The sequence below is a fragment of the Peromyscus eremicus genome, chromosome 9 (assembly GCF_949786415.1).
Source record: "Peromyscus eremicus chromosome 9, PerEre_H2_v1, whole genome shotgun sequence".
NCBI classification, from domain to species: Eukaryota; Metazoa; Chordata; class Mammalia; order Rodentia; family Cricetidae; genus Peromyscus; species Peromyscus eremicus.
Genome location: NC_081425.1, coordinates 74,762,745 through 74,906,923, shown reverse-complemented (window position 1 = coordinate 74,906,923; position 144,179 = coordinate 74,762,745). Strand labels below are relative to the sequence as shown.

Here is a 144,179-nt window from a genome sequence, read left to right as displayed (position 1 = left end):
TTTAGGTAGACTATTTCAGATATAAGAAACAAAAGAATGAAGTCCCCAGCAGCAATTTCCATATCAATGCTGCAAATCTGACTCACACACTGTCTGAACAGTTGACAAAAAGCAAGACAGACATTTTCTATTTTAAAGAACTAAAGGAGGACGCAAGTTGCAGTAGAAAGTCCTAAAGTTTCAGGTTTGCAGGTAGACATCGAGCCCAGCTCATAGCCTACCCATCTCCTCCTGCACAGGGCTACCTCCTTAGAATCACTCTGCTTCCTGAGGTGAACCCTCTCCCAAAGGGCTACTGACACCTCTGGGTTAATAGGATTGGCCCAAGGCTTTCTCAGATCACCTCTTAATAGGATTCTTTTTGGATTTGCATCATTGTGCATAAGATTAAGAAATTGCTTCTGCTAAGGAATAATTCTGCTCATCATTTTCTTTACCCACATTTCAAAAATGGCATCCAGGTCTAAACAAGATGAAGTCCAGTTCAGCAGAGCTGGTGTGGCTAATCAGGAGTGTGGTCTCCATCTCAAGCATGCTGTAGTCACACAGACCGCCACAAAGTTGGGGACTCTGACTCCAGTTATGGGCTGTCCACTGCTTGCTAAATTATTTGCAGAACACTATTTACCCTTTGAGACTGCTCCACTCAATTATCCATCAACATCTTTTGAGTTATAACTGTAACAGGCCCCACTCTAAGCTCAGAAAACTCATGTTAGAGGAAATTGAAGATACGGTTCATCAGGTAAGAAGGCTTCCTGCTTCCAGAGGGTTCCAGTTCTGTTCCCAGCACCCATATCAGGTGGTTCACAACCTTCTGTAACTCCAGCTCTAGGCAACCTGACACCCTACCATGGCCTCCATGGGCACCTGCACACATATAGAATATACTCACATTCTTACAATTTTTTTTAAGTGAATGATATTTTGTCTGTACAAAATTTATATTCTAGTGACAGAAGACAGAAATTAATGTAATTAGTAAAAAATTTGAAAGTAGTAAAAACTGTTCAAAATTAAAGGAATCGGATGCTGGAAATGTGGCTTAGCCATTAGGAGTACTGGCTGCTCTTGCAGATGATACAGGTTCAGTTCCTAGAACCCAGAGGGCTGCTCATAAGTCCAGCTTCAGGGGATCCAGTGACCTCTTTTTGTCTCTGCGGGCACAGCACACATGTACTTCACTTACAAACATGTAGGGAAAATACTCAGGCACACACAAAAATGAAAATAAACAACAAGTCTTTTAAAAATTAAAGCAAGCCGGGCGGTGGTGGCGCACGCCTTTAATCCCAGCACTCAGGAGGCAGAGGCAGGCGGATCTTTGTGAGTTCGAGGCCAGCCTGGTCTACAGAGCGAGATCCAGGAAAGGCGCAAAGCTACACAGAGAAACCATGTCTCGAAAAAGCAAAAAATAAAAAATAAAAAATAAAAAATTAAAATTAAAATTAAAATTAAAGCAAAGGAAGAGAAGTGAGGAAGTTCCAAATGATGGTTCTAATTAGAAACGATGTGGGAAGCGGTGGTGTTAGTCAAAGGATAGACAGGAAGAAGCTTAGCCTTGTTCAACTCTAGCTGTGGGCCCTGTTACACTGCTCTAATCCCTCCAGCCCTTCATGTCACTCGGTGTATAAGCCAAAGTCCTTACAAGGCACCCTGGCAGACAGGTATACCAGAATTAGACTTCAAAGTATCAAGTATAAGAGAGGAAAACAAGCCCTAGTTATCTAGACTAATCCTATCCCAAGGGAGTTTCTAATGTCCCTCCTTTTGAGTTCTCAGGATCCCCCAGGTTAGATTAAGAGGGATAGTAACACCCCTGTAATAATACAGATGGGAAATGATGCTATGAGACAGGTTACTAGTGAGGAAGGAGGATTTAATGTAAGAGCCCAAAGCATTCTTGATGAATTAGGGGTGTGTGTGTGTGTGAGAGAGAGAGAGACAGAGACAGAGAGACAGAGAGAGAGAGAGAGAGAGAGAGAGAGAGAGAGAGAGAGAGAGAGAGAGAACTGAAAAAGACTAGTAAAATGCTTGAGTCTGAGCATTTGGAGTGGTGGTTCTCTACCTTCCCAATGCTGCGACCCTTGAATACAGTTCCTCATGTGGTGGTGACTCTCAACCATAAAATTATTTTCGTTGCTACTTCATAACTGTAATTTTGCTACTGTTATGAATCATAATGTAAATATCTGTGCTTTCTGACGGTCTTAGGGGACCCCTATGAAAGGGTTGTTTGGCACCTCCCCCCTCCACAAAGAGTTGTGACTCACAGATTGAGAACCACAGATCCAGAAAGACAAATTGCTATTAATAAGAGCAGGCTTTACAGGAGAGAACCAGGTGTCCCATTTGCAGTGAGTTAATCTCGAGGCTCTTGGTTGGGTGTTCAGCAGTTGGAACAAAGTCTGAAACTTGGGAAAGAATTCTAGCCTTGGAGAATGAATCTGTAAAGCAGGAGCAAGTGGGTAGTTACAGGGCTGTTACTCACTGAGAAAAGATTGCCTCGAACAGTGAGCCCCTGATTTTGATCTCCCGCATTAGGGAGGAAGGAAGAACGTATGAATGGATTTGAAACTGAGATTACAAAGAATCTTCAAAGATATGACTGTAGAAAAGAGTGAGGTCCAAAAACGGAGTCCTGGGGACACTGAGGGAGAAGGGAGGGGGCGTGGCTAGGGAGGCTGAGAACAGCCAGAGTCATAAAAGGAAAGGAACAGGTATTTTTTCATCTTCCCGGTGCACTGGGTACCCCACACCAGTGAATTCTTATTATTATCTGACCAACAGATCAATTGACTGTCTGATTTATTGATCAATTTCAGAACTACAGCCCATGAGATACATCAGGGATTGTGATGTTTAAAATGGACTACAAGAAGAAGCTACAGAAAGCCAATTCCATCTATCTCCATTTCAATCACAGCTAGCCTGGCTTTTGTTTTTTGTTTTATTGTTGTTATTGTTTGTTTTTGGTTTTTGCTTTTTTTTGTTTTTTTTTTTTTGTTTTTTTGTCCTTAAATAATGAACCACTATTGGAAATTTTATTTGTAGAAGAGGTAGCAAAAGTAAAGGGAAGCAGATTCTCCCTTCCAGAAGAAGAAAAGAGGTGCAGTTAAAGAAAACCATTACCCTGTATAATCTTTGAGGTCCATGATCCCTTTGGTCCTATCCAGCCCTAAAATGTATTTGATTCTGGTAAATTTGAAAAAAGAAAGAATTTTCTGGTGTCAAAGGCCACTAACCACTGTCATCTGGTAGAGCAAGGTGACAAGGCACTTGTGTTCTTTCTCTTAAGTGAGACCCACATGAGACAGAAATTATGTCATGAGAAAAGTGGGGAGAAAGAAGAACAATTGGCTGTGTGGGAGGCAGAGAAGGTTGACCTATGAATCCAGGGAAACGTTTCATTCACCAGCTAAGGCATGTTCTAGCTGAGAGGAGAGAACAATACTTTTCTCCATCCCTCTGAACTCATGAGTGTTCCACTGATCTAAGGCATCCACAGAGATACATTCCAAGGGAGTTTCTTGTAGTATTACACTGAAAAAAAAAATCAGAAGTCCTGCATGGGTTTACCAACAATTGTTAACAAGAAATAGTTGTCACTGCCCATCAGACATTAACTCTCTGTGTATATCCCTTCGCTTAACCCTCACAACCTCAAGGTAGGTACCCTTAGGCACTCAACAAATACTTGTTGAAATAATACCACGACTAAGACTCAGAACAGTTCATTTGCCCAAGATTATCCAACAAGTGGTGGAACTGTGTTAAATGTGAGATGCCTGGATTTCAACACCAGTGTTCTTAATCACAGTGTTTTGGTTAACTCACTGGATCTTAATGTTGCACGTAGTAGACGCTTCGTGTGCCCCACCCTGCACCTGCTGCAGCCACAGCTGCCAGGAGTTAGGCTACTGATGGTTCACAGCTGTTTCCTTGGACAGTCCTGCCAGGCAAACAGATCTGCCCTGCCAAGGCTACTTCCTTTGCTTAGGGAAACTTAGAACCAGTAAGTGATCGATGCAAGGACGTAAGGGTCTAGTTCCTTGTCTCAGTTAAGGAGACCTCCAGCGGGCCACCCCACCCCCAGCAACCCAGGGTTACCCTCACTGTGCCTCATCTTGCTTTTCTCATTCCCTGTGAAATTCTCCCCAGTAAACCTCCCATCTCCAATGTTCTTCTCAAGGATGTGGCCAAGGGAGAACCCAGCAAAGACATGACATCTGCAGAGATCTGCAGGACTCCTTCTACTCCCTTAATAACTAGGAAGCATGCCCTGAGCTCCAGGTAGATGTGACTTCATCTTTTGAGTATTGCCTATTTGGAACACTTGTCCGTCTTCTATTGGGCTGTCTTGTTTTAGATATTATAGGTATTAATCTTGCATTGGGTATAGGTGTTCCTTTAGTCTGTGTCTTGTCTTTTAACTGTTTGGTATCTTTTTTTTAATGTAAGTCTTTATTCTTGGAATCCTAGGTGTGGATCCTTTATAACAGTGGTTCTCAACCTGTGGGTCTTGACCCCCTTGGAGGTCAAATGACCTTTTCAGGGGTCACCTAAGACCATTAGAAAACACAGATATATATGTATATATTACATCTTTTTACAGTAGCAAAATTACAGTTATGAAGTAACAATGAAAGTAATTTTATGTTTGGGGGTCACCACAACACAAGGAACTGTATTTAAGGGTCACAGCATTAAGGAAGATTGAGAACCACTGGGTTATAGCTTTGTGTGTGTGTGTGTGTGTGTGTGTGTGTGTGTGTGTGTGTGTGTGTGTGGTTTTATGAGGTTGTTGTGAGTGTGTGTGTGTGTCTGTGAGTATGGGTGTGTGTGGGTGTGGATATGGATGTGTGTATGTGGAGGTGTTGGGATGTGTGTGTTTGAATGTGTGTGTGTGTGTGTGTATGCTGACAGTTCATAAGCCTTCTATACTGAAAAGAATATGTAATTTAAAAAAATTATGAGCTCCAGTTTCACTCTGATTATACTAGCAAATTTTTAAAGTTTGAGTGACCACAAGCACAAGAGAGTGCGGTGGAAAAGCAAGAGCCTTCCTGCCCTGGAATAAAACTGCAAATGATCACAATCAGCAGAGCCCTGGATCAAAACCTGAGGAGGCTGAAGATGGTCCTGCACAGCACCCTTGGGACTCCACCCTTAGACACCTCAGCTTGAGGCAGCACAATGCTAAGGAAAATTCTAAACCATTCCTCCAGTTCCATTGCCATCCCTGCTTGTGGGCCCTTCTCCCTTCTTGCCTCCAGTCCAGGTGGACTCCACCAAATCCCGGAGCGAATCCACCTCTATCCTTCCCCCCATGCCCTCGTGTCAACGGCAGGTACCTAGAAACACTCGGTCTGGGACCCCTGGTGGCCACGCTGGGCTGGGACTCAGGCGATTTTCACTCTCATTTAGTTCTCCAGTCTCAGCACTGTAGCTGCCTGCTTGAAGGGGCCTGTCCTCCCTCCTCCCTCCTCCCTCCTCCCTCCATTGCTGGGGGACTCGGCCAAACATTGGAGTAGGCCAGGCAGTGGTGGCGCACGCCTTTAATCCCAGCACTCGGGAGGCAGAGGCAGGGGGATCTCTGTGAGTTCTAGGCCAGCCTGGTCTACAGAGCGAGATCCAGGAAAGGCACCAAAACTACACAGAGAAACCCTGTCTCAAACACACACACACACACACACACACACACACACACACACACACACACATTGGAGTAGACACCATGTCTCCTTCCTGTGGTCCCTCTCAGCCCCACTTCCTTCTAGCCTACACCCATTCTTTCCTACCAGCCCCTGATACCTAGAAACACTTTCAGTGTGGGACCCCCAGTGGCCACACCTGGCAGGGACTCAGCTAGGTGAATTACACCATCCTTCTGGTCCTCCATTACTATCTCCCCATTCCCACCCTCAGCCCAGGAACAAATGCTTACAGGTCCCCTCCTTCAACCTCAGCTTCATTCACTGGAGACTCCAAGTCTTGGTTCAGACCCAGGGTCCCCCTAATCCTTTCACCCCTGTCTCTCTAGATAATTTTTTGCCTTACTCAATATGCTTGTAGGCTCCCCTCTTCCTGCCACACCTCCAATTCCTGATGGACTCCACCTTTATGTATAAACAAGATCCCCTTAGTTCTTTCCTGGAGCCCCACTCAGTCTTTCTCCTGGCCCACCTCTGTTACACACACACACACACAACACACACACACACACACACACACACACACACACACACACACAAGCAGTTCCTAGCAGGCCACTACACTTTCCTAAGATCCAGAGAGGCCAGCAGTAACGAAGGAAAGGAACACCCACCCAAAAGACAAGACCATATGCCAGCTCCAGATTCCTATACACCAATGCAAAAACACAATCAGTAACAGCCAAGATAGTGTGACTCCAGCAGAACCCAGTAATCTTACTACAGTAGGCCTGGAGAAAAGAAATAAAGCCAGAGAGCAAGGCAAGGACTTCAAAACAGTTATTATGAATATGTTCAAGGACCTTGGAGAGGATATGAATGTATCTCTTAATGGAGTCTATGGAAAAAAAAAAGCAAACAATGGAATGAGATGATGAAAACAACTCATGATGTTTAAGTAGAATTTAATAAAGGAATAGAATCACTGAAGAACCTCCAAACTGAGATAAAACTGGAAATAAAAATTTTAGGAAGTCAAACAAAAACTTTAGCGGTAAGCCTCACCAACATAGTATGAGACGTGGAAGAAAGGATCTCAGGCACTGAATACATGATAGAGGAAATGGATGGCTAGGTCAAAGACTGTGTTAAATAAAATAAAATAAAACCCTGGCGTAAAACAGCAAAGAAATCAGGAACACTATAAAAAGGTAAAATCTATAAATAATAGGAATAGAGGAAGAAGAAAAAACACAGGTCAAAGGCACAGAAAACATTTTTTACAAAATCATAGAAGAAAATTTCCCTAACCAAAAGAAGGAGGTACCTATGAAGGAACAAGAAGCACAGAGAACACCAAATAGAAAGGACTGAAAAAAAAAAAAAAAGAATTTCCCATGAGACATAATAATCAAACTACTAAATGTATATGTGGTAGTTTGAATGTAATTGGCCCCCATAAGCTCATAGGGCATGGCACTTGTTGGAGGAAGTGTGTCACTGTGAGGATAGGCTTTGAGGTCTCCTTTGCTCAAGCTATGCTCAGTGTGACACCCAGTTCACTTCCTGTTGCCTGTAGATCAAGATGTAGAATTCTCAGCTCCTTTTCCAGCTCTACATCTGCCTGCACACCACCATGCTCCACCATGATGATAATGGACTAAACCTCTGAACTGTAAGACACCCTAGTTAAATGTTTTCCTTTATAAGAGTTGCTGTGGTCATGGCTTCTCTTCACAGCAATAGAAACCCTAACTAAGACAGTATAGAACAAAGAAAGACTATTAAAGCCTCCAAGAGAAAAAGACCATGCAACAAATAAAGGCAGACCCATTAGAATAATACCTGACTTCTCGCTGAAGACTCTAAAAGCTAGAAGAGTCTAGATAGATACTCTTCAAACTAAGAGACCACAGATACCAACCTAGACTATTATACCCAGTAAAACTATCAATCACAATAGATAAAGAAAGAAAAATATGGTGTTAGAACAAAATTTAATTAGTAGCTACCTACAAACCCAGCTCTATAGAAGGTACTAGAAGGAAATCTTCAATCTGATAAGATTAAGGACACCCAGGAAAACAGAAGGAATAAATAATCCCAGATTATTATTTGCAAATCGAAAGGGGAACCTATACTATAACATAAATAACATAAATCATAATTCTCAATATTAATGGCCTCAATCTCCCAATAAAAAGACACAGGCTAACAGGTTGGATTTGAAAACAGGATCCGTACTTTTCTTCATCTCTTCCCAAAAAGCCCAAAAAACAATAATCACACTTTAACATCAAAGATATACATCACCTCAGGGTAAAAGGATAGAAAAAGATCTTTCAAGCAAATAGACCCAAGAATCAAGCCAGTGTAACCATTTTAATATCTGACAATATAGGATTCAAATCAAAACCACATACATCAAAGGAAAAGTCCACCAAGAGGATATTGCAATTCTAAACACAGAGGCACTCAAGTTCATAAAAGAAACACTGCTGCATCTTAAATCACACAGTGATTGATAGTGGGTGACTTCAATATCTTACTCTTGCCAATAGACAGGTCAACCAGACAAAAGCTAAACAGAGAAACGCTGGAGCTAACTGATATCATAAACCAAAGGATCTAATAGATATTTACAGAACATTCTACCCAAACACAAAGAATACATCTTCTTCTCAGCAGCTCATGGAACTTTCTCCAAAATCAACCACATACTTGGACACAATGGAAGTCTTGATAGATACAAGAAAATTGAAATAATGCCCTACATCCTATCTGACCTCCATGGATTAAAGCCGAAAATCAACAAAAGAAACAACTGTCATAGAAACTGAACTAATCTCTACTGGATGAAAAATGGGTCAAGATAGAAATAAAGAAAGATTAGCAAAATTTCTTATAATTTAATGAAAATGAAAAGAAAACATACCCAAACCTATGGAACACAATGAAAGCAATTCTAAGATGTGCCTAACACTAAGGGGGGAAAATGGAAAGATCTCATATTAGCAACTTAATAGCACACCTAAATGCTCTAGAACAAAAATAAGAAATACATCCAAAAGGAGTAGATGGCAAGAAATAATCAAACTCAGAGATGAAATCAATAATATAGAAGCAAAAAAATACAAAAAAAAATCAATGAAACAAAGAGTTGTTTCTTTAAGAAAATTAAGAAAATTAATAAACTCTTAGCCGAATTAACTAGAAGATGAAGAGAGAAGTTCCAAATTAATAAAATTAGAGACAAAATAGGGAACATGACAACAGACACTGGAGAAATCCAGAGAATCATGAAAGTAAACTTTGAAAACCAGTAGTTCACAAAACTGGTAAAACCTAAAAGAAATGGATTAATTTCTTCATATATATGACCTACCACAGTTAAATCAGGATGAGATGGGCAATTCAAACAAATCTATAACCTAGTGAAAGAGAAGCAGTAATTAGAGCTCCTAAACAAAATATGCCCTCTGCCAGATGGATTTACTGGAGAATTCTACCAGGTCTTCAAAGAAGAATCAATGCCAATACTCATCAAATTATTCCAAAATAATTGAAACAGAAGAAACTGCCTAATTCTCTTTATGTGGCCATATTTACCCTGACACCTAAACCACATAAAGACCCAACAAAAAATGAAAATTACAAATCGATTTCCATTATGAAATAGGTGGGAAAATTCTCAACAAAATACTTGCAAACTAAATCCAAGAACACATCAAAAAGATCATGCATCATGATAAAGTAGGCTTCATCTCAGAGAAGCAGGGAGGGTTCAACATACGTATATCAATAAATGTAATTCTACACATAAACATACTGAAAGAAAAAAACACATTATCATCTCATTAGGTGTAGAAACAGCCTTCCTTTGACATAATCTAACATCCCTTTATGATGAAAGTTCTGGAGAAACTAGGCATGTAAGGGACATGCCTTAACATAATAAAAGTGATTTACAGCAAGCCCACAGCCAACATCAATTTAGATGGAGAGAAACTCAAAGGATTTCCATTAAAATCAGGAACAAGACAATGTTATTCACTCTTTTCATACCTCTCCAACATAGTACTTGAAATCTTAACTAATGCATTTAGACAACTGGGAGCGATCAAGGGAATACAAATAGGAAAATAAAAACTTTAAGACATTGAAGAACTAAATTGAAGAAGATATCAGAAGATGGAAAGATCGCCCATGCTCATGGATCAATAAAACCAATATAAGGAAAATGGCCCTCCTACCAAAATCAAGCTACAGATTCGATGCAATATCCATCCAAATCCCAATGCAATTCTTCACAGATCTTGAAGGGACATTCTGCAACTTCTTATAGAAACACAAAAAAGCATGGGAGGTTAAAACAATCTTGAATAATAAAAGAATTACTGGAGGTATCACCATCCCTGATCTTAAATTGTACTACAGAGCTATAGTAATAAAAAAAAAACCAGCATGGTATTTGCATAAAAACAGACATGTTGATCATTGGAATCAAATTGAAGAACTAGATATAAGTCCACATGCTTTGGGGGCACCTAATTTTTGACAAAGAAGCCAGAGATATACACTAGAAAAAAAGACAGGATTTCCAACAAAGGGTGCTTTTCAAATGGGATGGCTGTATGTAGAAGAATCCAAATAGATCCATACATATTCCCTGCACAAAACTCAACTCTAAATGGTTCAAGGACCTCAACATAAGACCAGATCTTTGAATCTTGTCGAACAGAAATTCAGGAATAGCCTTGAACTCATTGGCATGGGAAAAGACTTTCTGAACAGAACACTAATAGCACAGGCACTAGGAGCAACAATTAAAAAAATGGGACCTCATGAAACTGAAAAGTTTCTGTACCCCAAAGGACACCATCATCTGGACAAAGCAGCAGCCTACAGAATGGGGAAAGATCCTTACCAGTTACACATCTGATAGAGGAGTAATATCTAAAATATATAAGGAACAACAAAAAAAAAAAACCCTAGCCATCAAGAAAGCAAATAACCCAATTTAAAAGTGGGGTATAAAATTAAACAAAGAATCCTCAAAAGATGAAACACAGATGTCTGAGAAACACTTAAAGAAATGTTCAACATCCTTAAGCCATCAGGGAAATGCAAATTAAAACTACTTTATGATTTCACCTTACACTTGTCACAATGTCCAAGATCAATAAAACAATGACAGCACATGGTGTCGAGGATGTGGGAAAGGAGAACACTCATCCATTGCTGTTGGGACTGCAAACTTGTACAACCACCATGGAGATCAGTGTGGTGGTTCCTCAGGGAAGTGAGAATAGATTGACTTCAAGATCCAGCTCTACCACTCTTAGACATATACCCAAAGGACTCTACATTCTACTACAGAGACATTTGCTCAACCATGCTCATTGCTACTCTATTACTAAAAGCCAGAAATTGGAAACAACCTAGATGTCCATAAACAGATACATGGATACTGAAAATATGGTAGATTTACACAATGGAATATCACTCAGATATTAAAAAAAAATACTTAATCATGAAATTCAAAGGTAAAAATGAGTGGAGCTAGAAAAAAAAAAACCATCCTGAGTGAAGCAACCCAGACCCAAAAAGACAAATATGGTTGTATAGAATGTGGATGTTAACTTCTAAGCCTTCACTAGGCATGCTACAATTGGTATAACCACAGAGATTAGGTATAGAGTAAGGAACTAGGGAGATGGAAGGATCTCCCAAGGAAGGGGAAATAGAATATGCAGTTCTTGGAAGGCATGGGGTAGAGACTGGGATGGAACTGTTAAACAGAGAGGAAGATGGTAAGGAAGAGAATATTGGAGAGACAGATAACACTAAGGGCCATTTGAGGGGTCATATGGAAACCTACTACAGTAAAGCTTCTTAAAGTATATACACATAAGAAAGAACTCTAAATGGAATCACTCAATAATGGGGGTTGGAGAGACAAAGTCCCAAACAAGACATCTCTTGCCACCAACTGAAACCTCCATTGCCAGGACTGAGTTAAATCTAATTGAGTTGTTAGCCAAAGGACTCTATGGAAACCCCCAAATAACTCAGACCAAGGCTATTGGTTGGTCTCTACAAACTGAGGGTACAGCCCTGTTGCTGAAGACAACACCTATGTATCTCATTGGACACAGAGAAGTTGAACTGGTGCCTAACTTGAAGCTTCACCTCTACTGACTGGTGTTCATGGAACTGGAAGGTACCTTTTCCCTGAGGGGAAAGGTAAATACCAACCGAGCTCCAAACCCTTCAGTCTACGATGGTGACCTGTCTGCACGATACGTCAATACAACAGTGGCACAAATGTTGTAAGAGTAACCAGTCACCATGTGATTGAATTGAAGACCCACTCCATGAGATGGAACCCATACTTGATACTACTCTGGTAGCCAAGGATCTGAGACTAGATAGGCTGTGGGCCTAGGGGAAAATCAGTTACTATGTTCTGCTAAAGGAATGTAGCTATAAAATGACTCCTAATGGCGTTCTGTGATATTCATAGTTCAATGTCTTGCTCAGCCATCATCAAAGAAGCTTCTTCCTAAAATAGATGGGAACAAACTGAGACCCGCAGCTAGACAATTTGCAGAAAGTGGAAGACCTTGAAACACTTAGTCCTAAATGAGATGTCTTTATCAAATCTCTCCCCTCAGGGCTCCTCTCAGGGAACTGTGTAGAAGAGGAAGGGAAAAGACTGTAAGAGCCAGAGGGGATGGATGATACCAAGGAAACAGTGTCATCCAGACACAACAGGACTGATGCACATATGAATTCACGAAGACCTTGGTAGCATGCAAAGGACTACACAGGTCCACGCCAGATGGGGTCCCAGTTCTGAGAGGGGAAAGTGGACATGAGCCTCCATGCCCTAAGCCAGAAGCTACCTCCAAGTGTCAACCACTCTCAAAGGAAAAATTAAATTTCTTCCAATGGAATCTTACTGGATTCACAAACCACACTTAGAGGCGGGCTCCATGCCCAGAGGTAGATGGCTAACACAGGGAATTCAGGGGCATTTTTGGAGATGTTTTGCCTCATAATGCTTTGTTTGGGCATTTTTTAACCTATGGGCCTTCTGCTTATATATTATGGTTTCTGATTTTGCATTTTTAATGGAGTTTTGTGTGTGCATGAGTTTAATGTTGTCTGTGTGTTTTGTGTGTGCATGCGTTTCTCATGTTCTTTTTTTCTGTTTGTTGGTTGACTTGTCTTATTCTGGTTTGATTGGTTTTTTAATATGCCTGTTTTAATATACCTCTAAAGAGAGAAAGAAGTCATAGAAGTGGGGAAGTGGGGGGGGGGGTCTGGGAGGAGATGAGAGAGGGAAAACCATAATCATAATATATTATATAAAAATTTTCAACAAAAAAGAAAATACTAAGGGAAGGCAGGCCTGCCTCTAACATAGTCAACACAGTAAACAGAAATGTTGAGTACTAGTTACATGCTATAGTCTTATCTCTGGCTCCACCCTCTACACAAGGGCCTGGGATGCATGCGCACTGAGACTCATTTATTATTATGCCAAGCTCCACCCAAGCCTCTGGAGGGTTGATGAGGAAAGAGGCCCTCACAGGGAACATACATGCCCCTCAGTTACTTGTTCAGTTTACAATTACCCCAATTATTATGTGTTGATGAATACACAGAGTTTCATTCCTATTCAGTAGAAACCATACTTTAGATGTTAAATTTTCATCTTTTTTCCAAGTTGGTGACATCTGGTATGGTGATCTCTCCTAATGCCGGGCAGTATCCCAGAGCTTCAGCTCCCAATCAACTACCGATCACAAAGGGGAAACAATATAGTGTGCTATATTCAACACATTACATGATACCCAATACTTTATTAGATACATAAAATACATACATAAAGTACACTTTATGTTAGATATTTTTGCTCCAAAGTACTCTAGTACAGTGTTCTGAGTATATTTAAGTTAGTCCAGGCAGTGCTAGGGTGTTCTTTGAGGAGATTAGGTAGGTGTATTAAATGCATTTTTAACTTGGAATATTTTCAATTTAGAATGAATTTACAAGGACATAGTACCATCATCAGTTCAGGAATAGTGTCCCACTGGTTCTGTTGCTCTGGGGAACTCTAGCTACCGCAGGACCTCAAGCAAAAAAGTATGTACTACAAGTAGGAACCCGATTGCTCAGGTCTAAAGGTAGGACAGCTCTCCAGTCACTACAGAGACAAATTCATAGTCTGTACCCACGTACCATTTCAGACCACAACTCTTCTATTCCCAGCTGGGCCCCTGGGGGCGTGGAGTGCACCTCTCTGGTGGGTAAGTTCGAAGAGGGTAAAGATTCCCGGCTCCGGAGACTCGTTAATCATTAATCCTCTTATATATGCCGAGGAGAGAGAATATCTGTTGAACATTCACTCAGGAACTGCCTTGAAATGGCAAAGGGTAGTTACCTCCTTGCGGTGCTAATGCTGAACCACCAGCCTCTCCTCCCCCGGGTTCCTCTTCCCCTGGGGGAATCCCTGATCTCCTACACTAGCAGCTTCCTCGCTTGGATATAAACCTGCAGCCTCTGCCACAGAAGCTGGACACCCGGCTAGCTAGCCACAAGTCATCAACAAAAACAACTGGAGAATTTTGCAAACTAAAAACCTGGCAGGAATAACAATAATAATAGTCCTTTTTCTGGCTTAATCCAATGTTTAGACTTGAGCCTGAGGCTTATACTTAAAACAGAGTACTCTTTTCTGTCTTGCAATATGTCTTGCTAAAAGAAAAAAAATTAATGACTTTTTAAGCACATGTGAAAAATAAACTTCTCAAGAGTTATTGAGAGCTCAAAATACTAAAATTCCAAGTCCTCTGTTCTGATGAAATAGAATTATTTTTCCTATCACCCTTCAAGTTTGTACTGCAAGAGAAAGATACAGTATCTTACATTGTGAAGCTATGAGAACTTTGTTGGCAAGGATTCTTTGATGCAGATAATTCCACAACATAAATCAAGGCTTGTTAAACACACAAGAAACGGAAAGGCAATACAAGTAATTTTACAATTTGCTAGACACAGTAGTAAGAAAAACAGGAAGTGGGTGTTTATTAGCAGTCCCAAATATACCAGCCAAAATACAACTCCCCATGGAGTCTGAGTTATTCAAAATAGAGCAGAGAACAGAATTCCTAAGATTATAAAAGGGTAATTAATCACAAGCAGTATTCACAGATCAGTGATTTGGAAACTACCTTCTTACTGAAGATCTGGATCAAGAGTAAACTTCAAAGCAAAGTTCACTGATCTCAGATTCACTGCATCTGGTCGATAAACCCTCCCAAAACGTCACTTTAAGCCCATTTGACAGTCTATCTTTGTTACATAATAACTATGTGTGCAATGCATTAAACAGTCATCTTTTACCTGACTTGGTGAGTACATGAATACTTCCCCACATCAGCCATTGGCATGAGAAACACTGCCTCTCTTACCATTGTTCTGTGCGTGGAATTCATAGTTAGGCATGTTGTTTACGTGTGTTTCATAGGAACACATGGTCTGTCACCAGAAAAGCATGTTCACAAGCTACTTGGACATCTCATATAACCTGATGGCATTAAAACCTTGTTTTTTATTTAGTGAGCCCCTTAAATACAGTCTGGCTTAGAGATGAGGGTCTTTTGTTTCAATGGCAATGGTTTTAAAATATATACCTAGAGAGATGGCTCAGAGGTTAAGAGCACTTGCAGTTCTTGCAGAAGACCGGAGGCCTGTTCCTAGCACCTACATAACAGCTCACATGTAGACGAGCTCACAGCTTGTTAACTGCAGTTCAGGGGATCCAGAGCCCCCTTCTGGTCTCCAAGGGCACCAGGCATGCATGTGGCACATGTTTGTGTTGGCAGATAAAACACTTATACACATAAAGTAAAAATAAATAAATCATTAAAAATACATGAAACATGAATATAATTTTCATGACTAGTGTAAAAGAGTTTAATGCACGTTTTTATGGGATTTCAGAAACTATTTGCTTCTAGCTGGTGAGGTTGTGGAATTAGATGATTTAGAGTCTTAGGACCTTGGGAATTTCTAGGGATAGGATGACTTGGGAAAGAGTCTCTTGGGAAAGAGTCTCTTACTTCCCCCCCCTCCCCCCCGCTATGAACTAAGGAAATCAGAGCTTTGGCTCTGTTACCCCAAGTATTCATGAGGGTGAATAAAATGACTTAACTGTTTGTGTGGTATCATAAGGTCCTCTGACTGAAATCACTTAAAAAAGCCCAACAAGTCAATGAATTAAATTATTCGTTCCTGTCACTAGAAGAAGTAATGGGAAGGTATGTGCATGATGAATTAGAATGCCATTCACATATCTCATATCAGTGTGTGTGGCCCTATGAATTTTGACTAATAGAAGGAAGACAGGTCTTTGAAAGCAGCTCACCACAGGAATGAGAAATGGACAACAGGAATCCCAAATTAGCTTGTGAGCTCCAAACTGAATGAGACTGCAACTTCTTCCTTCCCTAATATCTGAAGACCAGCCTCACCAAAAGAGCCAACCTAGTTGTCAGCCGGCCTTCTTGTTTGGGGCTATCCAACATGACAGAGACAAAAGGTTCATGGAGAAAAGAAGAAAGGAGGGTGGACGGGAAAGGAGAGGACTGTGCTGGCATAATTCTCCCTTCTCTGCTCAGAGGATCAACAGGTGGTGTTGTTGACACAAACTGTCTCCTCCTCCAGGGTGAATGGGAGGACACACGGCTTCCCCTGTGACTAAGTTCTGGACAATGGAATGTGGCAGAAGCAATGACTTCTGCTCCTGGGCTGGCTCTAAAACATACCAATCAGTTCTCCTTCTTGCTTCCCCAACTGATAACCTGAAGGAGACCCTAGGACACAGTGGAGTCGTCCAGGGATGAAGGAAAATTCTGTAGAAGACACCTCCTGTACACCCCGTAGACTTTGCCCCTAAAGGAAAAAGAAGCTTTATTGTGTTACCCACTGAAATTGGGGAAGGTAGGGGGCTGTTGGTTACTCCATTCTGTAGCCTGTCATATCTACTACAGACTAGGAAAGACAGAGTCATTCAAATGAGTCTATGTGGCCAATCAGCTCTGGGTTCTGAAGCATCTGGGTAAGGTGGGGGGAAAGCCTTTCTCCCTCCCTCCCTTATTTTCCTGGCAAACCAAGTTTCCTGCTGACCAGCTCAGCCAGTGGTGGCAGCCAGAGCCATAGCTTCCTCTTGGAACTTCTAAAATACAGAAGGTCACAGATGTTCTCTGCAGGTCACACCCTGACAATTAGCTCTGCATTGGTGGGGGTTGGGGGAGTGTTTGCAAAGTCTGTTTTGATTTGGTTTTTAAATTATTATTATTATTATTATTATTATTATTATTATTATTAATTGTTGTTGTTGTTCTTTTTCTTCTTTTCTCTCCCCCTCCTCCTCTTTTTCTTCTCCTCCTCAGAGTGGTATTGGGCCCCAGTTCTCCACCAACCCCCAAAACTTCATCAAACATATTACAGCCAATGAGAAGCAAGCCAAAGTCCAAGGTCTGGTGAGCAGCATTGCCTTTTGTAGACACTCTGGCTGGCATTCACACTGGTCACCAGGCAGAAACACTTGTCCTGTCACTGAGGTGAGCTGAGCACTAACAGTAACCCTGAGGACACCCTAGGGCTTGGAACAAAGGCACGAGCCCCAGGAGCCTGCTTGGAGAAAGCTGCCACAGGCAGGAAAAAGTCCCTAAGAAAGCATTAGTGTACACATAGCAACGCTGTTCTCCATCAACATGATCTAAGCCAAAAAGAGTTCATGCATATGGACTGAAAGTAATATTCCCCGAAATCATTTTCCCCAAAGCAATCTAGTCCTGGTGTGTTTAATCGCACTAAAGCTACAAACCATAGATGGCCGTGGGGCTAAGTCTATACCACAGACATGTCTGTGTGCACCTCACGGTGTTCTAAAAAGAAAAATTGTGATAGCGATATTTTGTAAATGAGACTTTATTTGGTAAAGAGATTTTACATAAAGGTCTCAAATTTCTGGCCCCTCTTGTAAAACCAAAAGATTGAGAGCTGTGGACCTGTGTATATGTGTGGATATGGACTTGAATCTCCCTCTGTCTGTAACAATCCTGAGGGAATGCTGCCTCCTGTAAACCCATTGTGACAACTTGGCTCATTTATCATTACTTGCCTGTCTTAAAGCCTGTTGGATGACTCCTTCAACAATATCTGTACCAATTTGTGCAGCACATTCATTGTGCGTGGCTTTCTATGTCCAAACTACCCCCTTCCTAAGAAGAGACCAGCATTTGGAAGCACAGAATCTCAGATGTAGCGACAGATTCTAGCTGGGGGTTTTTTTTGTTGTTGTTTTTGTTTTAACTAAATTTTGATGCCATTCGGGGCAAATGAGAAGCGCACGTGCTAGGGCAGGAAAAGACCCTCTTTCATTCTGAGTGGTCCTTTCTGCTGGATGTTGGGAAGGATGCATGGATGAGAGTAAGTTTTGCTGCCCTAGGTTACTGATGTAACGAGCCTCATCAGCATGGCGGTCACAACAAAGTGACCACATCAAGGGAAGGATGCTGAACCTGTACCCAGTAGCACTTGTAAGATGCATGGCGATCCTCTTTGGGGCTATGAGTGTGGCGGAACAGGTGTCACTGAACAAAAGTTGGCTCTTGTCACTGCTACTTTACGTCCTCTATCAAACGTAGGTCCTGCAAAAGCACGTCTTCAAGTGGCACTGTGAATTTGTGGCCCTGGGATGGCCTAGATTGTCATTGTCCCTGAATTTAGGATTTGCAGCTAAAAAGTTTATACCATGTGATTTCTTTTCTTCTTATTTTTCCCCTCTCTTCGTCTTTACTATCAAGTAGTCCTTAACTTCTCGATATGGTGCATCAAAGTGTGGGAATTCTTATTTGTTAATTGATAACTGTTTTAGTACAAAATACAGGAGCAGCAGCAAGTCAAGAATCCTGTCTCTCTGGCCTCAGCTTGAACTATGACAATGCTGGGTAAATCATCTTTCACAGAAATAGATGAAGGCCTGGTGGCCTATTATAATGAGAAGGGCACACATCTCGGGACCTGTAGAGTGCTTCTTTTTCTCACTGTTAAGTCTCCAGCACAAGCACTAAAAGCTTCCGTCCATCCTCACATAACTGCATGGCACAGAATATTTCTGAGCTCTCATTTGCCCCTAACAGCATCAAACAAATAAACCAATAAAAAATATTAAAAATTAAAAAAAAAAACTCACCTAGAATCTGTCTCTACATCTGAGATTCAGCATTAGCCAGGGACAGACAGAAATCCTATCTACCTGAAAATGGGCCACTCACACTTCAGAACTTGGAAGTCCAGAATCTTCTTTCTGTCAGCTTCATGGAAGAAAAAAAATAAATAAATAAAAGTAAAAGAAGAATATGGATCTGAGCATAGCATACTTCTTTGAAGAAAATGAATGCTATTCTCTCTGTGTGTCCTCTCACTTCAAATTGTGTTTTTATTAAGTGCACACCTTCAAAAACTATTAGAGCCCTTTGCTTTTCTTACAGAAGTTTACATAAAGTCTGGCTGCAGTCAGGAGTGAACCAACTTGACCTCAGGCTCCATTGACAGACACTTGCTTTGGTTCAATTGTTGTCTGGGAGGGCCTGGGGTTGAAGTGTGACATAATAGTATTAGTGAAAACAATAGCCATTTAGTTTATATAGAGTCTTTCTTCCTGTGATTTCAAAGCAAATTTCAAGCCTAATACAAATGACATGAAAAGGAACCAGCCCAAGACTTGGCAACTGCAGCTTGCAGGATACTTCATTCACCCACTCAGCAAGCACATGCTGTGTGGAAGCCTCGGCTGTGCACAGTCACCAGCCTGTCTTCCCACAGCCTACTAATCTGCATGTGGCCTGCTGAGCCTAGCTCCCATGCTGATGGTTTTCTTCCTAGTCGAACATTCTGAGTTTATTTCACATGAAGCGTGTCCTCTTTAGCCCAGCACTTCCCTTCCGCTTCAACAGTGGTTTATCTGAGTCGTCTGGGTTTCAGCTCATGAGACCATCATCCTTTTTTTTTATGGGGGGGGGGGGAGGGGTGTCTCCTTTTTCTTTCTTTCTTTTTTTTATTTTAAGTAGAATTTTCCAAAAACAAATAATCAGTCAGTAATACTTACTGGAGATTAGTGGAGCCTTGAGGGAGAAGGGCTAAGTGTTCACACAGCTCTTTCTATCATATAGCCATGAGCCCAAAACTGAGAGACTCATGTTCGGTAACACTGAAGTTCACTCTTAGCAGAAACTTCCGGAACCACCTCCTGCCCAGTACAATTACTTCACTTCCTTAGAATGTCTGCTCGGTTTCTTTTCCCAGCATCCCTTCTATATGAACACCTCCCAGCCAAGTCAATTAAGGAAGAAGAAAAAAGCAAACTCATTTCCCATCTTTGAATGACTCCTGAGAGCCATCCACTGCTAATGTTAAACACAGGAGAACAGCAAATGCTTAAGGGTTGGGACTGGGAAATGAGGAAGTAGGGGAGGAAGGGTTATCCATTAACGCAGGTTTAGAAACAGGAGTGTCATGGCTACTTTGAGATGAAACTCATTTACACAAACCAAAACAAAAGTCTGCTTAACAGATCTAGGGAGAGATGTAAAAGGCAGAGGGGACTCCAAAGAACGATCATGGGTCTTTGTGGATGTTTTACCTTTTCTATGAGTTGGAAGAGATGTAAGGGTATAAAACATATAACTCATACACTTGAAGAATCTGTTGCTTTGGGGTCCAAGTGACCCTTCAGCAGAATGTACACAGATCTTGTCCACAGATGTGTACCCATGTGCCACAAGGAACATGCATTTTGACTCCACTATATGAACAAATGAAGTATTCACGCCGTATTTCCCTCTGTGGCTGGCTTACAAGCACATCCCCTGACTCCTGAGTCAGGGTTCCTTGTCTCAGAGACTCTCTCCTGGTTCATACATCATCAGATAAATCATTTGGGAGAAGGTAATAAGTTTTCAGGAATTCTCCAAAATTTTAACCAGTTACATTTTTTTAAAAGAAAAAAGAAATCAATGTCCAATTGCTCATGAGATCCAAATAGTTTCCCTTTTTCACTACTAAAGATTTAATCGAACCAACTTACACAAAGCAGAGTGTCAAGAATCATTACAAAACCATCATTTTGTTAGATGCCAAAAATTCTTTTGAAATCCCCCACCTTCGGAACGGCATAACCTATATAAAGACGGGCAGTCAAAGGCATTCCAGAGGCAAAGTCAGCGCTGCACTTTTAATTATCTCTCGGCATTTCCTCTTTTTCCTTAAAAGGCTTAAGTAAACTCACTGGTGTTGAATTTGCCTGGTCTTTCCCAAAATTATTGCTACAGCTTTTTTAAATTGGGTAACACAATTTCTGTCCCCAGTTAACTAATGTCCTTCTCTGTGTCATCCAAATTCAACAAGGAAAAAGGAGTGTGGCTCTGAACAAAACCTTTTACAAAGGATTGAATTTCATCTAAAAGCATGTAATTCCACATAGCCAGAAGCTGTTTCAAATCTTCATATGTAGGAGCTTACAAGGCAAAAGGAAAAAAATTCAAAGCCACGGATTAAGTGAAAAAAAATGTGAATGAAGAACTCCAAGCCGTTGCCCAGCTGACTTGAGTAAAGCCCTGTAATGTTTCCCAAGCTAATCACTGGTGCCGGTGGGAAGCATTGGAGACTGCGTCTAGCACGTCTTGTAGGTCATTATTGACTGAAACGCTACACTGAGTGGTTATTTCTCTTTAAATACTAATAACCTAGAAAGCTGGCCCCATTTGGAAGAGGGTCAGCACAGAGGCATCTGATTAGTGTCAAAAATGACTGCCTCTCTTTGGTAAAGGAATTCCCTAAAGGAAACATAATTCACAATGACAAATGTTGGCATTTTTAGAATTACAAACATTACCTACAACTTGAATTCAGGTTATGAACCCACCGGATAAAGTTCGGGGCTTGTTTAGTAGCTGGTCAATAAGTAGCAGTTGAAAAAAAAATCCAATTATGTTTGTGAAAAATAAAAAGAACAATATAACACAAATCTCTGGTGCTCAGAATACAAGCCTGTGAAAATGTCTCTGCCACAGGCTGAAGATGGATGTGTAGCAGGATGTATTTTGTGAGCTGGGCCTTTCAGCTACACTTTCTTGAATTTAATGATATCTTTTAATAAGGGAGGAGGAAATGTCAACTGGTATTAAACAAAGGGGGTTTCCCCCCCATTTAGTAACCAGTATATCAAGCGTATGGATTCAGTATGTTTGTTGTTTTAGTTTGGGGAACAAAAAGGTACTGGGGTCCACTTCAAAATGATGTGTAGTCACAGGGCTATGTCTGGCCTGCCAATGAACATCCTTTTAGTTGAAAACACACAAATGCAAAACTGTTAAAAAAAACCACCTGTTTACATGCTGATGGTGAATTTCTGCAGAGACCTTTATTGAACAGAAAAACCTTTGCAATGCCTCTCACGAAACTTCAGAGTTGTCTGGATGCCAGAGCCCTTCATTTATGACACCCTTAACTTTAAGGGAACATGGTCCTGTATATTAGCATCTGCTACCTGAGCATGTTCTTCCAATAGGTGATCATATCATATCATATGCTTCCTCATACTGTGGAGACAACGTGTTTTATATAGTATGCTCTTTTTCCTTCTTAAAGAAAAAGTTTTAAATAGTCAGAAAATAGGAAATGTTATTTGCAAAAAAAACATTTAGACTTTCAAATTTTTTGTCTTTTGAAGTATTATGCAGGCTAATGGACACTTATGTGATTTTTTTGTTTAGTTTATTAATCAGTTTTATATTTACTATACAATTGCAAAAAATGATTTGGAATCTGAAAGACTGTTCTAAACTAAGTGTAAGTCACAATACAGACAGGGAAATTTAAATTCTTAAGCTCAAGGCAGTCCTGCAAGTGAAATGAGAAACACATAGATATTGTACATCAAACTTGCTCTCATGGGTGCACTTTCTTATGCCAAAATACCCATGTGACTTTTCCATTTCCCATTATGTAATGGGAGACAATAAATTCTGATGTTACCCATTAGCCTCAGTCCTCACCACAGAAGAAGCAAGCTCTTGTCTTCTTGGATTTTCGGGGGGATACCCATGTCCTTCTGCACGTCATACCAAAGCAAAGGGCTGTTGCTATAAGCCAGAGCTGATCAGAGATCAAGGCCCCGGGCCACTCGCAATAAAACAAGAAAAGGAAGCCCAAAGAACCAAAGAGACAAAGGAAATGATTAGGAGATAAGGATCAGTCTGAGATATGACATTTCAGCCCTGACAGACCCTGAGCAGAAGTTCAATATGAAGTTCCTAAGACAAGAACCCAAAATATAGGCTTGAAGACAGTCAGTCACCTACCCTTATCTGCATGTCACTGACTGGGCTGAACTTCCTTGCTTGCTTGCTTGCTTGCTTGCTTCCTTCCTTCCTTCCTTCCTTCCTTCTTCCCTTCCTTCCTTCCTTCCTTCTTCCCTTCCTTCCTTCCTTCCTCCCCTTCCTTTCTTTCTTTCTTTCTTTCTTTCTTTCTTTCTTTCTTTCTTTCTTTCTTTCTTTCTTTCTTTCGAATGAGAGTCTGCTGTTTGTTAAATAAAGTCTTCATTTCATCTTCTAAAATTCTATGTGCCTGCAAAGCTATGTGTGGATAGACACAGGGTTACCAATTTTTATCGCTGTACCTACAGCCCAAACCTCATAATCAAATATAATAGAGTGCTTCCATGAAAGATTAAAAAGAACCCAGCTTTGAGTAAAGTGTCTAACTCTGATTATTTGGCTCTGTTGAACTAATAGAAATACAGTCTGCATAAAATATCAAAGGTAACTTTACATGATAAGTACAAAAATTACACACGAGTACTTAAACAAGACTCAAATGTGACAGAAAATAAAATACATATAAATGTGCATGGGAAAGCCATGTCAAATCGTTCCAAATACTGCATAATGCAAATTGGCTAAATAGGCTACTAAAATGGGCCTCTCAACACCAGTGATTATGTCAGTTTGTTAGAGCAGCTCAAGATATAATTTTAGGATTACAGTTTCAGTTATTTTACTGTATGTAATTAAATATATATATATATAATATATTCTGAATCAGTATTAGGCAAACCATGAAAAGTAATTTTATAGAGTTTGGTTGTTTTTATGTTTTCAGGATTTAACACAGCTCTATAAATCAGGCAGCTCAGCTTGTGCTCAACTGATGTAAGAACTAGAAGTCACTCAGCTTTCCATGGAAGCAAGAGGACCCGAGTTCCATCGCTAGAACCCATGGGAAGACACCAGGTGCAGTGGTAGTGCTTATAATCCCGGCAGTGGGGAAGCAAAGACAGGTGGATGACCCCTGGGGCCTACTGGCCAGCTGGTCTACCTCAACTCGTGATCTCTAAGCCAATGAAGAAACCCTTTCCCAACAAACAAGATGAATGGAAACTGGGAAGCAATAACTAAGACTGATCTCTGGCAACACACACACACACACACACACACACACACACACACATCTATGTATATATATTACTAATATATTATATATAGTTCTATATTTTGTAGGTAAAATTATTATTAAGGATCTTGGGCTGATAATAGGATAACATACTCATTCAAACACAAATTTTTTAGTGGGTTTGCATTGAATGCTAATTTCATACCTACAAATTGTTATAACTTACAATATTAGTACATTCCATACTCAATGATGCTAAAAGACATATCAAATATCACAACAAAAACAAGCAAATACCAGTTAGACGTGTCTGTTTTGATTGTACCCCTAGCACTCAAGAGGCAGAGGCAGAAAGATCATGAATTTTTGACTCAAAGTCAGTGTAGGTACACAGGGAGACTTTGTGTTTAAAAAAAAAAATCAATAGACACTGAAAAAGCAAAGTCTATAACTATAAGCCTGACATTTAATATTTTCTTAAAAATCACATATAAAGTTTTATAAACCCATTTTGCTAATTCTGATAGTCTCTCCGTTTCAAAGAGAATGTCTTCTATATATGGTGACTGTCTTCTGGTGGCTCAGCACTTGAGACCACATACTGTCTTTGCACTGGTGAGCCATGTTGTGACCTGGTCACGTTGTGCCCATTAGTGGAGCCAAGAGAGGATGTCAATTTTAGAAGTTCAATGCTACTCACAGCCAAAGCTCTAGCCTCTCCTATTCAAAAGTAGGTGCAAGGAAAAGACTTTCTAAACAGGACACTGTTTAGACACTAAACAGGATAGCACAGGCACCAAGAACAACAATTAATAAATGGGACCTCATAAAACTGGAAAGTTTCTATACAGCAAAAGAAAGTTTCTCAATAGGACAAAGCAGCAGCCTACAGAATGGGGAAAGATCCTTAGCAGTTGTACATCTGATAGACAGCTAATATCTAAAACATATAAAGAACTAAAAAAAAAAAACCTAGACATCAAGAAAACAAATAACCCAATTTAAAAATGGGGTACAAATCTAAATAGAGAATTCTCATAAGATGAAGCAAATGGCTAAGAAACACTTAAAGAAATGTTCAACATTCTTAGTTATCAGGGAAATATAAATTAAACCTACTTTGAGATTTCATCTTACACCAGTCACAATGTTCAAGATCAATAAAACAAATGATAGCACATGCTGGTGAGTATGTGGAATAAGGGGAACACTCATCCATTAATATAATCCTCTGAGTGATTATTTGGAAGCAGCTGCAGGATGAGGCAGGACAGAGAAAAACCTCCATTTACATACATACATGGAAGAAATCTAAATGGAACCTTAAACTATATAGACCATGAGCCTAGGAGAAAACCAAATACTATTGTTCTGCTAAAGGAACATAGCAATAAAATGACTCCTAATGACATTCTGCTACATTCAGAGTTCAATGTCCTGCTCAGCCATCATCAGAGAAGCTTCCTCCTGCAGTAGATGGGAACAAACACAGAGACCCACAGCCAGACAATTTGTAGAGAGTGAAAGATCTTGGAGTACTCAGTCCTAAGTGGGAGGTCTCCATCAAACCCCTCCTCTCAGGGCTTAGGGAACTATGTAGGAGAGGTGGGTAATTATAAGAGCCAGTGGGGATGGAAGACACCAAAGAAACAATGCCTTCCATACACAACAGTACAGGAATACATATGAACTCACAGAGACCATAGTAGCATGCAAAGAGCCTGCATAGGTACAAGCCAAATCAGGTCCCAGCATTGAGAGGGAAAGTGGACATGAGCTCCCATCCCTAAATCAGAAGCTATCTCCAACTGACAGCCATTCACAAAGAACAAAACTAATTTTCTCCAATGGAGTCTCACTAGGTACACAACTACACTTATAGGCAGGCCCTATGCCCAGTAATAAATGGCCAACACAAGATGAACTCAGTGCTGTTATGGGATGTCTTTTGTCTGAGAATGCTTTGTTTGGAAATTTTTACCTTATGTATCTTTTGCTTACATACTATGATTTCCAGATTTGTGTTTGTTTGATTTTTTTTATGGTGTGTGTGTGTGGTGTGTGTGTGTGTGTGTGTGTGTGTGTGTGTGTGTGTGTGTGTGTGTGTTTCTTTGGCTCTCTTTTTTCTGTTTGTTATTCTGGTTTGATTGGTTGGTTTGTTTGTTTTGCCTGTTTGTTTTCTGAAGAGAGAGAGGGAAGGCTTGGAGTTTGATGGGTGGGTAGATGGGGAGGATCTGGGCACAGATGAGGAAAGTGATCCTGGGTTTTGTTTGTTGTTCGTTTGTTTTTGTTTAAAGTAGGTACAGCTTCACTATTCATGGCATTTGGAGTCCATGTCCCTCTCGGGACTTACCATAGGCTGTTTCTACTTAGATTAATGATATTTAAAAGAGAAAGAGCGTGACAGTGGAAACTGCTCACAAAGATAAAGAGTTGCATATCAAGTTTATACCTAAGACGTTTAGTGTGACTCCTTGCAAGGCTCTTTTATGGAATTAGAAGGTGACCCACACTCTCAGGAAACCCCTAAGCGTACAAAGATAACCTCCTTAAAAACCTTACCAAGTAAAACACACACATACAGAAAGTTGCCAAAAACCAAAAAAAAAAAAAAAAAAAAAAAAATTTAAAAAAATAGTTACAAAACCCAAATAGAGTTCAAACACTTCATTTGATTAAAAGTTTTTTTAACTGGAATGTTTCCTTTGATTTTTTTCTCTTTGGATGCGAGGGCTACATTATGAAATTGCTTTTTAATTCCCCATACGGTGATTATATAATCATGCCTTTACCAGCTGTGAACATAGTCTCTCCCCTGATAACATTTTATTTTTAAAGGAAATTGTCTTTGAAGAAAATATTTTGATATTGTGCAGCAAAATAAGAAACAACCAAAAAAAAAAAAAAAGCCAAAACAAAGATCACAAAAACAGGGTAAGTTTACTTGGTCTGTGGGGAAAAAAGAGGAATAATTGCTACATAAGATAAAACAAAATCAGCCAGGCATGTAGGGGAAACGATTGGCTTGTTCCACATAACTGGAACAGACTGGCAGCCCCTTTCCTCTGTGTTCCAAGCAAAGGGTGTTTTGATAGCTTTGGGACACAGTCAAGTGCCCAGACTCTCAGTCCTCTCTTTCAGGCCCCAACAACGTCCTGTTGGATCTCCACACTGTCTAGAACCTTCACTTGTGGGTGTACAAATTACAAAGACATCTAAGTCTAGGGAGGACAGGTACAGGGCCACCGAAGGCAGCTCCAAACAGGCAGGTAGAGAGTGGAAGGAATCCGCCCGTCAGTTCCTCTTCAGACTCTCCAGGACCCTGGAGGGGGCAAGTGGGGAAGGAAATGATAGCCAAGTAGGGGATGGGGCCCCCACATCAGGGCGCACCAAGAAAGGTACTTTTTTTGCCAAGGTTCCAAACCACTGGGGACAAGAAAATTCCACTCGGGTGTGGCTGCTCTGAGCCTCGTGGGAGCCTTAGCATCACTCCTGACTCTACCCGCCAGATGTCATTAGTATCTCCTCCGCTTCCCACTCCCACTCTATCCCACCTTGTGGCAAAGCTGTGTCCAGACATTGCTAAGTACCCCCTCAACAAGGATAGGTGACCCAGCGGAGAAGTCCTGCTACCCTACCAGTGTGTCAGAGCTCATCAGAGGCCATGTCCTGGCCGAGCCCCAGACATTGTCTCGTGCTCATTCCGCACATGTCAAGCACTTACTTTGTTCCAAGTTCTAAACTGGATGCTGGGGATTCTGACCTAAGGAAGACCGAATCCTTGCCCAAAGAGAAACTACAGTTTAGAAGGAGAGCTGGAAGTGTGCACAAATGTAACCAGGCCATGCTATAAACGGAGTTGGAACTATAAACCCTCAACTCCAAATAGGTTGTCCCATAGTTCTCCATAAAGCTTAAAGAACTCCCAGCTACTGCAGCCATTAACTCTTTAATTTCTGGGTCACAAAAAGCTTTCGAGGGCCTTGTCCTAGAACAAATGGCCTACGCTAGGATGAAGGCAAAAGCCAACACAAAAAAGAAACAGTTTGGAGACTACCTCATCTCAAAGGGAGAGTAGGATTCTACCCAGTGAACAAAAAGACCACAGGGAGCTGGAACATTGTGCTCTGTGCTGCTCCTCCTAGGAACAGAGCCAAGACTCTAAGACAACTGTGTGGAGGGAACTCACGCTGCAGGGTGTGGAACTGCCATCAATGGATCTGCAGAGGGACAGGAAAGGGACAATAGTCGTTATTCTCAGTACTGGGAAAGAGCCCAACAGTTTCAACTCAAGAGGAAACAGACTAGGTGGGTGTGGTGGCCCAAAACTGTAATTACAGCGCTCTGTGGGATGGAGAAGAGCGGCAAATTTCAGAGTTGAAAGCCAGCTTGGCCTCAGTGAGGTCCAGTCCAGCATAGACTGGATAGATAGACCTCGTCTCAAAAAAAAGAAAAAGCGGGGGTGAGATATCGAGAATATTATAGCAGGTGATTTTAAAAGCAGGAATGGACCAAATTCAAACAGATCAGTTTGAAGCACTACACACTATACTAAACACAAGAGCAGAAAGTGAAACCCACCAGAAAGGATGCTCCTCCTGATAGAGGAAGTAAGGGGAGTCATTACTAAGTAAGAGAACAAACTTTCTTTTTCTTCCTCCTTTTATTTGTTTATTTAATTCTTCTAGCTTCATGCACAAATACAGCATATTTTCCATCATTTCTACCCTTTAACTCCCACCAAGCCCCTAACTACTTCCCCCACCCATCTTCACGTCTTCTCCATCCTCCTCCTCTTCTCCTTCTTTTCTTCCCCCTCCTCCTCATCCTCCTCCTGACTCTCCATCCTCCTCCTGCTCTTCCTCCTCCCTCCTTCATCTCTTTCTCCTTTTTCTCCACAATCCATCGAGTGCAATCAGTTCTACCTGTGTGCACATGGGTGCAAGACCACCCGAGGAGCAACCTGCCAGCAGCCACACCATAAGAAAATTGACCCTCCCTCCTTCCCCAGCAGCCATCAACTGCCAATAGTTTCTCAGACAGGGGCGGAGCCTTGTGAGCTCTTCCCAATCCATGATTGACTTTGGACTGTTTTGATCTGTGCAGGTAATCACAGTGGCCGTGAGTTCATGAGTACGACAACTATGTCATGCTCAGAAGACAGAACTTCACAGCACTCTTGCCTATTCTCTGGCTCGTATCTTTCTTCTGCACCCACCCCCCTTTTCCATTCAAGCCTTCTTAACACAAACCCCTTGCACAGGCCCTCATTGATCTGACCCAGAAAGCTGATATATACCTTTAAATTGCAACAATGCAAATTAAAAAAAATCATCTATGTATACCAAATACCCTTGGTTCCAGTCATCATTTTAGGATTAATAAATACTGACTGTCATTAAGAAACATATTTTCGGGGTTGGGGATTTAGCTCAGTGGTAGAGCACTTGCCTAGCAAGCACAAGGCCCTGGGTTCGGTCCTCAGCTCTGGGAAAAAAGAAAAAAAAAAGAAAGAAACATATTTTCAGAAGATAAAAATCATGCAAACAGAGGGATGGAGAGATGGCTTTGTGGTTAAGAGCATTTGCTGCTATTGCAAAGGACCTGGGTTCAGTTCCCATTACCCACATGGTGGCTCACAACTACCTACAATTCCAGCTCCAGGGGACCTATGCCCTCGTCTGGCTTCCATGGGCACCAGGCATGGATGTGGTGCACAGAGGTACATTCAGGCAAACACTCACACACATAAAGTAAAATAAATAAATCCTTTTTTAATCATTTGAATCCATCCCATTTTACACTGAGAAGTCAGAGCACTGGGAAGACGGACGACAATCAAGTTTGAACTTGTGTGGAGCAGCCACAGACAGACAGCTCTGCTTTATGCTTTGGACTCACGCTGTTGTTTGTATGAGCAACAATTTTGCAAGCAAGAGAGACTTTTTAGAGTCCTTGTTAAAGTGAAATTTCTCTGAAAGAACTTTTCATCAAAGGGCTTAAAGAAGAGCGACGCATCTTCTCCACACTTGGACGAAAGGGCTTCTTTGCACCCTTTACTTTGCACTATCAACAGTTTAAGACAGAAAAGGCACACGGGGCAATCCAGAAAGCCATCTACACTCAACAGCTATGTCCAGCTAAATTACTGGAGTCCACCTCAGCAGAGGTTAAACGTTAACAGGCGCAAGGAGACTTCGGTTACACCATGACATCACCACACAGCTTCATGTTTGTGTCAGATCTCTATTCCCCTACAATACAACAATTTTCCCTCCTCTGTGCATTTCAGTGGTCCTGCCTTCTCCTCTCTGTGTCCCTCATTCCGTTCCCTAACTTGTCCCCCCAAACAGTGCTCATCTGCTCCTCCTCTTTCAGAATGCCACAGGACACCTGAGTCATTTTGCTTCCCACCAGAGAGTGGGCGACTGCACGATCCACACAGACCCCTCATCTCCTTTGGCCATGGCATTGATAAGGAATCGTGGCCTTCTTCCCCCATTTCTCAGGGGAGTATGCTAGGCTGTGACAGCAACTGTTAGGAGCAGGCACTTAAGGTACATCTCAACTGCAGCGGCCGTGGGAGATGGTGCTGTGTGTTCAGCACCCATGCCTGTGGATGAAACTCTACCATCGCAGCGTCGTAGGGATCGAGGCTCAGTATATAATAGGCAGAGTTTGGCTTTTGAAAGCCTCATAAAAACCCTCTCCTAAAACTTAACTTAGAACTCATCGGCCATCTCCAAATTATGCCAACCGCCTGCTTATACAAACTTCTGTCTCTCCCTTTCATTCCTTTGTCTCTCTCCATTTTCCCCCTTTTCAATTCCTGAGCCTTTCCTCCATAACAGTGGAGAGCACAGTCTGTAAAGGGAGATCATTCTAAGACCCTAATGAGTTCAAGACCATCACTGCTAAGCCCAGGTTGACCTTTTAAAAGGTTGAATACTGTCCCATTCAGTTTTGAGAATGTAATCCAAGGGCTTCTCATTCCAAGCAGCCCTGTCCAGCTAGAGCCTTCTAATGGGACCCACAAAAACTGGCAAAGGTATTGGTACCAAGTGACACAGGGCTTCTGAGTTTGCCTCAGGGGTCACAAAAGGAGACAGAAGTGGAAGGAAGGGGAGATAGGAATTCAAGCCACCAGGTTCTTGCTCCCTGTGAACTGTACATTACCCTCATACTGCGAAGGAACAGGAGGGTGAATCGGAGACATGGAGCCAAAAGAAGGTGGTGGAAAAAGACAAGGGAAGCTAGGCAGCAAGAACTGCCAAAGGGCTGAAGATGAGTGGGACAGCAAAAAAGATGACGAGGCTGTGCCCAGATTTTCTCATGCGCTCTTCGAATCAAATGAGGGAATGCGGCCTAGCAACTGCCGCTTCTTCTCCTCAGATGAGGAACGTGAGATGTGGAAGGGTTAAGAAACTTGCTTAAGATGTCCCGAAGATGCAAGTCAATGTGAACCCAGCTGGATCTGCCCCCAGAGCCTGCTCCCAGCCCACCTCATGCTGCAGAACATGTAAGCCTGGCCTTACACACGAGAGGGCAAATGCTCCACTCTGAGCCACACCCTAGCTGCTGAGCCCGCTGTTTCTACAAGGGATGAAAGAAGAAAACAAAACCTGGAGAATGTCAGACAAGGCTTTTAGGAAAAGCTTACATTTCTTTAGGAGCAGAGAAATAGAATTTGGGCTTTAAAGTCAATTTGGAGAGTCTCTAGTCTGGTGGGATTATTTTCAGAAGATAAAACTGAGGCTAAGGAAATACAAATTAAAGTCTGTACAGTTGGAAAAGGAGGGAGCCCCTTTCTCACCTAACCTGGGTAGAAACTTCAGAAGCAGGCCTCTGATAGCCAGTCCACTGCTGTAAGAATCGTGTAGGTTTCATTGGGATGAGGGGGAGCTGTAAGGGAGAAGGTTGCCATTGGCTCTTCCGACTGTCACCCACTAGAGTTCAATCTCACGTCCAATGGTGCCAGAAGCCTGTCACCTCTCTCTTTCCTGGGTGGGGGATCCGGCAGGGGCTCCCTTGCTGGATGTCTGAGGGTTCCTTCAGTGACAACACTCCTGGGTTGGCTGCTCCTATTGCTTGTGTTGGAACAAGCTGGTTACAGGGAATTCCGAACAGGCAGTCATCACATTCCACATTCTTGGACGGGACCCGCGCTTCACAAGACCGTGGATGGCTTTGTTATGTCTTATCTCCCGATCTGCAGTTGGCCGTTTTCCTTCCTTGGGCAGGTGCTCTCATTTCCTTCATTGTTGTTTATTAGAAAATCTTGTGGCCTTCCAAAGTCATTCTTATGCTGAGGAAGGTCGAGTGTGATAACATATTTGTGTTGGCCAAAATCGAGGACGGAGCAAATACCGAAAGTCACATAATCACGGCTCTAATTGAAAGTGGTGCTTCATGCATAAACAAAAGTCCCCTGCCCCCAATGGAAGGGGGGGGGCCACAAAAGTTCCAGACACACACGGAGAGAAGGCACGAGGTCGCCGTCACAGCTGCTGGTGGAACAAATACAGTCACTTCAACTCGGTGAAAGCTGTCGCTGGGACTAATGTCTAAGGTTAAATTCAGGGGCTGTGTGGGTCAGGCCATATTTCTCAAGACAAAATAATGCCTGAAGAGGCCTCGGCTGGATCAAGATGTCAGCACAGAGATGAGTTCTTTCTTTCTTGGAATCTCTAAGTAGGGGAAAGAAAACCACACTGTGTGGTGGGCCAGCAGTAGCCCTAAATTTAGTCAAGTCTCCCAGAAGTAAAGGCCTGACCAAGCAGACTCTTAGAGAAGCAAGGCCACCTTTCTAGAAAAGTTCTACTCGGTGACTCTTTTCTCGGTCTCTAAACAGGAAGTAAGCATGGGTCCACATTTCAATGTCATCATAGGACTTCACAGTCCTCAGAATCCAAAAACCTCTATCTGACATCAATTCTTATCACAGCTTTACCCTAAAATTAAAACAAACAAACAGAACCCACAGAAATACACTGTGGTGGTTTGAATGAGAATGGCCCCATAGACTCATTTTTGAACGCTTGGTCCTTAGTTGGTGGACCTGTTTTGGGAAAGATTAGGTTGTGTGGCCTTGCTTGAGGAGGTGTGTCACTGGAGGTGGGCTTTGAGGCTTCAAAAGCCCTTGCTAGGCCTAGGATACACGTGCACGCGCGTGCGTGCACACACACACACAACACACACACACACACACACACACACACACACACGCCATCTCCAACTTTTGCCTACGATGTTAGCTCTTAGCTACTGTTCCAGTGTCATACCTGCCCGCTGTGCTCCCCACCTTGATGACGTGGGCTCACCTTCTGAAACCAGAAGCAAGCCCCAATTAAATGCTTTCAGTTATAATGAAATGATGTCTTGATCAAGGTGTTTCTTCGTGTCTATAAAAAAGTAAATAAGACACACAATAAGGGCAGCTATCTGAGAACCGTGTTTTTCTAACTGCCCTGCTGCCAAAGGTACTAGGTAATGGCAGCCAGGATTGCACAAATCCTGCAGCCTAAGTTCATAAGGATGGCAAAGAAAAATAAGGAAAGGGTATAAATCACAAGAGGGACCATAGCCCTCCCACAAAATACATATGAGAAAGCTCTTCACATCTACTAAAATGTGTTCCAATTTTCTACCAGACAAACAGGTCAAGAAAATAATAGTCAGATGCACGACTAACAGCATCCACGGGGTAAAGGAAAAATCAGCTACTTAGGGGCAGTACTGCTGTTGTGATACTAAGAGCACAGGGAAACCTCTACAGACGCCTCCAAAAAAAAGCAGATTCTGTAGTGCAACAAGCCTGGACTCACTCATTCACCAAATCTTTACTAAGGCCGCTAGTGTCCCACACAATGTGAGCAGGTGGGAATATTCGCAAAAGTGAGTGAGCACTGGGGCTTGAGAGATGACTCAGCAGGTTGTCTGTGAGCGTGGGGACCTGAGCTTGATCTCCCAGATCCACCTACAAAAGCCAGGTGTGGCGGGGTGCACCTGTAACCCCACTGCCAGAGACGTGTAGATAAAAGACACACCAACAAGTCTAGCTGAATCCCTGTGCTCCATGTTCAGGAAGACCCTGGCCCAAAAAAGAAGATGGGGAGCAATTCAGGAAGACATACAACATTGACCTCTAGCTTACACACACACACACACACACACACACACACACACACACACACACATTCACATACACACATGCATATACACAAAAGGTAACTAAATGCAGACTGGTCCCTCCCCTTATGGAACATAATGGAGGATAAAAGATACCTATTAAACAAACACAGAAATAAACACACAAGCAGGACAATGGAAAAGACGCAAGGAAAGGGGGGTGAGAGCTGTGTGGGAAGCTAATGTGACAGCATAGTTTAAGGTAACCTTAGCCCTTGGTTCCAATGAGGCTTTTCGAATCACCAGAATCTTCCTTCACATTCTATGAGGGAAGGCAGAATGCAGGAGGCTTCTATCATGTAAACATCAAATGAAGACATCTGTAAACGGCTTTGAAAACAACAAAGCATTAAAAACTGCAAGGTACTTGAACAAAGAAGTTTCAAACATAAGAACTAAAACAAAAGTAGCCGTTCTATCGTCCTACAGAAGCAATCTGAATGAGTAGAATGTGTTAATTCTGACTAGTTATAATCACTTATAGCAATTTAATCGTAATTCTGTAATTCTAAATAAGTAGAATAAGTATATAAATGTTAAGTAGTGTAAAGCAGGCATGGATTTGAATTTTTAATCACTTTTGCCACTAATTTTAAATGTATGCCATTAATGTTTGCTGCAGTGTGGTTATAAGATACATGTGTCTGGCCAGGCAGCGATGGCACATGCCTTTAATCCCAGCACTCTGGAGGCAGAGGCAGGTGGATTTCTGAGTTCAAGGCCAGCCTGGTCTACAGAGCGAGTTTCAGGACAGCCAGGGCTACACAGAGAAACTCTGCCTCGAAAAATCAAATAAAAATATAAAAGATAGGTCAAACCAGTGTGAGATGTTATTTGCCATATCTATGAACCTTATATAATCACAAATGGTTCGTACAATATGAACGCACTCTAATATACATGATTTTACTATAAACGTTATTTGAAAAATATAAAAAAATATATTTTCTAGATTCCATTCCCATGCCAACAAGGCCTACCTCTTCTAAAATTATGAAAAAATTTAAAGAGCAAAGCAAGCCTTCAAGTCACATAACATTTCACTAACTTTTCAAGTTTCTTGGCTTAGTTTATGCTTTGCAGCCTCTCTGTGATCAAAGCAGAAGATGAAGGCCCTGAAAAGTGAAGAGGCAAGGCCAGACGGCTCGGAAATAATAACCAAGTCCCTTGATCCTTAGGGACCCCTTAGGGTCACAATCTCTCCAAGTCCCCTCCAGATCACCCAGAAAGGATGCTGCTTTTCTCATTGTTGTGACGAGATAACTGAAAAAGCAAATTAAGGGAAAAAAAGGTTTGTTTGGGTTCACAGTGAGTCCATCATGTTAGGGAAGCCATGGCCGCTGGGTTGATCTTAGAAGACCCAGCCCAGTATGGGTGGTACCAATCCCCTAGGCAGCTGGTCTCATTGCCTACACAACAGAGCCATGAACGCTGGTACTCAGCTTGCTCTCTCCTTTTCATTCAGCCTGGCGTCCCAGCCCATGGAGTAGTACTATCTACATTCAGAGTGGGACTTCTCACATCATTTTATCCTCTCTAGCCATGTTGTCATAGACATAGCCAAAGGTTTATCTCCTAGGTGATTCTATATCCTGTCACATAATGATCAGGATTAATCATCGCAAGTGGTACCCTCATTAAAAGGAGTGTGCTTGAATTTCATTTCTGTGGCTATGATAAGACACCCTGACCAAAAGCACCTTAGAGGAGAAAGGCGTTCATCTCAGCTAATAACTCCTGGTTATGGCTCATTATTGTGAGGAAATCAAGCCAGGAGCTTCAAACAGCTCATCATATCACATCCACGAGGACAGAGAGAAATGAAAGCATACATGCTTGCTTGCTGGCTTCTGCTCAGCTCAATTTCTCCACCTTACACAATTCAGGACCCCTGCCTAGGGATTGGTCCCACCCACACTGGGCTGCGTCTTCTAAGATTAGATATCTTTAGACAATCCCCCAAGGACATGCCCACAGGCCAGCCCAATGAAGGCACGCCTTCATTGATACTCACGTCCCAGGAGATTCTAAGCAGGGTCAAGTTCACAATTAAAGCTAACTATCACAAATATCATCATCAATAACAAAAAATCTGGAAGTTGAACTGTCCCCCTTAAGTCCGTGTGTCATCAAGGGTAAGTACAAAGCACTTGGCTATCCTAGTTAACTTTTAACTGTCAACTTGACATAGCCTAAAATCACCAGATAGAAGAACCACAATTGAAGGCTTTCCTAGATTGGATTGGCCTGTTGGCAGGTCTGCAGGGAATTATCTTGATTATTAATTGAGAGAGGAGAGCCTGGTCATCTGTAGGCCATGCCATTCTGTAAGCAGGTGGTCCTGGGTTGTTTGGAGGAAGCTGTCAGAGCATGTGCTAGAGAGCGAAATAGCAAACCTGGTTTCTCCTTAAAGCTCTTGCAAACTCCTCTCAGAAATAGACTGTGACTTGGAAGTGCAAGCCAAATAAATCCTCCCTCCCCTAAGTTGCTTTCGGTCAGAGCACTTTATTACAGGGACAGAAAGAAAACTAGGCCATTGGCAAAGAGTTCTATAACCATAAAATGGGATTAGTTGTCTCAGTTTTTCTGTATCATACACTTTCTGAGGTGGTTTGTGCACCATTGTTTGGTCCTGGTGACTTGACCAACATCCCACTCCAGATCTCCCTCATGCACTGTGGAGCAAGCACCAGACATGCAATGCCAGAAACATCTGTTTCACCCACACTAGCAAGCAGAATAGCCCTATGTGTCCTGACATCATGTCTTTCCCAATAAACTCCCTCACAATCATCCAGGCATGCATGCCAAAGGTAACTGTTGGTTACCAAAGCCCATATTGCAGGCATCCCCATTTCTACATTACCAGTTAGTGGGAATGAAATCAAATGGGGCTGGGGGTGGGGGAAGCATCTTAAGAGCAACGAAACTATTAGGAATGTAGAAATCAGAATCTTCTTGTTAAAGCAACTATCCTCCACCAGAGTCTCTAATGTTTGTTTATTTTGATTGTAAGCACAACTAAGAGAAAAACAAGACAAAATCACAAAGAATACAAAGCCTTGCATGAGAAGCTGGATAGCTCCAATTTCTTTCTGGCTACCTCTTTTCCTTCACCAAAATGTGCAATGTGACAGTAAATAGCACCAGACACAGGTGAGTGTGGGAACTCCAGATGGACAGCTGAGTGACAGAGGGCCACCTGCCCAGTAGGAATCATGTGGCTGGCATTGCTTTGGGGACAGATCCAATCTCAGAGACTCAAAAATCAGAGCTAGTGCTTTTTACAAATGGGCAGATCTGTGGGATCTTGCTTTTATTGTAGTTCATCTTGCTGATCTCTGCCTAGTCCCCCTTCGTCTGATGATATACGAAGTACTGAGACAGCAAAAATAACCACTTGCTCTTCCTAATGAAGCCACCTGAATAAGTAGAATGCATTAAATAAATCTGAATAATTAGGATCAATTATAGCATGCTGAAGGGGATTCTTAGAAATCAAAAACGGAGTTTCTGTCCCTGGAATATCAAAAGAAGGGTCCAGAGACCTCTTGAGAGTGGGGTGTTCGAAATGGCAGCCTTCCATCTAGCTCACCACCCACCACCAAAAGCAGCCACATGGTATGATTCTCTCCTCCTTCTCAGATTTTCCTTTTCTAGATGATTCTAAGGAATTCTGGGGATTACTGTGGACAGTTTGTAAATGTGTGGAGCCTTTACTCACTCCTGCAGGTAAGAATTGGAGTAGAGTCTACAATTGGCTCTATTGGCGTGCTGTAGAGGTGGGACCTGGGTGGGGCACTGAACTATATTTGTGTTTCTTTCCTGGAGAGAAGTTGAAGGCTAACAGTGGAGGGAGGCAGGTAAGGACTTAGCCCAGTGTGACCAGAGCATGATCAGTTGATATCAAGAATACAAGTGTCCCCTCCTCATGGTCTCCCTGCAGTCCCTTGTGCTTGTCATCCACTGCTAAGACACCATGAGGTTGGCTCTACCGTGGTGTGAGCTTCACCTGCGGTACCTATGACTTTATTACACATGACTCCTCGGTCATCTTTTCCAATCATGGCCTAATCGTGCCATCTTGGAATAGGTCTGAGAAGGGCATGGATTCCTTCTAAGAAAGCTGACACTGCATAATCTCTTCTCTTTCTGCTAGCATGTTCTGGCCTTGACAATGCTTTCTGGATGCTGAGGAACACATTTTTTTTTCCCCATGCATCCCTATGCTGTCTCGTGGATTGTACAGAGCTTCCACATCTGCTTTCCTGTGCAGTTCTCGCAAAGGTCTTTTGGGGTAAGGAATTCAAAGAGAGAGCTCATGACTTGTCCAATGTCACATTGCTGGTAGATAACAAGTGGGGACTGGGCCCAGTTGACACCAGGCAGAACCACTCTGTAACAGCCTGTGGGTCAGAGGCTTCTTTGAATCTTCATCTGCAGAATGTTCAAGCCAATCCTCAGATGGCTAGTAAGCAAGTTAGAATCCAGGTGTTGCTGGCCCCGCTTATAAAGCCAACCTACTTCTCTCCAGGAAGCCATCGCAGCACAAACATATTTCAGTGCCCCCCACAACCTCAACTCGGGGCCCCATCTACACGGCATGCCCGGAAGACCCAAATAAACAGATTTAACTGACTTACCATGCTTCCCTTGCCAAGTATTATAAAATGAAGTAATGGGCAACCTGCACTAATTCTGCTGGAGCCTCAGACTTTCCTTCCTCCCCCCAGGAATGGAAAATGATTTGAATGAGATGGGAAGCCGGCCTTCCCCTCTCCCCTCTCTCTCCCTCTCTCAGAACTTCTCCGAGCACATTGCTATGCTACTGGAAGGCATTCAATTGAACTAAGTCACTGAGTTAAATCATCTGCACTCATCTCTGAACGATGAGTCCCAATGCTAGACCGGCTTCATAGAACAGTTGCATGTAAACATCTCCCGGGAAAACCAGATGGTAGTGACACATCAGTGCCTCATTAGTCCCACAAAGAGCATGACTGGTTCTGGATATCATCTTTCCAGGAATCATCTAACCCAGGGTGGAACTTCACTACAGAGCCCAGCTGGTGGGCACTTCGTGCCCTCCTCCAGACATGCCCTTTGCTCACGGCTCTCGAGCACTTAGGGAAAGGAAGGCAGGCTGGGCCACCCACTGTAGCTGGTAATCCAAGGCCTGAAATTCAACAGAGACCACAAGGCCCCAAAGAGGATAGGAAAATAAAAACCCCTGGACCAATACATCACTCCGGGAGGTGGGCCTAGGGTATGGAAGGCCCACTGGGAACAAAGACCTATTAATTGCCAGAGCCCCAAAGGCACAAGCCTGGGGAGCCTTCAAATCAAAATGAAGATGAGCAAGGGGGAACCATCTGGCTAAACTGAGCCAGGCGAAAAAAGGATGCACTAATGCAGTTATTTAATTAGTTATTATGTTTTTCTTACCATGGTAAAGGCTTTATATATTTTCATATGTTGTATAGATCACAATAAATATAAAGCACAAAGGAGAGGCAGACTGCAAGGGGTTAGTTTAATTAGTGAAAAAAACACTGAGCAGCTGACCTTGTAAATACTCCCTTTAAAACCTCAAACTTAAAAAACATGTTCCAAATGTCTTCCAGGGTCTGCCAGGCTAGAACAATAGGCCACCAATATAGCATCCCTTCGCCACTGCGGGCAGTTGAGTGGAGGAACAGGGCAGCCTGCTTAGTGATGGCTCGGGGTCTGGAAACAATAAGCGGTGTGTTCAGGTTCAAAGGTACATTAAGAACTCACATGCCCTGGGGACCCAAATGGGGTCCTGGGGAATTTGAGTCATATCAAAACCTTTTCAGCAGGGGAGATTTCAACCCCAGTTAAAAAAGGAGGGGAAAGGCAACACCGTTTGTAAAGGTTTAGAAATACCCATTATGAATCAATGTTGTTTCTGCCTTCTTCTCTATTGGTAAATAATAATAATAATTTTTTTAAAAAAGCAACAATATCAGCCTGGATATTTGAAGCTGTGTCCTTTTTCCCATTCTCTTCACTTCTGGCAGAAATGTCAATAAATGAAAAAAGATCTATACTAACTACATTAGTGAGCTTTTTTTATTCAGAAAACAAGCGGGGGGGGGGGAAGTTGTTGTTCTTTTAGATTAAAATATAGCTACATCATTTTCCTTTCCTCCCTCCAAACCTTCCCATGTCCATCCACTCTTGCTCTCTCTCAAATGCATATCCTCAATTTCTTCTTTAATTGGTGTGTGTCTGTGTGTGTGTGTGCCTACATATTTAACTACAACATGTCCAGCCCATATAATGTTGTATGTATAAGTTTGGGGGGCTGACCACTGGTATTGGGTAACCAATTCAGGAATTCTTCCCTGGGGAATTCCCCAGTTGCCTGTATGAGGCCCCGTAAGTATTCTCCCTTCCGTGTTAGCATGTCTCTTGGTGCTGTCCTTGTTCAGGTCTTGTTTAGGAAGCCATGCTGGTGAGACTTCATGGCTGTAGCTGCTCTGATGTTTCTGGGAGACAAAATCTCACAGCAAACCTCCTGCTCCTCTGGCTCCTACAATCTCTCTGGCTCCCCTTCCTCGACGATCCCTGAGCCTTAGGTGCTGCAGATGTGTCCCCTGGGACTGGGCTCCACATGGGGCTGGGCTCTAATGGCCACTTGTTCTCTATGTTTTGATCAGTTGTAGTTGTATGCACTGGTCTCTGTTGAGAGAGATGTTTCTTTGGTGAGGGTTGAGAGCTACACTCATCTGTGGGGATAAGGACACATATTTAGAACGTACTTGGGAATTATGCTGGTTTAATCAAGTGGTGGTTGCAGGTTCTCCTCCAAGATCCATGACCTCGCCTAGGTTTCCAGTACCAGGCATGGTTTCCCTCTTGTTGAGCTGGCCTGAAGTCCAATTGGAGAGCTCGTGGTTACTGCCGAGGCTTGCTACTATTGCCACCGTAAGAGCATCGTGCTACATCGGTCATTGGTATTTAGTCAGCTTTTTGTGTCTGTGACAAATAGCTGTGGGACACTAACGTATAAAAAGGAAAGGGATGGTTTTAGCTCAGGGTTCTGGAAGATTGGTTTGGGAACAGAACATCACATCAAGTCAGGAGTGCATGGCAGAACCAAGCTGTTCACAGCCAGAAGGCGAAAGAAACAATGGGTGAGGCTGGGCCCAGGGCATGCCTACAAGTCACTGGAAGACACTTCACTAGTCCTGACCCCCTTCAGCCTGCCAACGGCACCATCTCAAAGACCAAGCCTTCAACACGTGGCCTTTGGGGGGGAGGGGCGTTTTAGATCTGCACTATGTCACAGAGTAAATAAGTTATACAAATAAATGACAAAACAAATAAAATCAAAGAATCCCAACTGAGAAAGGATAAAAGAGGATCAAATAGTACCCCCTTCCCTCCTCATGAAGCCCTCACAGAGTCCTACACCAAAGACTCGGTGCTGGGGCGGCCATGCTGGCCACACAGAGCACACAGCATGGCAGTGGACCTGCTTGCCTCGGAACTGAACATCCAGTGAGCTAGGGTGTACAAAGGAAGGCATTCATGTGTGGGAAACGCAGAGGGAACTAAAAGGTCAACGTGTACGACAACAAAGATAATGTTAGCATAAACTGCTTGCCTTGTGCGCAAAGTCCAGAGTTTACAACAAGCTCTCAAAGAAAAGGCTGAAGGAGACGTGGCTTCTGAGCGTCTCCCCTCCAGCAAGCCTGTTTCAATACCTCCGCCGAAGCAGAGACAAATGGTTCTAAGCTCACACTGTTGTTTCCCTTTTGTAGATGAAGTCACTGAGACAGAAAATGAAGGCAACCTGCCTATAGCCAGATTAGAACCAGTTCCCTTCCCAGGGAGAGTCCTGTCTTCCCCTTCCCTTTGCCTGGCTATCTACCTGCTTCTCTCAGTGGGGCTGAGACGAGCCCCCTTGCTCCCATGACTCACACTGTCTCTTCTCTTCTATGCTGCGGGGATTTGACTGACAGTCCTAGCCACCCTTCCGGCCCCTCTTCCTCTGCTGTGCCATCCCGTGATGCCAGTCTGGGCTTCCTCCCAAGGGCAGCCTTGAGTCCTCTGGAAGTGGCATTACCAGGAATACTGGGACAAGACATCATATCCTGGTCCACCAGGGCCACAAGCAACGAAGAGCACAGTAGAAAACAGTATTCACACACACCCGTCCCAGCTCTTCCCACGTGGCCAGCAGAAGGCATCTGAGGAAGTCTTGGTTTTGTTTTGTTTGCTTGAAACAGGATTTCACTCGATATCCTAGGCTGGCCTCAGGCTTGTTATGTAGCCCAGGCTAGCTTCAAATTCATCGCAGCCCTCCTACTTCAGCGTCTCAGATTCTGGGATTATAAAACATCACATCCAGGTAAGAAGTTTGCTTTTGGAAAGAAGAGAAGAAAAAAATAAATGAAAGAAAGGAAGAAAGGGGGGTGTAGATGGAACAGAAAGAAACGGATTTTTCAAATTCTTCCTTTGGACGTCAACCACCAGGTCTCACATGAGACCTGAGAATCTGCATTGCTATGGACCGAGGTTAAAACTCAGTGTGAGTGAGACCCTAAGGTTCCAGAGTGCTCACGCAGCTGAGATCAAAGCTGGAGGAAATTCACGGGGACAGAGGGCTGCAGGCATCATGGGCCTGTGATCTTTTGGCACTGATTTCTTAGTCCACTCTTTTGAAAGCCTTGGGCCCCTGGTCTGGACATCCCTTGATTCATGGTCTCTTCCGCTTCCACAGTTGTCAGCTTGGGTGGCACTCCTGTTCCCAGAGGAGCTCAAAGGCCACCTATTGAGAGAACAAGGATGTCACAACAGTTTTCCGAGCTTCAGGCCAGCACCCCTCCCCAGTCACCAGATGTTGCAACTGAACTTGGGGCTGCAAGAGTCCAGCATGGCTTCTTCTGGATTCCCGGGCTCCCATTCATCTTGTGAGGGCAGAGAAAAATGGGGTCCTGGGTCCTGTCACGGGAGGGGGGGACACATGAGAGTGGTGTGAACCGCATCAAGCAGTTTTTGGGGTAGTTCCCAGTGGAAAGAAAGCCACCTGACAGCAACCTTCTCCTGTCGTCAGTGGGATTTCCTTAAGACAAGTTTCTACCATACATCGGTCTTAACTCCATGCTCCATTAGAGTCACAGGGTCAATTCTAATCCCCACTGGGTGAGCAAGAGACCACAGCCTACGTGGATCTGTGCATTCCATCCTGCCATTCTCGTCTTTGCCTGGATCCCCAAAGACCTGTTAGTGCTCTGGGAAATGAATGTGTCATTTGACTCTGAAAGCCTGAGGTATATGTCAAGAAAACAGAATTATTGAGGTCAGGCAGGAAGGAGACCTTCCTGTATGTACTTCCATGTATGTCCAATTATCCAGGAAGCAAAGTCTACTCTCAGATATCTAGAGTAATTTGTTGTTGTTGTTGTTGTTTGCTTGGTTTTTTTTTTTTTTCAAGACAGGGTCTCACTATATAGCTCTGGGTGTCCTGGAACTCACTATGTAGACCAGGCTGGCATTGAACTCACAGAGATTGGCCTGTGTCTACCTCCCAAGTGCTGGGATTAGAGGCATGCGCCACTACACCTAGCTGTAATTTTAAATTTTACTGATGCTACTCATACATACAAATTAACTATGCTTTCATGGTGTCTTAGTCGGTGTTCTATTGCTGGGAAGAGAGATCATGACCACAGCAACTCTTATAAAGGAAAGCATTTAATTGGGGGCTTGCTTACAATTTCAGAGGTTTAGTCCATTATCGTGGCAAGAGGCATAATAGCATGCTGGCAGCAGTTGGAATAGTAGTTGAGAGCTACAACCTGATCCACAGGCAGAGAGAGAGAGCGACACTGGACCTGGCAAAGCCCACACCCAGGGGCATACTTCTTCCAACAAGGCCACACCTCCTCCAACAAGGCCATACCTCCTCCAACAAGGCCACACCTCCTGATCCTTCTAATCTTTTCAAACAGTTCAACTCCATGGTGAGAAAGCATTCAAATGTATGAGTTTATGGTGGCCATTCTTACTGACACCGCCACACTAGGTAACTTAGATGGCATGTGGCTTAGATACAGCCCAACTTCTGAAACGCTCAGAAGCCTACCTCCTGGACTGCTTCATTTGCAGGGAGTCCCAAGACATTCACTGGGGCATCCTCTCAAATTATGTCTTCTCCAACCCTGTATTCTCAGTCCACTGGTGCTTCAGCTCTTTCTATAAAAAGGACGGTGTTTGGAGTAAAGAAGCCTTCATTTCTGCTCTAAGGGCTAGGTTCTGCGCTGGAAGCTGTATAACATGGACATAAAACATGTGGCTATTGATTTCCTTTCAGAAAATAGATACCAAGTATATGATCTATTAGTTTATAGTATTTAAACACACAGAGATGTTCTAAACAAGTTCTGGCCTCTCATCATCAGTAAACCTACTGAAGAGAAAATGTCTTGGGCCCCACCAGAGACTTGCTGAACCTAAGCTTGCCTGATAACAACAACAACAACAATAATAATAATAATAATAATAATAATAATAATAATGATAAGGCATCCAACACTTTCAGAAACCCAGTGACACTTGAGGAACACTGGCCTTGCGCTATTTGCTAGCTGATAACATGTACCTGTATCCATAGTGATGAAAATAAGGCCCCAAAGTAGATGAGCATCCCACCCAGAAGTACCAGGTCCTGACTGGAAAGCCATGGCTCTCTTAGCACAATGCACCCCACCCTGCTCTGGTTTAGAGGAGCCACGCCTCTCCTTCTTGAGGCCTAACCAAATCCAGGCTCCCTGCTCTTGGTCTGTGTCTCTGCAGATCTGTTGACTCTAAGGCTGTGTGCAGGGAGAAGCTCGGGGAGGCCTTGCTGGAGCCAACTGAGACCCAACACTGCATCTGTGAAGGAACTGCTTTCCAAATCCTATTTTAAATGTGTTTGTTTATTTCCAATCCATAAACATTTTGGAGTGCTCACCACATGCAGCGTTCTGGACTAGATGAACCAGGAAAATATAAAGTGGAACCGACACAGAAAGCTCACAGCACAGCCCAGGCTGGCAGGCTGGCTGAGGCAGCAGACACTCTCAACATGTAATTTGGGGTGGCCTTAATGGAGTTACATGGAGTTTTATTTACTTTATTATGGAGTAGGCACCAGCGTTTATCTTTAATAGTATTATTACATCAGTCCGTCGCTTTGGACTGCTGATACAAACACAGAGAACTGAGACCAGGCAGAATCAAAATCTGTAACGGAAAGAGCAGACTTGTTTTGCAGTGTGTGGGGCCAAACTCAGGGCCCCGTGCGCGCTGGACAAAGGGCTCCACACGGAGCTGTACCTGCAATTCCAAAGCACAACTTTTAGAAAAGAAAACCTCAACTAGCCAATTAAATGTTAAATGGAAGAAAATATATTAATAACCCTAGCATGAGTTTTTCTGTTATTGTTTCTGGTGTTTGGAGTTAGAAATGGGATATTCTAGGCAATCTAAATTGTGGCAAAGGGGGCATACCAAGTAGACAAGATTGATTCTCAAAAGGACCTTAGGAAATCTTCATTCAATAGTATTGTATTCATAGCTCATATGCCATGCTAGAAAATGGTCATTATTAACCTCAAGCCTATCTTTAATATTATTGCCTTGTATGACCTAAAGTATTTTGAAATATTAACAGAATTTCAGGACCATTTGTTAAATATTCATCATAGCAGAATCCTATAATTTTTAAAAATGAGTGGTCTTTCTAGTAGTCTGTGGTCCACAAGCTGAAAGGTTGCTATAGGTGATGTAGTTTCATAACAAGTATTTATCAGCCAGTAATATGCAGGAGGCAGAGAAATAGACTTTGTGCCAGGAGCAAGGTGAGTCATTGTCTTTTAGTAAAAAGAAGCAAGCTGCCCCAAAAGAGAATCAGTGGCCATCTTCTAAATTATAGAAATGACACATAAGATCTGGAATTATAAGTCTATATGTAAAGGGAAAAAAAACTTCATTCCCAAATGATCAGTAAAATCTCTTGGGAGAAAAATATGATGTAGAGATTTATCTTCAAGGAGAAGAGGAGATAAAATTGTTTAATTATAACCAGGATAACTAATTTCAAAGGAGAATAGACAATAATAAAAACACCATTTTTAAAATTTTTTGCCTTTATTTTATGTGTATGGGTGTTTTGTCTGCATGTATACATACACTGTGTGTGCAGTACCTTCAGAGGCCAAAAGAGGGCATCAGATCCCCCTGGGACTGGAGTTACAGATGGTTGCCAGAAGCCATGGGTGCTGGGAACTGAACCTAGGTCCTTTGGAATAGCAGCCAGTACTCTTAGCTGCTGAGCCATCTCTCCAGCCTATATATATATTTTATTTCTTTAAAGTTAGAAGAAAACATCACATTAAGTTTTTAAAGGAAGAAAAGCTTTAAGACCAAAGTTAGAATCCTTCATATTAAGATAAAGATTGTGTGTCAGGTGTGGTAGTGCAAGCCTTGGATCTGAGCACTTGAGCACTCAGGTGGCAGAGGTAGCAGCCCTGGCTGTCCTGAAACTCACTCTGAAGACCAGGCTGGCCTCAAACTCAAGAGATCTGCCTGCCTGTGCCTCCCAAGTGCTGGAACTAAAGGTGTGCGCCACCACACCCAGCTAAATGTATTGCCTTTCAAATCACCTTTCTAGAATTAAAAATCAAAATTTTAATTGCACCAAAGGAAACCCTGACTCCTACACAGGAGTTTAACTTTCTATTGTAATTACCTACAATAAAATATTTTATTTATAAAAGAAAATGTGACTGTTGTCCTAATAACACAGATGTGTCCGTTGTTGTATGTAACACAGTAGAAGCATTTTCTTGATTGGTCTGCTCAAAGTGGAAGCCTTTATTCTGATTGGTTCACCCAGAAAGAACAGATAGACATTCATGTAAGAACTAAAGCTTTAAAGGAAACAAATTAAGAATACAGACATAGGTATGATAAAATATATTAATCTAAAAATGAACAAAGAAATCATGACATTCCAAAAATCTTAAATCTGACCATTACTATAAACCTCATCAAATCTGCGTGTAGCATAAGACATTGAGTCATGCACTTGCCTATGTTTTCCTACATTTTGAAAGGCGCTTGCCCTGTCTCTTTGACAAATAATGTGTAATGATGTTTCCTATTAAAATGCAATGTCTAGCATGGCTGAGTCTTAGCTTTTACTTTGATGAAATTCTTTTGTAGTGATGTATTCTGTAGAAATGTGGCATTTAGCATGGGTGATTCTTAGCCCTACTTTGACATAGTCTAGAACAGTTCTCTGTGTCACAACCCATTGTTGGTGATGTCACGTGTATGATTAAGACTGCTGTCAAATGAAGGAAAATTTCTACCAAACATCTTTTAGTATAGAAGCCCTGCAACCTGTATAAGCATGTATTCGTATTTCTATAATCATAATTACATGTGTTTGTAGCTCAGTTTCCTATAGTTCTATCCCAAAATGCCTTCTGTCTCTCCAACAATACCAACATCTGGGGAAATAGGATAGAATAGAAATCAGGATGGAAACTATGCCTGTCTTATCTGGCTGGAGTTCAAATATCTTACTTTGTAAGTTTTATAAAAATATATGATTATGTGAAGCTCTTTTCGGTCCCTTCCTGAGTCTCTGAAAGGGGATCAAGTTAATGAGGGTTCCTAACACTTGAATTTCATTATCTTTGTGGTAAATTATCATTTTTCTGCCAAAAAGCAATGCATTTTTTAATTTGCATACCCCACGTGGGCTAGCTAATCAACCTTTACTTTTAAGAAAACAGAAATTGTTATTAATTGGTACTTTAAAATTGTTTGTTCAGTCAGGCATGGTGGTGCACACCTTTAATCCCAGCACTAGGGAGGCAGAGGCAGGCAGATCTCTGAGTTCAAGGCCAACCTGGTCTACAGAGCAAGTTCCAGGACAGCCAGTGCTACACAGAGAAACCCTGCTATTATTATAATGTTTGTTCTTGAGATTCGATAGCCTTAAACCTTAGCATTTCTTCTGAAGAAAAAAAAAAAACACTAAGCAATTACTTTATAAACCATCACTTTGCATCAATTTCTAAAAGCAATTTTGCAAAATTTTACTAACATTTGTTCAAATAGAAAGAGATGGATTGACTCATTATAAGGAGCATAATAAAAATGCCTAATCAATTAGAAATGGTTATTCAAATAATCATATAAGTAATCACTTAATTTGTCTTTCAACAAGCTAGAGAGATGGCTCAGTGGTTAAGAACACCTCTTGCTTCTGCAGAGAACCAGCTTTGGTTCTCAGAACCCACATGGTGGCTCACAACCATCCACTGACTCCAATTCCAGGGGATACAACCTCTTCTTCTGACCCACAAGGACACACATGTGGTACACATACATACACACTGGCAAAACACTCATACACATAAAATAAAATAAAATAAAATAAAATAAAATAAAATAAAATAAAATAAAATAAAATAAATCTAAAAGTGTTTGTCTTTCCAGGTCCATTTTAATTTTAGAATCACTTTGGAAGACAGCTTTCATGTAAAAGTGAGAACTGGGTGAAACCCTGAAATCGAGACATAGCCAAATCTTATTTTCAATCAACAAAGAATATTCATGAGTAAATTGACTTTGTTTGGACTTTGGCAAAACACTTAAGGTAGGGGATGATTACAGATAAAACAAGGTTGGCAAACATGTTGAAAGGTGTGGTGTTACCATGACGGAATACTATATTATCTTATAGGTAATAAAGTTAATTTAAAAAAAAAACTTCCCAAAAGATTTTATCAAAGTGCATATTCCAATTATGCTGTAAACCAGGTTTAGGATTCAGAGGGTGAAAATGATTCTATTCTTTACTTTACAAATAAAGAAAAGAATAATCAATGATTTGATCTGTATATTGTATTCCTTCACAATGTGAACAGTTCTAGCAGCAACGTCCTTGATATTGTGACCCAGATTAACTCAACCAATCGCAACACTGTTCAAAGAAATACAACAAATTCCAGCAAGAACCAATCAAAACTTCTGGTACCATAGATTGTGATTACAACCTCTGCATACGCCAAAACTGCTTCCCCACAAAACGTTTGCCACTTGATTTCTTCATTGTCAGATGAGAAGACTGGGAAAATGTGATTTAAAAAAAAATGGTCTGTGCACTTGTGAGCAAATCTTATCCAAAAATTAAGCCAATTCTGATTTAAAAAAAAAAAGTCATTGGAAAAGTTTCCCACAACCCCTAAGAAACCTGAAGAATCAGACCCAAAAAGACAACAACAAAGATCCAGCAACTAATCTCCAAGGTTAGCTTATGTTGTGGCTTTGTATGCAACACCTTCTGATCTAAGCAATCTGTGTATATATAGCACGATATACTTTCAGAATTACAGTCAGAAATACAAGGGTAATCTGACCGCCATCATGGCCATTAGACACGGTACTTCCATTAGCCACCACTGGGCTCAAGGTATTACTGATGCCAGTAAAATGAATTTTGAATTACCTCTTACTCTTTGGTTCTATTCAGATTCAAATCCCTAGTAGGAGATTCTGTTTCCAGCAGCTGTGCTGGGTCCATTCTCCGCTGTAGGAGATGGGGCTGCAACCTCACACAGTGGCAGAGAGCTCAGATGTATGAGGTCGGTTCCAATGACAGGAACCAATACCCTGTGCTTCACTCTTGTCGCACACACGTGCTTCACTCTTGTCGCACACACATAGCCATTTCTCTTTTCTCTTGGCAGGGGCCAGGGGGGAAGTGTGTCGAGACAGGGTTTCTCTGTGTCGCCCTGACTGTCCTGGAACTGTCACTCTGTAGACCGGGTTGGCCTCAAATGGAGATCTGCCTGCCCCTGCCTTCCAAGCGCTAGGATTAAAGGCCCAGCACATACAGCAATTCTGACTGTAATTCCGAAAGTATATCGTACTACATATACACAGATTGCTTTGATCGGAAGGTGTTGCATACGAAGCCACAGTGTAAGCTAAATTGTCCATCCCATTGTGAAGAAGGAAAGAAGACAGGACAACAAAAAGCAAAATCTAAACTGGATGAATAAGCTCCACTTTGACTTAACGACTGAGCCCTTGCAGACCTGGTGGACCTGGCAGGCATTTCATGATGGCCCGGATACCCTCAATCAACAACAGCCGGGCACGGGTAAATTGTGTACTGCACGTGCATCTGGTTGATGTCACGAAAATGAGAACGGTATGAAGAGAGTTACATAATTAAAAGCCAATGTGAGTAGAAAAAATATAAATCAGCAGCCATATTTCTGCACAATAAGCCACACTTTGAGAAGTATTTTACCAAAGCCATAAATAAGAGAGACCAGTAGTTTCAAGAATCTTGGAATTCGGTGATTTATACAGGAAACAGTGAGACAACATTAATATACACTTATCAAAATTCCACAAAAGAGTGACAAGGGGGCCAAGTGTAGTACTGTGGCCTTGTGACTTAAGTACCTGGGAGGCCAAGGCAAAAAGACGGCAAGTTTGAGGTCAGCTTGGCCTACAGGAGACCATGCCTAAAACCAGGGGGCGGGGGCGGGGAGACAAGAGAATACCGTGTCATTAATGAGCCAGGCAAGTATGGGAGACAGTTTAGCTTGGGACCCTGTAGCTGGAGATTTCTCCAGTCCCACCGGAGCCTGCTACGAGCCAGGTGGGACCCAGGAAAATTTCAGCTACAGGACCCCATTTGGTTTGGGGTTATAAAAGCACCTCTGTCTCTTAATAACAGACTCGGTAGTGTAGATTCTTCGCCTGCACATACTGGGTACAAACACTTCTCTCCAAACCATGCACCTAGCCATCCTGGAACCTTCTCAGCCCCCTACCTGCATTAGGCAACACATACTCCCATCTTTGAACAAGGATGTAAGTTTCCCAACCCTGGTAAACCATCCTGTTCAGGCAGTTCCTATTCACCTGTATTCCCAATGCATCTGGGGATAAGGACTCGAAAGGCTGATCTGGCCTTAACTGGTGTTGGGCACATGTACAATCAAGCAAAAGTTGGTCCTCTGGTTGCCTTTGAGGGACAACTCCCTAATTGGCCACGTATTTGATTAAAATCGGATCCAGGCCGGGCGGTGGTGGCGCACGCCTTTAATCCCAGCACTTGGGAGGCAGAGCCAGGCGGATCTCTGTGAGTTCGAGGCCAGCCTGGGCTACCAAGTGAGTTCCAGGAAAGGCACAAAGCTACACAGAGAACCCTGTCTCGAAAAACCAAAAAAAAAAAAAAAAATCAGATCCAGTATGGAAAAGGACATAGGCAGTAAACAAAACAATTACAAAATCTAATCAGTCAAAATAAAGGCCAGCCCAAACTACACTGGTGGTAACAAAAATCCTCCTCTTGAGTCCCCTTCAGAAGAAGCCCTGCATAGTCAGGGACAGTGAGCACTCTCGCGCATGTGGCCCTCTCTCCATCTCCAGGGTGTATCCCTCTTTACTACATACTATCACGTAACTCTAAATACATCCATCTTCCTTCTTCGGCAAATCTCTTACTTTCAGTTCTTTAGATAAGAGGCCAAGAACCTCCAGACACCCAACCCTGACCCTAACCACTGGTACCAATACTTTGGCAATACTCTGGGCACTTCTTATATTAATACCTTCATAACACAGTCAAAATACATGGAAACATGTTACCTGTTCATCTAAGTGCCAGGTCTTGAAAAGCTGTAAGAAAAGGAAAAGAGGAAATCAACCTGGATATTAAATCTGACATTCAGTATTTGTCTCTCTTTATCTCTCAACATTTTAGAAATCATAATTAATTGTGCCAGTTAATCTCAGCTGTCAATCTGATGAGGTCAAGAATCGCTTGGAAGAGAAGCCTCTGGGAAAGCCTGGCGGGCGTTATCTTGATTGGGTTAATAAAGGCCGAAGACCTGCCCACTGTGGGTGGCACCATTCCCTGGGATGAGATCTGGAGCAAATAAAAAGATAGTGATAGTACGTTGAACACAAGCCTTCCTTGCTCTCTTCTTCCTGTGCTCAGCTGCTTCCTTCCTGCTGCTCTGACTTTCCCAGCCAGAACCGGGGGTCAGAATAAACCCCTTCTTTCCTTGAGTTGCTTTTGTTGGAAATATATTTAATATCAAAGCTTAGACGCATGTGCTGTGAGACAGTGTGAAGGCATTCCTCCTAGTGGTCAAGCAACATGGAGAGTCGGTGAAGCCTTGAGCGAATGTGTGTCACGGATGTGTGCGAAGCCTTCCTTAGGTCAGAGTATGAATATTGATAATGTGTGTGCACAAAGTGTTCACCATAGCTTTCTCCCTCAACCACCACCCCACATTTACAGCCTGAAGACCGCACTCCCCCACAGAGACTGCTCCTACCAAGCTAATCCTGCCCCCTTGTTCAGCTGTACGAAATAACCCCGCATCCTTCTTTATCTGTATGTAGTAACCCCGCCTCTTTGTTCAGCTGTGAGCAGTAACCCTCCTTTCCAGTTCAACTGTATATAATCCACATACAGAGCTTCCAGGGTCCTGTGGCTTTTCCGTCTAAGACCCCAGACCACCCTGTCCCAGCTCTTCTGGATGTGTGTCCACTTGTCCTTTCTTCATTTCTTCAATGCCTCAGTGGGGACAACCCCTAGAGTCATGCAAGGCTTTGAAAAGGCAGGGAAGGTCGTGTGCCTGTAAAGAACAGACACCAGAAAATGCTTGTGGAAAGAGGCGTTGCTCAATGTGACCAGTAGAAAATGTGACCATTAGAAAACCTGATCAACAAGAGATTAAAACATATTAGAGAAATGTAACTGGAAATGCCTGACTAGCAAGACTCCGGCAGCTGGAGCCTGATGGTAGGAGTGAGCATCTCCAAACCAGGAAGTAGACTCTGCCAGATTCATGGAGAAGGTGGGGCCTGGCCAGTCCCATGCTCACTTCTGTTGGAAGGAGAATAATAGGTTCGGGTTGATGCAGTTGTATGACTTGGATAAAGCCCTAAGATCATCCTACTCTGTGTAACTTTAGGCAAGGCACTCTTAACCAGATATCAAGGTGTGCCTTCCCCTTTTGAAATCTACAGACAGCAAGGTTCTTTCACAGGCCTGTGGCTTATTGCCCTCCTAACGTTTATGTGACTGATCTGGGTCAGTGATCATTCATCATGGAGACTGAGGTTGATTCTTCATTCCTAGTCTGAGATTTACAAACTAGCAGGAGATGTGGAGATGGAAAGGAGCTTGGGAATAAGGGATTTGTGAGAAGGGGAGGAAATAAAAGAGGGTAATGGGGGAGGGGCTATGATTAGAGCACGTTACACATATGTGTGCATATGAAATTGTGAAAGAATAAATTGTGTGAAACCAGGTATTAATGCATTTGATAGCATGTCTCTCTCTTCACTGAGATTATAAATTCCTTCACAGTTATATTCCATAATGTCCCGTTATTTAGATGATAGAAATATCTTGAGTCAGTGAGTATCTTTAAATGAATCTTTCACCTGATAATATTTCTTTGTGTCTGCATACATGTGAAGTGTACACATGTGTATATGTATGTGAAGGTGCACATGCCTGTGTGTGAGTGTATGGAGGTCAAGGGTCAATGTCAAATATCTTTGTACCCCATTCTCCACCTTACTTTTTGAGATAGCACTTCTCACTAAACCTGGAGCTTGCCATTTCAAGTAGACTGCTAGGCAGCAAGACCCCAGGACCCATCCATCTCTGCCCACCCAGCACTATGGTTACAAACACAATCTGAATGCCTGCTTTTATGTCAAGCTTAAGGACGGTAACTTGGGTCCTCATTTCATGGCAAAAACTTGCCCCACTGAACCACCTCTCTATCCTCATGATTCCTTTTTAATTATCTATCATATTAAAAATGTAAGCTGGTATCTTAGGGTTTCTATTGCTGTGAAGAGACACCATCACCACGGCAACTCTTATAAGGAAATCATTTCATTGAGGGAGCTCGCTTACAGTTTCAGAGGTTCAGTCGATTATCATTATGGCAGGGAGCATGGCGGTATGCAGGCAGATGTGGTGCTGGAGAAATAGCTGAGAGTCCTAGATCTTGCAGGCAACAGGAAGTCTGCTGTGACACTGGGTGGTATCATGAGCATAAAAAACCTCAAAGCCTGCCCCCACCGTGACACATTCCTTCCAACAATGCCATACCCACTCCAACAAAGCCACACCTACACCTCATAATAGTGCCACTCCCTATGAGATTAAGGGAGCCAATTACATTCAAACTACTACAGCTGGCCATGTAGATGTAATAGAGGGCTTACCTAGCACACACAAGCCCCTAAGTTAAATGCCTAGCATTAAAAAAAAAAAAAACAGAGAAATAAGTATTAACACTAGAAATATAAGCCATATACACAATTTTAAAATTCTGATAGTTACATTGAAAAGGTAAAAAGAAAACATGGAGCTGGATTTATAAATATAGCCTATTTAATACAATGTCTCCAAAGTTGAAATTTTATATGAACTTCAACATGTCATTTCTTGAAATTTTACAAATAATTCTTTAAGAAAATAAACTAAGTTTAAAACTCACGTTTAAACAGAAAGATCCAGTGCCTGGGGTCATGAAGCTCTGGCCTAGATGAACTCTGACAAGCAATGCCTGGTGGTGTTCCCAGGGTGTTTCAAGCGCTTCTGTGTCCAGGCATGGCAAGGGCTCTGTGGTGCAGGGGTTGTGTCTCAGCCTGGACAGGTAGGTATCTTTCCAGAAAGTACCTCCCCAAACCTGTCAACATGGGCCACCTTTTCATAATGAGTACCCAAAAGCCCAGAGGCTGGAGATGGCCTTTACAGATGGCTGCTAACTATCCAACATGGAACCATGACATCTGGCATATGAAAAAAATCGAGTTCATAAAACACAATTGGTTTTAAATCTTCCCAACTGTCACCGAAGCCCAGCTCCCTGGATAGGAAGAGTAGCTGAATCCTGCTCCCATGACCCTTGACCCCTTCAAATTTGCTTTCTTTATTCATTTTAACTTGCCCTCACCCATGTCAAGATTCGCCCTGGAGAGACACATGTGGTCTTCCGAGGACTATCAATCTCTCAAGTGAAGGTTTGTCATTTTTCTGTCCCAAATCATCAATAGGTCAACCTCCCAGTGGCCTTTCCAGTTACCCCATCCTCCTGTCTCTGGTCTAGTTTCTTTCCCATCGCTCCATCTGGAACTCAATCTCTAGAGGATGGTTTGTAAAATATGGAGGGCATTCTTGAAACTGACGTGCAGTTGGGAGCAGAGGACCAAGATGGAAACAATATGAGAGAAGGGGGCGAGGTGGGAACAAGTCCCGGCACTGCCCACCAGAGAGGGGTCAAAATGTGGGCTACAAATCACATTTGTCCTTGGTTCAGTCCACAGTTCGGAGATACCTGAGCCCAGGGGCTTCAAGCATCTGTCTGCCATTCCAGCTCAGAGCAAGCTGCCTGGAGACAGGGCCTGGTCTTCCAATTACCTACAACTGAGCTCGCATGAGGGCGCTGCTCATCCCCCCCCTCTCCTCCTCAACTCTGTTATTCCAAGGGCTGTCACCACCATTCACGTCCACTCACAGGCTGCACGAAGTAAAGGCGTACCATTCAAAGTGTGTATCCAGATGAACTTTGCAAGCCCGCTAATGTGAATTTATGGGAAGCCGTGGTAAATAGAAACACTAGCTGCGCGCCCACTCACCGTGACCTTCGAGTACATATTTACGTTTGGAAGCTGAACACAAGCTGGCTTCATTCCAATATTCCCCAACGTTTTCCAAGTATCCCCAGTTTTCTAAACCCCATGGTTAACGTGTATAAAAGAGAAGCCTGAAAGAGGAGGAAAGGGTAGGAAACACTTATAAATAGAAACCACCTTCCAGGATTTACAACGAGATTTTTGTTAGTAAATTCAGAGACTTGTATATGCTGGGACCAAATTTTTTGCCTGGGAACGTGGAAACAGAAGCACGCAGGGAAACAACCCAGCTCTTGGCTACTTCTCCCCGTTCTGAATTTTTACATTAGAAAGAGCCCAAGCCCAACAATCAAAAGCCATTTTATACCAGCAGTAGCTTCTGGAATCGATGATAGTGAGAGACACACAGAGAAAAGAGGACTGCAGGTGTAATTCAGGACACAGGAAACCCTGCAACTCCAAGTAGAAGAATGAATGAATGAATGAATGAATGAATGAATGAAGCAAGCAAGCTAGCAATGACCTCCGGGGCACAACCGAATTTCTTTCTCCATCAACTTCAACAGTTGAACAGCAGCATAGTCACTAATATTTACATTATACAAAATATTTTCTTCTTCCCATCTGGTTTGGCTCTTCAAGGGCCTGTGCTTGTAAGTATCAATTCTATAGTCAGCTTGTCAATTTTAAGGAGAGACTAAGAGTCCTATTGGAACATGGAGCTTACATTGCTGACGGAGATCTATCTGGGACTGACAAACACCACCAAGGCTTTTGCCTTGTGCCTCCCTCCCCTTAGCTGGCTCTCCTTCCCTTTTTGGGGGGCATGGTTTGTGGTTCTCCTGGTAAAAAAAAAAAGCCTTGCATGCCTCTTGGAAGACTTCCTGAGTTTTGAGGCCGCAGTAACGGAGTAGCTGACGTTTCACCGTCCACGGTCCACATGTTTGCCTGGAAGGTCTCAAGCCCACAGACCCTTTGTGATCACTAAGCAGGCACTTCGGCTGCCTTCGAGTCATCTCTGCCTACGTACTTGATGGCTGTTTTCTGCCCAGCATCTCAGGTCCCTTTCCCCTCCTCTGTCGGCAGCTCAGTCCTCTGTGAGCCACGTTTTGCTGATCGAATCCTCTTCCTCCAGTCTGCTGCCCACTCTCGGCTTCATGTTTTTTCACCTTTGTTTGCTGGGGCCCTCAAGTTACATAAAAACTTCAGAAAGCACCATGCATGGGGAAAATGTCTCTATGAATAGATCCAGTGCCTTTCACAAACATATGCTGAACGGAGGCTGGAGGGAGAAAGACTCTGCATTGACGGCAGCATGTTTTGTAGACAGAACCCACCTCCACCCATGAGTGCCCTAATAATGCCCCTTGGCTGCCTCTCTTCTCTTCAGAAATGATGATGGCATAATACTGCATCCCAGCCTCAAGTGCTAGCCAGATAGGACAGCACACGAAATACAAAGATTGAATGGGACTCTCAGGGTCTTAAGAGTGTTTCAAAAGCCAACACAAACTTGGTTCTTTTTCTTTTTCCAGGGAGTTCATCTTTCTCCCAGTTCTGAACAGGAGCTAGCACAGACCCAATGTGAGGCCCCTGGTAACAGTGACGGTTTTACTCACCAACTGCCACAACCTCTGCCCCATCTCCCTCTGTTCCTACACCTCACCTACACCTGTGCACACTCACAGACTTGAGGACTCTGGCACTCGCAACCACCGACAGCTCAAACACCATCAGGCTGGTACATGCTAACATACAATCCCTCTACTCCCGACGCACACATTCTCACACTCGTGTTCACCTGTTGTTGTCCTTGTGTGCACTCACTTCCACAAGCACAGGCAAAACCAAAGGAGAACCAGAAGTTTTCCAGCTTCTTGATCCCCCCACTTCTCTCTAAGGTAACAGTGATCTGCGACACTGCTCTGTCTGGTATGACCATCGAACCTTTGAATCCTTCAAGAACAGGCTATCCACTCTTTCAGTGGACCCTCTGTCTTGACAACTGGATTTTACCCAGTAGCACAAAGAGTCCTCTGGGAACCATTTCAACCCCAAGTGGTTATTTCACATTTGAAGCTAACACCTAGAGCTTCCTTTGTAGTTCTAGCCTACAGAGGTAAACTTTTCACATAATCAGAAGATCAAGTTTTGAGGGAAGAACAGTTAACTCTAAGCCAGGCACCTTTCCACATACTTTCTATGAAACCAATTTAATCCACACATCATGAAGTAGACACCATTGCAATTCTTGTGCCATCGGTATGACAATCAAGGCACAGAAAAGTTGAGTGGCTCCACTGGGGTGTCATAGCTCATGGCATAACAAGGAGTCAAATCATGTATTATGACTGAGAGTGGTCATTCCGGACTACTATGTGATTTTGTTTCTCCCTGTGTGTGAAAATGATGATCATAATCATCACATCTGACAAGTCATAGCCACAAGCAATATTGTCAATGACACTTGGTACCAGATATAGACTTACTGCAGATAGTTCAACCATGAATGTTTTATTTATTTTTGTGTGTGTGTGTGTGTGTATTCATGCATGAGTTTGAATGTGTGTGCATGTGTGTGAGCATTCATATGTGTGCATGTGTATGTGTGTGAATGGTGGATGTGTGCATCCACATTTATAAAGGAACTCTATTTTTAAGTATTTTGAATGCAGATAGAGGTAAATATGTGAACCTACATATATGACAATATTGTGTAGGATCATATACATAATGCACACATAAGCATACACAAAAATAAGTATAGGTAACACTAGGGAAGCTTTGGTATAACTCATTGAATAAATGTCATCAGATCAACAATATTATACTATAGTTGTCCATGATGTCGTTACTGAAGGAAACTCAGTAAATGTAATCTTACGTAACTTCTCAAAGGTGTATATAAATCTATGATTTTTCTCCACAAGTCTTTTTTTTTCCCAAGAATCTACCAGCCACATGTGTGTAGAATCTGTTGCTGGAACCCAACTTTGTTCTGTTCATTTACAAGTATGCTTGTCAGCAATACCACTCTCTATTGGTCAGTAGTTTTAAACTAACTCTTTTCTTTTTTTATTTTTCTTTTTTTTTTTTTTCAAGACAAAGTTTCTCTGGGAAGCCCTGGCTGTCCTGGAACTCACTCTGTAGACCAGGCTGGCCTCAAACTCAGAGAGTGCTGGGATTAAAGCATGCACTACCACACCCAGCTTAAACTCCCCTTGAATGAGGCAGTATGAGTTCTCTAACTCTATGTTCCTTTCTCAGAATAATGAGTTTTGGTTTGTTGTTGTGGTTCATTCAGCACTCTAGTGTTCTGGATTTTTATATAAAGTATTACTCAGCATGCAAGATTCTCAAAAGTTTTAATTTTTATAAAATAAAAAATCTTACCAAGCTGTATCTATAGGTCAGGTCAACTCAAATTTCACAATATTGAGTTTTTCAGTTCAATTATTGTTGTTATTATATACAATAACTAATATACATATATTGATTTCTTCAAGCTTGCTAAATGCACAGATTTTCTCAGACGCCTATGGTAGATTCCTTTGCATTTTGAGTATGAATTGTGCCATCTAGAAAAAACAATCAGCTACTATTGTGTGTATGAAGGTGAGCTTGGACTAGACTTTCCTCACACAATATCAGAGATGCCAACCAGAGGAGTCAAAAGAAACATACTCCTATGTGTCCTTGGCAGTGACAGTTTGGGTCTCCCAAAAGACACAAACTCACACCCTACTTGTGTTTCTGTTTACTCTCACTGAGGCCCAGTGGGATTTTCCAAGTAATGGCCCACGCTTGGAAAAGTTAGTGCAGTCAAAAAGGGCCGATGGAAAAAGAAAACCTGAAATTTTTAATTGCACTAAATATTTTGTAGCCTTCTATACATCAACAGGGGGTTTTTATATTCTATTATTCTTTCTCTCCTTCTTTCCCTCCCTATTTCTCCCTCCGCCTCTTCCTTCCCTTTTCCCACTCTTTATCATAAGACTTGCAAAAAGCAAGTCTTTTATTTGGGGGTGGGGGAGCCACAAACTTTGACTGATGGAGAGAAAAAGGAAACATTGCAATGAAAGTCCTAAGGATTGGCATGTTGCAGACTTGCTACTTGAATAGGTAGGGTTGATTGTTTGGGCAACAATAATACATTTAAGAGTTGTTGTCTTAAAACGGCTACAGGCCAAACTTCTTACCATAAATTAAGGAGATGAAGCCCATGGATACATGAAGTCCTTGGATACAACAACTATAACAATTAAAATGTTAACTAGATTCTCCAGCTGAGAGTCTGGGCTCAGGAAAATAAAATAATTTTCTATTAGGTAGTAATATTTCCCCCTCTAAACTCTTGGTCTCGTGTTCTTGGAATTATTTCCTGTTTTCTCAAAAGTTCCCTGTCGATTTCAGCTCCAAGCACTCAAATGCTTGTCTAACATCAGGAGTCTGAGGCTTTGAACTAAGTTAGGAACTCCTTGCACTGGCTTCTGTGTGTCTTCCCAGAATGTTGGGGCTGGATAGGTCCAGTTATTATCCTGCAGGGCCCTGTGACTGTCACAATAAAGAACACAAGGACATTCTTACCTTCAGAGTCTGATGGAATTGTGTACCGGATTGTTATTCCTGTTCAATCAGCCAGAAACAAAACAGTTAGTTTGATTTACTGCACTCGGGGAAAATCCAGCTCTGAGGCTCATCCATAGTTAAATAAACACAAAAACAAAAGTAATGCTCTTATGTTTCACACATAGATTAGGAGAATGGGAGGGGTTGGCAAATGCTCGGAAGAAGCACTGTTGTGGGCTGGGGAGGTCGCTCGCTGAGTAAAGAGGTTGCTCCACAAGAGTCAGGACCTGAGTTCAGATCCCCAGAATCTGTAAAGCTGGATACAGTTGCATATGTGTCTGTCATCCCTGTACTCCTGTGGCAAGACAGGAGACAGGGACATGCTGATCCCTAGATACTCTCAGGCTAGCTAGCCTGGCTTACACAGTGACAAAGAGTGAAAGATTCTGCCTCTGGCAAGGTGGAAGACAAGGGCCTACTGTACTCATACATAGGAGCAGGCACATGCACATCCACACATGTATCATACATATACGCATCATGTGCATACACACATACAGAAATAAAAAGCAATGTCTCTAGAATGTGTGCACTCTCTGTTTACTGGAATATGAAGAGGGTGTCATCTCAGGATCTAGAGAGTTGAAGGTACCTAGTCACACCTTAGCAGAACTCTGCTGCAATAGGAGCATAAACATGTGAAGTTCCCTAAGACTTTTCCTTTAAAAGGAAGATTGGAGAAACACAATCTGGTTATCCATAGGAGAATGAAGATTACCATAAATCTTTGCACTGGAAACCATGGGAAGACGAATAAATGGAAGGCTTGCCTTAGCTACCTTATAGCTGAGATTGCTTCATTTTATGTCTTGAAACTGCCCATTGCCTGGTTAAATTAAAATACATAAAACCAATCAAAGGATGCTTGTCAAAGGATGTACAGCAATCTTGCAACTCAGAGACCCTGTCTCTACTTACCATGTTCTTTCAGGGCTGCTATTTCCCACTAGGTTCCAGAAGCATTGCTCAATTTCTGTGACAAGTTCACGGGAAGATTCTACTTCTAACAAGTCTTTTATTTGAAAATCCAGATCTGCACAGGAGACAGATTCCAAATTCTCTGCATCACGGGATTTCAGTCCAGTTTCAAGTGAATTCAGCATAGGAATATTTTAAAGGCTGAAATTCTCTGACTCCCTTAAAATATGTCACCACTTCCATGAACTTCAGGGCAATGTATCTGTTATGTAAATCAAGGAATGTGAGCCCCAGAGACCTCTGGCATTCCCTTTCCAAAGAGCATGGTGAACAACCTGTCCAGGCTGTCATCCTCAATTTGCAAGAACAAAAGAATTACACCTCATCCCTGCTCTCTAGAAGTTCCCAAGTCATCACCTCACACTCCGTAGGCCGAGTGCCCTCCCAGGTTACCAGTTAACACCAAATGCTTAAATTTCATCACCGGAAGCTGTGCAGGACATCATCCGTCACTCATCCACATGTCAAAGCACAATAATTCCCTCGTGTGTTGTGTCTTTACCAATTCCTTTAGCCCTCTGAGTCTTCAGAAAGAATAGGTTGTATTTTTTCCTCTCTCTCTCTCCCTTTCTGTTTTTAATTTCATTTTGTTGGTGGTGGTTTGTTTGTTTGTCTATTTGGAGACAGGGTTTCTCTCTGTAGCTTTGGTTGTTCTGGAACTCACTTTATAGACCAGGCTGGCCTCAAACTCACAGAGATCCACCTGTCTGTGCCTTCTGAGTGCTGGGATTAGAGGCATATGCCACCACCCCCAGCAAGAGCAAGGTTTTATTAACTGCGTGTAGATGGTAACATGACATTCCACATGAATCACAGAGCATGTTAGATTCAGCTTCCTAGCCAGAGAAAATGAATACTAAGGTCTGTTCTCTCAACAGTCACATTATCTCAGCCACTAAGAGGAGGAAAGCAAATTCAAACAGCATATGACAGATGTGCCCAAGACTGGGTCAGGCACATACCAGACCCTCCTCTACAACCTTGGGCAAGCTGTTTAATAACTGCTGTTTGCTTTTCTTGTTACTGTCACCAAATACCCAAGAAAAGGGAACATTAGGGGAACAGGACTCATTTTAGCTCATGGTTTGACAAGATGTTGTCCATGACAGTAGGAAGGCATGGAGGAGTGTGTGGTCTCAGGCTCTTGCCGAGGACTCCTCACAATCTTGGTAGAACAAGAAGCTGAGATGTCTGGCCAGAACAGGGATGGAGAGTACAAGGCTATCTAAAGCCCACCCCCACAGTGATCCACTTTCTCCAGCTAGGCCCCGCCTCTTCAAGGTTCCACAACCTCTCCCAACAGCTCCATCATCTGGGAACCAAGTGCTCGCATCTAGGAGCCTGTGGGGAGGGACACTTCACATTCAAATGACAAGAATGATCAACTTCAGTGTCCTTGCACTTGCAAAACGGATCACCCTGCCTTCCCCTGAAGACATTTATAGACAAATCAGCTTTGGTTTGGGAAGGGTCACAAAAGCAAAGTCTTATCTGGAAATACTAAACAGTTGCGATTTTCTTCTCAATGCCATGTTTTCTTTGGGTGTCTTGTATCATATTACATCCACTGAGCAGAGAATGTCACCAACGTGTCTCTAATTAGTCTTCCTTAAATTACATAAAAGCTAACATCAGGGATTCAAAACAGTTGCAAGGGGCTCATAAATCACCATAGTTTATTCAGGAAAAGAGGTCGCCATTTCCAAGGCATATTAATTTCCTAATAAAAAATGCTGTTGCTTCTACTAGTTATGCCCCACGAATATCCACAGAGGCAATATATCTATTTTGTCCCCCATCTTACTCCTTAGGAAATAAGCAAAGACTGAACAAATTCTTTGCACAGCCAACTTTTCAGAATTAGAAGTTCTGCTTTTTCAGTTCCCCATCAATCTCCCATGAGAATCATCATAGCGTACATAAAAAAGAAACTGTCCAAGCATGCGTCCATAGGCATTTAAAAAGTGGGAGGAAGCATGACTCTCAGAGACTTCAGTTTTCAGAAGCAATGTTAGCCTGTGAAGACAAACTTCTATAAGCTTCAAAGGGCCTTCTAGTTAGGCTAATTGCATGCTAAAAAAACGTGCCTTTTTAAAAAAATTAATAGTCAAGGGCCAGCAAAATGGGCCAGTGAATGAAAGCATCCTACAAGCCCAATAACCTGAGTTCAATTCCCAGAACCCATGGTGGGAGCAAAGAACTAGCTCCTGAAAGTTGTCCTCTGACCTCCACACCCACGCCATGGCATTTGAGTACACACACAGAGAGACACACACAACAATTAACCGACTGATTGATTGGCTGATTAGTTAATATTAGAGACTCATGAATCTGTATCACTGCTGACCTCATCAAACACTGGCTTTTTATCTTCTTCCAAAGCAATCTGAAGGCCAGCCCACAAACAGCAATCAGCGTTTTGTGGAGGAGTTTGAACATTATTCTAACAACCACCAGGAGCCCAAGGTGGAAGCAGAAGGGACTTAAACAGATGCTCGCATTGACAGTCTGAATAATCTGCTCACAGCCATGCTTTGGGCAAAGAAATGAGTGAAGGGAAAAGAGACTGGAAATGAGTGTGCTGTCCAGAATTAAGACTGAGCAATGAAAACTGATATGTATTTTTCAAACTTCAAGCAATGTTAGTAGAAAAGAATCCTTGGGCCAGGTGATGGTGGTGCACACCTTTACTCCCAGCACTCGGGAGGCAGAGGCAGGCAGATTTCTGAGTTTCATGCCAGCCTGGCCTACAAAGTGAGTTCCTTGACAACACATAAAAATCCTGTCTTGAACACCCAACCCCCACTTACCCACCCCCGCAAAAGAAAAGAAAAGAAAAGACATTAAAAAAAAAAAAAGAAACTTTGGGCTGAAAGGAGACTGGGGGCCTGGGACCCAGACCCCAGAAGCCAAGCTCAAACTTAGGTAGAAAGAACATTTTTTTCAATCGTGATAGGGAAAAGAGAAACAGACTGTGAAGACATGTAGAGGCCCACAAAGGTTTCCTAGTGAGATCGGAGCTTGCTTTACCCAGCAGAGCTGCATTAGAAGATTGCTTGATCACGTGTGTGGCTACCAGGTGATTGGAAAGGGTCTGCACTTGGCTGTGCTGCGGGGAGGTCTTTTGCTCCACACTTGGCATTCCTATAAAGAGCCCTTTAGAAGAGACGGAAGGGCCTGGTGGATAAGGATCCAGGCCCTCCCGAGGCTATCCTGTGTTTCTGTTTCTCTCCCCTCTATCCTTCTATCTAAATCTCTTATCCCTCAGTCCTCAAGAGGACCCTGGGGTAAAATGTAGGAGCCAGTCTCCCAGCTGGCCTCCCACAAAGAAGGTACGTGCCAAAGGCACCAATGGATGTGAAAGTGAGAAGAGCAGTCAGAACGGTGAGCAGAAGATAGCACAATGGGGTGACCTCAGTGCTTTTGGTAAGTGTGGAAGGAGAAGTGGAGCAGACAGGAACCTGGACAGCAGCCTGCACTGGGGAGCCCCCAGCTGAAGGAGTTCTGGGGAGCAGCCAGCTTTGAGTTAAAGCAGAGGGCACTATGACCCTGAGAATGTGTTCGCCATGGGAAAGTTTTGCCCCTGCTAATTCCTCAGCTTCTAATTCCGACTTCAAATGTACACTTTCAGCTTTTCCTTTCAAGACAGAGTCAACTATAAATTAAAGGGGTAGTGTTTGTTAGTATACTCATCCAGGAGAGGGTGCCATGAGGCAATGCTCAGGCCACTGGGAACCCAAGGTGACAACCTCAGCTCCACCCTGGGACATGTGGCCCCATGCACAAGTCACAAGGTGTGCTGGATAGTCTCAAGCCTCAAAAACCCTCTAACATCACACAAAATAAACAAGTGTCAGTGGTGTGTGTGTGTGTGTGTGTGTGTGTGTATACATGCACACACATACCGAAAGAATGATGTTACTCAAGTCAGAAATGTAGCAAAAAGGGGCTTTAGACATTCATGAAATAATAAATGATATGAAGGGTTTTGTTTCAGAAGTATGAATTTTGGTAAGTAATGTATCAACTTCCTAGGAGAAATTGGTTACAAAAAAAAAAGTCTACAATATTGAATATTAAAAACCCTAAGTGGGTGTTGGCCTCATGCATGTCCAGAAATCTTCCAAGTTTGTGGATAAAGGTAATGGGAAAGACAAGAGAATATCAAGAAGTCTAGAAAGACATCTAGTCTACCACTCAGGAAAAAGAACACTACACTGTGTGGGTTTCCCATGCCACAAAGGCCATGAAAGGTCATCAGCCCAACCCATGGGTTCAAATAGAGCTTCTGCCGGGGGCCTCTGTACCCAGCATGCCCAGCTCTACAGAACCACTTCTGTCCTTGTAGTGTTTATCTGCTTTCACTTGAGCTCACTAATCCCAACGTCTCACTGCCAAACACAACGAGAAGGTGCTATTCATGCGAACCCTTTGAAGCTCCATCTGTGCCCATGCTGGAACACTGATGGTTCAAGCGCTCTTTTGTAATTGAAAACCAATGATCTCCGTTTCTTACCTCTCCTGTCTGTGCTGTGTGCTTCTGGGAAGCTTTCTATCCCGGACACACAGTTTGTAGACACAGGGCCAGTACAGAAGCTCTCCATTATGTAAGAGAAGTGGTCTAGGGCCACGTCATCTTGTTTGTTTTTGCTGGCAGGCATCCCTGGAGGACCCATCTGGAGGGGAACGCATGCATAGTTCGTACATACAGAGAAAAAAAAATTCTCTCTTCAATTTTACACTCTCCTTGAGTTATGTTTTAACCTTGAAGAGTAGATTCGAGAAAAAGACACCAGTGTTGGCCCTCGCCTTTCTAGGACCGTGGGGAAGACTTGAAAAGCCCCCACCAGGAAAGGGAAACCAGGCCCATGCAGCTGTGTGATTAGCAGGGGAGTCTGGTCATGTCTTTCACATCGATTTACGAGGCTTTCTGCTGACATGAAGTATGTTCTTTACTGAATTCCTCAAGTGAAGCAAAACCGCACGTATCTAGTTCTAAAGCAACATACTGAGTCACTAGTTTACATAGCAAATGTGAAATAGTCATTTGCAGTCCTGGGGCATACCTGTGAAGTGGACTGAACCATAACAGCCATCTGGGAAAAGAAAAAAAAATTAATGAAAAAAAAAGGAAAACCCACATTTAATTTTTCCATCTAAAAATCAGCTGAGAAACATTGCTAAGGGTCCCCCACTCACAGGGATAGATTTTTGCCGGGTGAATGAACTCCTGCAGATTTTGCAGAAAGGATACAGTGCAGTCTGAGCTCCCTCCCCTAGAACTCCAACTACTCTGAAACTGATTGCCATGGCACCATTCTTGTGGTATCTGGATGTGAGGGTCGTCTGGGACTGGCCACTTTCTGTAGCCATTGCGTGGAATGAGTCACCACACTCCCAGCAACTGCCGCTTTGGTCGTCTTTTAGCCTCAGGTCTGGCCTCCCTCCTTCTCACTGCTATGGCTGGTGTTCTGGCCTTTTTGACCATCGGTGAAATCCATGCACCCTTTCTAGCTGGTTTCAGGGTGCCAAAGCTTTCCCTACATGCCACATCCAGATGATTTCTCTCAGAATACCTAACTCACGTCACAACCCTAAAAAACCCTAAAGGTTTCTATAGTGTGCCTCTCTTCCTGTCTCTTTTCTAGATTTCTCCTTCTTGGACTCGACTCTACCCTAGAGGTAAAAGAGTTACGAGTCTTCAAACTGACCCTACCTTTTCCCACCTATAAGCTATTGCTCCTGTTCCCCGCCCCCCAGCCTCGGATATCATTCCCCATCTATGAAAACTTCACCATCTATGAAGGACTCGTGACTTTTTGTGGCTGTGACCAAATATACCTAAGAAAACAATATAAAGGAAGAAAAAAATCACCTTGGTTCATGGCCAAAGAGGTCTCAGTCTCCGGCCACTCAACTTCCTGAGTCTGTGCCTGGTGCCATGGGACAGCGCAGAATGGGGTGGAACAAAGAGGTTAGGATAAGATACTGTCTTCTAAGGCCTGGCGGCCACAGCCCACATAGCCTGTTTTCACCCACGAGACCCCACTTCCTACCTTTCAGAATATCCCAATGATGCCACCCAAGTTATGAATTCATTGATGGAGTCAGCCATTAATGAGCCTAGTGCTCTCCAATTCAAGTTACCTGTCAACAGCGCTGAGCCAAGCCTTTAGTACGTGAGCAAGGGGATTGGGGGTGGGGTGAGCTCCAGTACATGAGCCTTGTGTGTGGTGGGTGGGGGCTCCAGTACATGAGCCTTGTGTGTGGGGGTGGGAGCTTCACTACATGAGCCTAGTGGGGGCCTTCAGTACATGGGCCTGGTAGAGGGATCTTCAGTACATAAGCCTTGGGTGTGTGGTGGGGGAACACTGCATATCAAAAAACTACAACTGTCTCTGTGTGAAATTTTCCAGGAAAAAAAAAATCCATAATATTCTCTTCTCTCTCAACATCCACTGGGCATTGCTCATCTTCTAGTTATGATGATTCAGAAGTATATTCTGGTGTTTGGTTTTACACTCACATCATGCACCCGGGAGTGTAATATGGGTGTGTATGCAGAACTCAGGGATCCTTCCTCAAGACAAATCTCCTTGGTTTTGTGATTTGTTTTATGTTAAACCAGTCTTTCACAGAGACCCAGTTCTCAGCAATTCAGATAGACTGGGTGGTCAGCAAACTGGAGATGTTCATTTGCCTCTGCCTCCCCAATACAGGGATTACAGCACACCCCTACTGCGCCTGGCTTTTTATGTGGGTGCTGGGGGCTAAATTGAAGTTCTCATTCCTGTATGGCAAGCATGCTGTAAGTGAGCTGTCTCAGCCCTGTGTAGGAAGTCGGGTCTTACTCATGCATTCAGTGGACTATATGTGGTACACTTACCAAAGTTAAGGCACTGTTCAATAAGTTGAAGACACTGGGGGAATGGAATGAACATAGAGCTTTTTTTCTCCCAGGGAGACTAGTGAATTATGAAAATAGTTGCAGGAAAATGTATATAATGAGTAACAGAGGCAATTAGTATTGTAGTTTCGGGCTACATCATCAGGGCCCTCAGCCTACTGGGGAACAGGAGGCAAACCTTCCCAAAGGAGGTAATATTCGGGGTGACATAGAAGGATTTGCAGGTGCTACCCAAAGAAAATGTAGACCAAGGGCTGGAGGGGTTGAGTATCATCAAACACATGTCTAGGACGTGTGCAAAGCCCAGAACTCAATCTGCAGCACTAGAAAAAAAAGAAAGAAGGAGAACAGAATGAAGAAGAAAGATAAAACATTTAAAAGGATAAAGGATATTGGGCCAAGAAATCTGAGTGTGAAAAGACTTTGAATCCAAAGGAACCTTAAAAGGCCAGGGAGATTTGACCCTAGGAAGAAGCAGAAAAGGGAAAATTACTTAGACTAAAACTACAGAGGAAAAGGGACCAGGGAGCTACAGAGGTTTGGAACATGTATTCCAAGTGTGCTGAGAGCCTATCAAAGGGTCATATGAAGGTATAATGTACTTAGATATGCTTCTTTAAAAATCACCCTGAAGACAGTGAAAGAGCAGACAGGGAAGACGTAGAAAAGGCCAGAGGAAAGAGTCAATATTGCTACTGGGGGGGGGGTAAGTTGATAACTGTTGGATTAAATCATTTAACATGGATTTTTATAGTAAATACATAACAAAACATGACAACTTGTCAGTAATTGAGGTTTGGTGCTCCTCTGGGAACACAGCTGAAGAGAGAGGCAAGGAGACAGTCCTTTGTCTGCACGTACAAAGGATCACTCCACTTACTAGAATAAAAAAGATGGAAGAGAAGCAGATCTGGGGGATGGCTCATGACATCTGTTTAAGACAGGCTGGGGTCACGAGCAGCCTCTGAGTTCATTTGGGTTCAGTGATCTGGAATTCAAAGCAAGCTCAAGGACAGACATTTTTATTTGGAAATTATCACATATAGAAGCCATAGAAGACAAAGATGGAGTGGATGAGAGGTGGAAAACTTGACCAGTAATGTTATTAAGCATCACTGTGGAGGGCTGGAGAGACGGCCCTGTGGTTTAGCGCACTGGCTGTTCTTGCAGAGAATCAGCCTTGGTTCCAGCACCCACCTGGCAGCTCACAACTGACTGTAACTCTAGTTCCAGGAGATCAGGCGCCCTTTTTTGTTCTCCTGGATGCCAGGTACATGTGTGGTATGCATACATACATGTAGGAGAAACAGTCATTCACGTAAAATAAAAATAAAAAATCTTGAAGAAAGAGTGAGTCATCTCAGTGGATAAGGGTGATTGCCCATAAGCCTGCTGGCCTGAGAGCACACAGGTAGGAGGAGACTGACTTGGGCAGGTTGTCATCTGACCTCCATCCATGCATGGCATGGCACACATCTCACACACACACACACACACACACACACACACACACACACGTGAGCAAATAAATAAATTTTCTCTTTTAAAGAAAATCACCTATGGAATTTTCTTTTTTTCAAAGTACAAACCAGTAACCCAATACATTTCTGGAATATATGCCTTTAAACTGTACATTCTACCAGGTGCTGCAATGCATATCCATGATTAAAGTAGCCAGAGAGGAAGTATAAACAAAGATCCCAAGATACACCAGGAAGTGTCAACATAGATTTGAAAGAGCTGGCCAGAGTGAGGGAGAAGGAGCCATCAGGAAGCAGCCATTCATGCCCAGTGTTACTCAGGGGGTCATTAAGATGCAGTGGACTAAAAACTGAATTCACTCCAGGACGATCTCAGCAAGAACGGATTCCATTGAGTTCTGGTCCAAATGCAGGGGAAAGACATCAGTACAGAAAAGTCAAGCAGCGCTTGAAGAGGACAGGGTTCAGAGGGCTTGGGGTCTCCAGTGGACCACAGTCTGTTCCTTGAGAGCAGGAGATAATTGTATCTAGAACTCCCCTAGGAGTTAATTGCATCACCCATAATGCTCAGCACATTGGCACCCACACACCTCACAGCAAATAGCATCTTAAGTTAAACACTTACTAAAAGGTTGCTCCAAAACAACCTCCTTCGAAACATATAGACATCACCAAGATTTGATTACATTCATTAATTCCCAAATTCAAAGTATGCCCTTACAGTATGCCAGACACCTGCTCATCACTGAGGATACAGAGAGGATATAGTATTTTTGTCACATGCTTATTAAATGGCTGTGGCCCCTGGGAGTCCTAGGGACTTTGTGGATTTCTGGTAGAAGTGGAATGTCTCAAGGGTCTGCACTGTGTAGCCTAAGTCTATGGGTCATTTGTTTTAGCAGAAAGCTACTCAAGACATGTGGATGTAATTGTACCAAGGATGTTTTGAGCTTCCTCATGGTTCCTATCTAGAGATGTGGATCTGTCTTCTCCTGAAGCCACCCAGATAGGATAAAGACACTCAAACCAGGGAGCTACCTCAGGACTCAGCTCACAGCCTGGCTTGGCTTCTTGGAAAGATCTCTAGTCTGCAGAACAGTTCCCAGCACCACTCTGTAGAATTAGTGGCTGCAGGGAGCCAATGTGTCTGCAGCCGGGGAAATCTCCGGCCTTTCCCTCTCTTGGAAGCATGGGGAGCCGTAAGACAGTGATCCTGGAGACTTCCTGAAACTAGGGAATCCGATTAAAACTAGGGAAACCCAACTAGTTTTTCTAGTTTTTCTCCCATAATTCAGAAAGATCTGAAGAGAGGGGAAGGACTTTGGGTAGGATCCTCTTCCAAAGGAGGGGGCACTCCGCACCTGAATGGGGTCACCTGGCCACTAGGGGGCTTTAGCGACACACTGTAAGACAAAAGACTCAAGTCCATTTCTACCTGTGAGCTGGAACAAGACAGGCATGCTCGTTGGCTCTTAAGAACACATTTCGGTTCTCCACCTAGTGGAATTTAGTTTCTGAATGTCTCATCACACCCACTAAAGATGGCAGTCCGGCCGCAGCTTTGAAGCTAGCATGGAGCTGTACAGCAGTTGCCCTAAGGATTATGATGAACATCTCCAAGGAAAGACAGGAGGAAAATCCCAGGCTCTTCGGGAGCAAATCCGGAGGATGTGGGGGGCAGCCAGGAGCTGTACCCATTCCTGTTTTTCAAAAAGACAAACACAGGCAAAGCACAGGGATTTAGGAAGAAACTGGGTAGAAGATGTGACGGTCATCTCCGGGGAATTCACTACTCCCGGGCATAGCCTGATTTCAGAAGCATTTAGAGTTAAGACCCTTGCTTTATAAATGAAATCCAGGCAAATCTAAGTGCTTACTTTAAAAACATCCTTCCCTAGATGTTCAAAAGAGAACAAACTCAGGCCCTGCCATAAAATGTGCCTGGAAACTATTAATGTATCAATGGTCTTAAATGGAAACATTTCCTATAAATACGTAAGATCCAACCCAGTTAACTAAAAGTAACTTCCCATCCTCCAAGGATTTCATACTTTATAACTATCAAGTAGCTAGCCATACCTTTAGTCAACCCTTCAGCTCTCAATAAGCCTTTATAATCCAAAATCTAAAAATCTTTGTCTAAAACTTTCTGATATTGTTAAATAAAAGATACTGTACAGACTTTGGTTGTCACTCCAACTCTTCAAAGATCCTCTTCAAAGATCCTCCAACTTAAGGGCAGTTTTCTTTCTTCTCAGTTTTTAAATTCCCTGCATTGTGAGCTTTTTCTTCTCTTGTGAGTCATGTACATTTTCAAAAATATGTGGAATGAAACAGCAGTCCCACAGTTGTGTGTGATGGACCATGATGAGGCTGCTTCTAGTCCAAATACTTGCATCTAATTAACACCGCAGAGCAGCTCAGCGGTGGACCTTGCCTTGCTCAATCCAGCACACTCTACGGGTGGCATTAGGTCATTCCTTCAGGGTTAGTTTTAGGTTTCTACCCTTGATTATCCTTTACAGGTGTAACTTGCTGCACACACACACACACACACACACACACACACATACACACACTAACACACAGAAACACATGTACACATACACACATACATCATATTGCTAATTTGAGTAGCTTAATAAAAATTTTCAAGACCGTTCATATAAAATATACTTAAGTAATTTTAATTTTAAAATATTATTAAATCAAGGCAACAATTCCAGTGGGGATTATAGATGAAATCAGTATATGCTTTTGTTGGGAGGTTGTTTGGTTTTTATTTGGTTTGAGACTACGTACCCCTGGCTGGCCTAAGACTGGCTTTGTAGACCAGGCTGGCCTTAAATTCACAGAGATCCACCTGCCTCTGGCTTCCTGGTGCTGGGATCAAAGGCGTGTGCCATCATACCTGGCTGTGAGGTAGGTTTGTTTGCTATATAGCTTGCTAGGGCTCTGAAACCAAATACCACAAAGTGGTTAAAGGAAAGAACTTCACTTTTTCAGAATCCTAAAAGACCAGAGCCTAAGATCAATGTGTCAACAGTGTGGCTTTTTTCTGAGCCTTCTCTCGTTGTCTGTGTATGACCTTCTCCTCCATCCTTACCTAACCTCCCCTCTGTATGTGTCTGTATTCAAACTTCCTGTGTTATAAAAATGTCAGCCATTTGCAATTGCCAACCAGAGGATAGTATTTTATCTTAATTAACTGACTTGAGAGGGTCCTGGAGATTGAACCTAAGTCCCCATATAGACTAGGCTAGCACTATATTAATGACCTGTATACACAGTCCAAAGGCTTTATTTTAATTTATTTATTTGAAGATACTTGGTCTAAATATGGTCATATTTGAGATATTGGGGGTTAGCAGCCCCACATATGAATTTGGGGAGCCATAATTTAGCCTATAACACTTGTCTTTGATGAATTTGTGACATATTTTTAATTTATTGGAATATTGACCACTATTGGAATGTTAAATACTTTTTGAGGGGAAATTTACAATAGACTAATATCCTAAATGCAAGAATCATCCTATACACAAAATCAACATATTTATGTAAGCCGGTAGTTCATGAAACCAGTATTAAATGGGATTCTTGGTAAACATCTCAGAAGCACATTTTTTACCCAAACTTCTTAAGATTACTTTTTCTGGTTATAAAGATAGCACAATGAAAATATTTAGTCTCTACATTAAAAGATAAAAATTCTCTAAATCAGTACAAATTACCCCCAGTCCCTTCTTCCAGCCATTATTATTGTGAATATGCTGAAACTTCATCTATATCATCTCCCTGTGCACATACATACACACATGTGCATGCACGCACACACAATTTAATATGGATGGGATTATTTTACATATTTTCAACATTGGCCTTATCCACTAGAAATACACTTGTTGAAATGCCTTTCCATGCTGATGTATTGTCATGACTCAACCTGTTTTTACATGGCAACATACAGTTCTGTTGTATGAAGGCACAATGCTGGCTTTGAACCAATCTTAACTGTCTACTTTACTTTTTCTTCAATCATTGCTGATGTTGTAATAATTCAAAGTAGTATATGCATGAGTATATATGTGTATTTGAGATAAATTTCTAGAAGTAGCATTTTAAATTGTGATAATTCACAATAGGCTAACCTCCAAACACTGTATCATTTTATACCACACCAATCATGTGAAAATGTCCATCCAGCCACACTCCTGCAAATGGATCACCAGTCTTTAATTTTTGCTAAACCAAGTTCAATCTCAACAACTCATATTCTCATTACTCGAATTTCTTTGTTTATTGCTGACAGTCTCCAACTGTTTTACACTTTACATAAAATATTATTTTCACTGCAAGGAAATGTTATTTCTAAGCCATCACAGAAAAATGAGCAATGACAAGATCATAGAGGACTTCAGACATCTAAATAGAACCTACCCCTTCACTCTTCCTTTACAGAAAACCCCCCTCACCTCATGCATATTAAAATGATAATACCTGCCACCTGCCCACAACATAAATAGGCCAATCAAAATCTAGCCTCCTGCTATTTTAAGTTAGATATTCCCAGAGAAGTTGCCCATTGGCCATGGAGCTGAATGCTAAGGGATCACCAGAGGCTTGTCTTGTTATCAACAGTCATAGTCATGAACAATATAAACTTGGAAAAGAAGGGACAAGGAAATTTTCAGTGAAAAAGTTCGCACTTAGTATGTCCAAGGCCCTGAGTTCGATCACTACCACCACCATCACCACCACCACCACCATCACCACCACCACCATCATCACTACCACCATCATCACCACCACCACCACCACTACCACCACCATCATCATCATCATGATTAATATTAAAAGATATAAGAAGACAAATATAGTTAACGTTAGCAAGGAAAAGCCTTATTTAAGAAAAGTAGGGGCCTGGAGAGATGACTCAGCAGTTAAGAGCACTTAACTGCTACTCTTTAAGAGGACCAGGGTTCAATTCCCAGCACCTACGTGATGGTTCACAACCATCTATAACTCCAGTTTCGGGGGAATCTAATGTCCTCTTCTGACCTCTATGGCACTAAGGATGCATGTGACATACATATGTGTATGTAGTCAAAAGACTCAAAATATATAAATCTAAGTTTAAAAAGAAAAAGAAGACATGAAGTGTAGGTTTGAAGCTGGCTAAGTCTCCAAGTGGCTAACGGGAAGCTTGAGGCAACAGGAGCTCACTGAATTTGGGCTGAGTGAGAGAGCAAGTAAATGAAAACAGCTGGGGAGAAAGATACGAACATGTAACATTTGGCCAGTGATATTCAGGTGTGCCATGCACGGTGTGGATTACCATGCATGGTGTGGTTTACTGAATCTGTGGGCTGGGAGGCCTGGGAAACTGTGGGATGGTCTGGAGAGTGCTTCTTTTCCTCCCAATGGACTTAGCTAGGAATTGTAAGCATGGATTCCTTTAAGGGCCAAACAGGTACCTTAAATCCGAAGAAGCAAATGAGTGCCCCACCTTAAAACTTGTCAGAGTTAGCTGTTTCTTCAGCTGGATCATGTCTTTAAGGGCCAGTTCTATCTCTGACTTGACAAAGTTACACTTGCTTTACGACTCTGGTTAGTACTGAGAATTGATGTTTGTTCTGGTCCCACGATAATGTCTGAATGCACATAAAACTTCCCATACCTCTGTTAACACTTATCTCCAGCATTGTGTCATTCCTGTGGGCTGGACTATGTCCCTCCCAAAATTCACGTGCTGAAACCCTAAGCCCCAGTACCTCAGAATAGGACTCCATTTGGACATGGGACCTCTAAAGAGGCAAGTAAGTTAAAAGTGACATTTTTAGAGGTTGGGAATGAAGGTCAGGGATTACAGAACTTGCTTAGCATTTGCAAGACCTGGGGTTTACACAGCTGTACAAAAAAAGGAAGAAAGAAGGAGGAAGGTGAGGAGGTGGGGGAAAAGGATGATAGGAAGGAGCCCGGGGAGGAGGAGGGAGGAGGAGGAGGAGGAGGGGGAGGGGGAAGGAGCAGGAGGAGGAGCAAGAGAGGGAGAGGGAGGAGCAGGAGGAAAAGCAGGAGGGGGAGGCAGAGACAAAGCCTGTAGGGTAGGCAATAATCTAACGTATTCTTTTAAGAAAAGCAAATTTGAACACACAGAGATGCAGGAGATTCTCATCCACAGAGCTCAGATCGCGTGAGATCATAAGGAGGCTGTCTGTGAGTCAAAGACAGAGGCCTCTGGAGCTAATATCACCATTTTGTCCATGCATGTCAGTGCCCTCAGACAGTCCAAGCACCTCCAGAGTAGAGGGTGAACTTCAGTCAATATGCTCACCACTCACGGCCCAGGGCAGTGCCAGCCGTGGAGGCAGGCACTCAACAACCCACTGAGGGAATGAGTAAATGAGTCTGCTGCAACTGGTTAGGTGTTCCGACGTGGCAGCCAATACTTTTTTAGGCTGGTCCGCTTCACGGCTAAGAGGCTGACAAGAGACACATCAGTTGACAGGTGGGGACAAAAGGCAAAGCCATTTCGAAGATGCGCCTTGAGCTGGCTGCAACCATGAGCCACACGAATGGCGCAAAGAGGGGAGAAGTGTGTCCAATTTCTCCGTGCAGAGAGAGCAGCTTCTAGGACAACGTTACACTGGACTTCCGGTCTCCTCATGTCACACTGGGAACAGCTAGATCTCCCTCACCGGCACCACAGTGAGGCAGAAAAAGCCAGCCTCCTCTCTGGAGCTGAAGGTCCCCCTCATTACCTACAGGTGAAGAAATAGTTCAAGTACACCGCGGCATGGAACGCGCGCCGCAGGCCTCAGCCATTGATCGGCCGTTGTGCAATTACCTAGACGCTCTGCCATATTTTCCCAATTTGTCGAGAACTCTATCATGTGGGAAAGAATTAAAAGGTTTACTAAGGTCAATACAAACATAATTTATTGCTTCCTCTCAGTCAACCAAGCTCATCTGCTTAGGTCTGTGACCAGTTAGTTAAGTTGGTTTTAGCATTGTCCGCTCAGGGACAAGGTCAAGGTGTCAATTTACAAAATCTGTTCCTCTCTCTGTGGCAGTCTCTGACTACTGCCCTAATAATTCAGTATTGTTTGGATCTCAGGAGCAACCTGGAGAACAAACCCATGTGGGAGAAGCAATGTGATCCAAGGATGCCGGTGGAGATGTTCTGATGTAAGCCAAGGATGCCGGTGGAGATGATCTGATGTGAGCCAAGGATGCTGGTGGAGATGTTCTAATATAAACCAAAGATGCCAGTGGAGATGATCTGATGTGAGCCAAGGATGCTGATGGCGATGTTCTAATGTAAACCAAGGATGCTGGTGGAGATGTTCTAATGTAAACCAAGGATGCCAGTGGAGATTATCTGATGTGAGCCAAGGATGCTGATGGAGATGTTCTAATGTAAACAAGGGATGCCGGTGGAGATGTTCTTCTTGCATCCACACCAGGTCTAGCAGGTCAGAAGCTTTTGAGAGGGCCAGTTCTGGTGAGCCTGGACTGCTATATCAAACTGCCACATACTTGTGGGAGAGTGGGTTATAGGGGCAGTTACAGTTCTGGAAGCTAGAAAGTCAAAAGACCAAGACTCTAACAAATCTGGTGTCTAGAGAAGAGCATCTTTCAGGTTTTCTGACAAACGTTTTTATTAGAGCCTCATGTAACCAAGAAGAAGGAAGGACAGAGAGGAAGAGGGAGGGGCAGAGAGAGGGGAGAGAGAGGGAAAGGGAAGGGAAGGGAAGGGGAAGGGGGGAGGGAGTGGCCCTCTAATCTCTTCCTCTTTTTAAAAAGTTCCTATCCTCATCCTCATTGTAGAAGCCCCACACTAACCCCAAGCACCCCTCTATTAACAATGGCTACCCAGGGTTAGGACTCAAAACCTATGAACAGAGGGTAAACAAGCATGCAGCCCACATAGGACCTAATCTGAGACCTTTAAAGACAAGCTCAAGTTTCTCTTGCTCTACAGAACCTTAGATTAAAGACCATGTATAACAAACTGGAGGATTTCTGCATACTAAAGTTGAACTGTCAGGCACATGAATTTCCTACTTAAAGATGAGTTTATTATTTTGTCTAAATGTCTTGTCAGTCAACTCTTAATTTCTCAGAAGGTGTGCTTCACATTTGGGGTGACATCCCCTAATACTTTGATCCTAGTACTTTGAACCAACACCTGCCACATCAATTATACACAAATTCTTATGTATGTCACTTTGCTTTTCTGCCATCTCTCATCCTATTTATTATCTTTTCTGGTTTCTGCATCCCACTGACCAAGTGTAATATATATATATACATATATATATTCTAAGGTTAAAACAAGCAGCCTAGTTATTTGTTATGACTTAACTCTATTACATTAAAGGGAACATCTGGATTTTCTCTTGGTTTGATCTTCTCTCTCATAGGAATGTTCCAAATTCACACCTAGAAGAATCATGGTTTTTGTGAATCTCCCTCCTGCATAATTTGGCTAGTTTCCCATTTTGAGACATTCCAATGATAGTATTTAGAAGTGTTCCTTTATTTTTAAAACATATAAATACTGGAGCTGGGGGTAGAGCACTTGCCTAACAAGTGCAAGGCCCTGGATTTGGTCCTCAGCTCTGGAAAAAATATATATATGTATATATATATATATATATATATATGTATATGTATATATATATGCTATAGATTAATGTTCTAATTAATGTAAAGTAATACAATGGGGCTGGGAGTGTAACTCCATGGTAAAGGACTAGTCTAGAATTCATAAATCCCTAGGTATAATCCACAGCAAAACACATGCACTTAATTAAAGAGTAGCACAAACACAGTCTCAAGAGGTCTGTGCCTCTGTTCAATTACTTTGTAAGTGGATGACACGTGACTCTCTAATGATTTTATATTTTTCTAGATTAACAGGCAAGCTAGAGTCCTCATCCAGAAAGTGCGATGTAAAGAGAAGTCATTGGCGTAGCTGAAAACAGACGTGTAAAGAGCTGTGGGGACGTTCAAACAAATTGTCAGCAGAACTGAAGACTGGCACACATGTGCTTGCCACTGCCGATCTTCAGTCGCAGAGTAAGACCCCTTGTTTTGCAGGCCCACCATTAAAGGTGTTTAGCCTAATGACACATGAATAATAAACTGCCAACTTAAGCATCTTTCACAAGGAAACGACAACATAAAATTAAGGATACTCTAAGCATCTCTTTCCATTACAAAGAAAGGGCATTCTCAAATAAATAAAAACAATGATTCTGAAGGAGCTAGGATGGTGCTTCTGTGTCTGAATAAGAATGTTTGTTAATCAACTGTCTCACCCACTCAGAGGGCCTGATCCAGTTGGTGACCCCTCAGCCATTGGTTCATATTTCATGTGTTTCCGTTTGTTTGGCTATTTGTCTCTGTGCTTTATCCGACCTTGGTCTCAACAATTCTCGCTCATCTAAACCCTCCTCATTCTCGCTAATTGGACTCCCAGAGATCCACCTGGGGCCTAGTCATGGATCTCTGCATCCAGTTGATTGGCCTGATCTGTTTGGGAGGCATCCAGGCAGTGGCACCGGGTCCTGTGCTCATTGCATGAGTCGGCTGTTTGAAACCTGGGGCCTATGCAGGGTCCCTTGGCTCGGCCTGGGAGGAGGGGACTGGACCTACCTGGACTGAGTCCACCAGGTTGATCTCAGTCTGTGGGGAAGGCTTTGCCCTGGAGGAGATTGGAATGGGGGGCGGGCTGGGAGGAAGGTGAGGGGGGCGGGAGGGGGGAGAACAAGGGAATCTGTGGCTGATATGTAGAACTGAATTGTATTGCAAAATAAAAATTAAAAAAAAAAAAAAAGAATGTTTGTTAAGAGACTGGAGTAACAAAGGGCAGAGCATCCTGCTGCCTGTGCTCCGTACCCCTCAGAATGCAGGGAGAGGAACTGCCATCACACCTCCCAGGCTAGGTTATACTGAGAAGTTTCATTACAAAGGTTTCTGTTTGTAATGTCCTGTAGGGGAGTCAATGACGTCACAATTTTACCTTTGTGACTTGAATGGCACGTGTGTTTTCTGCCTTCAGAGTCCAGATCTTCTTATATAAGACAGAGCACAGAGATTGTTTTCCTACCAAAATCATGTGTAAGCACACTGTTAGTACTTAAAATATAAGATGTTTCACTTCTAGCTGTTGTATGCATGCTTGTGTGGGAGGTGTAGGAGGCACCTATGCCCTGTGCCACAGCAAACGTGTGGAGGGCATAGGACAACTTTTCAGAGCTCTCTTTCCACCTTTACGTGGGTCCCACAGAGTAAACCCAGGTCATCAGTGCCCTTACCTGCTGAGCCATCTCAACGGCCCAAAGTGTTTTAATTTTGTAAGACAAGATTTAAAAAAAAAAAAATTATACTCAAATAATTCAAATGTGATTCATTTAATTCAAATAATTCAAAATGTGTTGTTTTGTGCTTAGGTATCAGTTACTCCTGAACTATAAACTACTGTATTTATATACTGTAATTTGTTTACTATACACACTATAAAGAAGTGGTGTGAAAGCATGTGTGTGCTGGGCATCAACTCTATGTGTCACTGATGAGAATGACAGTATCTGACATGCATTAAGCCCTGTCAAACATCAAGTCTTTAAGTTTTATGAGGGCAAAACACTCCAGATAAATCTGACTCATAAGGTAAGTAATCCACCCAAAATTTTCAAAAAACAAAAAAAAATTTTTAAATGAAGGTTGACTTTGAAATGACAAGGCTTCTCTCCAACCTGCAGTTTAGGAAAAAGAGGACATCTTTTCCCAAACACTGCACCACTCTACCTGTAAAGCACTTTCCTCCCATGAATCTGGACAGGTCTTCATAAACATTAATTAATTCTCACTATCCTGATGACGCCCACTTCACAGTACAAAGTATTAGGCTGGGCTGGGAGGCGCGTCGGACGCTATGGATGCTATAATTACATAACAGTTCTCCTCTCACCGTGGCTCCTCCACAGAGCTCACGTACATACCAGTGGATGCTCACCCTGCAGATCAAACAGCCCTGGCTGCAGGTCCTAAGATGGGCAGCTTACTATTTATTCCTGACTGCAGTAGGCCCATAGAGCATCGGGAAATAAGAGGCCAGTCTCTCGCCCTTCGGTTTATCTTTTAAAACTCGGATGTTTGTTAACCTTTTATAACTAATAGAACAAAGCTAATAAATTCAAATCTTCCATGTCATTTATGCTACAGCATCTCATTTAACACAAACACATTGTCACGTGTAGGCACTTCTGCCTTGAGAAAGATCTCAAATACAACAAAGTGAAATTAGCTGAGAAATAAGCATGCCTTTCGGACCCCAAGCATGGACTTATCTTAAGGCCAAATGAGGCAAGCTTTACCACCTTTAATTCAGGATAGTTAGTCTCCTCGCTTTGACCTCAGACAAATTAAAGCATGTCCAAAACCGGTTTTCTCTCCTCAGTGATGAGACCTTCCCTCTCTTCTCTTTTGTCAATTTTTGGACGTTGCTCAGGCAAGGCTACAGCAGATGAGATTCAATTTGCACGAATGTAACTTCTTGTTTAGCTGTGAAGTGGGTGAGCGTGTGTTTTTATAGAGAGACGCGGAGGGCATGTACTTCGTTGTTCTGCTCTTCTCACTTACCACGGCTTGATAAACACAAGTCCAGGTGTTGATGCCGTTTTCGCTCTGGCCAATTTTAACAGCACAGCGAAACTGTTTTCAATCGTTTACTATGATATCAATTTCTTGAGAGAAAAAAATTGTTTTACTCTTCAGATGTCAAAACACACGAGCATTTTTATAGTTCTTATTTCAAGTTGCCTGTGTTCTAGAAAACAAATAAATGGAACCATTTACTGAAACATCAACAACTGATGGCTGTAATTACGTGAGTGTTTAGCATAACCTTGGCTTGAGCTGTACTCGAGACATGAAGTGCTAATTCACACGGTGACTACTGAACTACTGGTGACACCATGTGGGTTTTTTTTTTCCAGGAGATAATTAGATAATTTAACATTTGTACTTTTCTTTGGCACAACACAGTACTTCCCAAAACATGAAATGTGGTCTATAATATGCTTTCTCATCCTCTCTTTCTCCCTCTCTCTTCTTCTCCTACCTCCCTTTCTTCCCTTCACTTCTCTCTGTCTCTCTCTCTGTCTCTGAATTAAATTATATGTATTTGTTTCCTGTGGTAGATACTTTGAAAGACAGGCTGTTGTAGCAAAGGTGAAAGCATTGTCAACCTCATTGCAAAGAAGAGATGAAATGTGTTCATATTCATATTCATATTCATACACAGAGATGGAGAGAAAGTACTATAACATCCGTGAGTGTGTATGTGTGTGCGTGAATAGGCGAGAGGTTTACATCAAGTATTACTCTCCACCTTACTTTTTGAGACAGAATTTTTCACTAAATCTGGGTCTCACCAACTTTTCTAATTGGCTCACCAGCAAGACCCAGGTATCCTCCTGTCTCCGCCTCCTCAGCACTGGGATTACAAGCATATACCTTTGCCATGTGAGTGCGCAGGATCAAACACAGACTCATGCTTATGCAGCAAGCATTTTACCAACTGGGCCATCTCCTCATCCCTGACTTTTCGTGAATCACGCGGTTGAGGCTGCTGGTAGTGGGGAGCTGTTTTAGAACAAAGCATCAGAGAACATCTTCGGGAATAAACAGCTGAGTTGAAAACTGATTAACAATGTGTGGTAGGGCTTTGTGAAGATCTTGTAAAGAAACCTTTTAGCCAAAGAGGGCACCAGCCATGAATATCCAAGACAGGAAAACACCTATATGGTGGGTACAGAACAAACCAAAGACCTACGTAGCTGGTGTGCAGTTGGACAAGAGAAAAGTGACATCAGGTCCTCTCAGAGAGACAGCTATCAGCTACACTCCATTGGCCTTGAAGAATTGAAAATTTGAGGAAGAAAATGGGTTCTGGAGGTAAATGTGTTAAGGTGTTGTGGTGGTTTGAAAGAAAATGTCCCTCAAAGTGAGTGGCAATATTAGGAGGTGTGGCCTTGTTGGAGTAGGTGTGGTCTTGTTGGAGGAAATGTAGTACTGTGGAGGTGGGCTTTGAGGTCTCATATATGCTCAACCACTTCCTGTTGCCTGCAAGCCAAGATGTAGGACACTCGCTACTTCTCCAGCACCATGTCTGTCTGCTTGCCACCATGTTGTACCATGATGATAATGGAATTAACCTCTGAACTGTAAGCCACTCCCAATTAACTATTTTTCCTTTTTAAGAGTTGCCATGGTCATAGTGTCTCTTCACAACAATAGAAAACCTAAGAGAGGGGTGCCTGGGCTAAGCAGTTTACACTGGGTTCTCACTATAGGATTTCTCAAAGTCTTGAAAATGTGGAAATTTAGTTGTAAATTTTTGAATGGGTAATGCAGACCTCAGGATTTTCCAAGAAGAGTTCTGGAGACTGTTATTTCAAGGAACAAGTTGTTGTCAAACCCAACCCATCATTTGTTTGTTTGATTGGTTGGTTTGTCCTTTGTTTTATGGAGCTGAGGATCCACCACTAGGCAGCCCATGGGTTAAGAAGTTTAAATAGTTTTTCAAAATTAAGAGGACCATTCACAAAATGCCAAAGTGTATGAAATTCAAATTTCCATGTTTCATAGCTAATGAGATGCAGCCGTGTGCACTCATTCACTGATCTGTGGTTTGTCTCTATGCTTTAACCACAGAGGCCAACAGTTAGCTCTAACTAAGACCTTCAATCCACAAAGCTGGAAATATTCATCACCTGGGCTTTGTAAGACCTTTGCCACCCTCTGCTCCAAAGCATCTCTTCAGCTGCTTTGACTATAAAACCTCCCTAACTATAACCATGGTTTACTTATGTCACAATCCATATTTATTCATTTTATCACATTTTGGACTTTGGATTTTGCCTTTATGTGTGTATTACTCTCATTATATTTTACTATACATTTTAAACATTTACATATGATGTCTAACTCTTTACTTCTCTAGCAATGCAAAATTTTAGGTTTAGCAAACCTAAAAATATGATCTGTTCTTTAATTTGCTTAGATACTTCTTAAATTTAGTGTAACATGCAGTTATATGTAGAACCCTTTGATCAAGTCTTAATAATTCCTGTACAATGTTTTTCTTCTAGTTTGTCAAGTGACGTCATTCTAGAACGTCTTCTACCTCTCAGTTATCTGCTCCTTCACTGACCCATTCATCTCTCCAACATCAATAACAGTATTACCTTTAAATTATCATTTTATTTCACCTAAGGCCAGTCTAGTCTTCCTCACTTTGTTGGCCTATCTGAGCATCTTTCATGCTCTGCGAAATATTTTAAGATTTTAATTAGTGTATCATTAAATTAATCTAGGAAGCATTTTCATTTATGAAAGCCATATTTTTCCTACCAATAGCCACATTTCTATTAATCCCAAATCTTCTTGGAAGGAAGGAAGGAAAGAAGGAAGGAGGGAAGGAAGGAAGGAAGGAAGAAAAAAAGGAAAGAAAGGGAGGGAGGTCCCAACATTACACCACAGATGTTCAATCATTTTTTTAAGTACATTATATATCTGTTAAAGTTTCAGATCGGTTCAAACACACACCTGGAACACATTTCCATTGTGATCTCCTCTCAGGAAAGTAGCACTTCTTGGAGACTCTGCCTGCCCCACCCTGTCAAGTCTTGTCTCCTAGACCAAACACTGTAGGGAAGCCCACCACCACCACCACCACCACAAACACCACCACCACCACTACCACCACCACCACAACCATCATCAACACCAACACCACCATTGCCCACCACCACTACAACCACCACCATCAACAACAACAACACAACCACCACCACCATCACCACCACCACCACTACAACTATCACCACCACCACCACCACCATCACCAACATCACCACCACCACCACCACCACCACCACCACCACCACCACCAACATCACCAACATCACCACCACCACCACCACCACCACCATCACCACCACCCACCAACATCACCACCACCACCACTACAACCATCACCACCACCACCACCAACATCAACACCATTACCACCACCACCACCACCACCACCACCACCACCACCACCACCACCATCAGCTGTTTATCCTGCTTGGCATTCTCTTCTCCAGCGTTTTCTTCAGGTTGCTTTTCTCCGAGTCACTAAGCCCGGTGGGTCATCTAACACTAGTGATTTTAGGATGACATTACTGCAGGCCAGCTCTTCCACAGATGTGCCGAAGATTAACTGTTTTCTATTTTAGTTGCTCTTTCCTGTCTACAGAGCTTATTAAAGGTTTGGTTCTTACTTCAGATCCCTGTGACTAATCTCCCAGTTTGGAAAGAACAGACGTTCAAAGGTCTACCAGTAAGACCCAACACTTACTAGACTCCAGGAGCGTTCAGTCTTCTAGAATGTTGAAAAGCACTATTTAACCATGTTTTGGGGTCTCTAAGGCGGGGCATATTTGGTGAAAATAAATTTTGAGCTATCTCTGGAGACTTGTAAGTGACCAGCAAATTAACAATCGCCTACACATGAGTGTAGACCCCCAGAGCCCAGGATTGACATGGGTAGAGGAGTTCTATTAGAATAAGCAGGGTAGCCGAATGGCAAGCAGACTATCAAGATAAACCTGACCCTTTCCCATGCAAAGTGGCACCAACCAGTAAAACACTCCCTCCCGGTCTATTGGGTTATGTAGCTTCTTTTTTTTTTTTTAAGGTGTGTAGAAAGGAAGAGGGAAGCTGGTGGAGCTGGCTGTCTGTTTTCCTGGGCTCTCACCTGCAAGCCTACACCAACTTGCCAAAATAAACAATGTTAGCAAAACTGTCCTCTTGGCAGCTAGATGCTAAATCCTACAGCTCTTGCATCCTGAAAAGCATGTTGGTCTCAAGATAGTGAGCAAAGGAGCCTGAGATTTTCAGGAGTGGGGTACACCCCTCACCCCCCCCCCAGCTGTTAGGGGAGGGAAAAAGTTGGTAAAGTCTATTTTCTACACTGCTAATTTGTGAAAAACTGGGAAACTTTCCCTGCTAACCAACAGCCCCACTCCCTGCTTCCCAGCTAACTGGAAGGCTTCACTTTGCAAACAAGTCTGGTCTCAGGGGAAGGAGAGGGGGCCCTTTAATGAAAAGAGCTGACCTTCTGAAGGTAAATGAACTCTTCTGAGGTACCATTGAACAAATGACTTCACCCTGCTAGGCAAGTCCTCTTAGTGCCCTAAAACCTCCCAATCACCTGAGATTAGCTTGCTTTTTAGAGGGTTAGGCCTCATAAAGAGGGAGTCCCATTGGGAAAACATCTTTTTTCTGCCCTTATGAAGCCACACAAAAGAAGCTCCTGGAAATCATTCAGCAACTGGACCTCGGTGTCTGACCCCAGCCAACTGGAATCTGAAAGTTGACAGTGTCAAGGTCACTAAGAGCCTAAGAATCTAAGAGCCTACCTGTTTGAATAAGTTGCAATTCGGTAATTACTGCGTTTATATAAATCTGGCTCCCTTCCTCACCACCCTCGAAGCTCAAGAAAACAAGTGTAAGAAGTAAAAGGAGCATGAGGGATGCAGATGAAGTCAGTGACTAATGCTTGAGACAGACTCCTTAATGTATATCTTCCTCTCAGGTAACGGTGGACTTGGTCCAGGCAAAGAATGCACTAGGAAGATCAAATCATGTGGATTCAAATTATCCAGCAAAATTTGCCAACAAAAACACCTGAAGCTAGCATGTCCACTTTTGGGGATACTTAAAACACGAAAGAGCATTCTGTTTATTATTGGACCCACAGTGCGCAAACTAAGCCTTGAAAAGTCAGTAGGAATTTTATTAAGATTTGGATATGATGTGCAGGGCCCTAATAGCATCATGCAGATGCTTTAAAAATGCCAAAGATTAGAAATTTAAATTCTACACTTAGCCTTCTACTCCCAAAGGAAAAGAGATTATCCACTTTAACGCAGGTGTCAATCACACAGTTGGGGTCTAAAATATGTAAAAGTTATAACCCTGATCAGAAATTAAGAAAAACAATACAAAAAAAACCCGCTATACTGAAAATCTGGGAATATACAGACAGAAAGGGCACCAAAAAGCCTAAAGAATTGCTTTAAGTAAATTTGCTTTCTCATAAAGTTTTTTAAAGTATCTCTTTAAGTGAAGACTAGGAACATCAAAGACAGAAAGAGACGGTCTGAACTGACCAACTGGATTGAGAAATGGCCCGCTGACCCACTCCATGCTTCATTCTGAGCTTTCTGGGGGTGGACACTGCTGATTTCATAGCCTTCGTGGACAAGTTAGAGGATACTGTAAGGCAGTTTTCAGAAGGAGATACATTTTCCTACTTCTGGATTATAGCTGGATTCAAGGGTCCTAGGTGTAATGTGACCATAGCTGCTGTTAGTCCTTAAAAAGAGTATTTAATGATTTTCACATGACAACCAATGTAACCCTGAAGTAAGTAGGCTTGGAAAGCCTCCTCTCCCCACCTCCCCCCTTCTCCTCCCCCTCCCCTCCATCCTCCCCCCTCCCTTGTTTTAGGCCCTTCCCTCAGGCCTTTCTACTGAAACAAACTGCTTTGAAAAGCAAGTGACAAGGATTAAAAGATTAAATCAGCATGAAGCTGGAGTTGAGCACACTGCCTGTTCTCTACTGAACTGGGAAGCTGTGCAGAATGTCAGTGGCTGCTACCTTAAGGGGACAGAAATGACTCCAGGAGAAACTTTAGTAAGGATGGCTTTAACCCTTTAGAAAACTATGTGTTGGCCAAGACGACATTAATAAAACTTGGGGGGGGGCAACACACACTAAAATTATAATAAAATTACGCCCCCAAAATGTTGCTAAAGTACTTTGGCTTCGGAGTTCAGGGGTTTGGGACAGAGGGGCTTCATTGTTTTAAATGTTTTAGGTAGAAATCAAGTTATGTAAAGTGACGAGAAATCATGATTTCTTCAGAAAACGTGGCAAGAGTCACTGAGAACCAGACTTGAGAGATTCTCATTAGCAACATCTCAGCACAGCAAATCACTGTCTCTTCTTGTCTCCTCCTTCCTCATGAAACACTCATTTGTTTGTTTGTTTGTTTTTACATTTTAAAAGTAAGCATTTCTGGGTTGTGTAACTTCTATTTCCTGATGCTTTGATCTGAGCAGCCTTCTACACAGCATTTGGATTTGCACTCAGCATTTTCAAGGGATATTTGGAAGGAAGAAGAAGCAAAGGTGACTGGAAGCTTCCACAGTGCTTTAAGGTACATGAGGACAGTCCTCACCGTCTTCATATCTTTTTCAAGAATTGATGCAAATGAATTTCTTTTTCAAGAACTGACCAGACATCACACACCTCCAACTTCTGACTTCTCAGGTTTTCTATCCGCCTCTGTTGAGCTCCTGGGTTGTTATCTGAGAGCCATCCAAACATCTTTCCTAAAACCAGGCCTTTTCCCCACTGCTAAGTCAGAGAGGCACAGTCATGAATTCTTCTTACTCTGTCACTGGTCACTAGATGTTGAGTGCACAGGTGAATGGAACCTTCCCACTCAGACCCGGGCCCTTCCTAACCTAGAGTCGATTTCTAGTTATGGTTTTCTGAATTGTGCTGGTTTGTATCACAGGGCAACCCCCACACTGTACATCAGTTCTAATTAGGCACCCCAGGAAGTCATTCTGAATTTCTCTGGGAAGTACTCTCGGTCTTCCACTGCTGGGTCATTCATGTTGCTGAGACTTTATTTCTTTCATTGTGAAAGAGAATGTGTGAGGAGTGCTGGTTAGAGGCAGAAGCATCATTAAGAACAAATACTGATTGTTTATACACCTGGGCCTCAGGGTGAGCTTTCTTCTCCTTTCCCAGGCTCACCTTTAGAGAGGAAAGCTGGCTCGTACTGTGGCTTCTAAAGGCGGTCATCTGAAGTGCTGGCATCACGCATGATGGATTTGGCATGAAAGAAATCGACCCACACTGTCCTATGACACACCCTAAGCCTTCACCTCTTCCCTTCTCACCAGCTACATTGGAGAAGAGTGAAGTCAGGGCTCTCCAGGAAGTTCAGCCAGAACCTGAAGTTCTGTATGCCCCCAAGAGGCCGAGGCCAGCTCTTCAGTGGCCGGTCCCATGGGATCCTCAATCAGTGGGTTTGTTCCCAAGGTCATGCAGGTCCCTATTAAGTCCCTGGGGTGTGTAGAGGCACTGTGAGCTCAATGTCAAGAGCTCACTCCCCAATTCCCGCTCTCGGCTCCCCACTGAGATCCCTTAAAGACCTGGAACCCTTCTCACCCCTCCACATATTGAGTCTTCTCCCCCTTTTCCGACCCCCAGTCTCTGAGCCTCTACGCGGCCGAGTGACCCCATTTCACGTTAAATACGCCGAGCAACCGCCCTAAGGACTTGGCGTGCGCTAATCAGAACCGCCTGTCTTCGCGAGCTTCACCTAGGCTGCGCCGCGGCGGGTGGACGAGCCAGACGCGCGCTGGGCTGGAACTGGGGGACCTGAAACCGCAGACCGGGGCAGGGGTGGTGCCACCAGGTGCACGGTCGCGCGGGGCGGGTCAGGGCGGGGTGGGGCGGGGCGGGGCGGGAAGGACGCCCCCTGGTGCCCCCACCGCGGCCGGCCTGCAGCAGGAGCCGGCGGGAGGCGGCCGCTGGGGCCCCGATCTTGAAGTTCGTCCAAAGCCTGGGGTGACGAGTGGGGTCTGCCAGCTCCAGGGCCGCGCGGGGCCCTCACAGTGGGACGCTGCCCCGCGGCTAGGGGGCCGGTGGAATGAAGCACCGTCAAGACAGAAAACAAAGTCAGCAGGTCACCTGGCAGGTTCTAAGCGAATTACGCAACGAAAGCCCCCACACAAACGCTTTTTTTTTTTCTCTCTCTCTCTCTTAAGTTCCAAGGAAGCCGGTTCCAGTTTTAGGGTGGGCAGGGATCGAGTCAGCAGCTCTTCTAATGTGGTTAAGACTGCTGAACTCCTCGAGGGCGATTCTCCCTCCCCATCTTTAAGTAATGGAATCATCTCTCTTGGCGGAGGGGGGAGTACGGGGGGGGGGAGAATAGGGACTATAAAAGGGGTAGATGCCAAGCTAGGTCCAAACCCTCATGAGATCCTGGGCCGAGTCTAAAGCAAAACCTAATTTAGGGACTCTCACATTCAAGTCCATCTCCTCCTAGGCCTTCCGCACAGGAGGAGTCTGAAGGGTTAAAGCCGATCATGGCGCCTTGTTTTCCATGCTGACATTTGTGGCACTTGGACTATTTTGTTAACTAGGTATATGCAATTCACAGAATTTCACGGTAAATTCCCCAGACCAAATATTTGGCTGAACAAATAAACAACATTATCCATTCCTGAAAATAAGCCAGTAGAAGAGGTTGGGGGTGGGGGAGTGCTTGCTTGAAAATGACCTGAACAGCCACAAGGCCAGAACCATTGGTGCTGGAGATCTGGGGCTCTCTTACAATGACACTGACTTCTCAGAGTTGCTGAAGACCAGGCAAAGCAAAATGAGGCCTCCCAAAGGAGAACCATATGGACTTCCCTCACATGCTTGATTCAGGCCCAGTACTTTTAATCAAAGGGGCAGTGGCTAGTAAGGCTGGAGCAATGGGAAAGAACCCTCCCTGGAAGGAGTTAGGAGGAGCTGTGGAGTCTTGCTGCCTTTGCCCGGGGCTCTAATCTCCTCTCTCCACCTGCGCTCTCCAGGGAGCTGGGGCTTTGGCAACCACCTCACTTCTATTTATATTGGTTCCCACTAAGCTGCTCCTTTTGCAGAACTGTAGAACTTCAGTAATTAAAAACAAAAATAAGTTCTGCTTTATGCACTGGACTCCCAGAAGCACATGCAACACTATGTGTAAAAGAATGCAGAGATGTGCGCACAGGACACACACAGAAAGGCTAAGCTGCCCCTGGGCTGTGTGCCTGACACACCACCCAGACCTTCACCTTCAGAGACAAATACAGAAATGGAGAAAGGCGCTTCTCCTGGCCCTTCCCAGAGGATCAAGACCCCCACTGCTTCTACCCCCAACCCATTCAAGCCTACTAGAGCAAATGGACAACAGAAGAAATGAGCCTAAGCAGACCAGGACTTAATTTAACTGTTGGTAATGAGAAAAGACAAAGGCATGTCCTTTGTTTCCCTAAACTACAAACATATCTTTTCAGAAAGCTCTTCCTGTCCTTAACTGGAGAAGTGCCTCACCTCTAAGCACACTGATGTCTTCTTTCCCCCCTTTGCTCCCCCACCACCACCCCCTTTTTGTTTAAAGACATGGTCTTGTGTCTTTCTGACCCAGGCTGGTCAGAAACTTGCTATGTAACTGAGAGTGACCTTGAACTTGTGATCCTTCAGCCTCTACCACCTGGAGAGCTATGATTACAGGCATGTGCATCACCTCTACCACCACACCCTGCCTCAAGCCTGGAATCATGCCCAAAGTTTCTTGAACGCTAAGCAAGCCCTCTGCCCACGAGCTACAGCTACATCTCCAGCTAAGATCATTCTTTTCACTGTATCCCCAAGTTAGTCTTTTCTCCTTGAAGAACCCCTTCCGCAAATTTCAGTTCCATGGGATGGATCAGATTCTATCTGCTTCCAGAGGGTGGTGGAGGGGGCATTGGAGAAACAGAAAGTGAGAGATTCATGACTCAACAGACTCCATGACATATCACACTTTCATGGGGCCCACTTAGAAACTCTGACCCTTCAGTATCCCATCCTACTGCCAATCCCCATCCATAACACAATGATGGGATTCTGTACTAGACAAAAGCCTTCCCTCGAGGAATGTAGGACAAAGATAAACAGTCACTCAACAATGGAGAACCCTACATGTTGTATGAGTGCTCACTAAACTTTTTCAAGGTAAGGCCCAGTATTTGTTTTATTGGATAAAATCCAGTTCCAAAAAAAAAAAAAAAAAAAAGACGCCTTTAATCCCAGCATTCAAGAGGCAGAGGCAGGTGGATCTCTGAGTTTGAGGCCAGCCTGGTCCAGAGTGAGTTCCAGGACAGCCAGGACTTCATAGCAAGACCCTGTCTGGAAGGGTGGGCGGAGTCTAAAAACAAAACCCTTTGAAAGGGAACACACACATACACCCACATTAATGTGAGTGTGTGGATTGGATTTGGTTCAAAAACACAAAGATGCCTGCCAGGGCTGAAGACACTCTGCGGTATCCTAAAGGCAAAGGTGGGAATGAGTTTCCTCCAGTTAAGACTTTTTTCTCACTCTGGAATGCAGCTGACCCACTCAACAGGTGAGCAAAATCAAGATGTGCCAGAAGTCCCAGGCCGAATTCTTTCCTCCGACTCACTCCTTTCATCCCACTGTTTCTTCAGGACATGTGTCATCCAGATGGAAGAGGGTGCTGCATCCTTGTTAACATTAAATGAAAACGGAAAACAATTCATCCTGGCAATTACCACCTCTCTGCCATCGCTTTGCTCCTGCCCCTACAATTTACACACCTCCAGTTACCACCTGACTTCCGCTCTGTCCTCTGCCATCTCAACAGAAAAGGATGGAACAGGAAATAAGATGAAAAGGCCATAGTTTATCTTTAAAATAATGACTCATTTTATTTTCTTTTAATACGTAGTTATAAATATATTTTGTCAAAATATATGATCAATATGGTCAAAACATTTGCACGTAAAGTCATAAATAAGGTCAAGGTGAATGTTTAGGTTTTTTTCTTTTCTTTTTTTTTTTTTTTAAAGATAAAAGTCCAGCTATAAGGAAGCAGTCTGTGTGGTATGTGTGGGAGGTTGGATGGGAACGTGTGTGTGTGTGTGTGTGTGTGTGTGTGTGTGTGTGTGTGTGTATCCTCAGGGATGCCTGATCTCAGCGGCACCCACATCCCTCCACCACCATCTCCTGATAATTTTTCAATACCACCTTGTCATACTCATCCAGGTACAACATGGAGATGGCACTCAGTTCAGTGGGGACACAACAGGCCTTGGGAATACTAGAATTAACAGAGTTGACCAGGGTCTGCACAATGGCATGGTTGGTTGAGTTGAGGTGATCGGCCAGTGGAAAAGGACAGTCCCCATGGCAGTAGAAGGCCTGGTAGCCTGGTGGGGCCACAATCCAGTCATTCCAGCCCACGTCACTGAAGTCCACATAGAGTGAATGACGACGGCAGTTCTTATTCTTCTTCCTGGACCGCTGTGGGTGATGCTTAGGACTACGCTTGGCCCTCCGGTGGCGGGTCAAGGTATGACCCCGGCCATCATGGCCAAAAGTGACCAGGAGGGGCCGGAGCTGGGCCCAGTCTCCACTCCCTTGAGGTAACGATCGGCTAATCCTGACATGCTGGCCCTGGTGGGTCCGTGTCTGGTGGAGGTGAGTCACCTCAATGGCTAGCCCATAATTGGGCTGCTTTTCCCGGGTCCAGCGAAGGACCGCAGGGCTCACATCGAAAGTTTCCCACCGTGTCACATTGTGGTGGACTAGTCTGGTGTCCAGTAGTCGTGTGATGAGGTGTCCAGGCTCTGTTTCTGCTGGGGGCTTCATAACCTCATAAATGTTTATCCGGTGGAAGCCCCGTTCCCAGTCAGGGCCCTGGTCCACCTGCTCCCGAAATAGCCGGAGCTCTGCAGAGGAGATGGCCTCATTCTCTGGGATGCTGCTGAGGTTGAAGAGGAAGCGAAAGGCAGAGTTCTCACTGGTCCCCGGGATGTTCTCCAGATGTTCTAGGCACAGTTGAAAAGGAAAAAGAAAAGACCCCATGAACTTTTCTGAGACAGAAAAGCAAAAAAAAAAAAAAAAAAAAAAAAAAAAGCGGAATTGGGTGAATTCTGCTTGTACAGTGGAAGCCTAAGGGGGAAAATAACCGTGCCTTTTCATTTGAAGGAGCAGAGAAGTGGGGCAGCTCCCAAACCAGCAAAACTTAGCTTGCATTTGTCAGACACCAAAGACAGAAAGTATCTCCCAACCTCCTTTATATGCCTAATAATTTCCATGTGTCAACGCTTTTACTCCACCACCCTCGGACTCCCCTTTTAAAAGCCCCTCTTGGCTTTGTGTACAGTTTTCTTTATAAGTGACTGTAAAGAAAAAGAGGGGCCACCCTCTCTCCCTCTCCGCTTTCGAGTATGTTACCAAACATTTCCCCAGCGATCCTGGAAACACAGAGCATGCCTTGTTGATCATGTTACAGAAGGGAAAATAAATTCCAACACAGTAATGATGCTGGAGGATTAATAACTCAGATTTACTTTGGAAAAGAAACATCCGCTAGGAAACATTCAGATCGTATTACAAGGCCCCTATTGAATAAACCTGACAAACACACAGCTGTAATATTAAATTCAGTAGGTGCTTTGAACAAAACGGGCAGAAAACCCGGCTTTGATAGAGCTAAAGCTCGCCGCTGGGGCTAGCCCACGCCTGAGTGGTGGTGTCATTCGCTTCTCCCCAAGGCCCCCCACCCCCACCCCAGCCCCGCCACGGGCTCCAGAAAAGTACCTTCAGAGGCAGCTCTGGAAATTTGGAGGTAAGCGGGCCCTGTTCCTCAGCCTCCTGGACTTGGGGCTTTGATGTAAACCTGAACTCTTCTTCCCCGGGGCTTCCACAGCCCCTTCAGCTTGCCCTGCCAGCTCCCCCCCCCGCACCCCCCTCCACCTCACTCCCAGGCCGCCAGGACCAGGAGCAGAAACTGACCTTCGTGATGGAAACTCCTCACGGTGTTGGCCCGGCTGGCTGGGCGCTCGGGGTACTCCAGCCCGGTCCCCTGGCTCTGCTCTTCCTCCTCCTCTTCCCCAGACTGCAGCCGGTAAAGATCCCTCATGTAATCCGGGATGACGACGCTCTTGCTCGGCTGCGGACGGCGGCGCAGCCCAAACATCTGGAGAAGTGTCGCCTCGAAGTCCCGCAGGAGCTCATGGCTCTGCCCTGAGCGGCGTCCTCCCGCGTGGCCCTGAATCTCGGCGACTTTTTTCTTCCCGGTCTCAGGTATCAAACTAGCATGGCTCGCGCCTCCTAGCAGGACTTGGCATAATAAAACGACCATCAGCATTCGGTTACCAGGAATCATGGTGTCTCTGGGGAGGGGGAGGGGGGGGTGGTGGAAAGTTAAAGAATAAATAAACACCGGTCAATAGCGAGAAATAGAGATGTCTCTGCAGATGAATATAGGGGTAGCAAACGGACGGTCAAGATGTAAAACAGGTCCGAAAGATCAAGTTTTGTGTTTTCTCCCTCACACCCTCCCCACATACACACCAGCTGCAGCCATGCACGGCTCGAAAGTAAGAATCGCCCTGTAATTACTTGGTCTAACTTGTTTACACTCAAATAACCCCAAATCAGATAGCCTCCATCCTGTCCCAAGTGCTGTCTGAGCCATGATCTCAGCGTGGCTTCTTCAAGGATAAACAGTTAACATTGAGGGGGTAAAAGGGGGTGGGGGAGGGAGAATTAAAATGCCACCGCTCTTCTCTTCAGACCTCCAGCCTCCCCCCCCCTTCTCTTCCTCCTCCACCCCCCCCCCCCCCACGCCGCCCTTCCTCCGCCCTCCAGCCCAATTTCCACAACTTCTAGCTGGTTAAGAGCAGGAGGGAGGAGGGAGCAGAGAGCAGCGCCGACCGGGCTCGGACAGGGCGGCAGGGTCCAGTGACTGAGAAAGGAGTCAGGGGTCTGCCCCGGTGACTTTGTGATTTATTTCATGGTGGCCGAAACGCTGAAAATGCTCAGTTAAAAACTCTTGCTCCCAGGGAGAGGGTGGGGGTGAATCAGAAGCGAACACAGGCTTTTTGACATGAGGCAAGGAACTGGCCTTCCCAGGCGAGTGGGACCGGACGGGGAAGGGAGTGGTTAGCCCTCGAGGGACAGCCCCGACCTGCGGACCTTTCATCTCTTGGTCCCCTCGAGCTCCCCCTTTCTTGCAACGCAGCGGATCTGAGCAGACAGTGGGAGCGCTTTAAAAGGGCACCCGCACGCTTCGAGCGTCGGGCCTGCAGAGGCCAGGAAGAGAGCGGCAGCGCCGCCTGAGAGCAGAGCGTGGACACTGGAGGGGAAATCCGACGGGAGGGACGGGCAGCGATCGGGGATGGGAGGACAGAGTGAAATCCCGAGAAGGGGAAAGAAGAGGTGTCTACTCACTGACAGAAAACAAGGCATATAATAACAGTCCATGATTCTTGGGAGCCAATCTTGAACAAACTTGCTGAAAAGGTTCAGAGAAGCTGCGGCAGTGCGTTGCTCGGACTGGCACTACGGAATGGCTCCTAAAATGAATATTTGAATATAATGAGACTCTGGAGCAGACAGGCTCTGTTTTTCTTCCAGCCCCTAGGAGTCACGTGGACGCCGAGGCCCCGCCCCGCTCACCGAGGAGCCCGCCCGCCCCTCCTCCACCCTCCCACCCCGGCTGGGTCCAGCCCCTGCGAGCGAGGCCAACCTCCGCGCCCGCAGCTGGAGCCCCAGCCGTCTGGGAGTTGTCCCCGCCTGCTCTGCGGAGCCCTCGGCGGGACACCCGCCGCTGGCGCGGTTCTCGGTCGTAGGCGCTGCGCGCAGGGGACCCGGAGCACGTCTCTACCTGCGGAGCTCAGTGCCATCTGGCCAGACCCGGACCCTGGTTATCTGAAGCTGGAGGATCAGGGTGCATTGAAGACGCTGCGCTTTGCAGCGCCGACACAGCTTAAATGTGGCCGGGAGGGGGGACCGCAGCGACAGCTTTCCAAAGACTCACGACTGAGAGTTAGTTGAAAAGGAAAGCGCGTAGGGACCCTCCAAGCGCGCGCGCACACACACGCAAACACACTCGCATACTCCGGCACTTCCTCCACAGGGTCTCCGAGAGGCCAAATAATGCTTCTAGCGACAGGCATCCGACCCCTAGCGGATCTAGCTCCCAGCCAGAAGTCGCTGACCCCGTCGCCAACGCAGCCCGCCGCGGGGGGTGTCAGGGTGTGATCGGTGTGGGAAAGTTAGAAGGAGCGGCTTCGGAAGCACTGTCTAGTCGCACCGCCAAAGTTCCCGCACGGTGTCGGCCGACCGCAGCGAACGCTCCAGCCCAGCAGATCCTTCAGAAACCGGTCCGCGGTGCCATTCAAGGCGGAGGGGCGGACGTCTGGGCTCCTAGCTCCAGACAGATTCCAAAACAGGCGTCGCCGAAGAAAGAGCGCATCCCATTTTCAGATCTCGGAGTTCCAAAGGCTTTACAACTGCGACCCGGCGCGGAAAGGAAACCCCAGCGCGATCCCAAGAGTCTACAAAACCGGGAACAGCTTTCGGCCTGCTCGCGACCTCTGCGAACGAGTCCCTCTCCCTCCGGCTTGGCTTACTTTTTAAACCACCACCCCCAGAACACCCCCCCCCCCCGCCGCCGCCGCCTCGCGCGCGCGCGCCACTTCCTTCCCCCACCCCTTTCCTCCTTTGCACCAGCTCCAGAATCGCAGCAAAGATTCCTTCAAGAAGTTCACCAACACACAGCTCAGGCAATGACTGACTATCCTAAGATGCCACACGCGTAGGCCTGTTCGAACCTCAGAAAGCGCAACTCTCCTGCTCAGGCAGGTCGTTGCGCGGAGTCCATCCGAGGACCCGAGTCCCAGGATTCCTGCCCCCGAGCCCGCTCCACCAGGCGGCCTCTTTGCCGAGGCCATTCTGTGTTTCTCGCTTAAGAACTCGACGTGCCTTGGTTGGTTTCTATACTCTCCCCCCACAAACTCGGTTTTCGGGGTGGGGGAAGCTCTTGGGGGAAACCTTTGAGAAAGGAACGTAAAGGATGGAGTCATGTCCTTCCCGGTGGCCCTGGCTGCCTGGCGCCATCCCACACCGCTGGCCCGGGTGCGGAGGCCGCGGGCGCCCCTGAGCGACAGTCCGCTCTCACCACCAGCCGCACAGCTTTTTGAGCCGATTTCGCCCTCCCCGACCAGCGTTGCGGCTGGGACGAACTGAGAAAGGGCTGGAGAGAGCAAAGAGCTTATTGTTGATTTGTTTATTTGGTTCTTTCTTTCTTTCTTTCTTTCTTTCTTTCTTTCTTTCTTTCTCTCAATGAAGAAAGGAGATAGAGATGTGCTGGTGACTGGCGCACGCGGAGCAAGGGGAGAGTGGAAGGGGCGGACGCTGGGAATCCCGGGACAATCCTCTGTCCTTGGGAGTCTCTGGCGGTGTCGGGAGCGCTCCCGACGTTAAAACCAAGAAAACAGGCGAAGGAATTGTTTCAATTTCAAGTTCACAAGGATTTCTCTCTAATCATGCTTTCTTCCTCTGATTTTTTTAATTAAAAAATATAAACCAAAGAAAAATTTCATCTCCTGGGCTTGTTCTTGATGGGGGATGGTGCAGCTCGTGGTAGGCAATTAGACTTCACTTTCTTCCCAGAATCTTCTCCAAAATTTAATTGATAGCCTCAGTTTACTGAATATGTCCCTATTGGTGAGTCAACTTCTCACAAAACCTTCAGCTCATAAACCCAGATACTCGAAAACCATCAATCAAAGCCGTGGCGGGAAACTTTCCGAGTCTCGGGGGTCCAACTCCGCCGAGTGTTTGTAGGGACCCGAAATTCCGGACTCTTTGGGTTGGTTCAGGACATCAGGAGCCAGGAAGCTCCTCATTAGCCCTGCCGGTTCCTCCTCATCAGACACAACATGGTAGAAGACCGGCACAGGTAGCCTTTTGGCATCCCGGTCCTGGTCATAGAACATTACATACCCCCATCTCCAGCGTGTATGCGTGTTAGAAAGAGACAGACAGAGAGAGACAGAAGGCAGGATGCATGGGTTCCCACGACTAAGAAAATAGCTCGTGGAGGTGGGTTAGAGTTCTGTAGCTGCAGTTCGTCAGCTCTCTCGGGGGCGCCCCTCGCTGGGGACCAGGTTAGGTGACACTCCCCTCGACGAAGCCCCTCTATCCCAGGTCGCGCTTTAGAGCTAAGCAGGACCACAGTCTCTGGCAGAACCGGCGTCGCAGTCCCTCACTCAGTCCCCTACTCGTGGTGAAACAGACCTGATTCCCTCCTCTCCCAAGGGGATCGAAACCACCAGGCCGGCATCAAATCTTCATCCCAAACCCACAGTCCTTCTCAATGACCTCCTACCAAAGCCTTGTCTCTTTCCCGCCTCTCCTGGCCCGCACCTTCCCAAAATGAGTTGGATAACCTCAGCAACATCTATGGAGGCGCTTTTCAGCCCCATCATGCCCATCTCCAACACCACTGTTGGAGAAGGGAGGAGAAACAGGCCACCTTTTGCCTCGGTTACAGCCTGAACCCCAACACCAGCTTCTCCCACTACTGATGCACCTCGAACCCCTCGCCAGATTGTCCAACTTACCATACGTTCCTGCAGAAGCGGTCTCGCCTGCAGCTGCTCCTGGGGACCTCTAGGCAGCTGCAGTGAACCTGGGCGAGGGCCAGAGACTGGATCGCTGCAGACTCCAGACGGTTCGGACGCGAATCCCATCAGGGACGTAGACCAGATACTCAGGCTGGGTAGCAGCGCTGTCTCTTTGGCTAGGGTCCCTCGGCTCGGATGCCGAACTCACCTAGCTTCCGGGCCAGGCCTCGCGCTCCTATACCTTCCCACCCTCCAGCACCACCCTCTCACATCTAGTCCTTCCCTTCTCTCTCCCTCCCTCTCTTTCTTCCCTTCCTCCTCAGTCTTCCCCAGCGGCCCCTCCCTTCTTCCCTCCTCCCTTAATCGCCTCCCCTTCTGGGGATGGGAGCCCCGCCCACATCCTCCCATCCAGCCACGGGGCCTCGCCTCGCCTGGCAGGCCCGGGTCAGGAAGCCTACACAGCGCCCCAGCCCTCGGTTGCCACATTGGCTGGGACACCAATGCCTCCAGCTCGGGAAGCGGCCGGGGCTCACCTGGGGACCGTGTGCAAGAGGTACTAGAAAGCATGCACCAACTAGTCTCTGTGCCTTCCAAAAATACCCATGGGAGTCTGGGCTTCCCTGAGTTTAGAGTAACTGCTGCCCAAACTGATGATTAAAACACTGAGTAATCACCATTTACCCCAAGTAATTAGAGATAATGAAACACCTCTAAAATCAGGTTATGGAGAAGAGCGCTATGGGATTGGTTTAAAGGGTGGCCTTCCGTAAACTGTTAAAGGATTCCCAAACGTTGAGAAACAGGCTGTGAACAGGGCTGTGTGCTCAAAGGAGATACCTCTTCAACTAGTAGGTGGTGACTTTCCTCCAGAAACGTTTCTTAAGGTGCTTCTTGTGGAAATCCTCGGTGCAGACACTCAGAAACACAGCCCCCTTAAACTGGGTGCCTACCCGTCCGTTCCCGGTGCCTAACCTTTCAGATGTGACTTGCAGGGCTTTGGCAGGCACACAGGTCTAGGCCATGTTTGACAATTAAAAGTGTTTATAACTCTGAAGCCCTGCCACACAGTTATTTTTGTTTATTTGATTGTTTGAAGCCTTCCAGGAAGGTATCACAGCGAAGCAGCCGCCTTTTAGGCCACGTCGAGAGAAGAAAAAGTGCCCTTTGGTCTGTTTTTAAAAGAGGGGAGATGAGGAATTGATTCTTTTATAATAATAACAATAAGAACAAGTGCTGGTAATCTTCCTAGCTGGGAGGTGGAATGTGGCAGCTTTGGACCTTCCCAAACAGGAACTAATTTCACACCCTACCTCTGATGGAGCTGTGAGGGAGCTATCAGCTTCATCTCTGTTTTACAAACAAGGATGGGGAAGGACAGCCAGGTAAAGAGCACTTGCCCCAAGGTCTGGAGGAAATCACAGCCTCTGCTCTGGAGTTTTCAGCTCAGGCTTCAGGGTAAGGGTGAGGCCAGCAGCCCTGAGCTCCAGGTAGCTCCCAAAGGGCTGGAAGATGGCAATTTCCTGTTCTTGGTTTCCGTTCTCTAAGATGGGTGTTATATTCTTTTGTCACAAGATCTTGACCTAGTTCAGCTCATCTGACCTTTGCACTTACACACCTTCAGAATTTAGAAAACAGGAACGAGGTCTGTATTCTATGGGCTAGAGACAAAGGGTGGGAAGGAATGCCGGGCCTCTGAACAATTGTTAGAGCAGAACGACACCTCGACCCTCCCTGGCCTGCAGCAAACTTGTATGCTCCTGGTCAAGTCCTTTCATTCCAAACTGGTACCAACTTTCTCATCCACAGAATGAAAGGATCCAGTCAGACCATCTCCATGACCCTTTCTGTTAGAAGACAATGTCATTATTTTATTGTAATTTTAGCGAACATCTACCTTCTTTCATTTGAAATCATTTCTAAGTATACCTTCTCTTATAACCCCTGATTAATCAAGGTAGAACAATAACACTAGCCAGAAAAGATAACTGAAAACATACCCACAGCTTCTAACACAGACAAAATTACAATTAATTATTTAAAATAACAACAGAAAATTAAAACGCCATTACATAGTTACTAATGCCTCTCCTGGGGCATCAGGCTCTGGGCTCCCATAGCAGGTTGAGGGACTGATTCCGTGCTCACGGAGGCCCCTACATCAATCACTGTTGCTTTGGTGGTTAACACAATGTGTACCTTAATATTTAAACTCACAAACAGCAGTGATTCCCTGTCCTCAGGGTCAGGGCTTTAGATTTAATGAAGTGTGTGTGTGTGTGTGTGTGTGTGTGTGTGTGTGTGTGTGTGTGTTTCTGCCAAATGTTGTTTGAATGACAGCTATTATCTCATTTTGCTAAAACTCAGACAATGAAGTGGCCCTGGGCCCACCCATGATTCTGTGAAAGCCAGTCTGGGAGTTTCTAATTAAGCCTCTGGACAAACCTTGTTTAGAAACTAATATGGGTCTCTAGGTATGTGATGGGGAAACTCAGCTGTAATTTCTTGGGGCAGCTGTACTTCTTTCCACCCATTTTAGATAATTTAAACTACCCATTAGCTGCCAGGTATGGTGGCACACGCCTTTAGTCCCAACACTCAGGAAGCAGAGGCAGGCAGAGCTCTGGGAGTTCAAGGCCAGCCTGGTCTACCTAGTAAGTTCCAGGACAGCCAGGGCTAACAGAGAAACCCTGTCTCAAAACAAAGACACAAACAACCTACCTGTCAGCATCTTCAATGACCCAATCCTCCTTGTCTTTTCCTTTTTTTCTCACCTCTCAATTATGCCAAGCAACAAATTACTTTTGTTTGGGGGTTTTGATTGGTTTTTTTTTTCTGGTTTAGTTTGGTTTGGTTTGGTTGTTTTTGAAGCAAGGGTCTCACTGGGTAGCCCAGGCTACACTGAATTAATGATCTTCTCTGGACTCAGCTAGAATCGCAGGTATACACCACCAAGCCGGGCCAATAAATACTCCTGTTTTAAAAGTTATTACTTATAGTTTCAGAGCTGATAAATACCATTAACAAATAGATACAAAGACCTTCTTAAACAGATAAGGGATGTTTTTGGTTGAAGCTTTATAAGCAATTATAGTAATGTCCAGAACACACCAAATAGGTCTGTATCAGCAAAGAAATTTCCTTTTTGTTGTTGTTTGTTTTTGGTTTTTTGAGACAGGGTGTCTCTGTGTAGCTCTGGCTGTCCTGGAACTTGATCTGTAGACCAAGCTGGCCTTAAATTTACAGAGATCCGCCTGCCTCTGCCTCCCAAGTGCTGGGATTAAAGGAATGTACCACCATGCCCAACTCAGTAAAAATATTTCTAATGCTGCAAACACAGTACCTTGATTCTAGGTCCCAAATTAAGAATGGCATGGGTCTTCAAACCTTGTTATTTGATGTCTATTGAAACTATAAGTGAATTCTTTAAAGGAATCTCCAGCACCGTTGCTGACTTTTGTGAGCAATAAGATAGACCAATTTGGGGGTGGGAGAAGGGAGGACAGAGGAATCTGTGGTTGATATGTAAAATGAATAGAAAAATCTCTTAATAAAAATAAATAAAAAGATAGACCAATTCAAAGTGAAATTAGAAGACAGCTTTGAGATAACCTAGACCGAGCCAGGCATGGTGACAAGCCTTTAATCTCAGCACTTGGGAGGCAGAAGGAGGCAGATCTCTGTGAATTCAAGTCCAGCCTGCTCTACAGAGTGAGTTTCAGGACAGCCAGGACTACTACACAGAGAAACCCTATCTTGAAACCCTCCCCTACACACACACACACACACACACACACACACACACACACACACACACACACCAAAAAAAAATCCAAACAAACAAACAAAAAACCTAGACCATTGGTTTTCTTGCATGGATGTTACCATATTTTCTCAGTTGATCTAGCCTTCACAAAAACCCACATCAAATCCCTCTTCTACAGATGTGAATCTAAAATTTATCAGATTGTATAAATCCTCCAAGGTCGCAGAGCTTATAGGTGATGGACCCCAAATCCAGACCAGGTCAATTAGCCTCTTCCTCCACAAGCCTTGAACAGGAGCTGCAGGAACGTGAATGCCTGTGGTCACAGCTTCGGCTGAACAAGACTTGTCCCAGCAGGTGCATCCAACCTTCAGCCTGTGGGCTGTGCACATCCAGGGTGACCATGAGCACAACCAAACAAAAGATCATAACTTGCTTTAAGACATTATAGGATTTTTTTTCTCTTGCATTTTTCCCCTTTTCTTCTACTTTGATTGTGTGATTCTCGAACAAGAACACTGCAGGTAACATTATGTCAGGTCTGCAGGGTTTTCCCAGGCCAAAGCATCGGTTGCTGCCTTGTCCTATAACCACTGGTGATACCAGACCTGCAAGGTCCCCCTGACTCAGCTTCCCTAGTACTGAGACTGTAAGCATAAGCCAAGCCACCTTGCCTGGCTCGAAAGTGAAAAAAAAAAAATTCTGAGAAAGCTGGATTCTTCCTCACATATAGCCCATATACAAGACTGTAGCCTTCCCTGAAAACAGGCTGTCGTTTTGAGAAAGAACTCAGAGTTTTCTCATAAGAATATATAGATTAGCAGGTTCCTTGCAAGTTTCTCGGGCCCCAGGATTCATGGCAGTTAAACCACGGTCAGATCACTTATTCTCCAGTGCCTTGGCTTCCTCCTTCATAGTCTGAGAATGATTTTTATTTTGTAGTGGTCTTATAAGCATTAAGTGAATTCATAAAATAAAATGGCAGGCACAACTTGGCTCAATAAACATTAGCTAGCATTATTCCTTATGATGGTACTGATTAACTGAACAAAGTAGAACTCACAGAGACACTTTGGCGTGGAGATTTATTTAAAGTTTCAAAAACGTATTGAAGTTTACTGAAGGATATATGCACGTATGTAAACATCACCATGAGATCCATTAGTTTGTACAATTAATACGACAACAGTTATAATTAAAAAGAAGCTGTAGAGAAGCTTTTGAAGAAAGGGATCATATCTCGCATATACTTTGTTCTCTCTGGCGCTGCAGACATCTTGGGTATTTACTGAATAAAAGCTGTTGTTTGCATGAATAGCATTCACCAAGCTACTACTTATTATGGTATGTCTATGTAGCTTTGATCCATGAACATATCTCTGCCAAGATAATTCATAACTGTCGGTCATACCTACCCAGAAGAAAGTGATAGACCCACTAATGTCCAAAACATCCACTTCTGATTTTCCTGTTTTTTAAGACCTCTCACTTAAGAAATGTCTCTCTCTCTTTTAAACCGTAGATTTTCCCCCCTATTTCCTGGTCTGAAAAATGTACATTTAAGTGCTGGGAATTAAATCCAGGTTCTTGCACATGCTAGGTGAGCACTCTACCACTAAACTACATCCCTGGCCTGAAGAAGTATTTCAACTCAGTTGTACATGGTTTTTCTTCTCTGAACATTTAAGGTCGCTATCAATCCTTGATTTACTTCAGTTGTTAATTAGGGCTGGGCATATAACTCAGGGGACTTGTCTGGCATCTTCCAAGTTCTGGGTTTGATCCCCAACACCATAAGAAAGAAAAGAAAATGCAATCGTATTTCAGTGTTTTAAAGTACAGTTGTCTTCCTAGGTTCTGGAATATGATTCTCAAAACAAAACAAAACAAAACTTGGTTTTGGGGATTTAGCTCAGTGGTAGAGCACTTGCCTAGCAAGCACAAGGCCCTGGGTTCGGTCCTGAGCTCCGGGGGAAAGAAAATCTTTAAAACAAAGCCAAGTGGTGGTGGCACACACCTTTAGTCCCAGCACTAGGAAGGCAGAAGCAGGTAAATCTTTGAGTTCAAGGTCCAACCTGGTCTACAGAATGAGTTCCAGGACAACCAGGGCTACCCAGAGAAATTCTGTCTCCAAAAACAACAATAACAAAAAAAGACAACAAATTCTAATTTGAGCCCCAGTGATTTCAGACATAAGACACTATGCTAACATGTAATACATTGATGCCAGACAGGGCACGGATTTGGGAATTCTTTATTTTCCAAACCAGGTCTCACCTTATGAAGGATTCTGAGGCTGCTTCTCAAACAGGGTTGTTTGTATCTACCTAATTCTATAGCAGATACACTGTTGAGAAAGAAATTCTTGTCATCCAGTGTATGAAAATGTTTAAAACCCTGGAATGTGTTTGTTCTCAGCCCACACATCCTTCTCATTCTCCTTCTCTCCTTGGTGTGCATGAACAGTGTGACCTGGACAAGAATGTAGTATCACTAGAGAATAAGTTTTAGAAGCCGGACACGCCCAATCCTATGCTGATGCCTGACTAGCGAGTGAGCTATTGTGGTTTCTCAATTACATGTCAACTGGGTCAAACTAACTAACATTCTCCCCTCAATTTATACTAAAAGCTGTCTAGTCTTTCCCAAGGAAAACTTTGTCCAAACGGATATGTGATCCAAGAATGTTTTTAACATGTAAATAAAACTTGGATATTTTCACTCCATGGGGCAAGTGTTTTACTGGGGGCAGGGGGGGGTGCTTTTGATGGAGTCCTGTTCAAGGATAATTGCACATTGTTTGTATTTCCTTCAGGGCTTATGCGCAGCAATAGCAACTCAAAAATATTTGTTGATGTTGCTTTTGTGACAGCTGTCAGACTGAATATCTGAGATCTGCAAAATTCTCTTCTCATTTTCTCATACTTTTTATTTCATTAAAACATAGTTCTATCCTTTTCTTCTAGATTTTTGTTGGTGGTTTGGTTGGGTTGGGTTAGTTTGGTTTTTTTTTTTTTTTTAAGGCAAAATCTTCTATAGCCCATGCTGCCATGGGAGGCTGGCCTCGAACTCCTGACCCTGCTGTCTTCACTTCCAAGTGCTGGAATAACAGGTAAGTGTCACTGTGCCACATTTATGAGGTGCTGGAGACAGAACCCAGGGTTTAGCTCAAGTGAAGCAAACACTCTACCAACTGAATACATCTTCAGCCCTTGCAATGACCTTTTCTCAAAAGTACCTTTGAAACACGCCAGCAAAGGACAGTAGGTACCACAAAATCAGTCATTGGTTGTACAGGCCCAAGCTAGCGGGAACCTCATCCTGTGGCTGTAACATCTGAGAAACCCACCTAAGCTACATTCCCAAGGCTTCAGGGATCTAGGTCTCTTGAGATCTCTCTGTGGAAGAAAGTTGGTTACACCACCCCACACCTGGCTTCCGGGCCTTAGACCATTTCATGGTGGATGGCCCATGCCCAGCTGCGTCCCTCATTCTTTCCTCAAATTTAGGAGGCTGGGGTGCCAGCTGGGCCGGGAAAAAGCTGGTGCAGGAATCAGCCCAGGCTTGGCTCTTTCCCTCCGTGGCTTCTCTTGGCGCAAAGTCCTAACTGCGTTGCAACATGTCTGGAAGCGAATGTCAGGGTTTGTATGTCCTAAGACGGGCATGCACAAAGCCAAAAGGGTAACAGCTGAAGAGGTGGAAATGGGTTCAGGGAACAGGTTAGAGAGGAGGATAGTAACAAAGAAAATGGGGCTGTGAAGAAGTCATTCTCTTGATTCTTTTCCAAAGCCAGACTTTCTGTGACCTCCGTGGGGAAAGGTTGTGATCTGAAGAAAGACACTAACCATCTCCACCGGGACAAGTTCTTTCAGGGTTTCTCAGCCCCTGGGAATATGTAGACAATACCTTTACAAGGTAAACCCTAGTCACATCTCTCACCTTCCAGTGCCTCGGTTTGTGCGTATAACAGGAGATTAACTTTTATTTCATAGCGTTCTGAAAGTAATTGAAAGAAAGTGATGCTAGAGCCTGGGTTACCAGGAAAGAAACGCGAGGGACGAATGGAGACAGGAGCCTGGGCTACCAGGAAAGAAACGCGAGGGACGAATGGAGACAGGCAAAGAGCCCTTCTCTGGGGGAGCAGTCCAAATGCCCCCAGCGCTCACCCTCCAGGTGGAGCAGGCTGCCAGAAGTGTCTACACTCCTTCTCAGAAGGCAGGTGAACTAGCATGTCCTGGACATCACCGGGCACACCAGGTCCAGAGCCTCCCCAGCCCCGCCTGGGCTAATTGACCCGGCTATTTTTTCCATTCTTTATCTCCATGGCCTCCCCTCATCAGACTTCCAGGTGAACTTCAATAACATAAAGAAACCAACCCGTCTGAACACCAGACGCCAGGAGCGCCACAGGAGATCAGGGGCACTTGCCTTGCGCCTGTTTCCGGACGCTCTGGAAGCTGCCGCTCCCACTCGTTGAACACTGCTTCTGGGTCTCTACCAAGACACTCCAGTGAGCTGCATTTCCGCACAGGGTGTGGTGAGTGGGTGCAGGGTCACCCCCACGCCTCCGCACCACCCGCTGGGGCGCAAATCAATTCTCTGACACCTCCAGCAAGCGGCCCTAGCGACCGACCCTGGCACGCCCGCCGCCTCTCTGCCCTTGTTATTTTTAGCTCTGCGGCTGCACCCTCCTCCTACCTGCAAGAGCTCGCCCCGCTCTCAGACTCGTTTTGCAGGATTTGTGCCCCAGGAGGCTAACCTGACCCACACTTGAGTAAACTGCAAGCTGCGGGGCGATACGCTGAACCACCCGCACTGAACCTGCATCCACCGCAGAGAAGAGGCTACCTACACACTGGGCGTTCCCACCTCCTTGAAGTCGGCCGCCACCTGGAAACCTAGACTGGTCTCCCAGAGTCGTAAATAAATAAAGTGGAAAGAAAGACCTAAGGTGAAACTTTTCTGGCCTAGACGGAGCTGCTCCTGGACCGATTTTGCCCCCTGCAGGGGATGATCTCCTAGGAGGCTGGGCTACAGGTACACCGGGCTGGGATGAGTTACCTGCCCTCCACTGCTGATTCCACCTTGTGATGTGGTGAGCAGGAGTATGGTTTTTCCCAGCCAAGAAAAAGGTGTCCCTCCTTCTGCTTCGGAGAACTCTCCATTTACCAAGCCCAGCAGCGGCCCCTACCTTGAGGCCTTCCTAGAAAGTGAGATTTGTAAGGCCTGGAGGAATTGATGGAGGAACCTGACATGAAAGAAGAGATGTGGAGGAGAGAGGTTGAGAAGCCTCTTCCAACAGCCTCTGGCTAGTCCTTAGGGACCCCAGCCTTCCTTCGAGCTAGTTAATGAAACCTAACAAGGCAGCGCCTTCATTCTGCATAAAAGAAGCTCGGTGGAGGGTATGAAGCCAGTGCCTCCTAACTGTGATTTCAGTCTGAACACCTGAGTTTTGTACTTTCTTTTTTCCTGCATATGAGGGTGTCAACCAGAGTGACAAGCGAGCAGGGCTTCGATGCCGCGATGAGCCTTGAGTTCATCCTCCCTCGGCTCTAACTAGTTTTACAGGGACCAGTTGGACAATCTCCACTATCTCCAGCTTCGGAGGATGTGACACCCTTCCACATGGCTGAAGGGCTAGTCTTCCTTATTTTATTTTACCTGGGTTTGGTGTTGTTGTTGTTTTGTTTTTAAGACAGGGTTTCTCTACAAAGGCCTGGCTGTCCTGAACTCACTATGTAGACCAGGCTGGCCTTGAACTCATAGAAATCTACCTCCTCCGGGCATAAAAGGGATACGTCACCACACCCTGGTCCTGAAGGATTAGTCTTAAGAAGAAATAATAATGGATGTTGGCTTCCTTGGTTGCATTTGAATTAAATGTCAGTCTCTTTACATTAGAGATTCTTGAGTCTGGTTGGGATGTGTTCAGTTGATACACTGATTCCCCCAGCCTTGCATAAAGCTGGCATTGTAGAATATGCTGGTCATCCCAGAAGTGACTTTGAGCCCGTCCTGTTGCCCTACAAAATAATAATAATTTATTAATAATTATTATATATTTATTATTATCCTGCTATGTTGTCTAATTAATAGTCCAGATGCATTTTAGGGAGAATCTGTAACAACATTCACAGTGATACATATAATTTTTATTGCAAGTATAAAAGTGTGTAAAACCCTTTCACAAGTGAATTGGGAACAAGGAAAGGCAAGATCAACAAAACAACCACCACCACACACTCTACTGTGGACTATATTCCAAGTGTTCTTTCCTATTGGGCCCTGCCTCTAGGGTGCACACAGGGCTTTGATTCATCGGCACATGGCTTCGCCACTCAGCAGCACAAGGTCTTTCACCCATGAGGAGACAACAGGGTTAATCAACACGAGCAGAAGAAAGGACCCCAGGATCCCTCAGCTCCAATCCCACGTTAACCGGGTCAGCCACGAATCACCCACCTACACTGCCAGCAGATGCTAGAGTGTATGTGTAACCAATTTACAGATCACAAAATATATGGCTAGTGGCACTTATGAAAAGAAATGCTGATGGGTTTCCACAAGCCAGTTATAATTAAATGAACAATTATGGAAATAATTATAGCTATATGAGTATTTGCATGTTTTCTCCAACCATATACTTACAAGGAAAAAAATCAACATACTTTGGATCCCTGACAATTATCAGGCATTTTCGTGTTTCATTATCTCACTTAATCCCTGAAATAACGTATGGCTTTATATTTAATGCCGAGGTTACCACCACCACCCTCCACTGCCACTCCCAGCACACACCTTTTTAATTTTTGAGGAAAGAAACACAGAGAGATTCAAATGTCTAAGACCACCCAGCTGATGAAAACCAGGTTTTAATTTCAGATGAAGTCTCTTCTTTGAAGAGAGGATATTAGGAAAGGAGGGGATTTTGTTCAGATTGGGGTAGATTAGATTCCCTGTGTTTTGTACAAAGTATGGGAGTTTAGAACAGAGCGCCTGCCTTGGGATGTCTACTTGTCCCATAATTCTTCACCACGAAGTTCTCTTTACCCCACTCTCTTCATTTTCTCTGTGGTTCAGGTCACTAGCACCTTAACTCAAATTTATACACATAGTTCCTTATTGGTAGCTACTTTCTTTAACATCTAACTATACGGATGAGGTCCTTCAAAAACCGATTTCTGACCCCTGTCCTCCACTCCGGCAAAACCTTCCAGGAACCCTTTGTAGCAGTGGCCACCATCTCCAGCCACTATTGGACATTCAAACCGAGACCTCTCCACATAGTTAGCCATTGCACTCACAGTTAACAAGAAGACAATCCCTTTTGGTCTACAGCAGTGGTTCTCAACCTTCCTGATGCTGCATCCTTTAATACAGTTCCCCATGTTGTCGTGACCCCCAACCATAAAATTATTTTCGTTGCTACTTCATAACTGTAATTTTGCTACTGTTATGAATCATAATATAAATATTTTTTGGTAAACAGACGTTTAGTGGCAGGGTCGTGACCCACATGTTGAGAACCACTAGTCTAAATCATCAAATTTCTGAGTGAAGGAAAACAAACCAGGTGCCTTTTGCTGTTCTCTGAATCTGGGGCATGCTGAAGGAACCAATGAAGCTCTACTTTCTTTTAAATCTCTCCTGGGACTTCAGTGTTGAAATGTGGACTGCTCTCCAGTTTTATCTCTCCAGTAAATACACAATAGCAAACCCAGAACGCCAGAGTTTGTGGACACTCTGGAAAGAAAGCATGCCTTCTTTCTTGACCTTAAATTATGTCTGGAGAACGAGCATCACAGAAAATGAGCTGCTGGAGGTCAAGGTAAGAAGCAAAACAAATAGCAAAAACAAAAAATGTGGAGCGTAGTATGAGCTTTCCTCAAATCCAGGAGTACTGTATTTCCTCATCACAGTTTGGAACTTACACATGGAGAGACTGTTGAAGTGAGTTTTTAAAGGACAGTTATCAGTATGTTTGATTTTTTGGGAAAAACATACTTGAAATCAGGCATCTTAGGTTTGGGGCTTAGCTGAAACCAGATCACACTAGCAATGTCTGTGTCTGTTTTGTGTTGCTAAACAAGAATACCCATACACTGGGTAAGTGATAAACCACAGGTCCATTTGACTCTCAGTTCTGGAAACTGGTGAATCCAAGATGGAGGGGCCATGTCTGGCACTGTAGCATCAAAGGAGGCCTCAAGTGGAGGACACTTGAGAGAGGAAAGGTGACTGACCTTATCATTTATGAGGACGCCACCACTCCTTCCGTGATGTCATTCACTCCCTCATGAGCACACAGGCCTTCTGACCTAATCACCTCCCAACACAGCTCTCCCGGGAATCACACTTCCCACACATGACCTTCAGGGTACATGCCAGCCATAGCTTTGCTAGGTGATTGGGCATGACTGCAGTTTTGGAGACTTCCATTTCTTTCTGGGTTCCATGAGCTCTATGAGTCCAGAACTTCAAGTGTTGGTAAACATTTTCTAGAAAGGACCAGACACTGAATGCTTAGGCCAGTGATTTTCAACCTTCCTAACGCTGCGACCCTTTAATACAGTTCCCCACGTTGCGTGACCCCCCACCACAAAAATGATTTTCGCTGCTACTTCATAACTGTAATTTTGCTACTGTTATGAATTGCAATATAAATGTCTGTGCTTTCTGACGGTCTCAAGTGACCCCTGTGAAAGGGTTATTCAACCCTGCAGGGGTCGCGACCCGCGGGTTGAGAACTGTTGGTTTAGGCTCTGAGAGGCGCGTGCCACTCTCTCCATTATTTCTTCCCCCTCTTTCCTTCCTCTTTTCCTTCTTCTACAAATGCCTTCAGCTCTGTAGACAGGTCATTTGGATTAGTTTTCCAAGGTGACCATAACAAACTACCACAAATGCATGGCTTAAACAACAAAATATATTGTGTCTATTTGGAAACTATGAGTCTGAGAACCAGGTAGGTGTCCACAGCAGTGACTACGAAAGTGTGTCTCACTACTGGTTTGCTGGCCATCTTTGGTACAACATTTTTAATATATCATCCAAGTTCATAAGCTGAGACAAGAGAGTCTCATTGTGTACCCTGGACTGGACTCAAACTCACTGCAGTCTTCCTGCCTCAGTTTCCCAAATAACTGGGATTTTGGGTGTGAACCACAAATCCTGGCTTCCCACATGTTCTTAAATGCATCTTCGGCCCTTCTCCTCTTCAGAGACAGGGGTGGGTCTATGTTCTTCTTTTTGAATCTGGGAACATCAGTTTTCCATCGCCATCATACCAAATGACCAACAGGTCTTGAAATGATACAGATCTCTTACAGTTTTGAAGGTCAAAATTTTGAAATAGGTCTTCGTAGGACAAAATCACGATGCTGACAGAGCTGTGTTCCTTCTAGACTCTCCAAGGAGTGTCTGCTTCCTTGCTTTTTCCAGCGCTGAGAGGCTGCCTGCACCCCTTGGCTCATGGCCAGCACCACCTAGGCTGTTTCACCATCTCCTTTTCCGGGTCTGACCCCCTTAGGTGCTTGTTGTAAGGACTGTTGGGATTATATGGTGTCCACCTAGATAACCCAGAATAATCTCTTTATGGCTTTGTCCTAAACTCAGTCACATCCATGAAATTCCTTCTCCCAGTGAGATACCATATTCACAGGTTTGGGGATGAAGACATGGACTTTGCAGGGGACCATTTGTTCTGCCTGACCTTCAGAGAAAGCATCTGACTACGGAAGAGTTGGTGGTATACCATAGCCAAGGCTAGCTCATGAATGTGCTTGTTTCCAACTGATTATCTTAGCTCACTTGCTTTTAGAGCCCCGTGGCCTCTCCATGCTATCAGGAGTCCCAAGACAACCCAAGAACAAAGTCTCCCTTGAGAGGCCATGTGTCCATAAGATCTGGTCAGCAGCCAAGTGACCTGAGCAGATAACATCACTCATTTGAGTGCACATAGCTGTCACGTCCTCCCAGCTTTCGAGTCTGGGATGCCCTAGACACTGCAAAAGAAGTAGAATCGCCTTTACTGTGCTGGGTTCAAAGCTTGGGCAACAAATAAGGCACAGTAGAATAGCCCAACCAGGTCCCCAAAGACCCAGGTTAAAGGCTTGGCCCCCAGTCTGTGGCTCTACAAAAAGGTGGGGGCATTTTTTAGGGGTTGGGATCTGGTGGAAGAAAGGCCATTGAGGAAGTCCTCTTTCGATGACTGTGGAGATGGCCCTACCTGTTCTTTTCTGCTTGCTCTCACAGTGCAATGAGGTGAGCCGCTGCGTCCTGCCACACGGTCCTTTTCATAATGCTCTGTGTCGCCACAGGCACCAAAACAACAGACCCCACCAACCATGGTCTGAAACCACTGAACCTACGTGGCGAAATAAACCTTTTAAGTTGACCTCATGAGGTGTTTTGTCACAGTGGCAGAGCACTAACACACTCGAAGACACTGGATTTCCCACCATTTATCTCCATGAGTATCTCTGCTACCCAGTCTCATTTCTCATGGCCAGCACGCTTTCACGTAAGTTGGCACCCTTTGCTCACCACAGTGAGTCATGGAGGATGTGATGGCTAATCTTGGCTGTCAATTTGACTGATTGGAATCTCCTAAGAGATATGCCACTGGGTTTTTCAGCAAAGGATTTTCTTGACGGGGTTACATGAAATGGAAGACTTCCCTTGAATGTGAGTAGCGTCTTTAAGGAGGGCAGAGACAGAGGCTTTTTGCTTGCTTGCCTCCACAATGCTTTCTTAGCTTCCGGCCTTCGATGCCAGCCTCGTGGGCTGAACAGGCACCATGTTCTCAGCCTCTCCAGCCATTTTTTGATTGGCTGCAATATTATGCAATCTAGTGAACCCTCCCTTTGTCCTGTATTCATTTCTATCCATTATAGAGAGACCTGATGGAATTAACAGTGCCATCCTGTGCCTCAGAACGGGGATGCTCCTCCCTGGTGTGCTAGGGCCAGGTAAAAAGCTTCCTTCTTAGAAGAGATCACTTCCCCCCATTGTCTGGTGAGCTTCAGGGCACTGGCATTCTCGTGTGGACTTGAGAGATCTGCATACCTAAGAATTCGCTACCATAAGGGCCCTGGGTTTCATTTCTGGGGTGGGTTGCTGTGGCCAAGGGCTAGAAAATTTCTTTCTACATAATTATAAAGAAGGACTTTCCGGCTGTGTTTTAAAAAAAACTAAGATGGAAGCCAGAGGAGATTTCCATTTCACTAGTGTCCGTGACTCTCCCGACAATCGGCCCCCGTAGATTTGATTTCCAAGAATGGTTATCATAAGTTACCAGAGGATGAGTGAATACTTTCTACTTTTTCTTCAAGTCTTGTAGGCAGAAGTGCAATGTACTAGCTCTATTGGGAGCTAGAAAAGTTATACAGAGCAACAGCCACGAAAAGAAATCAAAAACTTTACTTTTGTAGGTTTTAGATGACACATTTATAAAAATAGATATATCAATGTTCTGAATTCTGAGTTTTATTAAATATTATTTTTCCAGATTATAATACTAATGCTATTTCTTTTTTTTTTCCAATTTATAAAACACATGAAAGGCCCAAAGAGCACTCTCGTAAACCTTTCCCCTAGAGAGAACCACGGCTTGCAAAAATGATGTTGGTCGCTTCATTTGCAACCATGCAGACCAAAAATGTAAAAGGCGGCTGGAAAGATGGCTCAGCGGTTAAGAACACCCGTTGTTATTGCAGAGGACCCAGGTTTGGTTCCCAGCATCCGCATGGCGGCTCACAATTGTCCACAGCTCCCATTCTGGGGTATCCAGTACCCTCTTACGACTCTAAGGGTACGAGGCATGCACATGGCGTGCAGACATACACATATACACATACATACATGCACAGACACTCATACATATAAAATAAATAAACCTAAAACACTTTCAACTAGAACAATCCAGCACTTAATGATTTACAGACTTTTTTTTTTTTTTTAACTAGCTTTTTAAAGCTGAGCGGTGGTGGTGCACGCCTCCAGTCCCAGCACTTGGGAGGCAGAGGCAGGTGGATCTCTGAGTTCGAAGCCAGCCTGGTCTACAGAGAGAGTTCCAGAGCTACACAGAGAAAACAAACATATGAGCAAAGTCATTGCCATCTTTTAATATACACATAGAGAGAGGAAGTTAGGCGATGAAAAAGCCTTGATCTGATACCAGGTGCTGACAGGATTGAAGCTTTCCGTTATTTAAGAAAAATGGACAGATTTGTGAGCCATCTCCTCCCGGGTTTGGTTTGCATGCTTACTGCCAAATCTAATTTAATGGAACAGACAGCTTCCCAGCCTCCCAAAAGCTGGGTTTGGCTGTGCTGTGACTGCACCACGAACTGCGGGGAGCCAACACTGTTTCCACCATCCACTGCTTCACAGGAACTGATCCTGCAACAGACTGGGTTAAAATGACGATAAAATAATAAAACAGCCACCTCTCACGGGTCTGCAGAGTGACTGGGTATTGTGATCAGATGTTGGCTGGGGTGACGGACATCGGAATGCTCACCTGGATTGAACGTCCTTCTTCTTTGTGTGTTTGGTAGCCTTGGATAGCTGGATTACCAGAACTGGCCAACTTTGGTACCAACTTTCTCAATTTTGGTAGCTTGGAATTCCGCACAACCTGGTAGTAGCAAAGCAGCAAATTTGGTACAGGAGCTGGCACAGAAGAAGAGAAATTTTTTTTTCTTTTGGTCAGGGTTTCTCTGTGTAGCCCTGGCTGTCCTGGAACTCACTCTGTAGACCAGGCTGGCCTCGAACTCATAGATCAATGACTTGCATCTGCCTGGGATTAAGGGTATACACCACCACGCCTGGCTCACACAAACAACTTCCTAAGGATGCAGGGTAGAGGCTATGGTTCTACCCCTGACCTCGCCTCAGCAGTCACAGAATGTCCCTTCCACTGTGTTTCATGGGTTGTGCAGGGATCATTTACACTTAGTGTAGAAGGACAAGGGTGTGAGTACTAAGGATCCTGCATCAGGCAGGCCCTTTAAAGACAGTCCCACCATGGGGAATGTGTCCTAGACAAAATGAATTTGAAATATCAATGCCCATTCACAGAGATCATCACTAAAGGCTCTTTTCAAAAATGGCTCCAAGGTTACAATCCTGTTAAGGTTGGAAGTGGGAAGACACCCTGGTAAAGCCATTGTATTCCCAAAATTTCTTTCCGATGGGCAAGGTTGGAAAACGTAGGTGTTCTTTTTCATCATTGAGAATGAGAATTTTTTTTTTTTGTCTCCAGAATGCCCACAATACCTCTGTTTATCCACTAAATTCTGTTCAGCACCAAGTGTATACTGGCCTATGCTATGGCTGCCCTGTCAGAGAGGTGAGTAGCAGCCCTGACTAAGAGTTATTCAGTGTTTGTCCTGAACCTGTTGCTAGGCAGGACTCTGTAACTGCATTTAAACATGTTATTTTCATGAACCCTCTAAAGCAACTGTTGTTTCTATTTTACAGATGAGGGAATGAGCGTAGAAACTGGACAGCTTCTACCAGAACATAGACAAATGGTAGTCCTGGGACCCAGACTCTCACAGGCCAACGGAGAGCCCATCCTCTTAAAGGCCAAATGCTCTTCTTTGAGCAAAGCACTTGACTTCTCCAGGTTACAGTTTCCTTACCTAGAAATAAGAGCTTATACCCTGCCTTCTTAGGCCACTTATAAGCTATGTAACTTTGCAGGTCCTGTGTTAACTCTTTGAGACTTGCTTTTTTTTTTTTTAAATGTCATAGATGAGTGCAGTGTATTTTCATGAGAAGTTGGCAGACAGCAATGCATAGAAAGTTCAGTGTCTGGCACTCTGAGCTGTTGATTCATGCTATTAATTGGCTTTGGTAGCATTGTGTTTTATGTTGTAACACAATTTTGAGGCTCTTAAGCCTTGAATCCCCCGCTGAACTCGCTGTTGTTCTGATTTCCAGTGTTCTTTCTTTCCCACCCAAGGAACAGCTGCATGTTTGAGCAGAGACATAAAAAGCGTGGCACATAGTCACGCCGCCACCACAGATGTCCCTGCCTTGGCTGAGGACAGAAGACAGCAGCCAATATTCACAGCGGCCTGCAGATGTTTCCCCTTACCGTGGATCAGAGGCTCCATTATGGACAGTGTGGGTTCTGCAGACTTTTTGTGTTCCAAATGGAATATTGCAGAATATGCATGGCTCCATCCAGCGTTTATTGAATACCTACCCTGTGCTGAGTTGCTTTCTAAACACAAAGATGAATGGGTCACATTCCTGGTCCTCCCGGACACTGAAGCACACATGAGGAGACAACACACATAGTTAACCACAGCAGACTGAAGAGTTCTGTGTGTGGCAGAAAACAGGGGTTGATCTCATGGGATGTTTCTGCCAGAGAGCCTTGGAGGAAGATGAAGACTGTATAGGCCATGCAGAGTCTCCTCGGCACTGTAAGTAACGAAAGGCCTTTAATGGTCAGAGACAGAGGTAGGGTCATTGGAGGTGGAGGAGCCGAGGAGGTGAGGGCAGGTGTGGAATAAGGTGAGTAGGGTATGTGGCTCTCCCACCCCTCTCACCCCCCACAGCGTCACCTCACCTAGTCACTGCCCACCTGTGACACCTTCCTTTAGTAGCTGAGTTGTAAGGAGTTGATTGCTGGCTGAGGACTCTGGGAAGGCCTTCACCCTCACAAACAGGACAGGCTTGATCAGTACACACTTTCCTCCGACGTTTTGACCTGTTGGTGGACTGGATTCTTACAAGTAAATCTCAAGGTCACGAAGTGACAAGAAGGATAAGGCCATAGAAAAATAGAAGCAGCTTGGGCCCCTTTTTGAGTTGCAGCTCCAGCCCCGGGCTTCAGACCTCTTCATTACTCACAAGGTAAGAAACATAGCTCTATGCTTAAACCACGATGCACTGGATATGCTGTTCATTACTAACAGCCAAAAGCATTTCTAATGAGTAGAGTGACTAGTAATGGTAGCTCCTGGGATACGGGGTGGGAGGGAGCGACTGTAGCATGAAAGGCCTGTTCCTAGTCTGTCATGGCGGCTCACACCTATAATCCCTGCACTGGTGGGGGTGGGAGGACTGAATGAAAATGAGGACATGGCTACTCCTAGGTCATGTTTGAGGAGAAGGGTTTTATTGTAGATATGAGGGAGAGAACAGCCAGAGGCATCTGAAAGGATCCAGACTGAACTGGACCAGCAGAACGTACCTGGCCATCGAATGAAAAAAAAAGAGGACACAGCGACTCCTAAAGTATGGAGATTTTTACTGTAGATTCAAGGGGGAAAGCAAGCAGAGGGAAGAGTCCAGGCTGAACGAGTCCTTCAGACTAAACCAGACCTTGAGAAGAGAGAGGGGTTGAGATAGCAAGAGAGGCCACGGACCAAGATGGCTAGCTTGGGCCAAGAGGCCAAGAGGGTAGCATAGCCGAAATGTCTGAGTTATATAGGGATCAGGCTGGGGGTGGGGAAGCGGGGAAGTTCAGCCCCCAAGGGGGAGAGGTTTGAGGCAGGGAGTGGAGTCAGAAGTGCTGGGAGGAGCCACAGGTTCTGAGTGATGCTGGGAGCGCTGACCAGCATCTGCTTTGGTAAGTTAACAGGTACCTCAGTTAGCCATTCGTCCCAGGTTTCGGAGCCCTAACATCCGTGAGAAGAGGAGTGGGGAGAGCGAGAGAAGAAGAGAAGAGAGAGGAAAGAAGGGGTCACGTGAGCCAAGCGAGCCCCGTGGGAACCAAAGGCAGAGCTGAGAGAGCGCGTGACTGGTTTATATAGGAAAGAGAAACTGGGGGGGAAGGGAAGCCCAGTCCCGGGTTTAGAGTAAGTGTGGGGAGGGGGAGGGGAGGGGGGTGAGAAGTGATGGGAGGGGCCACAGGTACTGAGGGAGACAGGTCCTGGGTTTCTTTGGGTTCCAGGCCAGCTTCGGTTAGCGTGAGACCTTAACTCCAAAAATGAAGCGCAAACGCCAGGTGTGTCGGTGCACACCTTTAGGCCCAGCACTCGGGAGGCAGAGGCAGGTGGATCTCTGTGAATTCAAGGCCAGTTTGGTCTACAGAGTGAGTTCCAGGACAGCCAGAGCTACATAGTGAGACTCTGTCTTGAAAAAACAAACAAAAAAAAAAAAAAAAAAAAGAAAGAAAAAAAGAAAAAGAAAAGAAACACATAACAAATAAGAATGGCTTTTTTCCTGTAGTAGGCCACTAGGGATATTAGCTCAGTGGTAGAGTACCTGCCTAGCATACATGAGACTTTGGTCTCCATCCCCAGCATCACCAGAAAATGAAGCCCAAACCTACTCCTTATTTAGTAGGAAATGGGGAATGGTGAAGATCTAAGAATACTGTGAGTATAGAAGTTGTGTGTTGGGGAGATAATAGTCAGCAAAGGAAGAGAAAGTGTCTGGAGTCAGAGACTTAGGAACAGTTTGGATGACTGCTATGTGAAGTCTGGTCTCTTGTTGTAATATTCTCCTCTAATGCATACATATTCTGTATAATCTGATACATATAACACTTTCTCATAATAAAAATAAGACAGTTATTTGAAAGGTACTCAAACAATTTTCCTGCATTACTCACAGGTAATACAAAAATTTGATCAAATGATGTTGTTCCCTGCCTCAAAAAATGGTTCCTTAAAACTCTTCGTGTCCAGATCATAGTTTCTTCTCCATAGTTTTTTCTTCTATAAAAACTGAAGAGCTAGCCAGGCAGTGGTGGTACACTCCTTTAAGCCCGGCACCCAGGGGGCGGAGGCAGGAAAATCTCTCTGAGTCCGAGACCAGCCTGGTCTACACAGCGAGTTCCAGCACAGCCAGAGCTGTTACACAGAGAAACCGTGTCTCAAAAAAACCAAACCAAACCAAACCAAATCAAAAAACTGAAGAGCTGCCGCCTAGGAGAACAGCGACGATGAGGAAGGGAGGCAGGTGAGGGCATTTCCCAGGAAGAACTGACAGGTCTCGGTGAGAACTTAATCATGGTGTGACCAAGGAGTAGAATCGGTGAGAGGTAACTCTGTAACAAGTCTTATGTCACTGGACATTTCAGGAAGAGAATGAGAAGCATGAGGGAGGTGTAGGCTTGGGTGCTGAGTGGTACAAAACACGGGGCTCCTTACAGCATGGACTGTCAAAGCTGGAGCATTAGGGTTTGACCACATTAAGACCTGGGAAGGTGGCTCAGTGGTGAGTGCTGCATATGTGTGAAGAGCTGAGTTCCAATTCCCAGCACCCACATAAAAGTTGAGTAAAGGTGCATTTGCCTGTAATCTTTGAGCTGGGGTGTGGGGTAGGTGAAGACAGACAGATTCTAGATCCTCTGTATTCGCTAGGCAGCCAACCTAGCGTAGTCGGTGGGCACCAGGGTTAGTGAGAGCTGTTCTTCCTAAACAATATCAACCAAGTGAAAAGCAATAGTGGAAGACGCTGGCTGGGGACCTCCGGCACCCCCACTTACATGCACACATGTGCACGAACACACACATGCACAAACCTACCTATGAGTACAAAACACACACACACACACACACACACACACACACACACACACACACACACACAGAGTCTACTTTAACACATTATGTGGGACACTTCCAAAAGACTTCCTGCTATGGCTGCTTGGATTGGAGGATGTAAAGATCAGGGAGATACACTTGAGGACCTCCCAGTTCATTCATCTGTAAATATTTGCTGAGTGTCTACTGCTAACTGGGCTTTGTGTAGTACAAATACAATAGAGTTGACTCCCAGCCCTCGAGGCATTTGATAAAAGAAAGGCAGATAAAGTAACAAAGGGGAAGTGGTAACAATAGAGACTGCTGGAGAAATCTTGGGACCAAGTGAGAAACTGGAGGGCTGTCCTGGAAGAGTGCACAATAAAAAGAACCGTCTGAGCAGGGCAGTGGTGGTGCACGCCTTTAATTCCAGCACTCTGGAGGCAGAGGCAAGCAGATGTGTGAGTGTGAGGCCAGCCTGGTCTACAGAGTGAGTTCCAGGACAGCCAGGGCTACACAGAGAAACCCTGTCTTAAAAAACCAACCAACCAAACAAACAAACAAACAAAACAAATCAAGAACCTTCTGAGTGTTGAGAAGAGCACCCAGGACAGAAGAAAGCGGGTGGCAGATGTCACCACACCTGATGTATTCTACCCTCCCATTTCAGGACTCTGTGGGGGAGGAACGTGTCTAATTAAGTAGCTGAATGAAGTCCAAAATGCAATTTGCAACTAACTTACACAATTGAATTAGCCTCTCGGAGTCCACACTCCCTGCCTCCCTTTCCCTCTCTGTAAAATGGAAACACTTTCATAGGGATTTACAAGTGTTGGGGGAGAGAATGGTACTTAACACGGTGACAAGCATATGTAAGTGCTCAATAAACGTCAGAACTTGTTATCTAGTCATTTCCACGCCTGGATCAGAGAGTGGTGTGGGTGGACAGACAGTAGGAGGCAGCAAGCCCAGACTAAGCAAACCACAGCAGTCCAGGCCGGAAACCAAAGCCCAGAGTGACCCTTGCTGGTGTGAGCACCCATGACAGTGGGAAGACTTTAAGTCTGTAGTCACCGAACAACAGTTCTTTTCTTTCTTTCTTAAGACTCTACAACATCTTTTTATTTAGAATATTCTATCACTTCCATATCTTTGAGAGCAGTGTTATTTGTAGAATAGAACTTCAAACTAAGTCACATATATATGATGCATATACATATACATATATATGTAGCTGCCATTTAAGACTGGAAGAGATAACATTTTGAGAAAATAAACTTGTTTCAATCTGAGCATTATTTGTTAAGAAGGAAAATGAAAATGCAACTAGCATAGTAAATATAAAAGCAAATCCTACAGCGTAGTAATGCTAACAAACTCCCAGCAGACTGCAGAGGGTTTGTAGAATTAACCCGGTCTGGCCAGCGAGTTGTTTCATCCAGTTCAATATCGTAGCATGAATCTTAAATGGTTTTATTAATAAGAACAAACCCAGGGCCAGGTATTGGGGTGAAGGCTGGAAGATCAGAGAAGCAGAACAAGCCACAGCTTCCTCACCTTGCCAATTCCTCAGCTGATTCTGTTTCCTCAGACTGGAAGCCTCTGAGTCCTCACCTGAATGGATCTCAGCTGAACTGTGCTACTCAAAAGCCTAAAAGCTTAACCAGCCAAATGCTTAACCAGCCAAATGCTTCTAGTTCCTGGTCTTCACGCCTTATATACCTTTCTGCTTTCTGCCATCACTTCCTGGGATTAAAGGCATGAGTCACCATGCCTGGCTGTTTCCAGTGTGGCCTTGAACTCACAGAGATCCGCATGGATCTCTGCCTCCCAAGTGATAGGATTAAAGGCGTGTGTGCCACCATTTTCTGGCCTCTATATCTAGTGGCTGTTCTGTTCTCTGACCCCAGATAAGTTTATTAGGGTGCACAATATTTTAGGGAACACAATATCACCACACAAAGTCTTGCACTTCCCTTTGGATTCCATCGAACTGTGCCTATTTTTCAGAAAGACAGCAAGCATCTAGTCATGTGTAATAAATGTTATCTCTTCCAGTCTTAAATGGCAAATATATATATATATATATATATATATATATATGCATACACATATATGTGACTTAGTTTGAAGTTCTGTTCTACAAATAATACTGCTCTCAAAGATATGGAAGTGATAGGATATTCTAAATAGAAAGACCACTAAATAGTCAAGTGGTCACTGAATATTTATACTGCAGAGTAAGCATAAGGTCAAAGTTTTTTTTAATGACAGTTTGTTTTCGTGCTAACGAGCCCCAGGGGAGCAATGATGCCCAACTCTTAAATCTGAAGATGTAAAAGCAATTGAACTTGCAAACAATTCAGAAACCTTAACCACTGAGCCTTTTGAAAATAACACCTAAAACAACATGAAACACAAGTTGAATTCTTCTCACAGCATACATTCGGGTCTCCTGTGTCACTGGGAGAAACTAAATGAAGTTGTCAGCTTCTTGGGGATGGCAGGATGATGGTTCTAATGAGCAAGTGTGACTCTGAATGCTCCTCACGGTTTCCCACAGTTCCCTCGGAGCATGGGAGGTACAGAAACAAAATCGCTAAAGGTACTACAGCTTCCTTTTATTCAAAACCTACTGTGTGCCCTATGACATCACGAATCTAGACAATACCCTCATGTACACATATCACCACATCCATTTTTACATAAGAATGAACTGTGCTCTGAAAGTTAAATTCAAGGCCAAAGCTGACCTTTAACTTTGCGCTGATCCTGTAGCTGAGGCTTTTTCAAACTCTTTGGTGGCTTCTTAAGTTACCTAATGGCTTCCTTGAGTTCTTGAGATAGACATATTGTTTTATTTCCCTTTTGTTATAAAGATGATTATACTTGCCAGGCGGTGGTGGTGCACACCTTTAATCCCAGCACTCAGGTAGCAGAAGCAGGTGGATCTCCATGAGTTCAAGACCAGTCTGGTCTACAGAGCAAGTTCCAGGAAAGCCAGGCCTGTTACACGGAGAAACCTTGTCTGAAAAAAAAAACAAAGCCCAAAAGAATAAATACAAAAAGAAAAAAAGAAAAAGAAAAGAAAAGAAAAGAAAAAAGAAAGATGATTATATTCCCTGCAGAAAATTAGGAGACAATAGAAACATAATGAAGCATTATGCTTGTTACTTGATCATTAAGTTCAGATTAGGTTGCCAAAGTGAAATTTCATGTCCTCATTTCAAGGGCAATGCCCTGTCTTGTAAGTTGAACTAAGTAAAGGAATGAAAGGCTTGGGAGATGGCTTATTGGTAAAAGTGCCTGTCATGTAAGCATTAAGACCTGAGTTCGAATCCCCAGACTCACATCACACACACACCTGTAACCCAGCACTGAAAGGTGAAAACAGGAAGTTCCTAAGGGCTTGGTGGCCCGTCAGTTAGCCTTGCCACTCAGTGAGTTCCAGGTGTAAGGCCTTAGATGGCACTAATGACAAGTGTGGTAGTCCCTTGAGATATGGTACCTCCTCCTCCTTCTAGATACCTCCACCTCGCCAGGACACTTGAGTAGTTAGCTGTGCATTGATTTCATGGCTTCCATTTTGTTGTGCTCCTTTACAGTTGGGAAACGTGTCTTTGTGTCCATCGCTCTGTCTGAGGCAGGAGAATGAAAACAAAACAACAAAAAGCAGATGGTAGTAGTTTCTGGAATAAAATCCAGCCAGTCTCAGGCACAAGATTCCGCCTGATCCCAGCAACTAATTCATCTGTGCTTGCTGCAATGATGCTCTGCATCCCAGCATCCTTTGTTCCTTCAGCGGGTTCTAATCCCCACTCTACCATCCCAGTATCCTCTGCTCCTTCAGTGGGTTCTAATCCCCACTCTATCATCCCAGCATCCTCTGCTCCTTCAATGGGTTCTAATCCCCACTCTTTCTCACACTAGTGATGGGCCCTTGAGCAAGGCACTGCCCTTGGAGCTTCCTTCCTGCATCTGTAAAATGAGGCCTCTCACCCTCAAGGAGCTGCCTCCGTGCTAGCACTGTCCGACCCCAGCAGGACTCTCCCTTTTCTCTGTTTTGTCACAGAGCAGCCCAGGGTTCCATAAGAACTGAGCTTTGCAGGAGGTGATGCTGACTGAAGACTAGGAACACCTATGATGGGAAGTGAGAGGAAGGGAAAGCCACTCTCCTAGGGAAAAATCAACCCAGAGATAAGCAGAGGGGCAAAAACCAAAAAGTGGACTTCAAAGTTGGGATTTAACACACCCAAGAGTGAAACAAGCACCATCCAAGTTTTTTTACATTCTAAGTAAAATTGCATTAAATATTAAAAATAGTTTGTGCCTTCCTTCCTTATGCCTCCCCCTCTTTCTCTCCCTCCCTTCCTGTTCTCCTTCTTCTCCTTCTTTCCATTTCTAAAGAAAAGGCTTTCTGTCAGGAGCTGTTGAAGGATCATTTCAGAGAGCATGTATTCCTCATGCATTCTTTCATTTCCAGCAGGAGCTGTAGAGGGTTGGAAAGAAAGCCCCCTTAACGGTGATGGCCCTGCTGTTTCCTTGACAACAGCCTGAAGACAGTTACCACTGAGTTTAGGTAACCACTTTTTTATGGACAAAGGAAAGATAAGATGTGATTTTTATTTTTATTTATTTATTTATTTGTTTGTTTTTTTGAGACAGGGTTTCTCTGTGTAGTTTTGCGCCTTTCCTGGAACTTGCTTTGTAGACCAGGCTGGCCTCGAACTCAAAGAGACCCGCCTGCCTCTGCCTCCCGAGTGCTAGGATTAAAGGTGTGCACCACCACTGCCCGGCAAGATGTGATTTTAAAATATTTGCAAATGTGAGAGAATAACCACATTGTCCACCTGTCTGGAGCTCTTCTGGCTGCTCAGCATCCTGGGAGGGTGGAATGGAGGCCAGGCCTTCAGTAGTAGCAGGGAACGCATTTGCTGTTCAGTTTACCTAACTTTCACATCTCCAATCTTATCAGAACTGAACTACCTGCCTCAATCTTTTTCTGCTTTTTTGTTTTGTTTTGTTTTGTTTTTTTCCCTCCTGAGAATACTAACGCCCGGGGCATGCTTCTGGGTGTTCTTAAGACTTAAATGACTTTGTTTAAAGAGTTAAAGATCTTCAAGGCCCCAGTGAAAGGTTGATAAGGTAAACCAAACCACTCACCCTCTGGAGATGAACCCCATGTCCTTTTCCAAAACAAGGTCTAAGAAGCATGGAATGCGTCCACCAGTTGGGGGAATTCTATCACCGGGAGGCAAAGATTAGCACAAGGATTTTACAGTAGGAAAAGGTCCTCATTGTAATCATTTATCTTTGAGAGCAGAGTTTCATTTCATTTATCAAGAGCTTACCATTTCCTTCTTAGGAAAAATGCTTTGGAGGATATATTATACCGCCAGAGAATATAACAACATATTTTTAGTTTATCAGTTCAAACTGAAAACTTCTCCTAGGGATGGAAACATTTCCAGTGTGGGGACATCGCCTTGCCTGTGTCCAGGCAGATGGCAGATTAGGTCTTGTTTACAGATCCAGTAGCTGCTTTAGCTCTGGGTGAAGGGAAAGTTACCCTAAAGAGAAAGATCTCTGAAGGGGCGGAGGGTGTGTGTGTGTGTGGAACAAAGGTGGCCTCAAGTCCAGGAACAGCTGAGTCCCACACCTCACTGGATTTGAGTGTTCAGAAACTCAAGATAGGATGCAATTCCGTACAGTTGTTAGGAGGGCAACCTTAAACCTTTGATTATTTATTAGGAAAAAAAAGAGAGAGAGAGAGAATGGGGAAGGAGGGAGGTGGAGAAAAATAGAAGTATACTCTTTTTAGGAGCCGTGGTTAGACAGCAAGATACACCTAAAAAGCTTGCATCCTGATGAAATCAAAATTTGGCTCTCCAGCCTCCTAAATTTGATTCCCTTATTGAAGGCTCAAATTATGAGCAGGTTGACTCAAGGTTAGGCCAAGAGCGATTTTTGGAAGAACTTGATCCCTAAATAAAATGGGTGGGGACCTCTATTCAGCAGTCACTCCTCCAGAAGTACTAGGCATGCCACACTCTTTTGACTTCATGGTACTTGCTCGGTTATTAAATGACGCCCCCCACGAGGAAGCTTGCGCTGTGGGATTGCGATGTTGGTGGGAGGCAAAGGCCCTCTGCAAAAACATTTGAAAATGAAACACTCCCAGTGCGTAATCCCTTCCTCTGCTTGCGCTCCGTCCTTAACTGAGTGAGAAAGAGAAAAGTGCACGTAATCCCCTGCCTACCAGAAGGCTGAGCACATGAATCTCCAGGCTGCAGAGTGCTGACATTTGACACCACTCTGAACCCTGAAGGCAGCTGGTTGCTGGCCTCTGCGTTCTCTCCCACCCTGTTCAGACTGGCTCTCTCTTCCGCCTCTGGCCCAGTGCCCCAGCCTCTCCTACTACAGAAAGGGCAGGCTGCGGAAAGCCTAAGCCAAACCATTGCCAGTTCCATCAGTTTTCCGCTCTCGTCGTTGGAGGCCCTTCGTCCATCAATGGCTGCGGAAGGTGTGGCTCGATGAGCCGGGCGGACGTTATTCTGGTGGGATCCCACCAGCATCTGCGATTTTGTAAATAGTTATAATTAACGAACCCCCAGCCACAGTGCTTCCAAGAACTCCTTGGGTGAAGGAACAGGGCTAGAAACGCCCGGGCTTCCGTGGAGCCGTCGTCATGGAAGCATTAGGGTGTGGTGAGAGATTAGGCAGCGGCAAAGCCATTGTACCTTGCCAGATGGAATTCTGCTTTGATGTACACTGGGGTCTAAATTGTTTTCCTTCCTCTGGTACATTTAAAATTAAGATTCCGTGTTAATCCCTAATTAATTCCAAGATCAAGCTTCTATTTTAGCTACTTGAATGAGTGATGTTGGAATGCTTTTAGGGAAGTGGAGCCATAACAAAATATTTTCCAATTACATTAAATACCTTGGGGGCATGGTTATTAAGCATGGCTGAATTAAGTGTGGGATTTTAAATCAGAATGACATGATTTGAAATCAGAAATCATTTTAAGTACCCTGGGACGGAGTACTTAGGACAATAGTTACAAAAGAAGGGGCCTAGAAACTGCTCTTAAAAAACAAAACAAGTTCACTTTAGGACGAAATATAGAATCATGGACTGTAGAACTTCAGAGAATTAAATATTAAACACTCACTGTAAAACAAAAAAAAGACGGATCAGGTGAAAAGGGTGGAGATGGGAATGGGGGCCCACGGTGGCGTAGAACATGGGACTTTCGTGGGACTTTTGCAGGCTCCTGACACGGGTCACGGACAGCTGACCTGGGCTGGATCCAGGCAGAGCTATGAGGTTAGTTCAAACAGAATGAGTTATCCTTGGAGGTATTCCCAGCATTCTCTCTTCTCATCAGGTGTTTGTGTCCTGGCCCAGGGAGGAGAGTTATGCCATAGGAAGGAAAGGAAAGAGTAGTAGTAAGTGCTAAATGCTTTGGGGGATAGTCATGAATTAAGACACGGAGACTCTTTATCTCTCCAGACTGTGCATCTGAAACATTTAGGAGGGGGAAATTGTCACCATTCTTACATTCTTGTGAGAACTTCCCCCCCCCCCCTTTTCTCTCTCTCCCCCTCTCTCCCCTTCTGTGTCTGTCTGTCATTAGAGAATCAAATCCATGTGCATGTTAGGTGAGTCTTCTATTGTTGAGTTAAAGCCACAGCCTGAGAGCAAATTCTTTAGTTCAGCCATCTATCTGGACTCAATGAAAGAATAGCCACATAGTTATACGTATTTCTCCTATCTTGTCCTCATTTCCTGGAAGTTGGGTGGAAGTGATTTCCTCCTTTTCTTTCCCACCCCTAATTAGGAGCCTGAATCCCCTGGGATAATATCTTGAGGGGTGCTCTGCCATCGTCAGTGGGTGGGGCGTCGAGGCCTGCACCCACTTCTTCTGCAACGCCCCAGCTCTCACATCTGCATCACTTCCAGTTGGGGCCCTGCACCTGCTCCACAGGCCGCTGAGTATTTTAATATCACCTGCAACAAAGACTTTGCTTTATGAGGCTCCTGGTCAGCCAGTAAAGACACCCATGGCTCAGTGAGACATACGCTTTAGGTTTGGCATCATCAAAAGATTCGGGTTCAGCTGGGTGTGGTGCCCCATGCTTATAATCCTAGCACTCTGGAAACTGAAGCAGGAGGATTGCCATAAGGCCAACTGGGGTTGGATGATGAGATCTGGGTTTTTGTTGTTGTTGTTGTTGTTGTTTTGTGTGTTTGCTTTGTTTTGTTTTTAAAGGTTTGGGTTCAAATGCCCACTCTGCTCACATGCAAAGTAAGTACTCTTATTGGAAACTTCAAAGCCTAAAATGTTCTTAAGGTTTGACGTGACATCAATAAGGGGGAATTCCACTGTAGCCTCATGTGACGCGCCATAACCAAAACACAGGCCAAGGGCAGGTTGGTGAAGTGCTTGCCATTTAAGCATGCGGACCTAAGTTTGGATTCCTAGCAGCACTTAGAAAGTGAGACCTGTAATCCCAACGCTGAGGGGGGTGGGGATGGGAGGAGGCCTAGGGCCCATTGGCCAACCAGTCCAGCTAAACTTGTGCATTTCAGATTCAGTGAGGGCCCCTATCTCAAAAGGTGAGGTGGAGAACAATTAAAGAAGACATTTAACATCTCCATCTGTCTGACACAAGCAGGTGTGCGTATGTGCACACACATACATATGCACGCACACACACATACATATGTATCCATATAGGCAAATGCACATATGCATGTACACACACATATACACACACACATATACACATAACACATACAGACACACAAACATGGGTACAAACACACACATCCATACACAGAGCCAGGTCCACTGAAAGCACTTTACAAAATTACCCTCAGGCTCTGTGTGCAAGGCAAATAAGAAACGTCTACACATTTTGTTTAGGCCTGGGTCTCAGTCACAGAGTATCTCATTGCATAAATGTAGAATAACTCCAAATCAAAAAAATCTAAAAGCCAAAATGCTTCTTGTCCCAAGCATTTCGGAAGGAAGGCCCTTGAACGGCACCATGTGGGAACACCTGTGGCAAGCAGATGCTGCACCTGCTCATCCCAGGTACAAATGTGTAAGGGGACTCCTCGATTTAGCTCCTATGGTGGAAACACAGGGGCCCCACCAAAGCCTGCAGAAGACAAGCAGCCTACAGCAACCTTGTCTAAGCTACAAAATCCACTAAAGTCTCATTGGTTCAAGGCTAAAAACGCAGGTAGGTCTATTTGACCTCAAAAAAAAAAAATCTTTAGATCCAAAGGGTTTTAGATCTCCTCTCACTGATCTGCCTGTCAGAAGAAGATTTAAGAACTCAAGGCTCTGCCCAGACCTGCCGAGTCAGAGTCATTCAGGGCCAAGAGTTTGCATTTTAAACAGAGGGAGACTTTAACAGACTAACCTAAAGATGAGAACCTTGGGTTTAGGAGGCAAGTACTGAAAGCTACTCAGTGCTGGCGATGATGCCCGCCCTTGCGTTCCCTGTCCCCCAGACTCTACCGGCACAGTCGGTGGAGGGAACACTAGGAAGTGTCTGAGTGTGTGTGTGTGTATGTATGCTTGTGAATACTTGAGGCACTGTGTCTAATAGGATATGCATGACAATGTGCAAAACCCTGTGTATATCTGAGAATGTGAGTGCTCAGAGAAACTGTCTGAGGCTGTGCATATGTTAGGGAACTTGTGTGTGCTTGAGTGTGTGTGTGTGTATGTGTGTGTGTGTGTGTGTGTGTGTTCATGTGCCTATTTGCACTAGAGGATAAGCTTCTTGGGTCAGACCTTCAAGATTTATGGCTACTGTACAGATTGCCTCGATTTCATGGCTTTGCTTGCTCTTGCACATAGCAGAGCTGAGCATACACCTATCAATCTAAAACTCAAGGGGTTAAACAAACAAGTGAAGCAGGCCATTCTGCTAAAAATGTTGGCTTTAGCTCTCACACACTTGTACATGTCAAGGTGCACAGGATGCAGCTTCATAGACGTTTCTTAGAGATCTTTGCTCTTGACACAGACTACAGCTGGGGACTAGGATATGAAGGCTGGGCAGATCATATTCGCTAAAGAATTATTTGTACCCCAGTAGACCCAATAAGCTCTTGTTACCTCTCAAATACAATTGCAGTGCTGTCTTTCACTCAGATACAGGGCCGGACATCAGGGCGGCCTCCTCCTTTCTCTTGGATGGGCCCACTTTTCACATTTCAAATCGGTTCAGCCCAACTTCACGAACACTGCTTCAGTGCCAACCTATTTCCCAGTGCTACCTCCACTGTCACTGAACTCCTTTGCAAGTCAGGGAGGAGAAAGATGAATGGGACCCTATCCCTGCCGTCAAGGTTCTGAGATGTTTCCACACAAACAACATTCTGTCTCGATTTAAATACGATGAATGCCGCGAAGTCACTTACTCAACGTTTAGTGAGAGCAAAGGTTTATTCTTTTGATTGACGGGAAAGTACACTTAATGAGGGTCTTGGAAAAAAGAAATCAACATTTTGTACCAAATTTCCTTGGGCCTTGAGCTATGTCATGCATGGTTTTGTTTTTGTGTGATGTAGTGTGCGTATCTGTTTTCACATGTGTGGGGATGCACAAGTGTCTGAAAGTGTCTCCACTTTTATCAAACAAAAATCAGTCGAGCACTGCCTTTGCCATTTCATAGGCTATTTGTCTATTTAGTCTCCTTGTGTATTAATTTTTTAATAATTAATTAATTTAATTAATTGAGGGATCTCTGGATGGCAGGGTAAGGATACCTTCCCTGGCAGGAGGGATATATGTGTGTGGTGTGTGTGTGTGCACATTAAGTAAAATGACATTTATAAAATGCTTTGTGTGGTGTCTGCCTCATAGGGAGCAAGCCGCGGTTTGAATTCTGAGGTTTAACTTGAGTGGGGAAAGCACAGGGTGTTTTAAGGACTCGGAGGAAAGGATCAAAAACAAAGAACTCAGTCCTGAAAACTGGGCTCTGCCCTTGCTTCTTTGCTTCCATCAGAACCAATGCAGTGCGGCTTACTATGTTCCTTCCATCAGAACCAATGCAGTGCGGCTTACTATGTTCCTTCCATCAGAACCAATGCAGTGCGGCTTACTATGTTCCTTCCATCAGAACCAATGCAGTGCGGCTTACTATGTTCCTTCCATCAGAACCAATGCAGTGCGGCTTACTATGTTCCTTCCATCAGAACCAATGCAGTGCGGCTTACTATGTTCCTTCCATCAGAACCAATGCAGTGCGGCTTACTATGTTCCTTCCATCAGAACCAATGCAGTGCGGCTTACTATGTTCCTTCCATCAGAACCAATGCAGTGCGGCTTACTATGTTCCTTCCATCAGAACCAATGCAGTGCGGCTTACTATGTTCCGAAAGGAGACTGCTTAAAAGAGGAGAGGCTGGGCAGATGTGGACTGGGATGTGACACGGGGTCCCTGACCCCAGGCTCTGTGTCCCAGCCCACACGCAGCCCCACTCCTGCTCAACCCTCCTTCCACTTCCCCTGCGTGTGTCCTCCTCCGAGGGCCAGCAGGGCCTGACTCCTGTTGGCGTTTTACTGGCAGGCTATACCAGCTTCTCTGGGCCACGCCCCGCCCTGGCCTCACTCAGAGGTGTGCCTTCCCCTTTGACCCACAGGTTACTTGAGAATATGTCTTCGAATATCCAAATATCTTGGAATTTTCCAGATAGCTCTCTCCTCTACGTTTGCGTTAATTCCGTTATGCACTGAGAACGGTTTTCATGTGAGTTCTCTTCCTTTCATTTTGGTAAGATTTGTTTTATAGCTCAGAACAGTTTCTGTTAAGGAATGTAAGGGCTTGTTACCCTTCCGCTGTGAGGTGGATGGCTTCTAGGTGTCAAGCTGCTGGATAATATACCCTGATTCATTTCCCACCTGCATGTTTAACCAGCTACTGAGGGAGATGTGTTGAATCTTGCACTGTATTTGTCTAAGTGACAATCTGTTTATTTGTGCGTGTGTATGGAGGTCAGAAGCTGACATCTGATGTCTTCCTCAACCCCTCTCCATTTTATTTTTTGAGAGTCTCTCTCTAGGCTAGGTCAGATGACCAACTCACCCTGGGCATACATATTTCTTTCTCTCCTCCAAAGTGCTAGGGTTACAGTGTGTACCCCCGATGCCAGTTTTCTCCCCCACCCCAAATTATATTTACTTATTTGTTTTGTGTGGGGAAAGGGTGTGCCCATGCCACCAGGAGCCTATGGAGTCTAGTTGACAACTTCCAGGAATCAGTTCTTTCCTTCCAGTGTGGGGATTGAACTCAGGTCGTCGGGCTTGCTGGCAGGTGCCTTTTCCCACTAAGCCATTGCCCCAGCTCTCTTTTATTTCTTTCTTTTGCTTGTTTTGAAGATCTGTTGTTAGGAGTGTACAGTTAGCTCAGTGTTGCTATGTGTTCTTCAACAACTGACTTCTTTGTCATTATAAAAAGTCTCATAAAGGCACAAGTCTTTAATCCCAGGAATGGGGGGGGGGGGGGGTACATAGTCAGTTCCAGAACAGCCAGAGCTACATGGTGAGACCTTGTCTCAAAAAAAAAAAAAAAAAAAAAAAAAAAAAAAAAAAAAAAAAAAAAGGCTCTTTACATTTATTTGTTTATTGACTGAGATAAGTTCTTACTGTGTAGCCTAGGCTGACTTTGAACTTTTGATCCACTTGCCTCAGCCTCTTGAGTGCTGGATTATAGTTGTGCTTCACCAAGTCCCACTGTCCTTGTGATCTTTAATACTCTGGAGCACATTGGTCTGGAAGTCCTGCGACCAGCCACTCAAGCTTTCATTCAGTGTCCGCACATTAGATGGGGTCCATTCTGCTTTTAATCTAAGTCTTTGCATTTCAAGTGGGTTTGCTGTAGACGGCATGCAATGGGGTCTTGTTTTAGTCCACTTGACTTTGTAAATGATGTATTTGGAGGGTGAGGGCTGCTCGGTGGTTGACGGCACTTGCTGCTCTTCTAGAAGACCCCAGTCAGGTTCCCCACACCCATTTTGGTGGCTCGCAACCACCTGAACTCCAATTTCAGAGCTTATGATGCTCTCTTCTGGCCTTTGCAGTCCCCTCATGCATGTGGCCTACACTCACACAGACACATGCACACCGTTTTAAAAAGTAAATCTTTAAATGGTGCATTTGGGTTATTTACGTTTAAGTTATTGATATTATTCTGTTAAATTCTACTGTCTTGTGAGCAGTTTCTACTCACCGTGCTTTCAACCATTGAACCATCTCTCCTTACCTCCATGTTCTGTATATTTAAGGAATAAAATCTCTACATAATGTAATGAAGTAATAAATTGTTCAACTTAATTCTCCTGAAAAAGAAGACCCCCCCCAATAAAAAAACCTATGGAATTTTGCTTGCTGGAAAAGTTCTGGAAAGTTTCTCTTCTAGAAAAATTCATTTGTGTCTGGGGATGACAACACTTGGACAAACTTTTGAATTATGCCCTAGAACAACATGGATGCTCTCCTACATGTTAAATTTGCTTATAACTTCAGAGGATCTGCGACTTCCTTAAGAGTGTTCAAATCCCTCAGTAACAGCTCTGCCTGTCCTGAACTGCCTATGTCGGACAATTGACACTTGCCCATTGCTTACTGCTTAAGCAGCCCCAGATCTATGTCACACCCAGGACCAGTTCTGAGTATTGTCACCTGCTCCAACCCCTGTGCCTTAGCGTGACGAAGTTGTAGACTCTCCACTGGCCAAAGGAAGCTGAGATTCTGCAAGCCAGCTGGCTGGTTTAATGACCAGAATGCCTGGAATGTGTTTGTCCCTCTGTTTAACAGAGTTTTCCACACACAACACAAACAACGCTCAAATTGAGATCATAAATGCCAGACAAATCTGTTGGTGGGGGAACTTTGACACTAATATGAAACAATCCTGAGGACAGAATGGAGCTCAAGCAATTTGTTTGTAATTTTAAGACAAGTCTCTCATTGTGCTTAAAAAACAAAACAAAACAAAACCCGATAAAGTGTTTAACAGCAACAAATCCCAAAGGATCTACCACCCATTCCCCGACTTATTCTTCCAGGTTCAAAATCGACCTCCACCAACCTGCATCAGTAAAATTTATATCTATAAATAAACCTTTGAGTTTTTTCCCCCTATGAATCCACTTTCATATCCATTCCCTTTAATACCCTTGGTTGTGTATTACCAAGAGACTCACATCTCATTTCTCCCAAGTCCACATCCTCTTGACAGCAGAGATCAGTCTTAGGTACCAGTGAGCATTTCCTTAGCAGATGTCCTCTCTTGTCCTCTGGCTCACACACTGTTCATGGCTCACACACACTGACTCTGGTTACTCAGAACCGATTCCAACAGCTGATTTCATGAGCCCCATTCTCCTCCCAGTAGATGGAACACCATGCTGAGGTATTTTAAAACAGAGAATTGAAAATTCCCATCTTCAATGGTTATTACTACGTTAACTTACCGAAAGGAGAAGTAGTGGGGTGTCTACCACAGGCCAGCTGAACGGCAGCTGTGGCACTGTCCATTTGGAATTGGCTAGCCTGTGGCTCAGTGGCTCTGAGGGTTGAGAAGCAGTCTGGGGTTTAGCAAGGTCAGGGGGGTCTTTGAAGCTCTCCATACAATTGAACTCTCTCCTCCTTCTTCGGCAACTTTGTTTTATTGTTTTAAAAACTTCCTCATAGTTGAGCAAAGAATATCACGTAAGTATTATGTGTTGTCTTGCTTACAGGTACATGGAAATAAGTGAGATTTTTGACGTACTAAACTTCTATTTTTCAGAAAGTATCGAGTCTCAAGGGAAAACAGCCCTACCCCATCCCGCCTCCACGTACCTCCGCCCTGTCCCCTGCTCCCCCTTCTACACTCAGTGTTCTGTGAAACAAGCAGCCTGTCAGGGCCTTGGTACCTCTAAGGGGCTGTTCTCAGGCACTCTGGGTGATGGTTTTCATTTCTCTGCGATAGTTTATACTCTATAAAAGATAAACTCTTTATCGGCCATTCTTTCCTCTTGATAAGCAATGATGCTTCTTAATGTACTCCCACAGGAACGAAAACCAACTTAGATCCATTTCAACCCTTCCTTTTGGTATACAAAGTCTCCTACCTCAAGGATACCATCCAACAGAGCTCTTGTATTCACCCAGCCCCTCCCCCCACCTTAGCATCTTCCCCTGAGACAATAGCCCTTTTCAGTTGCTTGGCAACATGAGGAAGACTTGCATTTTCTCTTGATGATAAGGGTGCGGGGAGAAAAAATATAAAAAAATAAATAAATGAACATTTAAAATTTCCAGTTTCCTCCATCCACAGGCTTCAGTTCTCATCCTAAAATGAAGCATGTTATAACATTCTCATGTTCCTACATTTCCAGGATTTATAGGCTGCAACATTCTGGTGGAATCCTTTCCCAGTACCACACCAGACAGGCTGACCTCAGGGTTGGAAGGTATCGCCTTGGTCAAAGCTCAGCCACCCAGGGCTGTGTCCATATTAACCCTGGGCACCCCCTGTGGATTGGACCAGGAATGTCTCCCAAGGCTCTTGAACCCCCTAGCTTGGGAGCTGGTAGATGCTTACAGAGACTAGCCCTGGTGGGGGGCTGAGGTTATTGGGGGGACATGTCCTTCAGGAGGACCTTAGGACTCTTGTCTACAGATCTCAGTCTTGCTTGCATCCCAACCAGGAGGTGACTGGTCTCATCTTGTGCAGATCGATACCTCGAATACTTTATTAGTTCACGGAGAGGGCTTAACACAACGACGGTGCACTGTTCTGCACTCTGACACACTCATGCCGTTCACTGCTGCTCCACCCACTAACAGCCCACCTTCAGCAAGCTCAAAGGAAGCCGTTTTTTTCCTTAAATCACTACCACAAAGTTTGTTACTTTTTGTATATCCCATACTGGCAGTGTAAGCAACCACAGAGAGAAGCCAGAAAAGGAGGAACACATAGTTGACGGAGTTCACAGGGGAACAGGTGGAAAGCCTCAGCTGAGTCCCACAGGAAGAATTCAGCGATCTTTAACCACCTTGGGATTTGTGTCAAGGCGGGTGTAGCATTGCAGCTCGGATGGCAAGGTGTCTTGGCGACGGGGAGCCAAGGAATATCACAAAATCACTGTAAGCCTAGCAGCTTACAATTCTGCTCCAGGAAAGGTTTCCCCAGCAAGGGTAACTACTCTGCTGGCAAAGTTGTTACAGTTCCACTCCCTGCTGGAGAAGTGTTAAAGCTTTGCTCAAGACCCGCAAAGCCTTATGCCACACAACAAACCTCACTCAAGAGATTTATTGGGCAGGAAAAATCCAGGAGAGTGGCTGCTTCTAGGGTGAGCAGCAAACTGAACAGACTATAGAGCTTACGTAGGGTTTCTTGGAGAGGGGAAGCTTTCCAGGGTGGCTTGGGATTGGTGGAGTTTTGTAGCCTGATTCTTGGGAAAGTGCAAGGATTGGTGGGATTCTGCAGCCTGACTCTGGGGCAAGTGCAGGGATTGGTGGATTTCAAGCCCTGGTCTTGAGGTTAAGTCAGGGGCAGGGTGTTCTTTCTTTGGCCCTTTTTACCCTACACAACAGTGACTGACTCATCTTGACTTGTATAAGTTCAGAAATATAAAATGTTTTTCCTGTAGAGACATTTAAAATTTTATTCTCCTTTACCAATTTACCTACCCCCCAACCCTGGCCTCATGACCTCTGCACTGTGTACCATTGAGGAAGGCCAGGCTCACTTCACCTGGTATATGGCTATGAATCCATTCACCGGTATTTTATTTGACAGGTTTCACCATTGATTTTTAGGTATTTTAGTACCTGTTCCCTTTTGGATTTAGTTTGTGACAGTCTAAGGTATGGAAAACTTACTTCCTTATGTGACTGTTCCAACACAGATTCCATGTGTTCACACTTAGATCAAGTAATTGTTTCTGCAGCTACTTGCTAAAGAGCCACAATTGTCATGCCAGTAATACAAGATGTGATGGCTGACTTGAAAAAAGTGACACTATGGGACAAACAACTAAAGCCCAAGATGGTTCTAGAACCAGCCATCACATAATTAAGGACCAGACTCTAGATCACTACCAAGAGAGGTCCGCCTGGGTAGGGGAGGTCGGAGCCAGCTTTGTAGACAAGGCGGAGCTTGGCTTGTATATGAATTTCCCTAAGTGGTAAAACAGAAAACTACAATGATGTGTGTGTGTGTGTGTGTGTGTGTGTGTGTGTGTGTGTGTGTGTGCATGTGATGGTGTGAATTCTAGGCTCCTGTTAGGAACACTTGTTCCCCAACTAGTGGTGCTATTTTGGCAGCCTGGGACACTGGGGGTTTGTGCCCGGTTGACAGGTAGATCCCTGGGGGTGGGGCTCCAGTCCTACCTCCCACTTCCTGGTCTGACGGTCTGTCACCACGTGGACTGTGCCATGCCCCTGCCCCCACAGACTGAGCCACGCCACAGCTATGATGAGCTGAAACCATTAGTCAAGGTAAGTCCTCTCTCCTGTAAGCCGCCTTCTGTCAGGCATGTTGTCCTTGTGACTCCAAGTCACTAACAGTGCATGTGAGGTTCAGGGGACACCTACTTATTACAAAGCTACTCATCTAATGGTAGCCATGCTCAGCCCAGACTGTCCTAGAAAATGAAGAGCACTGCTCATTTGAGACAGGGTTTTAGATCTAGCCGTGAATGGCAGCGTGAGAGAGAGATGTTCAGAGAAGGGCATTGTCCCAAGAGTCTTCTCATCTTCTGACTGCCCAGGTCCCTGCTGGACCCTTCTGCCAGCTGCATGGAGCTCCCTTAGCATGCCTCTTCCCCCGATTCTGCAGGAGAATTCTGCCCAGCAGAGCCTTCTGAAATCTCTCTTTCCTTAAGCAAACAGGGCACCTCCTTCCCGTCATTGCTTGAGAAAGCTGCCACATCTCCACCAACCTACACACACAGCTAAAGAAGGAGAGAGACCGGCACCTCTGGACATCACTTCTGCTGCTACTGGGAGGAACAAAAATGGAGGTTGAAGTTTTGCGTGGGGTGAAGAATAAGGATGAGTGGTTATCTGCTAACACGTTTTTGGAAGCCTCATGTTTTTATACACTCTTTCATCTAGTCATTTGCTTTCCATCAAATTCCTTTCTACTGATTTAATAAAAACACATTGTTTTCTACATGGCAGGGACTGCTTTAAGTGGTTTTAAAGGTTTGAAATGGAGTCTCATTCTGTAGCCTAGGTCAGCCTAGAACTCATTATGTAGCCCAGGCTGGCCTTAAACTCTCAACCTCTACCTAGGCCTCCCTAATGCTGTGATTACAGGTTCACATCACCACACCTTCAAATATTTTTAAATTAACTCAATTAAGTTTCTAAAACAATCCCGTGGGGTGAGTACTGTTATTGTCCTTATTTGACAGGTAGGAAAATCAGGGCCAGAGTACTCAAGAAGCCTGTGGTCACCAGCTGGTGCGTACAGCGGAGCCAACATTTAATACCACATCGTCTCTCTCCAGAGTCCTGGGAGTTGATGCTGTGTCACCGAGGCAGTCATTGATGATGTGCACAAGGACCTGACACACCTGTGCTGCTTGTCCATCAAGCGTGGGCCTGTTCCAAGGGACCCTGACTCTCAGGTCATGTTTTAAACTGAGAGTAAAAGCTCACTGTGGGTCAGGAAGTAAATCCAGTGTGTGGTTCAGGGTTTCTTTTTCAAGAAAAAGAATAGACAAGAAACCACCAAAGAATCTTGTTTAGACTTTCTTTCCAACACATGTATGTGCGCGCGCGCGCGCGCGTGTGTGTGTGTGTGTGTGTGTGTGTGTGTGTGTGTGCATGTGTGTCCTGCATATGCTGAGCACGCTGATGAAGATTTTTGGAGGTTTCTCTGGACCTCTTGCTGTGACTGGCATTCTGAACAGAAAGTTCTAGAAGCCATGTGTGAAGCAGGGAAGCAGATATCAAATCAGTCATTACACTGATATTAAGTAGTTTTGACAAAAGAATCAATCAAATTATCTGAAAGGACATTATCAAAAATGATGATATAGCAATATCTATTGGTAAACTACAATTATATCACAGATGAGCATTTAGTGACATAGGAAGATGTTTAGGACATAGAAAAGGAGGAAAGTGTAATGTATTTTTATGGAAAAAAAAACATAAATATACCTGTATTGAAAAAGACTAGCCATTATTGTTTCTAGTTAGGACCTGATTGCCCATCAATGGATGAACGGACGAAGTAAACATGGTGCTTACACAGAATGGAAGGTTATTATCATTTTATGTGAAATAAACCAGACACAGAAAGACAGGGACTGACTGCATCTTGTGTCATAAGTGGAGCTAAAAAAGTCAACTTACATTGGAACAGTGATTGTTGATACTAGTTGGAAAGGCAGGATCAGGGTAGAGGTTGGGCTTCACCAGTACTGCCTCTGTGTGGAAATGCTAGAGTCCCACTAATTTATACAGTTAATATTGGTGTAAATATTAAGGCCATTCCACGTAGTTAAAAGGAGATTTATTTAATGGCGTAACTTACAAATTAAGGGATAGGTAGGTCGCGGGGTCTGGGGAAGGTGTATCACAGTCCAGCGGTGTTCTCTGGAGCTCTGCTTAGCCCACCTCCACCGTCCAGGGTCCCTGAACGGAGAGAGAGTGCCTGCCAATCCAGATCTCGGGTCCCCAGGCGCCTCCCTTGGCCCCGCCTTGTAGGCGTGACAGTTGCCGAAGTCTCAATGGGGGTTGGAACTTCCAGATCAAAGCTGGAATGGCTACCCACTACAGTTAACATGCACTAATAAATCATTTATTTTAAAAACAGTTAACAAAAAAAAAAATGTTCCCACTTGTTGGAAATATTGTAAAACATTTTTCCCCTTTTGTTTCTCTGCATTATTTTCAAGGAACATAATTTTTTATTAGATGAATTTCTAAAATAGTTTATTTATTTTATTTTATGTGCATTGGTGTTTCGTCTGCATGTATGTATGTGTGAGGGTGTCAGATCTCAAGAGTTACAGACACTTATGAGCTGCCATGTGGATGCTGGGAATTGAATCTGGGTCCTCTGAATGAGCAGCCAGTGTTCTTAACCATTGAGCCATCTCTCCAGCCCCATAAGAGCAACTTTTATATTAAATAAGATATATCCTTATATGTGTGATTATATAACAAAGGTAAGTATCAAGCATATATAAACAATTCTTGCAAATAATCCTAATCAAATAATTATTGATATTAAATAATTAAACAACTATGTACATATAAGACCACAAATACATAAAGTAACGAAAATACTAATTAAAAACATTAACTAATCATGATAATTAGATATTATTAAAACAGATACAATGCCCATAACAGCATGGGCAGAGGCTGGGGGGGATAGCTAACTGGCACAGTCATGAGTTCCAGAGTCGGATGCAAACTGCAAAAAGGAGGTAAGAATGTAACAATTACTAGTTTCAGCTTGCTGCTAGCCTGATCTGTGGAAACACTTTAAAGAAATCCATCCTAAAAGGACAGGAGCTTCTGAACGAAAATAAGCCAGTCCCCATCTTACAAAGCAATAGGCTGGCTCTAAGTAGCACGTATCAAACACCAAGCTGGCCTGGTATAATTAATATGGGGCTTTATTTCTACTTCAGCGTCCAAGGGCCAAGATAGTGAAACGCCGGCATTGATGAGCCCCATAACATCACAAAACAAACCATCAGAACAAATTACCAAAAAGTACAAAAAATGTTTAAGATGGGAAATGGTATTTATAAGTATAATTACTGGCACTTTCAGTACGTATCCAGCCCCCTCACCCCCCACCTCCACCCCCCATCCCCCCCCCCGCCCCCCGCTGCTCCATACACACACATTAATCTATTAAACAATATCTCACTTAATCCTACAGTTCTGTGAGTTGCAAGAACTACTGTAGCCACACTTTTTCCTGTTAGACAATGGCAGTTACAATAGTTCATGTATCCTGCCTGGTGACAGGTGAGAGACAGGACCTGAGCCCAGAACTTACCACCTGTGCAGTTCACCTCTCAGCCACTTGGAAAGTTTTGAGCATATTGAAATCTGGCAATTAGTTCTGCATGACGCTAATTACAACGTTGTTTTTGAGATCAGAGGGTTTCAAAGTCTTGCCAGGGAATTATTGGCAGTGGATATAGATTCCCTTGAGTTTGCACTTGGTGGAAAACCTCCTTTTAGAGTGTGCTTTTCCTTCCTCTCTCCCTCCCTCCCTCCCTTCCTCCCTCCCTCCCTCCCTTCCTTCCTTTTTTCCTTTCCTTTTGTTTTTTTTGACACAGTCTCTCTACATAGCCCTGGCTGTCCTGGAACTCACTATGTAGACCGGTCTGGCCATGAACTCACAGGGATCTCTGCCCTCTCTGCCTCCGGAGTGCTGGGATTAAAGGCATGTGCCACCATGCCCCACCAAGCATGCACTTTCGGTATGGTTAGGACTAGATCTTTTTGTTGTTGTTTCTGATGAAAATGTGAATGTAAAAAACAAAACAGAACACCTAAAAGAGAGAGAGAGAGAGAGAGAGAGAGAGAGAGAGAGAGAGAGAGAGAAGGAAAGAGACAGACAGACAAGAATAAAAACCTCCCTGCCCTGGGCTGTCCAGATTGTGAAGCACTTGACCCACAGACTTTTGACTATTTTAAGTGTCACAATATTGTCACAAGACTGAGGACAATCAAATAGTGGTGGAAATTGCAATGGTAATAATAATAGTAATGTACTAAGTGGACCAAGGGGTGATTATTGTGAATGGAAGATGAATTTTAATTTTGTTTCTTCTATAATTTCTTGGAGCCGGGACCCATCTGCAGGACTGAGCAGCTAGAGGGTAATTTGGGGTGTGAGCCAGGCTGCAGGGGCCCTCGCAATGGCGTCCCCCAGTACTGGCACTCGGCAATTGTGTCTGTCCATCTTACATTGGTGACCGAGGGCTGTGCCCATGCTGACAGACGAGCCGTTCATTCTGCAGGTGGTTACTGTCCCTCAGGGACATCCCTCTCCAACACAGTCTGTTTCCCTTCCCTCGGCTTTCTTGTCCTGACTTTATAAGCCACCTCGCATGACTTAGGAAGAAAGATCAAGATCCATAAACCCACAAAGGACCAAACTTCTTCATCTCCCCAGTCCCTGTGAACTTCCCTCTTTGCTGATACACAGTTCCAGGCTAAATAGCTTTAGCTAATGGCTTCTAAGTGGCCTCGGAGTGCAGGCTGAGGATTAAAGGTCTCAGGAGTGATATGATCAAACTAGGTCACACCTTTGCCCTGGCAGAGAACTGAATAATTCTCTTTATTTCCTACTTCCTTCTTTCCTTGGTATAAAGTTGCAGTCATTTTTCAGTCAGGCCATGGAGTCTGGTCATTGGGGAAAGCTGGTAGGGTGAGAAAAGCCAAGCCAAGTGGAAAACAAACATAGTCTGGGCCATGCACAGCAACTGCTCCACCAGTCTCTGGTTTTACAGTTAGAGTGTGGATTTCTAGTAATAATGACTGCTTAAGTTGCCTGTCAGGTCAGCACATGGGATAGTTCTAGTTTTTAAATACGAACACGCCTGTGCACACACCGAGAATCCCAGGGAATATGCTACTGTCACCATGTATTTAGATGCTCCTGACAGATCAACTCACTCACATGATTAAGTAGCTACTGTGTAGATTTTAAGTGACTCTACCAAGGCAAGTGAAATAGTTTAACTAACAGTAACATCATCATGGCAGCAGTTGTTAAAAAAAAAAAAAAAAAACTAAACCAAAATGAGATGAAATAATATAAAATACTGAGACTGCATTTTCACCTAGGCCTTCAACAAATCCATTCCTCACTGGGCCCTGAATGGTTCAGAAGGAAACGCGGTGTATGGCAATTGTTGGAACCAGAACTCCAGCTAGTCTTGGGTAGGGTTCCAGTGTGTGTGTGTGTGTGTGTGTGTGTGTGTGTGTGTGTGTGTGTGTGTTGTTGTTGTTGTTGTTGTTAAAGATAAGGTTTCACTCTGCTTCCTAAACTGGCCTCGAACTCATAACGCTCCTCTTGTTTTCTTTAGCTTCTGCAAGGCTGGGACTCATCCCAGGCTCAGAATGTGCCTCTGACTCCCAACTTCTCTAGTGGGCTCAGAAGACAGTGAGCATGGCTTAAGAAAGGGAGCTCCTTCTGTTCTGGCTGGGTGGCTTCCTGGGCTCTGCCTGGCCCCTGCTCTAACTGGTTCAGATCTTTTCACCCCGCCCTCAGCCTCCTCCGAGCTGGAACACAAATTCAGCCCTGAGTAATAGGGAGAGGGAAGGCAGGAGGTTAAACCAAACTGTTAACTGTGTCTCTTCAAAACTGACATTTAATACAGGGTGTAAATCACTAGGGGGGCCTGTTATTCCTTCAGGAATGCAATTACATAGGGTCAAATAAAACATGAAAGAAACCAACAAGTTTTAAAATGTAGTATGTGCTCAAAAGCAGGCAGGCAG

General features: G+C 44.2%; 1 protein-coding gene and 5 long non-coding RNA genes across 9 annotated transcripts; all 6 read right to left on the bottom strand.

The window, feature by feature from the left end:
• Positions 1-66,212: 66,212 nt before the first annotated feature.
• Positions 66,213-67,638, bottom strand: LOC131919195 (uncharacterized). The gene is made up of 3 exons (XR_009381189.1): positions 67,579-67,638; positions 66,770-66,799; positions 66,213-66,379 (listed from the first exon to the last, which is right to left on the bottom strand). It is a non-coding gene; the product is annotated as an uncharacterized LOC131919195 (long non-coding RNA).
• A 12,858-nt stretch (positions 67,639-80,496) lies between these two features.
• LOC131919508 (uncharacterized) lies at positions 80,497-89,593 on the bottom strand. The gene is made up of 2 exons (XR_009381271.1): positions 88,986-89,593; positions 80,497-81,930 (listed from the first exon to the last, which is right to left on the bottom strand). It is a non-coding gene; the product is annotated as an uncharacterized LOC131919508 (long non-coding RNA).
• A 3,143-nt stretch (positions 89,594-92,736) lies between these two features.
• Bmp4 (bone morphogenetic protein 4) lies at positions 92,737-99,682 on the bottom strand. The gene is made up of 4 exons (XM_059274506.1): positions 99,410-99,682; positions 96,231-96,355; positions 94,791-95,170; positions 92,737-93,820 (listed from the first exon to the last, which is right to left on the bottom strand). Exons 3-4 carry the CDS (start codon positions 95,161-95,163, stop codon positions 92,964-92,966), a joined length of 1,230 nt encoding a protein of 409 aa, XP_059130489.1. The 5' UTR covers positions 95,164-95,170; positions 96,231-96,355; positions 99,410-99,682; the 3' UTR covers positions 92,737-92,963.
• A 9,345-nt stretch (positions 99,683-109,027) lies between these two features.
• LOC131920089 (uncharacterized) lies at positions 109,028-118,970 on the bottom strand. The gene is made up of 4 exons (XR_009381499.1): positions 117,775-118,970; positions 117,391-117,611; positions 115,696-115,812; positions 109,028-109,198 (listed from the first exon to the last, which is right to left on the bottom strand). It is a non-coding gene; the product is annotated as an uncharacterized LOC131920089 (long non-coding RNA).
• A 4,297-nt stretch (positions 118,971-123,267) lies between these two features.
• LOC131920088 (uncharacterized) lies at positions 123,268-125,911 on the bottom strand. Of its 2 annotated transcripts, none has more exons than XR_009381497.1 (3): positions 125,831-125,911; positions 124,176-124,305; positions 123,268-123,695 (listed from the first exon to the last, which is right to left on the bottom strand). It is a non-coding gene; the product is annotated as an uncharacterized LOC131920088 (long non-coding RNA). The 2 variants fall into 2 exon arrangements; XR_009381498.1 differs by having other exon boundaries at positions 124,196-124,305.
• Positions 125,912-127,930: 2,019 nt separating this feature from the next.
• On the bottom strand, positions 127,931-135,877 carry LOC131920087 (uncharacterized). Of its 3 annotated transcripts, none has more exons than XR_009381495.1 (3): positions 135,812-135,877; positions 134,900-135,103; positions 127,931-128,068 (listed from the first exon to the last, which is right to left on the bottom strand). It is a non-coding gene; the product is annotated as an uncharacterized LOC131920087 (long non-coding RNA). The 3 variants fall into 3 exon arrangements; XR_009381494.1 differs by lacking the exon at positions 127,931-128,068 and adding an exon at positions 133,302-133,792; XR_009381496.1 differs by lacking the exon at positions 127,931-128,068 and adding an exon at positions 133,302-133,569.
• Between the last annotated feature and the right edge of the window lie 8,302 nt (positions 135,878-144,179).

What these genes read in the sequence shown, in the direction of transcription:
- Bmp4 (XM_059274506.1), bottom strand. Translation starts at nt 95,163, where the DNA reads ATGATTCCTGGTAACCGAATGCTGATGGTCGTTTTATTATGCCAAGTC. An exon ending in GAGGAGTTTCCATCACGAAG is followed by an intron (nt 93,821 to 94,790) that starts GTCAGTTTCTGC and finishes AACTGTGCCTAG; the next exon opens with AACATCTGGAGAACATCCCG.